The sequence below is a fragment of the Bufo gargarizans genome, chromosome 11, assembly GCF_014858855.1.
Source record: "Bufo gargarizans isolate SCDJY-AF-19 chromosome 11, ASM1485885v1, whole genome shotgun sequence".
Taxonomy (NCBI): domain Eukaryota; kingdom Metazoa; phylum Chordata; class Amphibia; order Anura; family Bufonidae; genus Bufo; species Bufo gargarizans.
Genome location: NC_058090.1, coordinates 63,354,353 through 63,498,531, shown reverse-complemented (window position 1 = coordinate 63,498,531; position 144,179 = coordinate 63,354,353). Strand labels below are relative to the sequence as shown.

Genomic DNA, 144,179 nt, shown 5'->3' with positions numbered 1-144,179 from the left:
AACCTAACTGCCTAGACTATGCAGGAATGAGGGCCAAAAAGAACCATGTAGATAGGAAGAGAATCCTTGAATAGTTCCCCAGGTAACAGCTATCTGCAAGTTGTTCTACTGTGCGCCCCTGAGAATAGTTTTTACGCTTGAGACGTGAAGACCGACCTACTATCTGAATCTTCTACCAAGAGGAAATGCTGGACCTTGTCCAAAATCAGATTCAACGTAGTTGTAGGGAGTCGGGGGTTAGTGCGGCAAGAAGCTACAAAGCCATAATATACAAGAATCTGTCTATGCCCTCCCATGAGTGAGGGAATGCAATGCAATGAAGCTACTGGCGAAAATGAATTCCTGGTCGTGGTAAAAAGGCAAAGACTTTGCGCGGGGACCTGGTTGACAAGATATGATCGACTACGATCAGAAGACTGAAATGCTAGAGAGAATTGCCCTACTTGTTCTTCCTCTGGCAGGACCTGAACGAAAGCATGAACAATTAAAGAAAGACTAAATATCTGCATAAGACATGACAATGATGCTGTAGGGCGAACCGGACCAGTTTGCGGTCAAAACATAAAGTGAGCGATCAACATGGATTATTAGGAAATTAGGGAAGCAGGTATGTATGCGATACATAGGGGCCAAATCAGCCCAGATGCACAGATGGACAAACAACCAGGCAATCAGCCCAGCAGGACTGAAAACAGTCGTCGGCCCCCCGAAGCCATGTGTCCGAAGCTGTCGTCGGGCCCCCGAAGCCATGGGGCCGAAGCTGTCGTCGGGCTCCCGAAGCCATGGGGCCTAAGCTGTCGTCGGGCCCCCAATTATTATTTTTTTTAATTGTAACTATAAAAAGTGACCTGAATAAGGTGCAGGTGAAATTAAACCATGAGCCTGGCCGATGTGGCAGGCGATTCCCAAGATAAACTACGTGGCCTGAATAACATACAAGGCAAAATATCGTTAGGAACGAGACCTGACCGACGTGGAAGGTGACCCCAATATGAGTTCAATTGCATGACCTGAAAAGACGAAGGGAAACGTGACAGAAAATGGAGATAATAACGGACATTAACTGAAATTAAACCTGAATAACATAAGCTGGCAAGCAGGTAAAGATATGAGTCATTCAAAAGCATAGCTGCACAGGTGGACAGACAACCATTGGTCAGACCCCTGAAGCCATGGGGGCCGAAGCAACCACCAGGGGCCCATGGGGCCGGGCAGCCGCCGGGATGCAAACCTTAGAATTAAGGACGGCTGGGGAAAAGATTGGGGCTTAACCCAACGGGTTTAGTAATCAACCGGGACTCGATAACCTAGAAAGACAAAGACATGGGGTAAAGCTTCTTAATGAAATGAGGTTGAAATGAACCGCAAGTACTAATCTGTAAAATATGAATGAACAAAAGAAAACTTCTGAAAGGTATGCCATGGAAAATAGTATCAGATGGCCATATGACCTACCAATGTCGATGTCAATTATGAAATCCTCTAAGCCAAGAGCCACTCCAGCAAGCCCCTTATGGCAGGAGCCATGCGTGAGAGCCCCTTATGGCAGGACAAGTATCAGATGACCGTGCGAACTACAAATGACGATGCCAGTCGTGAGGTCTTATAAGCGAAGAGCCACTCGTGCGAGCCTCTTATGTTTTTTTTTTAATATACCACTTAGGCCTCATGCACACGACCATTGTGTGCATTCACGGCCGTTGTTCCGTTAGACGTGTTTTTCTGCGGTTCCATTGACTTTCAATGGGTCCGTTGAAAACTCGGCTTCTGCACCGTTTTTACACCGCGCCCGTGACACGTGTTTCCTGGCCATGAAAAAAATATAACCTGTCCTATTTTTTTCATGGCTAACGGTTCGCGGCCCCATTCAAGTCAATGGGGCCGTTAAAAACGCGGTTGCACACCCGTTTGACATCCGCGTCCGCGCCCGTTTTATTTCTTTAATTTGCCATGGGCAATCTGTCTGGCAAAAGTTGTGCCAATAAAGTTTAGGGTCACAGGTTATGCTAATTTCTAGCCACCTGTGTCTGGATGATTCTCAGTGTGGTGAGGCAGCCATTCTATTAATTAGTCTGCCACAATGCCTCGCTGGAATGTGGATAAATTAATAACACTGGTCCAGGAGAGGCCAGAAATATGGGATACCCGCAGTAATGTGTACCTGGATAGAACAAGAAAGGATGCTGCGTGGGAGCAGGTGGCCCGTAGCCTGCGCAAAAACGAATGGGCCACAGCAGATAGCCGAGGCCGTGCCGAATTAGGTAAGTTAGAGCAATGTAGTTGTGCTGTCCTTGCCCTCTGTGAGCCACCAAGATATATTTTTTTAATCTCTGAGGTCCCAATAGTCTTATTTTTGGGGTCCAGCTTCATTTTCCATAAAGGGCTGAACATAGCCTGTTAAAGTGACGTCTATTATGTAATGTACCATACCACACCATTTCTATATTTTAATGGCTGTCCCTCCCTTTGCTCCAGCATACAGTACTCATGTATATAATCACATGTTTGTGCCCTTTTTTTTCTTGACACATGTCCTTGTATTTGAGCATCTTATAGTTGTCACCTTTACATATAGTTTTTTTTTTTTTTTTTGGCCACATGGCTTACACGACTAGTCTCCTCCATCTTGTTCTTCTTCTTTAGTATCCAGACACCTGCTGGACTGTACCATGTGCTGCTTATTCTGTCCATTTTATAGATGTTAAATTGTTTAACCCTTTTTTTGGGGGGCTTCAAACAAATGTCATTTTCAGATTTGTTTGGGGGTCTTTTTTCATTTGGTGATCAATTTTTTTTAATGTCATTTTTGGACAGTGAAACAAACTAAAACTCGGTGGGCAAGTTGCCGGGACCAATTCCGGCGTGAGGTATCCAGTAAAGGCCGGAGTGGAGAGGGTACCTCCAGGAAGAGGCCATATATCTACACTGCCCAGTTGCAGTTTTTGAAACCGGTTATGGACTTGAGGCCGTAAGTATATTTTGGTTTGTAGTTCCATTTCACATTTTGCGGAAAGTTACGTTTGTCTATGGCTCACCTAAAGTGTACACAAAAGTAATGGGATAATTTAAGTTGTACTATTGAAGACATATACTTTCTTTAGGGCTGCCATGTACAAAATGACTCCATCCTTATTTTTTTAAAGCTAAACGGCAAGCATGCCTGAATAGCTGTAAGTTAACCAGTCCTGCTTGCAGTTGTCGTTGTGCATCAGATGGAGGGGAACATTTTGTACATGCCTCGTGTTGGTTGTGTCCATCATTTATGTGGAGGAGTCACACCAGTCAATCCCACTGATGAGCTGTATGATGAGACACCACTTGTAGTGCGCACATAGCACCTCCCCTCTCTGTTTTGTTCCTGCTGCACCAATTTTGGGCTGGACATGGAACATAGATGTTTTCAATCTGATAATGTTTTTCGCAGCGACAAGCCACGTGCGCACTGCACGCATTATCTCATCATACAGATGTTCTGTATGCTTTACGCCTGTTGGTCATACAACAATAAATTCGGAGGAACATAGCCTTTAGGATAGGTCAGTTTTTCAGAAAAATGTGCACCTGTCTCCCCATCTGGTATGTGGGTATGGTTGGTGCAGGCCACATACTGTTGAGATGGCGTGAATATCCGCACTGGTTTGGCCCCTTAAATGAGTATTCTTCTTCTGACGCTGGACAGCTTCAATCGGCAAACAATGTTTTTCCATTACATTACCATTAGCCCTTTACAAGGTTTGGCCCATCGTGGCATTTTAATAGGATGTTCAGTAGGAATTGCACGATTCTCAGAGATTCTTGTGTTCATTGTGTAAACTCATAATTTTTGTGTATGGAGCCACTCCATATATATCTTGTATATACACGGCTGGTTACACCTATTATCAATGATGTAATTCCGAAATGTTTAACTTAAATGATCTAATTGTGTTGTTTTTTTACTTTCAAAAACAGTACTGTGGACATTCTGGAACCCTCGGAGGAATCGGAATCGGCAGGAAGTGAAACTCCGGCAATGTTCTCGCCAGAAACAAGTCCTGCACCGACGCCGGCCGAGGATCCAGAGGATTCTTCACAAGCCCAGGCCCCACAACCACTCTCCAGTCCACTCCGGGTCATACAGCCGCAACCAAGACGTCGCCGCCAAGTCCCTCCCTCCACCTCTGTGCCAGAGAGTCGTGAGGTTATTGACGCACGCGTCATTGATTTTCTGGCTCAGAGGCGGAGTGATGGAGTTGAGGAAAAGATGCTTAGGGGATTAGGGCCACTAATGAAGAAGATCCCTGATAACGAGCAAAATGAATGTGTTGCTTCCATTGCGGTGGTGATGAAAATGTTTGCGCTGCCAAATCATGGGGACATTCTAGGCAAATTAAACGCATGGAAGAATGAACTTGAAAATGCCGGCCAGCCTCCAAGACCTGGACACTTTACCATTCCAATTCAACCTACCCATGCGCCTTCTTTTGCCCCACACCCCCAGTACGGCCCACCACATGGCCAAATACAAGGGGTGGCTCAGCCCATTTACCAGGGCACTTTGCAACCTGTGCCACCACAGCAGGCCCAGGGAAGGCCACTGTCCTCCTTTGCTGTGGGGTCATTTACCCAGGATCTTCTAGATCTTTGATTTGAGTGTTAGGTTATTGTTTCTGTGTTTTAAAATTGTTTGGTGCTTAATGGGCAAAGCATTGTCCTAACTTGCCGTTGGTTTGGCAAATAATTTTGCTTAAAATACTTTCTTGCACCAAAAATGTGTCTGGTTTTTATTTGCTACATTTCACAATTCTTTTACCTTTAATAATTATCTTATAAGAAAAAAACCACACGCACAGTATCTCCAAAAGCAACACTTTATTATGAGGCTCCACACCTTTAATTTTCAGTACTTGGAGGATGAGGTATTAGAAAATTTTGTGGACAATAGACTAGAAATATAAAGATGTTTGAGTCTATTTACATTTAGACAAAGGCATCATTTATATTGTTGTTTTAACTGAAAAAAATATGTGATGTCCACAAAATCTCAGCCCGCAAGCCCACGTCAAGGGTCCTCGTTATCTTGCGTGTCCCTACACTCAACTACCACAATAATTTCAAGTAATCTATCTACAAAATAAAAAAAAACTAAAGAGCCCAGAAGATTTCAAAAACTGCCACGAATAGCGTCCCTCTGCCATGGCAAGGACCCCTCTAGGCTGTGAAAGTAGTCTGCATAGAGTTCACGAACTGCAATGCCTGCAGTCCCTGGTCATCTATGCAGGGTCCTTTCCAAACCCAAATCTGAAGACGCTGGAAGATCTTCCAAGTCTACAGAAGAGGAAGCCTCGTGAATCCTGGTGAAGTTGTGCAGAACAACACAAGCTTTAATCACCAGGGTAGCATTCTCCGGATCCATCTGTATGGATGACAAATACACCCTCCACTTGCTAGAGAGTTCCCCGAAAGCGCACTCCACATACAGACGGGCACGAGTCAACCGGTAGTTGAAGATACACCTCCTGTCATCCAAACCACGCTTTGGAAAGGGCCGCATAACATGTGGAATCAATGCAAACCCTTCATCCGCCACGATGACAAATGGAGCCGGCGGACCTGCATATCCAGGCAGTCTTCTGGACTCTGGCAGGGCAAGCTGGTTGGCACGAAGCCGCTCACCCATTCTAGAAGCACTAAAGATGCGAGCATCCGCAGTGCTTCCATAGGCCCCGATATCAACCATTATAAACCGGTAATGACTGTCAGCAACAGCCATCAGCACTACCGAAAAATATTGTTTATAATTGAAGTACCGGCTCCCTGAGTGTGGCGGCTTCTTCACACAGATGTGCTTGCCATCCATTGCCCCAATGCAGTTTGGGAACTGCGCCGAATTTTGGAAGCCCTCAGCGATCCGAAGCCAATCGTCCACCTTGGGCTGCGGCATCACCGTCTCTCGGAGTTGCTGCCACAAGACATGGCAAGTGTCAGTCCTTGCAAGTGACAAGGAACTCAAAATGCAGTGATGCAAAAGAGTTCCCGGTGGCAAGGAATCTGTTGAGAAAAAAAATAATAATGTAAGGGAACAAGCGAATCAGGATTCTTGTATAATGTTGTATACACTACCTGATTGTAAACACCCTATGTGTAGTGGTGTGTACACTATGGGACAGGTGCCAGAGGCGGCACTCAAGGGCCTCTCAGTGTGTGCCCACACCCATTGTAAAGTCGAGGGTTAACAAATATACACCCTAGACTTTACAGAGCATTCATCAGCAGAAGGCAAAACTAAGGTTACTTCAGCAAACAGTAGCACATGTCTCACAGCAGCCATTTTCTAGCACATGTTCCTCAAAACACAAGCAGTGCACATTACTGGTGAAACATTACAAGTACTATACTGCTTACCTCAACGTGGCGATGAGCCTTTCCTCAGGAGTAATGCTGCGCCTCATATTGGTGTCCATAAAGGTAAGGACAGTACGTAGAGACGACAGCAAGCGATCAAATGTACCCACTGACATCCGACAGAAGGAATAAAACTTATCTGGATGCAGCCGCAGATCTTGGTATAGGGTATGGAAGTGTTCTTTCCGGTAGCGTTGTGAAACAATCGGATGGACCCAAAATCATCGCCTTCTACTCGGTTCCTCAGTCACCAAAGGAGGGCGCGGACCCCATTGCCGAGAAACGAGCCAATGCACCAAGACCTCTTCCTCTGAATCCGACATGGTGATACAGCAAAGAGAAGCAGCCAAAATAACCTCTGTACTCTGGAAAGACTACAGAAAATGGCCACAAAAGCATACTCAGGTGCCCTTCATTTATACCAGTATCCTGGGTGGAGATAATAAAATTACATTTTTTTAACCATTCCAGGATTTCTGACGGGCCGCAAAAAAAACGGGAACACGGACACACGGAAGCACAACGGAAGCAAAAACGGCCAAGGATCACGGAACAACGGAACCACGTTTTGCAGGACGTTAAAAAATACTGTCGTGTGCATGAGGCCTAATGCAGCACCAGAATGCCTTGGGGACTCGCATAACCATGACCCCCTCCAACAGCAAACCTGGGACACTAACCAGCCTACAACCATGTCATACCCTTAACAAACAAAACATGAAAAAACGGTCAGGGGGCCCCCGGAGCCATGAGGCCGGATCAGTCATAGGGCCCCCGAAGCCAGAGGGATGACGTTGCGGTGACAATAAGTAATTAAAACGTAAGCCGGAACTGATGGCATATGAAGCGACTTGAATGATTGGATTGGCTAGAAGGTGGCCCAAGGAACATGACTGCCAACAGGCGTTAAAAATATAGATATTAGTAATCCGAAGCACGTGCATACAGAAACCATAAACCATAAACGTAAATATGAAATGCCTGGGGCATTGCAAGTTCGCTAAGAGAAGTCTCTTATCGTGACAAACAAATGAACAGCTTGTGAAAACATAGCAGGAAACTTACTGGCCCACTGACCTCCACTGAGGCGCTGTTTGGTGAACTGGGGCAGGAGACCAATCTGAGTGAATACGAACCAGAAGTAAAAGGAGACCAGTCTGAGTGATTATGAACCAGGATTAAACAGAAAGTAGGCCTATGGAATGTAACAGACCACCGAGGAAGGGAACGTAAGCCTGAAAAGAACGCAGTTATGTTATGTTTGTCAGGAAAGAGGTACCAGAGCTGCCTCGGTGAGATTAAGCAAAACCATGATGTAGCAATGAACAGGAGAATGCAGCTTTGAGTGGGAGCAGAGTACAACACATGATGTAACAACAAATGGGTGACTGCAGCTTTGTATGTGAGTGGTACCTAAAAAACATGGTATAGGCGCAGCTCTGAGTATGGGTAGCGCATGAAAAGCATGGTATAAAGCAGACGTATAAATGCAACCTGAAAGTGAGCAGAGTATTGACGTGATACGAAAGCAGACACGTGGACACAGCTCTAGTAGTTCACATCCGTAGTTCACATCCGTTCACATCCAAAGCTGCGTCCGCATGTCCAATTTTCACATATTGTCCTATACTTCTTTCGAGTATAGGACAATATGTGAAAATCGGACATGCGGACGCAGCTTTGGATGTGAACGGAATATTAACTTGATGTGACTGCAGACATGGAAAGCGGCTTTGGTGAGTGGGGTATACGACCTGGTGTAGCAGTAGAAGTGTGAACACAACTTTGGGTATAAGCAGAGCATGAAATTTGGTATAAACGCAGCTCTGGTTGTGAGTGGAGCAAGGTGGGAACACCAGGGTGGTGCGTCCAGAGCATGAAAACGGAGCAACAGTAGCAGCTATGGCTGTAAGCCGAGTATACAACATGTAATAACAGGCATGTAATACAGATCCGGCTGTCGGCTGGGGACGGAATGAGATGTAACAGCCAACAGGTGAACGCAGCTTGAATGTGAGACCAATCTGAGTGAATACGAACCAAGAGTAGAAAAGTGCAGGACAGTAAAGACGTGCGGATGCAGCATAAGACATGAAATAAAAGCCGAAAGTGTAAATGCCGCTCAGGATAACAGCAGAGCATGAAAGTGTGAGATTGTGGATAAGCTCTGCCTGTATATTTATGTTTATATTGTATTGGAGCTGTAATTTGGCATTCCGGGCACTAGAGACCACTGTTTTGCAGCACAGTCAGCACACTCTGGGATCTGCATATGCAAAGCAGAAGATGATTCATGCTTCTGTGTGAACCAGGAAGTGTTGATCTGACATGGTGGAAGGATTGTGCTGTGAGGGACTGAATCAGATTCCATCCTGGCTTGCGGATGTCCGGCAGTGAATGGACACTCAAAGGAAGGAGAGTATCTGCTGTTCCCTGTCTGGATCCAGCTCTTTGAAAAAGAGGTTGTCCCAGAAAGACCAGTTCCAGTGTATGAACAGAAAACCTTAGCATTGAGCAAGGCCACACGGTTGCTGAGAGCTTGGTGGCCATCCCGGGTAAGCGGCATCCTAGGGCCCAGAACGGACGCAGGTCAGTACACCTGATTACCAATTGTACTTTACTGTTTGGCGCCTAAAGTAACCGAGACTAGCCTAGGCCTTGTATTAGCTAGTTAGATAGGGTTATAGCTTTGTTAGGCCTTACTGTACTGGACTGCAGCGCAGTAATTGACTTGCAGGCTCTGCTGCGTCTGCCACCGGTTAGGTGTGTCCTCTATAGCGGCACAGTACGACTTGTAGGCTCTGCTGTGTAAGCCAACAGGCTAGACCTGTCCCTCGGACCGGGACGGTGACTGTGGGCCTGGGGTATTACTTATACTGTTAGTACTTGTGTTAATACTGTTTCCAAAGTAAAGTTTATATTCTTGCATATAAAGCTGGTGTCAGTGTCTCTTTCCTTGTCTGTGACTTTGCTGTATCCTGGGGAGCCCACCCCGGTACACGATTTACAAAAGTGAAATACATGAAGTCTAAAGATGGTGGTAGCGGGGTGAGACACATGGCAAGGGGCCTAAACAATAAACGCTGCGTCCAATCTCCAAACATGACGTCACGTGCAGCCCGGGTAACTCTTTCTTTACAGCAAACCGGCTGAAGTAACTTTTCATACGAGATGAACGAAGCAAAGTGAAACTTGTAAGATTTATAGGAACTAACTCCTATTACCAACAAACAAAGTTGAAAAGAAAATCGAAGTATTTTAGCCCAACAAGCAACCCTGATATAGCACATTCTGAGGCAAAGCCTCCCGTTCGCTAGCAAAGTCGGTTCCGACCGGCCAGGAGAGACGGCCTCGGCCCAAACTACTTATTTAGTATGGCGCGTGCATGCTACGGTAGCAGAGAGCAAAATAACAAGTTCCATTCTGGTTCCATGCTACAAAGAAAGAAAGAATCCTACCACCAGAAGCTAGTTTGCTAATGACACCCAGTGGCAGCTGTGCACCTGAAAACACACGCCTGTGAGTGAGGGTGTGGCTCGTATATGAAGAGCCTCCATCCCTCCCACAAATGCAGGCTGACTAATCAGCCTTACCAACATATATATATATTTTCTTTTCCGGCATAGAGTTCCGTCACAGGGGCTCTATACCGGTAAAGAACTGATCAGGCATATCCCCATGCATTCTGAATGGAGAGTAATCCATTCAGTTTGCATCAGGATGTCTTCAGTTCAGTCGTTTTGACTGATCAGGCAAAAGATAAAACCGCAGCATGCTACGGTTTTATCTCCGGCGAAAAAAACTGAAGATTTGCCTGAATGCCGGATCCGGAATTTTTCCCCATAGGAATGTATTAGCGCCGGATCCGGCATTCATAATACCGGAATGCCGGATACGTCATTCCGGCCTGCGCGTGCGCAGACCGGTAAAAATGTTAAAAAAAAATGCACAAGACGGATCCGTCTGTCCGCATGACAAGCGGAGAGACGGATCCGTATCCGTCTCACAAATGCTTTCAGTCAGCGCCAGATCGGCGGATCCGGCGGGCAGTTCCAACGACGGAACTGCCTGCCGGATCACACTGCCGCAAGTGTGAAAGTAGCCTCACAGAGCCATTATCAAGCCAAGTGAAACATACAATAAAGTGACTGTGCATATATAGAGACATTGCAGGAAGTAATCAGTGCTAATTTCCTGATTAGTTACACTGAGTGCATATAAAAACTCAGTAAAAAGACAATTCATTCTTATGACGCTCTCAGGTAAAGTGCATCACATATCCGTGATTATCTTTAATTTCTTAGTGCTACATGTAAAGTGCAATTGTGCTTCACCCAATAGTGATAGTAGTTAAAACATCCATGGCTTGCTCAATCACAATTCACACCTGTAAGAAAACCGCAGATCACAGGAATCCATAAACTTCAGTTACCTTGTGCTCTCGCCGCGCTATATCAAAGATGGAGCATCGTTCCATCTTGTCGTGTCACTCTGCTAACTACGCCTGCGTTACCCTCATGGCGTAGTGCATCATGAATTCGGCGCTCGGGGCGGGTCAGTACCACAACATGCGAATGTTTAACTCCGCCTCCCACCCTGTGTATTTCTGTATATCACACGACGAATCATTAGAGTGGCATTATAGTCGCCGCATGTGGACATCTGGCCAATTGCCAGTGTCCCATCATGTAACAACTCCATGCCATCCATCACTATATGCATTAAATCTACACAGCCAGGCGCTACTTACACTGAAGACAACAGTAACTACTTTGCAAAGACACAAGCCTATGGTATGAAATCATTGTAAACGTTACCTATATTTTATTGAGGACTAAAAATAATATTAATCACTATCTATATCACCCACCCAGAATATGTCCCAGTGTATTTAGCAAATAGGCACTTGCATCCATATACTCACACATTAAAGTCTCTCTGTAATAATGGTAACGATTAATATTATAAGGTAACTGAAAATAATAAAACTGGATAAGTGATCTCTCCTGTAGGTGTCCACAACTCACAATGAGTAACTGCGGAATATAAAAAATACCAAAATTAAGTAACACAATCCTTATATCATAAGTATCATATACACTAACTCTAATGTCGCCAGAAGCCTGTGTTGCGGCATATTGCGGGCCACCCAGGGGAGCACCCAGGAATTTTTTCTAGGGGGGGTCCGAAAGGCAAAAAAATGTGGCATGTGTAGTGTGCTGTGCTAATTCAATTTTTCAAAGCCCCCTTTATATTTAAAACTGCAGGGACGGTGGTGTAGTGTGTTGCGCTGATTCTTTTACTTGGCGATTCTAAAAGCTCTGCAGGAAAGGAACAATGCAGCGCGCGAAGCGCACCTGCAAATTTCTGGGGCCCCGCCCCCTTTATTAAAAGCCCCTCCTACATATAATAGGCCACTCCCAACAAACACTGTACAGCTGACATTCTATAGTTTCGGCCTGTCTCTACACATCATACTGAGAGAGGGGGGGTCTGTCCTGGCTGCACTGCTTGCTTCACATCATACAATAGACAGCAGGCTGCAGCCAGGAAGCTTCTCCGCTCTCCTCCTTCCCCCGATCCTGCTCAAGGCCTGTGGTTCCCCCCACCATCTGCCTGCTGCCCCCTTTGGCTGTCCTCACCCAGCTCTGAATCCTCCTTCTGCAAATGGCAGGGGAGGAGCCGAAACATCTCCTCTCCTACATAGCGCCCCCTACCTCTTACATCCAGTGATGTCAGACGTTCTCTTTCCTCATCTTCTCCATTCAGACCAGACCGCCATGATGATTTTTCAGCCATCTCCCATCTCTGCAGAGATTAACAAACAGACATTAGTTTCCCACATTTCCATCATCTTCACATCTTCTGAACCCCCTTTCCTGCCACCCCCAATACTGTGCCCGCTGTGCCCCCAATACTATACTGCAGAAACAGTCCCCCTGGAAATACTACTACCACACAGATAGTGCCCCAATACTGTGCCCCCAATACTATACTGCAGAAACAGTCCCCCTGGAAATACTACTACCACACAGATAGTGCCCCAATACTGTGCCCGCTGTGCCCCCAATACTATACTGCAGAAACAGTCCCCCTGGAAATACTGCTACCACACAGATAGTGCCCCCTTAAACAATTATTGGCACACAGTGCTCTAAAAAAATAACTGCGCCCAGACACTAATAGTATAAAGATAATGTCCCCCAAAAATGATTGTACCCCCGCTTAGTACCCGCTGTTGAGCTAATGTCCCCATAATGTATGCCAGTATAAAATACCCCTATATAGTGCCCCAGTTAATGCCCTCATAGTGCTCCTCTCCCCTTCCCCATAGTGTCGCCCATAATATGCCAGTAAAAAATGCCCCTTCTAAGTGCCACCATATGCCCCAATAGTGCTCCTTTCCCCCATAGTGCCTACCATAATGTGCCAGTAAAAAAATGCCCCCTTAGTGCCACCAGATGCAATAATGCCCCCATAATGTGCCAATAAGAATAAAGGACCCTTTAGAGCCCCCACTTGCCCTTAGTGCCCCCAAATAGTGCCATTCTCCCCTATAGTGCCCCCCATAATGTGTGAAAAAAAGCCCCTTTAGAGCCCCCATAGTGCTCCTCTCCCCCATGGTCCCCCCCAAATAATGCCCCCATAGTGCTGTGCCGATGGCAGACACAGCAGAGCCTTTAGTGCCCCCATAGTGCCGTTCTCCCCTTTAGTGCCCCCATAGTGCCGTTCTTCCCTTTACTGCCCCCCATAGTGCCATTCTCCCCTTTAGTGCCCCCATAGTGCAGTTCTCCCCTTTAGTGCCCCCATAGTGCAGTTCTCCCCTTTAGTGCCCCCATAGTGCAGTTCTCCCCTTTTTTGTGCCCCCATAGTGCAGTTCTCCCCTTTTTTTGGTCAGCCTAAATTCTATATTTAACCCTTTGGGTTTAAGCCTTTCCAAACGATGGATACACCTAAGTTCGCATTTCTTTAAGAGGGACACTCTATCTCCCCCCCTCCTCGGCATGGCAACATGATCAAGTATCATAAACCTCAGTTCTTGTTCTTTATGTTTATACTCACTAAAATGTTTGGATACCGGAAGGTCTTTCCTCTCATTTCTAATACTGAATCTGTGGTTGTGCAAACACGTCTTTACGTCTGTGGTTGTCTCCCCCACATACAGCAGCTTGCAGGGGCACCACAAGAATCACAGGTGAGGTAATGTCGAATTGTACATTTTTCTCCTGTTGTACTGGGTGTAAAAATTCCTTCCCTTTTTGCATCAGTTTACAAATTATACAATTGAGACATAGAAACATAGAATGTGTCGGCAGATAAGAACCATTTGGCCCATCTAGTCTGCCCAATATATCTGAATCCTATGAATAGCCCCGGCCCTATCTTATATGAAGGATGGCCTTATGCCTATCCCATGCATGCTTAAACTCCTTCACTGTATTTGCAGCTACCACTTCTGCAGGACAGGGATAACTGCCGTTATTTTTGGTCTTAAAGAAAGTTTGTCGTATGTGTGCTTGTTCTGGAACACTAGTCCTCACCACTCTATCTTTAATGTTAAGCGTCCTTCTATAGGTCATCAGTGGGGCCTCTTTAAAAGCTGACAAATTAGGATAACCACTCTGTGATATACCCCAATGTCTCCTGATGATTTGTTCCACCTTAGAGCTATCTCCATTGTATGTGGATACAAAAGGTATCCGGTTGGAGCTTTGCTTAGGCGTGATTTTTTTCACCTCCTCGTGAGGGATTGATTTTACTTTATTAATGTGTCCCTTTTGTAAGCCGTGTACCGGGGTGGGCTCCCCAGGATACAGCGAAGTCACAAACAAGGAAAGCGACACTAACACCAGCTTAATATGCAAGAAGAGAACCTTTACTTATGCAAAATAGAAATATCACAAACATAACCAAAACAATGCAAACATTTATAGAAAAACGCTATATCCCAGACCCACAGTCAATGTCCCTGCCCACTGGACAGGCCTAGCCGATGGCAGACACAGCAGAGCCTGCAAGTCGTGCTGTGCCGCTACAGAGGACACCCCTAGCCGGTGGCAGACGCAGCAGTGCCTGCAAGTCAATAACTGCGCTGCAGTCCAGTACAAAAAAAGCCTAGCAAAACGATATAATCCTAACTAGCTAACTAATGCAAGGCCTAGGCTAGTCTATGTTACTTCAGGCGCCACACAATATATTTCAATCCGTAACCAGGTACACTGACCTGCGTCTGTTCTGGGCCCGAGGATGCAGCCTACCAGGGATGGCCACCAACCTCTTGCTTGATGATGAGGCCTTCTGTCCACACACTGAACTGGTCTTCCTGGGACAACCTCTCTTTCAAAAGAGCTGGATTCAGTAAGGGTATAACAGTTACTCTCCTTCTTTTGAGTGTCCATTAACTGCCGGCCATCTACAAGCCAGGATGGAATCGGATTCAGTCCCTCACAGCACAATCCTTCCACCATGTCAGATCACCACTTCATGCTCTGTCTGGCGCACACAGCATGAGTCATCAGCACGAGTCATCATCTGTTTTGCATATTCAAATCTCAGAGTGTTCTGGCTGTAGCTGCAAAACAGTGGCCTCTAGTGTCCGGAATGCCAAATGACAGTTTAATTACAAAAATTATGCAGAAATAGCTGTTTCACAATCTCACATGACACCCCACTAGAAGTTGTCGCCCTCGGCAACTCTCCCCATACAAACTCATCCTAGGCATATCGCTGTGGAAGCACACCAGCATTTGGCCTTGCAGACCTTCTCAGATTGGGGGTTTCAGAAATACTGGGGACATCAGGCATAGTTGACAAGAGAGGAGCTGTTGATTGCTCAGCATTGCATCTGGGTGGCAAACCTGCCACGGCTGGAACCTCTGTGGACACTTGGGAAGGGACGACCCACCATTCCTCCTCTTCCTCATCTGAGGGACTTTCCTCCATACCCTGAGCGTGAGGAGGCACCCCCTCTACGCACACTGGCTCATCAAAATTGCAACGTCTCAACATATTACGGTGTAAGTTCCACGAGGGTCCCCCTGTCCCTACTTGCTCTACCTCATAGACCGGAATAGCGGGAACTACCCTTCTCTTCACCATGTATGGAACTGCCTCCCACCATCCATCCAACCTCCCTGATGGCCGTTTGGCTTTGACCATCACTTGATCACCAGGGACATACCCATCTTTCTGCACTGGTCTTGTGTTAGGGTGTACCACCTGTCCCAGGCACTCCCCCACAACCTTTTGGACCGCTCTCAGCCGGCGGCGGTGCTCCTGCACCCATGCGGTGGTACTTCTCGTGGGGGCTCCATCGTGTTAGGCATGTGGAGATCTTCAATCTCCCGTCTGGCTCGTCCAAACATGAGCATATGTGGAGAGTATCCGGTGGTACTGTGTACTCTGTTATTATAGGCCCACACCACTGGGCTTTCTGACGGTCTTCCAGAGTCCGCAGCATCTGAAGAAAGGTGCGATTGAAGCATTCAAATGCCCCGTTTCCTTGTGGGTGATATGGAGTGGTTCGAGAGTGTTTAATCCCATACAGTTTGTACAGTTCATTCATCAGCGTATCCTGAAAGCATGCCCCCCCATGGTCAGAATGTATCCTCCGTGGACACCCAAACACCTGTATAAAGTGTTTACAGACAGCTTCGGCAGCCGACTCTGTGGTTTGGTCTCTGGTGGGCACAGCCACCGCATACTTGGTAAAGTGATCTGTCATAACTAGACAGTACGAGTGTCCTGAGGTAGAATATCCAATCTGTACATAATCGATCATCAGAAGTTCTAGGGGCGATGAGGTGCGGATGGTCTGCACAGGAGCCCGCTGTTAAGTACTCTTACTCAACCCACAGGATCAATAGTTAAGACATGCCGTGGCCACCATGTTGGCCAGATCTGGACAGTATACTAGCCGTTGGAGCCACTTGAATGTTTTGTCGCTCCCAAAATGAGCTCCCTTTTCATGAGCTTCCCTGGCGGCCTCCGGTCCCAACGACATGGGAATGACAATCTGTTGCCGGTACTGCAGCTCTGACTGTAAGTATATGATCTGGCACAGGAGGCCCTGTGTAATTGTCAGCTTGTCCCACTGCCTTAACAATTTCTGACCCTCTGGGGTCAGGAGGGCTCGTTCTTCTGGCCAAGGCCAGATCTTGCTCCGAACCCATTCTTTCACTTTCCACAAATCCCGGCAGCTATCCTGGACTCTCTCCCAATCAGTCAACGTTTTTCCCAGCACCAGCGTCATTCCAGATGCCACCCCACTTGAATGTGCCACATCCGGGAACAGAGGAAGGCGACCAAGGTCAGGAGTTTCAGTATCCTCTAACTCCTCATCGGCTCTCTGAGATGACTGTCCTACTGGAACTCGAGAGAGTGCATCGGCTTTGCCTTTCTCCCTACCGGACCGGAACTTGATGCGTTATTGGTACTTAGAGAGGCGGGCCAACCATCTTTGCTCGAGTGCGCCGAGCTTGGCATTCTCCAGGTGTGCCAATGGGTTGTTGTCCGTCATCACAGTCACTTCTGCACCAGTCAGATATTCTGCAAACCTTTTGGTCATGGCCCACACCAGTGCCAGTAGTTCCAGTTTAAAGGAGCTATAGTTATCAGAGTTGCGTTCTGAGTCTCTTAGGGACCAGCTCCCATAGTCCATCCTGGACTTGGGACAATACGGCCCCCGGACCATGTAGGCTTCAATCAGTATACAGCAGGAATGGGGTATCAAACCGTGCATAAGCCAGGATCGGGCCATTGGTCACCTCCCCTTTCACCGCTTCAAAGGCCTCTTGTTGTCGGGGCCCCCAGTTGACGGGGCATTTCTTCGGACCTCCAGCCGCGCCTCTTAGCAACTCGTTTAACGGGCCCACCAGATGAGCGAATTTGGGTATAAACCTCCTGTAGTAGCCGGCCAGTCCCACGAATGCCCGTACCTCCTGTAGCGTACTTGGCCGGGGCCACTTCTAAATTGCCTCCACCTTGCTGGGGGCCGGTTTTACCCCCTCCTGATTGACCACATGTCCTAAGTACTCTATCTGCTGTCGGAACAGCTGGCATTTCTATGGCTTGATCTTGAGCCCATGGTCTCGTAGCCGTCTTAAGACTTGTCGCAGCTTCTGCAGGTGATCTTCAAAGGAAGCCTCGAACACTACTATGTCATCCAGGTATATCAATACTGATTCGAAGTTGAGGTCCCCCAGACAGTGTTTCATCAATTGCTGGAATGTCCCCGGAGCAGTGGAGAGGCCGAAGGGCATTCGGTTGAACTTGTAGAGTCCCATAGGAAGAATGAAGGCCGTCTTGGCTTTGTCCTTCTTGGCCACCGGCACCTGCCAGTATCCACTAGCCAGGTCAAGAGTTAAGAAGAACTTTGCTTGGCTTAGGGCTGATAATGACTCTTCAATCCACTGAAGGGGGTAGGCATCCCGGACGGTCTGAGCATTCAGCTTCCAATAATCCACGGAGAACCGGAGACTCCCATCTTTCTTCCGCACCAAGACTACCGGAGCAGCCCACGGACTTTGACTTTCCTGGATCATCCGATTCTCCAACATGCTGGCCACCATATCTTTCACCTCCTGATACATCTTAGGTGGGATCTGCCGGTAGCGTTCCCTGATCGGCGCAGTATTGCCGGTTGGGATTTCATGTTCGATGGCAGTAGCACACCCAAAGTCCTCATAGTCATCATGTCTTGAGAAGGCCTCCTGAAATTCCTAGAGGGTGTCTTCCAGCAGCTTTTGTTCCCCCGGGGTCAGGGTTCTGCAGTCCACCCCCATATGGGCCATGATCACTCGACCATTCCACTCCGCTGTCTGGGTTTCCCTTGAATGGGTCTCCACAGCATAGGTGCAGGCTGATCTATCCGGCTGCAGCGTAAAGCCCCTTCGTCGAGTGATACCACCATCGGACATATAAACTATGGCCAGCAGGGTGTTTGCGGGGACGGTTAACTCGCAGTCCTCAACATTACAGCAGCGTATAGGCACACATCCGTCTTTCACAATGGCAAGGGCCCAGGCTACCAGTGGGTGAATCTGCATCTCTACTTGATAAGCGGGCTCGATCAGGACCTCCAGTCCATTCAGTCGTCGCCCAGCACCCACTGGCAGCATCAATATTCGTTCCTGTCGAGGTGGGATCTTCAACTGAGTCCTCCGTAGCACCCTCACGTCTCCAATGGCCCGTCCAGACAGGTTACTCTTTTGCAGGCTACAGCTCCTCACCATTTGTTGCAAGACCTTATGGGTAGGCCGGTTTGCGGTGGCCCGTTGCCAGTACTTCGGCCCTTCCTTGGCATACCGTTGATGATCTAGGTCTCTTAGTATATTAATGCCCAGGGTCACGTCCATTCATTTCCGGGACAAATGGTCCACCAGCATGACCCCTTTCTTGACGATTTCTTGCCCAAACAGTCGGACCCGCATCCAGGCTATCCCTCAAACATCCATCTCTCTATTATCGGCAGCCGTCAGTCTGATGACACTCCCGTCTTCGGGCTCCATCATATGCCAGAAGTGCTTCTGAAAGAACTCCAAAGGCATTAGAGTTCATTCTGACCCTGTATCAACTCGGCAGCAAACCTTTTGGCCTTCCAAATCGGCTTATAATACGAAGGCTGCTGGCATACAGATCATGTTCTTCACGCAGAGGGCTTAACTTCTGGTGTACTGCCGCAGGACACCCAGCTACTGCAGAGGTCAGAAGTTTAACGTTGGCTCAGACGCTACCTGTTCTGGGCACTCTCTGGCCATATGGCCGCACTTTCGGAAAACCCAACAGAGGGGCGGGCCCTCTTCTGCCCGGCCCCCTCACCGGGGTTGTTCTGGGTGGAGTGGCACGTTTTGCGGGGACAGGTTCCGGAGGCCAGGGCGGTTCTGCCTTCATCTGGGACACTTCCAGCTGAAGCTCTTTCAATTCCACCCGCAGGGCCTGGACCACATCCTTTAAGGACTCTGATTCTTCCGATCCCGACCGGTCCCTTGTCACATGCGTGCTATTCACCACTCTCGCTGCCGTAGGTATGGGCTCTTCCTCTCTCTCTATGGCGGCTAAGTAAATGCTGTAGAATGTCATATCAGCCATTGTTTGGGTCATCTCTTGTAATTTATCTTGTAGGAATTTATTGGAGAGCCCCACTATGAACTGATCTCGTAGAAGCCGGTCCACCACCCGGAAGGCCCCCATAGCCTCAGGGTCTTGTATCTCATTCAGTGTCTCCTGTAGAGCATTGGAATATTGCATCAGGGTCTCGCCCTCTCGCTGGGGTCGGTTAAAGAAGTGACTCCGTAACTGTACCACTTTGGCCCGCCCCCCTTGGGCTCTCTCTAGCAGGGAGAATATCTTCTATAGAGTATCTCTCTCAGAGTCAGGTCTTACCATCACTGTCCGCCTGACGTCACCCTCTAGGGCTCCCAATGCAACCTCGGCCCGCAGTTTGGGGGTCAGGTTACACATTTTAACCGCACGTCGCACCCTTTCAGTCCAGTCCTGCAATGTCATGTTGTTACCGTCAAACTTTGGCAGATGACACAGCAGTGCCCCTACAGGGATGTATCCTACTGGGGTAGCCATATTGTTGGGGGCAAGCTGGACTTGCGCCTGTGCACCCTGGGCTGGGTTCTGATCCGGCACCACTGGCGCCAGGGGACGATATGCCACCACATTCCCGTCCATAACGGTCGCTGTATCCTGCCGACTACGCCAAGTTGTAAGCCATGTATCGGGGTGGGCTCCCCAGGATACAGCGAAGTCACAGACAAGTAAAGCGACAATGACACCAGCTTAATATGAACGAACAGAACCTTTACTTATGCAAAAAAGTAATATCACAAACATAACCAAAACAATGCAAACATGCATAGAAAATTCTATATCCCGGACACACAGTCAATGTCCCTGCCCACTGGACAGGCCTAGCCGATGGTGGACACAGCAGAGCCTGCAAGTCGTGCTGTGCCACTACAGAGGACACCCCTAGCCAGTGGCAGACGCAACAGAGCCTGCAAGTCAATAACTGCTCTGCAGTCCAGTACAGAAAAGCCTAGCAAAACAATATAATCATAACTAACTAACTAATGCGAGGCCTAGGCTAGTCTCTGCTACTTCAGGCGCCACACAATATATTACAATCCGTAACCGGGTGCACTGACCTGCGTCCGTTCTGGGCCCGAGGATGAAGCCTACCAGGGATGGCCACCAACCTCTCAGCAACCGTGCGGCCTTGATGATGAGGCCTTCTGTCCACACACTGAACTGGTCTTCCTGGGACAACCTCTCTTTCAAAAGAGCTGGATTCAGTAAGGGTATAACAGATACTCTCTTTATTTTGAGTGTCCATTAACTGCCGGCCATCTACAAGCCAGGATGGAATCGGATTCAGTCCCTCACAGCACAATCCTTCCACCATGTCAGATCACCACTTCCTGCTCTGTCTGGCACACACAGCATGAGTTATCAGCACCAGAGTGTGCTGGCTGTAATTGCAAAACAGTGGCCTCTAGTGTCCGGAATGCCAATTGACAGTTTCATTGCAAACATTATGCAGAAATAGCTGTTTCACAATCTCACACTTTACTAATGCTGTGGGATATCCCCTTTCCAGGAAGGAGTCCCCCATTTTTTCCAAGGCTCTATTTAAATGTTCTTCCTCATCCACAATCCTTTTAACTCGTAGCATCTGACTATATGGGAGCGAATTAATCACCCTAATCGAGTGACAACTTGCAAATTGTAGCAAAGTATTTTTATCGGTTTCCTTGACATGCAAATCTGCATGTAGCTGAACATCCTTCATGTATACCTGTGTGTCCAGAAATTGTACTCTTTCACTGGATGCCACCAATGTGAACTTGATATGCTCATCCAATCCATACCATTAAGGAACGAATGGAACTCCACCAGAGCATCCTGGGCTCCTGTCCAGATGAGGAACACGTCGTCTATGTACCTCCACCACATAAGAAAATGTCTATAGTGGGGAGATACATAGACAAGGCGCTCCTCAAGAGAACGGACAAAGATATTTGCATAAGTGGGCGCGACATTTGAGCCCATGGCCGTGCCCACCCGCTGCAGATAAAATAATTGCACCTTAGTGTAAGTTCCAAAAGATCCAAAAGAAAACCTTTGGTCTGCACAGAATATGTAGATCCTTCTAGTGCCCTACCCACAGCTCGCAATCCCTCTTTATTATCTATGGACGTATAGAGGGACACTATATCAAATGACACCAAAATGCTACCATCTGGTACTCTAACTGCAGATATCTTCTCAAAAAAATTGCCTGTGTCCCTGACATATGATTTAGCCCCAATAGAAAATTCTCTCAAAGCTCTGTCCAAAAATATAGCAATATTGGACAAGATAGAATCCCTCCCCGAAATAATCGGGCGTCCTGGAGGGTTGTCTAAACTTTTATGTATTTTGGACAATACATATATTAGAGAGCACCCGACAGGTTTAGGGAGGGTGATGAGGGACTGATGGTTCCCCTATCCTTCCCTAAGGTGGTCAGAGGGCCCATATATGGGATGTTCCTGGTGGATTATGTGGCAGATGGGGGAATGGAAGGGAACGGGTTAAACGGCAAGGTGGTGTGGCTAATAGAGGGAAGGGGAGGTGGCCTTTGTGGAGGATAAATACACCCTCCCCTGCTCCTGCCTCTTCCTCTGTTCGGTGAAGGAAGCTGGTCCCGCCCGCCCGCCCGCCCTGTGTTATGGTTTTTGATTTTACTGCCTGGTTGGTCATTTTGTGTTTCCCTTTTCGAGGTTCCTAGTGGTGCGGAATTAGGAAGTCACAGCTGGCGGCAATGTGGAGAACTGAAGCTTGATGGGAGATGATCTGGAGCACGTGCCCTCTGATGTTCAGGGGTTGGCACACGCACAGAAGGAGTGGTTCGAAAGAGGAGTTTATAATTGCCTGTATAATGTGAGCTGTGGCCGACAATCACCCAGTAAAAGAGAGTTATAAAGTTGAAGGTTGTCCGTGTCCTTTGTTATAGGATAAGTTGGGGAGGGGAAGGGTCCGAAGGTAGGTGTTATCCTAACCCCCCTTTTCCCTGAATACCAGCAGTCCAATGAGACAACAGGCGATTTGACAATCAGAAACTCTTTCAGCTGTTTGTCTATAATACCTTCCTTTTCAGCTTTTGTTAGTATCACCTCTATCCTCTTAGCAATGTCGAACTTGGGGTCCCTGTTCAGTAATTCATATGTATCACCAGTCTGTAATTGATGCTCTATCTCCTGAACATATTTGGCTGTGCCCATCACAGCAGAGTGACACGCTGAGATGGAGCGATGCTCCATCTTTGATATATAGCGCGGCGAGACCACAAGATAACTAAAGCTTATGGATTCCTGTGATCTGCTGTTTTCTTACCTTGAAAATTCATTGAGAACCAATGTGACATCAGATGAATGTCCTTTCTGCAAAAGCAACAGTCTTTTCTGTCTAAGATGTGTAATGAAGTGGAGGATACAAAACGTGCAAAATGGTATCGGGACGAACAGGATTAAAAGAGCAGACGAGTATATATATGGGAGGAGGCAAAGAATAATGCAAAGACATATCCAAAAAAGACCTATAAGAGGTTCCAGGAATCCAGGAGAGATACAAGGTGTCAGCAGGAGGAAAATGAGCCATCTACCAACAAAAGGGTTGATGTTCCTTTTTTAGGGGACAGTTGTCCCCCCACGGTAATCGCACAAGGAGGGGAGGATGTCGTCGTCATCGATCCCGGAAGAAACAAGCCACAACGTCCACAGAGATAAATGACTTCCAAAATGCAGAAAAAGAAATAAGTTCACATAACGCGGTGGTAAATATATCATCATATGAGTTGAATTTTATAGAGATGAAAGTGTTAAATAAGGGTTTGTCATTTTGTCCGCAGTCTAAGATGGATTGGTTCCAGTTGGAGCTGGACTTGAACTGCTTCTTCAGATCCTTGAAGTTGAGGGTGTGGTTCGACTCCAGCTCCTCTGGAACCATAGTAAGTGGTGTACCCTGCACACAGGGAAATCCACTGACTTTAAAAAAATTGATTTATATGCTAAAAGTGATTTTACACCTCTGATTAGTTCAAATGCTATGGAGTCCTTTATGGAGTGTGTTAAGAGGGATATCACGGACCTCAAGGATAGGTTACGTGGTACACCATTAACTAAACCAAATATCACTACTGAGGAAATGCGTGCGTTGGAGGGGTTGTCCAATAACCAACGATCTCACCATAAAACCTGCTGACAAGGGGGGTGGGATCGTGGTGATGGACACAGCCAAATACGTTCAAGAGATAGAGCGTCAATTACAGACTGGTGATACATATGAATTACTGAACAGGGACCCCAAGTTCGACATTGCTAAGAGGATAGAGGTGATACTAACAAAAGTTGAAAAGGAAGGTATTATAGACAAACAGCTGAAAGAGTTTCTGATTGTCAAATCGCCTGTTGTCTCATTGATATATGTATTGCCCAAAATACATAAAAGTTTAGACAACCCTCCAGGACACCCGATTATTTTGGGGAGGGATTCTATCCTGTCCAATATTGCTATATTTTTGGACAGAGCTTTGAGGGAATTTGCTATTGGGGCTAAATCATATGTCAGGGATATCAACAGTTAGAGTACCAGATGGTAGCATTTTGGCGTCATTTGATATAGTGTCCCTCTATACGTCCATAGATCATAGAGAGGGATTGCGAGCTGTGGGTAGGGCACTAGAAGGATCTACGTATTCTGTGCAGACCAAACATTTTCTTTTGGATCTTTTGGAACTTACACTAAGGTGCAATTATTTTGGGTTCCAGGACAGATTTTATCTGCAGCGGGTGGGCACAGCCATTGGCTCGAATGTCGCGCCCACTTATGCAAATATCTTTGTCCGTTCTTTTGAGGAGCGCCTTGTCCCACTATAGACATGTTCTTATGTGGTGTAGGTACATAGACGACGTGTTCCTCATCTGGACAGGAGCCCAGGATGCTCTGGTGGAGTTTCATTCGTTCCTTAATAGTATGGATGAGCATATCAAGTTCACATTGGTGGCATCCAGTGAAAAAGTACAATTTCTGGACACACAGGTATACATAAAGGATGGGCAGCTACATTCAGATTTGCATGTCAAGGAAACCACTAAAAATACTTTGCTACAATTTGCAAGTTGTCACCTGACTAGGATGATTAATTCGCTCCAATAGAGTCAGATGCTACGAGTTAAAAGGATTGTGGATGAGGAAGAACCTTTAAATAGAGCCTTGGAAAAAATGGGGGACTCCTTCCTGGAAAGGGGATATCCCACAGCATTAGCAAAGGGACACATTAATAAAGTAAAATAAATCCCTCATGAGGTGGTGAAAAAATCACGCCCTAAGCAAAGCTCCAATTGGATACCTTTTGTATCCACATACAATGAAGATAGCTCTAAGGTGGAACAAATCATCAGGAGACATTGGGGTATATTACAGAGTGGTTACCCTAATATGTCAGCTTTTAAAGAGGCCCCATTGATGTCCTATAGAAGGACGCGTAACATTAAAGATAGAGTGGTGAGGACTAGTGTTCCAGAACAAGCACACATACCACAGACTTTCTTTAAGACCAAAAATAACGGCAGTTATCCCTACCTCAATTGTGTAAATTGCAAACTGATGCAAAAAGGGAAGGAATTTGTACACCTAGTAACAGGAGAAAAATGTACAATTAGACATTACCTTACCTGTGATTCTTCATGGGTGATCTACGTCTTGTGGTGCCCCTGCAAGCTGCTGTATGTGGGGGAGACAACCACAGACGTAAAGACGCGTTTGAACAACCACAGATTCAGAAACATTTTAGTGAGTATAAACATAAAGAACAAGAACTGAGGAGTTTATGATACTTGATCATGTTGCCATGCCGAGGAGGGGGGAGATAGAGTGTCCCTCCTAAAGAAATGCGAACTTAGGTGGATACATCGTTTGGAAACACTTAAACCCAAAGGGTTAAATATCGAATTTAGGGTGACCTCTGGAATGATAAATTGAGGGATTCAGGAGGTGGCCCGCAATATGCCGCGACCCAGGCCTCTGGCGACATTAAAGTTAGTGTATATAATACTTATGATATAAGGATTGTGTTACTTTTTTCTTTTTTTTATTGAATTATCTTTATTTTATATCCAAAACATAAGAATTTAAATAACATGATGTTACACAAATACAATAAATATACACAAATTTACTCAACTTATCCATCATGAATACAAAATTAGTATCCAAAAGTAAAACCTATTTAATCCTCCTCCCCCATCCCACCACCCGCCCTCATTGTCTCGGAGCACATCCATGGCGAACAGGACCTTGTGACCATGTCAACCAAGTTCTATCCCATCTAATTTCTGACTCTTATTATAAATAGCAAGTTTCTCATATTTCTTCATCTCGATTGGGTTCAGGTCCGGTGACTGTGGAGGCCAGGTCATCTGGCGCAGCACCCCATCACTCTACTTAATGGTCAAATAGCCCTTACACAGCCTGGAGGTGTGTTTGGGGTCATTGTCCTGTTGAAAAATAAATGATGGTCCAACTAAACGCAAACCGGATGGAATAGCATGCCGCTGCAAGATGCTGTGGTAGCCATGCTGGTTCAGTATGCCTTCAATTTTGAATAAATTCCCAACAGTGTCACCAGCAAAGCACCCCCACACCATCACACCTCCTCCTCCATGCTTTACGGTGGGAACCAGGCATGTAGAGTCCATCCGTTCACCTTTCCTGCGTTGCACAAAGACACAGTGGTTGGAACCAAAGATCTCAAATTTGGACTCATCAGACCAAAGCACAGATTTCCACTGGTCTAATGTCCATTCCTTGTGTTCTTTAGCCCAAACAAGTCTCTTCTGCCTGTTGCCTGTCCTTAGCAGTGGTTTCCTAGCAGATATTCTACCACAAAGGGCTGATTCACACAGTCTCCTCTTAACAGTTGTTCTAGAGATGTGTCTGCTGCTAGAACTCTGTGTGGCATTGACCTGGTCTCTAATCTGAGCTGCTGTTAACCTGCGATTTCTGAGGCTGGTGACTCGGATGAACTTATCCTCCGCAGCAGAGGTGACTCTTGGTCTTCCTTTCCTGGGGCGGTCCGCATGTGAGCAAGTTTCTTTGTAGCGCTTGATGGTTTCTGTGACTGCACTTGGGGACACTTTCAAAGTTTTCCCAATTTTTCGGACTGACTGACCTTCATTTCTTAAAGTAATGATGGCCACTCGTTTTTCTTTACTTAGCTGCTTTTTTCTTGCCATAATACAAATTCTAACAGTCTATTCAGTAGGACTATAAGCTGTGTATCCACCTGACTTCTCCACAACACAACTGATGGTCCCAAATTTATAAGGCAAGAAATCCCACTTATTAAACCTGACAGGGCACACCTGTGAAGTGAAAACCATTTCAGGTGACTACCTCTTGAAGCTCATCAAGAGAATGCCAAGAGTGTGCAAAGCAGTAATCAAAGCAAAAGGTGGCTACTTTGAAGAACCTAGAATATGACATATTTTCAGTTGTTTCATACTTTTTTTTATAAGTATATAATTCCACATGTGTTAATTCATAGTTTTGATGCCTTCAGTGTGAATCTACAATTTTCATAGTCATGAAAATAAAGAAAACTCTTTGAATGAGAAGGTGTGTCCAAACTTTTGGTCTGTACTGTAATCATAAAAACCTATTTGTCTTTAGTGCACATAAAGGCGTGTTTAACCTGAAAATATTTATACTTATCTAATGTTTTAATATCTCTGTGCCCAAGTATATCCACTAGAGTCCTGATATTATTATTATTTATTATTAAAGCACCATTCATTCCATAGCGCTGTACATATGATAAGGGGTGCACATACATAATACAGACAATTGCACTAATCATAAACAAATGTCACCATTATGTATCATTTGCTCAACCCTAATTATTCCCTTCCTTTCCCAGAATTCAATGTCATCAATCTTATTAAATTCACTAAAGTGCACATTATACCATAAAGGGGTAAAAATAAATACATGCGTGATTTCCAAAATAACTTTAAGTGAGTTTCAGACAAGTTGCACAGAGTGTAATATGATACATTAGGATTGTGTTACTTAATTTTGGTATTTTTTATATTCTGCAGTTACTCATTGTGAGTTGTGGACACCTACAGGAGAGATTGCTTATCCAGGTTTTATTATTTTCAGTTACCTTATAATATTAGGCTACTTTCACACTAGCGTTCGGGCGGATCCGTTCAGAACGGATCCGCCCATAATAATGCAGACGGAGGCTCCGTTCAGTACGGATCCGTCTGCATTATTTTAGCAAAAAAAAGCTAAGTGTGAAAATAGCCTAGTACGGATCCGTCCAGACTTTCAATGTAAAGTCAATGGGGGACGGATCCGCTTGAAGATTGAGCCACATTGTGGCATCTTCAAACGGATCCGTCCCCATTGACTTACATTGAAAGTCTGGACGGATCCGTACGGATCCGCACGCCTCCGCACGGCCAGGCGGACACCCGAACGCTGCAAGCAGCGTTCAGCTGTCCGCCTGTCCGTGCGGAGGCGAGCGGAGCGGAGGCTGAACGCCGCCAGACTGATGCAGTCTGAGCGGATCCGCCTCCATTCAGACTGCATCAGGGCTGGACGGCTGCGTTCGGGTCCGCTCGTGAGCTCCTTCAAACGGAGCTCACGAACGGAATACCGAACGCTAGTGTGAAAGCAGCCTTAATCGTTACCATTATTACAGAGAGACTTTAATGTGTGAGTATATGGATGCAAGTGCCTATTTGCTAAATTTCACTGGGAAATATTCCGGGTGGGTGATATAGATAGTGATTAATATTATTTTTAGTCCTCAATAAAATATAGGTAACAATTACAATGATTTCATACCCTAGGCTTGTGTCTTTGCAAAGTAGTTACTGTTGTCTTCAGTGTAAGTAGCGCCTGGCTGCATAGATTTAATGTATATAGTGATGGATGTCATGGAGTTGCTACATGATGGGACACTGGCAATTGGCCAGATGTCAACATGAGGCGACTATAATGCCACTCTAATGATTCATCCTGTGGTATACAGAAATACACAGGGTGGGAGGCGGAGTCAAACATTCGCATGTTGCGATACTGACCCGCCCCGAGCGCCGGGTTCATGATGCACTACACCATGAGGGTAACGCAGGTGCAGTAAGCAGAGTGACACGCCAAGATGGAGCGATGCTCCATCTTTGATATAGCACGGCAAGAGCACAAGGTGATCTGCGGTTTTCTTACAGGTGTGAATTGTGATTGAGCAAGCAATGGATGGTTTAACTACTATCACTATTGGGTGAAGCACGATTGCACTTTACATGAAGCTCTGAGAAATTGAAGATAATCACGGATATGTGATGCACTTTACCTGAGAGCGTCATGAGAATGAATTGTCTGAATTGAGTTTTTATATGCACTCAGTGTAACTAATCAGGAAATTAGCACCGATTACTTCCTGCAATGTCTCTATATATGCATAATCACTTTATTATATGTTTCACTTGGCTTGATAATGGCTCTGTGAGAGAGCTGAAACGTTTAAATATATATATATTTAAATCTAACACTTCCCTCAACAATCCCCCTGTTGTCGGGAACACGATAATAAACGTTAGGGGGAAGGGTTGGGATGTATTTGCCTCCTCAACCGCACTCACTGTTGGTGACAGTTCAGGAAGGACTGAAGTATAATCTGCCCCTTAGGCACTTAGACGTCACTCATCGCGATCGACACCTCCGACCTGCCCTTCACCATAACCAGCCGCCTGTATCCACAGAATACACCGTCTTCTCTCTGGATCTTGGTCTGGAACCTTCTTGGTATCTTTCGTTATGATCTTCAGGTATCAGCCACTCCCAATGTATTATAGGGAAATGGCTTCACCCTTGCAGTCTCTATGTAAATCCACGCAGCAACCCTGGACTGGCCTTCTTTCTTTCTGTCAGTGTTGCTCTTCTGGCATCAGCCACCCTCAATGTCAGTGCCAATATTCCGGCGTCAGTCACTCCCAATGATTCTGGAATGACTTTACCCTCTATATGTAGCACCTCCTTCTGGAGTGCGGTCAACCGTAGGCTGGTTTCTTTTCAACATAAGTATGACTTCCATCTTGATTGAAGAATAAGTTGTTGGGGAGGTTCTCCCATGGACATATACGTAAGTATTTACAAGGCAGGTCAGAAATTCTGGTAAGAGGTGATGTCATAATACCTAAATTCTAACTGCGGGAAAGAACACCGCACTACTAACATTCAGTCCAACCCTTACAAACGTCACCATTATTGGGGTTAATGTGGCAAATGAACTTGGTAAAGAAGGGGGCCTGTCCCTAGGGAATCTACTCTTCCCCATTCACACAAAAACAGGTCACATCCCTCCCAACATCACCAAATTAGATTTAGTGTGTGTACCCATAGAGACTCATGCAACCTGGTATATCTCTCTCTACACCTCCAAAGACACAGGGAGTTCACAGACCACTGTGTCAACAGGAAATGACTATAGGATGCAAATGTGTACAGCCAAATTATAACTCACTGCAGTGCGTTGGGCAAGTTTCCCTGGGTATAGGCTGTCACACATTTGTACCTAGAATGTCTATAGGTATACAATCGACAAATATATAAAATCAATATATGTACATAGAACTATGGGGTTTCAGGATTGCATAAGTTATACATCCTGAACCCTCATAGGAAACCAAGTAGAAAAACCTACAAGTGGTAGGCAATTAAAGAGTGCCGTGTTTGTGTGAGGGGAGGCGGGGCTTTAATTATTTAAACCTGGCTCTCCTGCCCCCACTTGTCGGTTCGAACACTTTCGAATCGGCTCGTGGGTTGGTGCCAGATAAGTGCTTGCGTCACTGGAGAATCGGGTGGTCGGCTGCGCCGGGCTCGTCGCTTCGGTGATTAGGTAGGCAGGGTGGCTGCACACCCGTCTCTCTATGTATAACATGGGGGGCTGCCGAGCGTGCTGGCGACTGCCCGTACTCCCGATCACTTCCGGCACCCCGCTCCAGGCACCCCGCTCCGCTCCAGGCCCCACGCCAAGCACCCCCGCTCCCACGTGCAGCGTCCCCCAGGCGGGAACCCCTGATCTGTGGCTCAGCAGCGACGGGTCACACGTCCTCCGCATACCCAGAGCAGTGGTCACGCCGGCCGTCGGCTCCTCAGCACAGCTCACTGGCTTGCTGCGCTCCAGCAGGCCCTGGCTTGATAGAGGGCAACACCTACAGGCCCATACTGGTACTGCAGTCCAGGTGCAGGGCTCCTTGCTCAGGCACAGTGGCTAGGTACTAAGGCAGGACAGGAAAGGAAAAAAAAAAATATATATATATATATATATATATATAATATATTTGGGATATGTTTTAAGGATCAAATATAAAGAGGGCTCCAAAGAGGGGGGCTGGCCACGTCACTTGGCGCACGCAGCCGGGCCGCCCGCAAGCCCATACGGCGAGTCAGGGGGTTGGTTACGGCGCAGTCGCAATAATCCAGTGGACAGCTAAGGAGCGGTGGCAGGAGTGAAGGGTCACCCAGCCACCGTGCGCTCACTCACATGTCTGTCCTTGTTTATTCAGGTCCACAGGCGGTTGGCTAACTTACGATACTGTGGGGTTTGTGGCTGTCATGGCCGCCAGGTGAGTCAGGGGTGGTGCAGGCGTGGGTCAACCCCCTCCTTTTCTCCTGCATAGGCTTGGGGGACGGGGGATGGTGGACTATTATGGCCAGGCCTCTGGCGCATCTCTTACAGGGTGGCGCCTACAGTTGTGGCCTTTGGTGGGGGGGAAAGAAGTAAAAAAAAATAAAAAATGGTATAGATAGGAAGGTTGCTTTGCCAGGTCTGTCACGACAACAGACTCCTTATAAAGCCCTGCCACGACTGCAGGCATCAGTCTGTCACGACTACAGACCCGCTCTAAAGCCCTGCCACGACTGCAGGCAACTGTCTGTCACGACTAGACCCGTTATAAAGCCCTGCCACAACTGCAGGCATCAGTCTGTCTCGACTACAGACCCGCTCTAAAGCCCTGCCACGACTGCAGGCACAAATCTGTTACGACTACAGACTCGTTATAAAGCCCTGCCACGACTGCAGGCACAAATCTGTTACGACTACAGACTCGTTATAAAGCCCTGCCACGACTGCAGGCATTAGTCTGTCACGACCACAGACTCGTTATAAAGCCCTGCCACGACTGCAGGCATTAGTCTGTCACGACCACAGACTCGTTATAAAGCCCTGCCACGACTGCAGGCATTAGTCTGTCACGACCACAGACTCGTTATAAAGCCCTGCCACGACTGCAGGCATTAGTCTCATGTCAACAGACTCGTGAGGTAATACTACCACGTCTACAGGCGATGGTCCGTTACCGCTACTCCCGATGTAGGGTCCCCTCACGACTACAGGGGCCAGTCGGTCACATCCACAGACTCGGTCGCACTCCCGTTGACTACAGGCACTGGGTGGGCATCTACAGGTAGTTGCGTCACGTCTACGCACGCGGGTCAGCCACGGCCTGGGGGGTCAGCCTTCACGGTCACAGGTAGGTCCGGTCAGGCCTCAGTCTCCCAGCGGGTTCCAGTCACAATAACCAGCACCTAGGTGGGGGCACTCCCGCACTGGCGCATAATGCCAGGGAGCTGTGCGGCTCCCCACGCGGCACACGATTCAAACCGGCGAGGGCCGGGGCTCGCGGTAAAGGAAGGGCTCCCTCTGATCCGGTGCACATTGCCAGGGAGCGGCGCTGCTCCCCACGCGGTACGAGTGTCCAGCCGGCGGTGGGTCGGCCCCTGGTTGAGGGGGGGGCTCCCCCGCACTGGTGCACTCTGCCAGGGAGCAGCGTGAGCTCCCCACACGGCTGGGGGTAAAGGTGCAGGACACCGTTTCCCCGCTTCTCATCTTCAATAAAGTCTGGCACGGGCCACCGTGCTGTTAGGTAGGCAGGGATCAGGGGAAGGAGTACTAGGCTCGGTCAGGGGGAGCAGATCATAGGCAGTCCTGCTGCCGGCCGTACATAAGGTTCCAAGGGGGTTATTTAGGCACAGGATGTTAGTTAGTCCGTGCAGGTGACCTGCGTTATACCATGCTCTTCATGCTCATACTCAGAGCTGTGCCCATACTGGAGCTGCGTAAGTGGTTTATAGTTTAAAAAAAATTAAAATAATTTCAAACCAAAATTTGAGTCTCTCACGCATGGCTTCTCCGTTTTAGGTTTACACATATGACTCCGCCGTTAGAGTCTCTCATGCATGGCTTCTCCGTTTTAGGTGTAAACGTATGACTCCACCATTAGAGTCTCTCACGCATGGCTTCTCTGTGTTAGGTTTACACATATGACTCCGCCATTAGAGTCTCTCACGCATGGCTTCTCCGGTTTAGGTTTACACATATGACTCCGCCGTCAGAGGCTCTCACGCATGGCTTCTCCGTTTTAGTTACACATATGACTCTGCCATCTGAGTCTCACGCATGGCTTCTCCATTTTAGTTTTACACATATGACTCCGCCATTAGAGTCTCTCACGCATAGCTCCGCCATTAGTCTATCGCGCATGGCTTCTCCGCTTTAGGTTTACACAGATGACTCCACCATTAGAGTCTCTCACGCACAACTTCTCCGTTTAGGTTTACACATATGACTCCGCCATTAGTCTCTCATGCATGGCTTCTCCGTTTAGGTTACACATATGACTCCGCCATTAGAGTCTCTCGCGCATGGCTTCTCAGTTTTAGGTTTACACATATGACTCTGCCATTAGAGTCTCACGCATGGCTTTCCACTTTTTCTTTCAGGTTTGTCCAGGGGCAGATCGGTTGCCAATGTCAATTCCTCACCAGGCCCAGCTGCGCTGGGACTAGTCTCTCATCTCACCATAGCTAACAGACTGATGGCCAATTCCTTGGCCAGTAATACTCTGAGGGCTTACAAGACAGCTTGGCGCCTGTTTCAGAAATATGAACACCTACCCGGCTGGCCTATCACTCACCTATTGGGCTTCGTCGGGTTTTTGCCACTCTCAATTAAACCTGTCCTATAGCACTGTTAACTATACCTGGCAGGTATTTAGCACATTCGGGTTTAGTTAATAGGTGCAGGGGTCGATCCTCTCTCGATCACAGGACATTCCTTTCACAGGGGCGCGGCAGCTGCGGCGTCCATGCATAAGGTACCTGTACATGTAATCAACCGGTTGGGTCGTTGGAGTTCCACGTGTTCCATGCGTTATATCCCGGATCCTTAATACAAAATGTCACTGGCTTTCCGAGTTTTGGTTTTGTAGTTTCTGTTATCAAAGTCTTTCAAAACTCCTATGCATGGTTCTTTTGGCCCCTTTAGGCTACCCTTCAATAAGCAGTTCCGGCATAACTCTGCTGCTTCTAGGTGGGGGGGGAGTATAGGCTTAGGTAGGGGACCCTCTCGTAATGAGCCGATCCGAGCACAAGTGGTAGGCAATTAACGAGTGCCGTGTTTGTGTGAGGGGAGGCGGGGCTTTAATTATTTAAACCTGGCTCTCCTGCCCCCACTTGTCGGTTCGAACGCTTTAGACCCACCCAGAAGCCCTCCCTTATTCTCAGGACTCATCATTGGTGTGGCCCCCTTTAGGCTACCCTTCGATAAGCAGTTCCGGCATAACTCTGCTGCTTCTAGGTGGGGGGGGGGGCGGGAGTATAGGCTTAGGTAGGGGACCCTCTCGTAATGAGCCGATCCGAGCACAAATGAACAATATATATACAAATGTCCATGAGATCCCTGGCTTCAGGACTTTGTGAGCGTTATGTCCTGAGCCTCCTACAGTTAAGTTTGTGAAGTTCCTTCTGGTTCTGGTGTAACTGGTCAGCAAGTCCCTTGACTCTCCGATACACAGTCCCATATAGATGATGATGACCAGAACCAGAAGAACTTTCACTGGGTAAAACAAGAGATTGTAGCTGAATAAACTCTTCCACCCGAACATCTTCAAGTCTTTCTCCAGAGCATGAGATACAGTAATACTCCCGCTGGATTGTGGCGCAGTTCTCTGTCTCTTGCGCTTGACTGCCAAAATCCAGTGGGATCCTCTGGAGCCTCACAAGAGTGTCAGGGCCGATAGCTAGTCTCTTCTGTGACGTCATCTGGTTTTTTTTTCTGCTCCATATCAAACATACCTATGACAGAAAAAAATACCAGGTGCTCTTTGGGTATTTTTCCCCTCACGGTGCAGTTAATTGTCCTACACCAGCACCAATACCTTTGACCCATGAGCATTGAAAGGTATTGAGCTGCTATTCATCTCACAGGACTCCTCGTTATCCTAACACTGGTGTCTGAACACCATACCTTCAGAGGATCGCGTTCTCTGCTTCACATCCATCTGTACCAACAGATAAGGATGGCCACCTTACTAGGTTAGGATATCCGAGGGGAGCTGTGGACAAAACACCATCTTGTTATTGATGGCACTGTATCCCTGTCCACTCATGTGTACTCAGGCTGATTTCCCCCTGTCATCCTGTCTTGTGGAGGCCTGCAGAATCCATGGCATGCGTCATGCCCTGGCTTTTCAGGATTCCACAACATAAAAACACAGTCCACACTCCGCTGTCAATCATTCTGTGTCAAATCCCAATCAGAGCTGTGTTACCTCATTGGACTAGAATTAAGTGTGCAGAACAACATTACAGCAATGTTGTCTGTCCGCTCCAGTGCCCAGTATAACACAGCCCTACTGAAAACCTTGAGAAAAATAGCGCCATCTGTATCGATCAGAGACCTTGGTTGCTCATCGTGACATCCCACTTAACCGTGTTACAATGTTACCCGTACCGCAAACCAACTATTATCTCGATCCACAGTATAACATAGTTTTACTCAAAGGGGACACAATAATGAATCAAACACAGGAGCCTCTGGACTCACAGCAAGGAATATAAACTACAAAAATCATCAGGGTGAAACACATTCAAGGACTTTATAATATCATAAATGATATATATATATATTATTTTTTTTTTGTATTATAAATAAACTATTTAAAAAACAACAACACATTCATAGACAAGGACTACCATCATCAACATCAAGAAAACCATACAGATAACAAAAACACACAACATGGACATACACAGGGAACAAAAGGTGTAACAAATAGTAGAGGGGTGTCAAATGTTGCCTAGCTTGGCCATTCTGACCGATCAGCAGCTAGTGATGCCGCTGAGATGTAACTCCTTTATGGCCAAGCTGACTAGACCCCACTGCACAATTTGTTACCTGGCAATTTCTACCGGACATATTGCAATTATTTGCACAAGGGCAATTCCTTGCAGTGTGTCCTTTGTTCCCACACCTGAAACATCTGACTTGGTTTCCTGTCCTGTGTGTCTTATTTTTACCTGGTTTGCAGTGTTTCACTATATGCCCTAAGCCAGCACATGCAAAACATCTAATGTCTGCCTACACTGCAGCAGTGCTCCCTTCTCCTGAATTGTTCCATCCTCAGGGACGCACTCTTCATGGTAAAATCCCTGTTAGTCTGGACAAGTTTGGTCTGATGATTTGACCGGTCACAGACTACTCTCCCAAAATTTTGGGAGATTCTGGCCCTGACTTTGAGGAAAAAGAAAGGGCTGGAACCATCTTGGCAAAATTGGTGATGACCCGTTGCATGCCAGTCATTAACTGGGATCTTACAGCAACCTCATCCTTCAATTTAGCTACCGTAATGTCAGTAGATGCAGTCCGCTCCTTGAAGGCCTTGACCTCCGCATAAGACTGAGTCAACTTAGCCTCAATTTCCTCCTTCTGCCTCTGCAGTTCTACCAACTGTGACATTATCCTAGCCACATGTGCACCTCAGTCAATGGTAGACTGTACATTCTCTGATATTAATTATTGATATTTTGGATAATACCAATAATTAATATTCATAAATAGGCGTGAGTCATCTACTGATGACTCCGCCTATTTATACCTTAAATACTGAATACAATTTTCTCAATTGCCTTACTCTATACTGAACTACCTGCAGCTATTGCTGCAGCGCCTAATACAAGAAAAAGACTACACGCTGTGATTAAATAAAAGGTATTTATTAACAGACTACACGTCTACAGTATAATTATTGCTTATAATTATATATATCAATAGAATAGATATATATATATATATCTATATATATATATATATATATATATATATATATATATTACTATGTGCTGCTATAAATATAATCACACTATAACACAGCACTATATCATCATCCCCTGCACTGCAATATAGGGGTAAATACAGTGCAGGGGATGATGGCCATAAAGGAGTTAACCGAGAGTTGGACATCAGGGGTATTGGGGCTATTGCAGGGGGCCAGGATATGTTAAGTACATGGGCAGAATGGCAGGGGGCAGTGGGAATGCAGGAGTTAATGGCGGCAGGGACTGGTGGCAGTGGGAATGCAGGTGTTAATGGAGGCAGGGACTGGTGGCAGTGGGAATGCAGGGCACAGGGCAATGCAGGGGTTAATCATTGATGGTATAGGGGTTATGATGCTCAGCCAAGAATGTTCTGCAGGGCTGAACTTCCTCCTGCTCTGGCTGCTCGGGGCTCAACTCCTCTGGTCTGGGAGAGTCTTCCTGAGCCCTTTCACTTCTGGCTTAGAAGCTTGCTGGAGACAGGTGGTGGTCGGGACCCTCTAGCTCAGCGTATTGCTCCTGCGTTCTCTTCTACTGGGAGGTGGGTGTGAGGGTCGGGGGGGGGGGGGTCACTCCTTAGCACCGGCTGCACTCTCCTTTCTTCTCCTGAGCGCAGCACAGTGCTCTGCTTCTTCCGGGAAGGTGGTAGGGATCCTGACCTCCTGAACGCCGCACAGCCGGAGTATTTGAACCTGGCCTTGCTCGCTCCCATCTTCCCGTGACAGCCCGCGTTATATGACATCACCACGCCAGCCCGCGTATCCTGGAGCGCGCTTTCAGGCGGGGGGCATTCTTTGATCCGCCCACCTGTGAAGATAAAGCATACCTCTGGCGCTGTAATTACAGCACCGGAGGTAAGCAGCACACATGGGGCTCCGGCGCTGCCTGAAATGTTAGCAAAGGGCAGAGGATCTTTATTGATCCTCTGTCCTTTGAAGAGGCCGAAACTGGACATAATTATCCAGTTGTCGGTCTCTCCCTCCTGCAGGCACATTCTGGGAGGGGGGGGGGGGCATCCATGGGGGATCTTCTGGCCACATTTTAACCCTACATATACAGTGGGGCAAAAAAGTATTTAGTCAGTCACCAATTGTGCAAGTACTCCCACTTAAAAAGATGATAGAGGCTTATAATTTTCATCATAGGTACACTTCAACTATGAGAGACAGAATGGGGGGAAAGAGTACAGAAAATCACATTGTAGGATTTCTAATGAATTAAATGGTAAATTCCTCGGTAAAATAAGTATTTGGTCACCTACAAACAAGCAGGATTTCTGGCTCTCACAGACCTGCAACTTCTTTAAGAGGCTCCTCTAATCTCCACTCGTTACCTGTATTAATGGAACCTGATTGAACTTGTTAACAGTATAAAAAACACCTATCCTCAAACTCAAACAGTCACACTCCAAACTCCACTATGACCAAGACCAAAGAGCTGTCGAAAGACACAGAAACATGGCTGGGAAGGCTGAATCTGCAATATGCAAGCAGATTGGTGTGAATAAATCAACTGTGGGAGCAATTATTAGAAAATGGAAACATACAAGACCACTGATAATCTCCCTCGATCTGGGGCTCCATGCAAGATCTCACCCCATGGGGTAAAAATGATCACAAGAACGGTGAGCAAAAATCCCAGAACCACAAGGGGGACCTAGTGAATGACCTGCAGGGAAGTAACAAAGGCTACCATCAGTAACACACTATGCCGCCAGGGACTCAAATCCTGCAGTGCCAGACGTGTCCCCCTGTTTAAGCCAGTACATGTCCAGGCCTGTCTGAAGTTTGCTAGAGAGCATTTGGATGATCCAGAACAGGATTGGGAGAATGTCATATGGTCAGATGAAACCAAAGTAGAACTTTTTGGTAAAAACTCAACTCGTCGTGTTTAGAGGGAAAAGAATGCTGAGTTGCATCCAAAGAACACCATTCCTACTGTGAAGCATGGGGGTGGAAACATCATGCTTTGGGGCTGTTTTTCTGCAAAGAGACCAGGATGACAGATCCATGTAAAGAAAAGAATGAATGGGGCCATGTAGCGTGAGATTTTGAGTGAAAATCTCCTTCCATCAGTAAGGGCATTGAAGATAAAACGTGGCTGGGTCTTTCAGCATGACAATGATACCAAACACACCGCCCGGGCAACGAAGGAGTGGATTCGTAAGAAGCATTTTAAGGTCCTGGAGTGGCCTAGCCAGTCTCCAGATCTCAACCCCATAGAAAACCTTTGGAGGGAGTTGAAAGTCAGTGTTGCCCAGCGACAGCCCCAAAACATCACTGCTTTAGAGGAGATCTGCATGGAGGAATGGGCCAAAATACCAGCAACAGTGTGTGAAAACCTTGTGAAGACTTTAACCTATGTCATTGCCAACAAAGGGTATATAACAAAGTATTGAGATTAACTTTTGTTATTGACCAAATACTTATTTTCCACCATAATTTGCAAATAAATTCTTTAAAAATCATACAATGTGATTTTCTGGATTTTTTAAATCTTTTTCTTTTCATTATGTCTCTTATAGTTGAGGTATACCTAAATTACAGGCCTCTCTCATCTTTTTAAGTGGGAGAATGTGTACAATTGGTGGCTTACTAAATACTTTTTTGCCCCACTGTACATATATATTTATAGATGCTTGGGGCACATCCACAAACATACAGTTGCAAGAAAAAGTATGTGAACCCTTTGGAATTATATGGATTTCTGCACAAATTGGTCATAAAATGTGATCTGCTCTTCACCTAAGTCACAACAATAGACAATCATAGTCTGCTTAAACTAATAAACACACAAAGAATTAAATGTTACCATGTTTTTATTGAACACACCATGTAAATATTCACAGTGCAGGTGGAAAAAGTATGTGAACCCTTGGGTTTAATAACTGGTTGAACCTCCTAAGGCAGCAATAACTTCAACCAAACGTTTCCTGTAGTTGCAGATGAGACGTGCACAACGGTCAGGAGTAATTCTTGACCATTCCTCTTTACAGAATTCCTATGTTTCAGTTCAGCAATATTCTTGGGATATCTGGTGTGAATCGCTTTCTTGAGGTCATGCCACAGCATCTCAATCGGGTTGAGGTCAGAACTCGGACTGGGCCACTCCAGAAGGCGTATTTTCTTCTGTTTAAGCCATTCTGTTGTTGATTTACTTCTATGCTTTGGGTCGTTGTCCTGTTGCAACAGCCATCTTCTGTTGAGCTTCAGCTGGTGGACAGATGGCCTTAGGTTCTCCTGCAAAATGTCTTGATAAACTTGGGTATTCATCTTTCCTTCGATGATAGCAATCCGTCCAGGCCCTGACACAGTAAAGCAGCCCCAAACCATGATGCCCCGACCACCATACTTCACCGTTGGGATGAGGCTTTGATGTTGGTGTGCTGTGTCTCTTTTTCTCCACACATAGTGTTGTGTGTTTCTTCCAAACAACTTCACTTTGGATTTATCTATCCACAGATATCTTGCCAGTACTGCTGTGGAACATCCAGGTGCTCTTGTGCAAACTGTAAACATGCAGCAATGGGTTTTTTTGGACAGCAGTAGCTTCCTCTGTGGTATCCCCCCATGAAATCCATTCTTGTTTAGTGTTTTAAGTATCATAGATTCGCTAACAGGGATGTTAGCATATGCCAGCGACTTTTGTAAGTCTTTAGCTGACACTCTAGGATTCTTCTTCACCTCACTGAGCAGTCTACGCTGTGTTCTTGCAGTCATCTTCACAGGACGGCCACTCCTAGGGAGAGTAGCAGCAGTGCTGAACTTTCTCCATTTATAGACAATTTGTATTTTCGTGGACCGATGAACAGCAAGGCTTTTGGAGATACTTTTATAACCCTTTCCAGCTTTATGCAAGTCAACAATTCTTAATTGTAGGTCTTCTGAGAGCTCTTTTGTGAGAGGCATCATTCACATCAGGCAATGCTTCTTGTGAAAAGCAAACCCAGAACTGGTGTGAGTTTTTATAGGGCAGGGCAACTGTAACCAACACCTCCAATCTCATCATATTGATTGGACTCCAGTTTGCTGACACCTCACTCCAATTAGCTTTTGGAGATGTCATTAGTCTAGGGGTTCATATACTTTTTCCACCTGCACTGTGAATATTTACATGGTGTTTTCAATAGAAACATGGTAACATTTAATTCTTTGTGTGTTATTAAACAGAAAAAGAAGAACCCGCGCTGACTATGTTTCTATGTGGACCCTAGAGGCTTCCGTAGCTTCGGGTGTGACGTCACACTACAGGTTTCCAGGACAACGTACCTAACAACTGCTGCTCTGTGCGCGCGCAAGCTACCGGCCGGAGCTGCGAACGCAACACAGAACAAGCTGGAGATAGAACGGGACAAGAGAAGAGGATCATCAGTATCAACAACATTGAACTTTTCAGGAACGAACCGAGCGGAGCACATACAGACGTGGACAAAATTGTTGGTACCCTTTGGTCAATGAAAGAAAAAGTCACAATGGTCACAGAAATAACTTTAATCTGACAAAAGTAATAATAAATTAAAATTCTATAAATGTTAACCAATGAAAGTCAGACATTGTTTTTCAACCATGCTTCAACAGAATTATGTAAAAAAATAAACTCATGAAACAGGCATGGACAAAAATGATGGTACCCCTAGAAAACACAGAACATAATGTGACCAAAGGGACATGTTAATTCAAGGTGTGTCCACTAATTAGCATCACAGGTGTCTACAACCTTGTAATCAGCCATTGGGCCTATATATATGGCTCCAGGTAATCACTGTGTTGTTTGGTGATATGGTGTGTACCACATTCGACATGGACCAGAGGAAGCAAAGGAAAGAGCTGTCTCAAGAGATCAGAAAGAAAATTATAGACAAGCATGTTAAAGGTAAAGGCTATAAGACCATCTCCAAGCAACTAGATGTTCCTGTGAGTACAGTTGCACATATTATTCATAAGTTTAAGATCCATGGGACTGTAGCCAACCTCCCTGGACGTGGCCGCAGGAGGAAAATTGATGACAAATCTAAGAGACGGATAATCCGAATGGTAACAAAAGAGCCTAGAAAGACTTCTAAAGAGATTCAAGGTGAACTTCATGCTCAAGGAACATCAGTGTCAGATCGCACCATCCGTCGTTGTTTGAGCCAAAGTGGACTACATGGGAGACGACCAAGGAGGACACCATTGTTGAAAACGAATCATAAAAAAGCAAGACTGGAATATGCCAAACTACATGTTGACAAGCCACAAAGCTTCTGGGAGAATGTCCTGTGGACAGATGAGACAAAAATCGAAGTTTTTGCCAAGGCACATCAGCTGTATGTTCACAGACGAAAAAATGAAGCATATCAAGAAAAGAACACTGTCCCTACTGTGAAACATGGAGGAGGCTCTGTTATGTTCTGGGGCTGCTTTGCTGCGTCTGGCACAGGGTGTCTTGAATCTGTGCAGGGTACAATGAAATCTCAAGACTATCAAGGAATTCTAGAGAGAAATGTACTAGCCAGTGTCAGAAAGCTTGGTCTCAGTCGCAGGTCATGGGTCTTGCAACAGGACAATGACCCAAAACACACCGCTAAAAACACCCAAGAATGGCTAAGAGGAAAAAATTGGACTATTCTAAAGTGGCCTTCTATGAGCCCTGACCTCAATCCTATTGAGCATCTTTGGAAGGAGCTGAAACATGCAGTCTGGAAAAGGCACCCTTCAAACCGGACACAACTGGAGCAGTTTGCTCATGAGGAGTGGGCCAAAATACCTGCTGAGAGGTGCAGATGTCTCATTGACAGTTACAGGAAGCGTTTGATTGCAGTGATTGCCTCAAAAGGTTGCGCAACAAAATATTAAGTTAGGGGTACCATCATTTTTGTCCATGCCTGTTTCATGAGTTTATTTTTTTACATAATTCTGTTGAAGCATGGTTGAAAAACAATGTCTGACTTTCATTGGTTAACATTTATAGAATTTTAATTTATTATTACTTTTGTCAGATTAAAGTTATTTCTGTGACCATTGTGACTTTTTCTTTCATTGACCAAAGGGTACCAACAATTTTGTCCACGTCTGTAACAGTAAGTGCATAAGACTGCCACAATAGTCCGCCACAGCATTTTACCTTTTGCAATACTTATTATATGTACAGGATAAGCGCACCAATTGACTTAGAACTAATGGGAATAGAGCTACTATAATAGGTATTAGAGACTATATGGTACTACATACCACATTTAGTGTGAGATTACCAGCATACCTATAGGTAGAAACATAGTCAGCGCAGGTTCTTCTTTTTCTGTTTTTCAACACTAGGTCTCCTCCTATTTTGTGGGCTGTTTTTTGGCAATTAACCCCATAGCAGAACCCTGCAGCGACGGGGCTCACACATAAGTTTGTTTGTGTGAGCTCACCTCCACCCCACTTTACCCAGACGGCAGCGCGAGTGTTTATTTATCGTTTTTGTGTGTTATTAGTTTAAGCAGACTGTGATTGTCTATTGTTGTGACTTAGATGAAGATCAGATCACATTTTATGACCAATTTGTGCAGAAATCAATATCATTCTAAAGGGTTCACATACTTTTTCTTGCAACTGTATATAGAAACAAGAATTTGCTGCACACATACGATGTATGAGGACCATGTAACCCCCGAACAAAGTCCGGTCACCAATAACACGCTGTGGCGTGATGGTGGGTCCGCACACCAAAGTGTGTATGCAAAAACTACATGACACTACAACATATGGCTAAAAATAATAAAGATCAATTACCCATAATGGACTGTATGACTGAGGCTCTCAGTGTTCTACTGCTCCAACGCGCGTTTCGCCAACCCTCTGGCTTCGTCAGGCGGCTTAAACAAGTGATTTAAAAGTGGGTATTTATGTTAAAAAACGCAACTGAGGTCAATCCATGATGCATGTCCAGCAGGATTAGTTGGGCCGCGTCATCATAGCGCACCACCCGTTTCACCGCAGCTGACGCGGCGCGTGCTAACGTGACCTTTCGCGTCATCCCAATACTGGGTGACGCTAGGAGCAAGACAACGCCCACCTCGGTCGCTGGGGAGACGAACTATTCGGAGCACCACAGACACGCCCACACCAGCGCATGCGTGGAATGCGTACATCCCAGATACAAGAAAAAGAGGGGATGACAATGCTGCGGAGGCAAAGTGTACTGATCTACATTACAATCTGTCACAAAAGTGCAGGAAATAATAGTGATGCAACAAACAACTCATTATTGTAGTGGATATATTCTATATAAAAGTGTGTGCGCAGATATAACACACATATATATATATATATATATAAACATGATTGAGTCAATAGTGAATGTGTCATAAAACTATTATAACATATTTTCTGTTCCCAGAAATCACAGAAAATAAAGTGCCAAGTGCCTAGTCAGATAAATTCATATCTAATAATAATACCAATATGTAAAATATCAAATTAAGCCTGATTATCAAATTATTAAGTGCAACAGTTAATACATAGAAATGGTCCCAAGACCAAATCATCATGAGAGTAAAGTGACAAGTGCAGATAGAGGAGCAGGTTTTCCCACATGCAGCCGGATGTTTAAGGGGCGTATTGCATCTTGCTGGAAAGAGACATGACGTCAAAGGTGCTAAGAATAATAGAAACAAAGAAAAAAACTAATAAATAAGGTATACCCACACTCGATCTTTAACCAAAATTGAGAAAATGAAAATAAAAAAGCGCAATCATAGAAAGGACCTTAAACTAACTGCTTCATTTAATCTCAAGGGGGTCTCAGTTTTGAGCATGACTATCCATTTGGTCTCCCTCTGTAATAGTGCTTTTTTGTAATCCCCACCTCGACACCCCAGAGACACCTTATCAATACCTCTGGCTCGCAAACCCTTAGGGTCACAATTGTGCTTATCCTTGAAATGCAGGACCATGGGTTGCGATTTTTTCAACTCTGAGCTCCCTAGTGATCATGCCCACATACAAGAGGTTGCAGGGGCATTCTAGGAGGTAATTGACTGCTATTGATTTGCAGTTAATGTGGTGTACTATCTGATATTCCTTACTGCCACTGGAGTCTTTGAAGGAGGACAATATTGACATGTACCCACACACCTGACAATTGGCACACGGGAATGACTCCCAGCTGGGGCCCTTGCTACCAAAGGGGTTACGTACACCAGGTGGAACATAGTGGCTTCTTGTAAGCAAGTCTCCCAAATTCTTAGATCTCTTCCATGTAATGAGAGGATAATCAGAGTGGTACTCCCTGAGGTCACTGTCCGATAATAGGATAGGCCAATAATGGGACGTAATGTCCCGAATCTTCCCCCAATGTGTGTTAACCTCTTCAGGACACATGATGTTGTCTTGGTACTTAAGGACACATGACATACCGGTACGTCATGTACAGGTCCTTCTAAAAAAATTAGCATATTGTAATAAAGTTAATTATTTTCTGTAATGTACTGATAAACATTAAGCTTTCATATATTTTAGATTCATTACACACCAACTGAAGTAGTTCAAGCCTTTTATTGTTTTAATATTGATGATTTTGGCATACAGCTCATGAAAACCCAAAATTCCTATCTCAAAAAATTAGCATATCATGAAAAGGTTCTCTAAACGAGCTATTAACCTAATCATCTGAATCAACTAATTAACTCTAAACACCTGCAAAAGATTCCTGAGGCTTTTAAAAACTCCCAGCCTGGTTCATTACTCCAAACCGCAATCATGGGTAAAACTGCCGACCTGACTGCTGTCCAGAAGGCCATCATTGACACCCTCAAGCAAGAGGGTAAGACACAGAAAGAAATGTCTGAATGAATAGGCTGTTCCCAGAGTGCTGTATCAAGGCACCTCAGTGGGAAGTCTATGGGAAGGAAAAATTGTGGCAGAAAACGCTGCACAACGAGAAGAGGTGACCGGACCCTGAGGAAGATTGTGGAGAAGGACCGATTCCAGACCTTGGGGGACCTGCGTAAGCAGTGGACTGAGTCTGGAGTAGAAACATCCAGAGCCACCGTGTACAGGCGTGTGCAGGAAATGGGCTACAGGTGCCGCATTCCCCAGGTCAAGCCACTTTTGAACCAGAAACAGCGGCAGAAGCGCCTGACCTGGGCTACAGAGAAGCAGCACTGGACTGTTGCATGTCATTCGGAAATCAAGGTGCCAGAGTCTGGAGGAAGACTGGGGAGAGGGAAATGCCAAAATGCCTGAAGTCCAGTGTCAAGTACTCACAGTCAGTGATGGTCTGGGGTGCCATGTCAGCTGCTGGTGTTGGTCCACTGTGTTTTATCAAGGGCAGGGTCAATGCAGCTAGCTATCAGGAGATTTTGGAGCACTTCATGCTTCCATCTGCTGAAAAGCTTTATGGAGATGAAGATTTCATTTTTCAGCATGACCTGGCACCTGCTCACAGTGCCAAAACCACTGGTAAATGGTTTACTGACCATGGTATTACTGTGCTCAATTGGCCTGCCAACTCTCCTGACCTGAACCCCATAGAGAATCTGTGGGATATTGGGAAGAGAAAGTTGAGAGATGCAAGACCCAACACTCTGGATGAGCTTAAGGCCGCTATCGAAGCCTCCTGGGCCTCCATAACACCTCAGCAGTGCCACAGGCTGATTGCCTCCATGCCACACCGCATTGAAGCAGTCATTTCTGCAAAAGGATTCCCGACCAAGTATTGAGTGCATAACTGAACATAATTATTTGAAGGTTGACTTTTTTTATATTAAAAACACTTTTCTTTTATTAGTCGGATGAAATATGCTAATTTTTTGAGATAGGAAATTTGGGTTTTCATTAGCTGTATGCCAAAATCATCAATATTAAAACAATAAAAGGCTTGAACAACTTCAGTTGGTGTGTAATGAATCTAAAATATATGAAAGTCTAATGTTTATCAGTACATTACAGAAAATAATGAACTTTATCACAATATGCTAATTTTTTTAGAAGGACCTGTATAGTTCCGATCACCGCCGCTATTTTTGCCACTCTTCTATTTCAATCCTTTTTTTTCAATCAGTTTTTTTTTCTGTAACAAGGGTTAACAATCAAACGAAACTTAATATTTATTACTCTGATACTGCAGTTTACCACATTTGTGGTCATAAACTGCTGTATCACTAAAAGGTAAGGCGTAAAAGGAAAGGACCGACATGGTTTCTGGAAGGCCGATTTTGATGGCCTTTTTTATTGACACCATGTCCCTTTTGAAGCCCCTCTGATGCACCCCTATAGTAAAAACTCCTTAAAAGTGACCGCATCTAAGAAACTACACCCCTAAAGGTATTCAAAACTGATTTTACAAACTTTAACTCTTTAGGTGTTCAACAGTTAATGGCAAATGGAGATGAAATTTCAGAATTTCAATTTTTGGTAACCTTGCCTCACAAAAGTATAATATAGAGCAACCAAAAATCATATGTACCCTAAAAATAGTCCCAACAAAACCGCCACCTTATCCCGTAGTTCTCAAAAATGTCACTTTTAGGGAGTTTCTACTCCAGGGGTGCATCAGGGGGGTTGAAACAGGACACAGTGTAAATAAACAGGTCCATAAAAATCAGCCCTCTAAAAACAACACGGCGCTCCTTTCCCTCCACGCCCCGCCGTGTGGCCGTACAGTAGTGTACGACCACATATGGAGTGTTTCTGTAAACGGCAGAGTCAGGGCAATAAAGACACAGTCTTGTTTGGCTGTTAACCCTTGTTTGTTAGTGGAAAAAATGGGTTAAAATGGAAAATGTGGCAAAAAAATGAAATTCTCAAATTTCATCCCCATTTGCCAATAACTCTTGTGTAACACCTAAAGAGTTAACAAAGTTTGTAAAATCAGTTTTGAATACCTTGAGGGGTATAGTTTCTTAGATGGGGTCACTTTTATGGAGTTTCTACTCTAGGGGTTCATCAGGGGGGCTTCAAATGGGACATAGTGTCAAAAAAACACAAAAACCATATGGCGCACCTTTCCCTCTACGCCCTACTGTGTGGCCGTACAGTAGTGTATGACCACATATGGGGTGTTTCTGTAAACGGCAGAGTCAGGGCAATTAAGATACAGTCTTGTATGGCTGTTAACCCTTGCTTTGTTAGTGGAAAAAATGGGTTAAAATTGAAAATCTAAATTCTGAAATGTTATCTCCTTTTGCCATTAACTCTTGTGGAACACCTAAAGGATTAACGATGTTTGTAAAATCAGTTCTGAATACCTTGAGGGGTGTAGTTTCTAGAATGGGGTCATTTTTGGGTGGTTTCTATTATGTAAGCGTCACAAAGTGACTTCAGACCTGAACTGGTCACCAAAAATTGGGTTTTTGAAAATTTTTGAAAAATGTCAAGATTTGCTTCTAAACTTCTAAGCCTTGTAACATCCCCAAAAATAAAATATCATTCCCAAAATGATCCAAACATGAAGTAGACATATGGGGAATGTAAAGTAATAACTATTTTTGGAGGTATTATAGAAGTAGAGAAATGGAAACTTAGAAATGTGCCATTTAAAAAAATAAATACAAATGTGTATTTTTTTTATAAATGAAAAATATTTTTTACTACTTCATTTTACCAGTGTCATGAAGTACAATATGTGACGAAAAAACAATCTCAGAATGGCTTGGATAAGTCAAAGCGTTTTAAAGTTATCACCACTTAAAATGACACTGGTCAGATATGCAAAAAATGGCCTGGTCCTTAAGGTGAAATAAGGCTGTGTCCCAAAGGGGTTAAAGGGTGTGATAAATTGTGGTTTGATATCACTGTTTTTCTTTTTACTTACCAGCAGGGGGTTTCTGGAGATGGATTTGGCTCTTAAATAACCTTTCCTGATATCTTGTTGGTTATAGCCCCTATTACGAAATCTGGTAGAGAGGTCGGGCTAGTAGGTTTGTGGATTTTTACCTGAGGAGCTGCGTGGAGACCCTGCCTTCCTATGTAAAGGATACATCTGGCATCCTTAGGAGGTTCAATGTGGCCTGTTTAGAGGATATCATGTATTTTGTCACCTGTGACGTAGAGGCCCTCTACACATCGATATGCCATCACCATGGGATCCGAGCAGCCAGGTACTTTTTTGGAAATGACAGATCTCGAATAAGATCGTATACAGTTTGTCATCAAAATTCTGGACTTTGTACTTAGACATAATTATTTTACGTTTAAAGACCACTGATTCCTACAGCTCCAGGGCACAGCGATAGGGGCGACGTATGCGCCCTTGTATGCCAACCTGTTCTTGGGGCTGTGGGAAAGAGAGATTATCCAGAATTTGCCTGGTTTGGGCTCAGTGGTCTTGTGGTCTAGGTATATTAATGACATTCTTTTCATATGGCAGGGTACTCTGGTGGAGCTCAAGGGCTTTATTGCACAACTTAACGTCAATGATCTAAATATCAAACTTACATGGAAACATAGCCGAGAGTATTATTGAGTTCTTGGATATTTTGTTACGCAGAGAATCGGATGGCAGGGTCACCACGGACCACTTCAGGAAACCTACAGCAACGAATGCTTTATTACATGCTAATTCCTCTCACTATCTGCAGACGATCAAAGCTATACCTACTGGCCAATTGTTTATCATTTACCTCCTAAAATGCCCCTGCAACCTCTTGTATGTGGGCATGACTACCAGGGAGCTCTGAGTGAGAATTCTGGAACATGCAAGCAAAATCCAAAGAGCAGGTACAATGAGGACGGAGGAGTTGAATAAATCGCAACCCATAGGCCTGCATTTCAAGAAGAAACACAATTGTGAACCTAGGGGTTTGCGAGCCAGAGGTATTGATAAGGTGTCTCTGGGGTGTCGAGGTGCGGATTACAAAAAAGCACTATTACAGAGGGAGACCAAATGGATAGTCATGCTCAAAACTGAGATCCCCTTGGGATTAAATGAAGCAGTTAGTTTCAGGTCCTTTCTATGATTGCGCATTTTTATTTTCATTTTCTCAATTTTGGTTAAAGATTGAGTGTGAGTATTGTTAGTTTAACTTACTTTTTTTCTTTGTTTCTATTATTCTTAGCACCTTTGTCGTCATGTCTCCTTCCAGCAAGATGCAATACGCCCCTTAAACACGCGGCTACATGTGGAAAACCTGCTCCTCTATCTGCACTTGTCACTTTGTTCTCATGATGATTTGGTCTTGGGACCATTTCTATGTATTAACTGTTGCACTTAATATTTAGATAATCAGGTTTGATTAGCTATTTTACATATTGGTATTATTATTAGATATGAATTTATCTGACTAGGCACTTAGCACTTTATTTTCAGTTTTTTCTGGGAACAGAAAATATGTTATAATAGTTTTATGACACATTCACTATTGGCTCAATCATGTTATGTATATATATATATATATATATATATATATATTTGTGGTCAGGGCGACGGTCCCTGGATGCAGAAGCTAGCGCCAACCTCTGGCTGGTGAATGCCGGAAGCCTGTAATGAGGATAGGCCTAAAAGGGGGCCTATCCTAAGGGAAGAGCTAATAAAAGGGGAAGGGAGGGAGGGGTAACTGGCTGCACGTCCCGTCCCTCTGCACTCCTCCGCCTAAGTAGCCAGGGGGCGGGGCCTATGCCCCTCCCACAAATACAGGCTGCACGGCAGCCTTAACTACTTGTGGTCAGGGCGACGGTCCCTGGATGCAGAAGCTAGCGCCAACCTCTGGCAGGTGAATGCCGGAAGCCTGTAACGAGGATAGGCCTAAAAGGGGCCAAAAAGGAGACACAATCGAACCATGGATAATTTATTATATCATTACAAGGCAAGAGAACAGAAAGCATCACGGATTTCGGATTGGGGATTCGGGACATACCTGGCGAAACATGATGACCTCCAGCGCCCCATGCACCTTATGACATGAGGGGGTATCTGGTGCCTGGATGCCGCCGAGGCTGCCCCAATACGAAAAGAATGCCCCGAGATTACATGCAATAACTTTTTCATTATCATTAGGGGCTATTGGTTTAGTCATGTAGGAGTTGCACTATATGTGTCCAGGCCCCTCTACTATTTGCCACTGTTAAATCTGAGGTATGTGTTGGTTTTAAAAGGGAACCCTACAGCATACCCTAAGCACAAACCAAGGGTGGCTTGATTTTAAGTAAGGGGGTATATGACACTCCAGAGTAATACACTCTGCTACTATCTTTAATGGCTTGACCTAAATGCCATCTTATGTATTTTTGTCCAGGTCCTCTACACTGTGCAGTCCTAATCTTGTTACGCAACAGTTTATTACATGTAATGTGCCTGGTTCACCAGCAGGTGGCAGTGTTATACTTAGAAAGAATGGCACTCACCATTCCATTCTCCCCCCCCCCCCCCCTTTGGGCAGAAGTGCGCTTGTCCTGCTTCCTACCAGAAGAGGGGTGGCAGTTCTACTTTATTACAGTTTAGATTTCATGTTGGAGACGAAAATACTTCGAAAGAAGTAGCAGTCAGAGGAAATTGTTCTTTGGTTGAAAATAAGTTATTTGCTGAGTGTCAGAAGTGGAATAACAGCCAAACACACCCCTTCCAAGGATATCAGAACAGACATAAAGTACAGAAACTAAACTTAAGCAGAGTTTAGTGAAGCACAGAGAAATAAAGCAAAGCATTTAAGCAAGCTTGTCAGCCTAGCAGAGAAAGAGAGAAAGCAGACTTATTGAGTTTATCTGCCAGTTTATGCCAAAGGCTGCTGGAACCAAGACAAGGCCTGCAAACTGTTTGGATGAAAGTTTATTCAAGTAAAGCTGCCGTTGAAATTCACAACAAGGTCTGGACTCAAATTAAAAAATGTTTTAATGCTATGAAGCCAAAGCCTGGGGTCCCACTGTATCCATGTAGGAGCGCCGTGACATATAAAGAGACATATAGGCCGCACCACACCATTGGCAATTCCAAGTAAACCTGGGACGCGATATGGCCCTGGAAGGTGGAGTGTTGTACACCTATACCAAATGAGCTCAGTACAAAATCCAGTAGACTTAAGTGTTATGTTCAATATGGAAACACTTAGAAAAGCAAATAACTAACACCATACATCTTCATTAAACAGACAAAAATTCATCAAAATAAACAATCATCCACACACTAAAGTTTGCCATAGTGAAATAGGTATCCGCAAGACCTATAGTTAATATATAAGTTGGTGGAAAACAATACTTATAGGGGTTATCCAGGAATTTTATACTGATGTCCTATCCTCAGGATAGGTCATCAATATCAGATTGGCGGTGGACCAATTCCCAGGACTCCCGACACTCAGCTGTTCGAAGAGGGAGCTGCACTCTATGAATGATTAGGCCTTTTCCTACAACAGTGACGTCACCTTACATCTGTCACATGGTCTAGGCTTTCATTTTTTACATTAATAATGGAATAATCCCTTTAACTCCAGCCAGCAGCACATATATGTTTAAACAACCCATCAGCACCACTTTCTTCCCTGCGTTTCTGCTTCCTAAGTAGCATAAACTTACATTCTCTTTTCTAGTCTATTCTCTCCTCATTTGACTCACAGTTGCGCCTTTGAAGCCGGATCATTAAAAAACTCCATTACTACATGTCAGGCTAGCCAAGTTTACTAGTTCCAAATCACTGTGAGCCTTGTGATTGGTCAGAATACCATTTAACAAGCTGTAGTTCATTAGTGGCCACCTCCTACACTCTTAGGCCCCTTGCAGACAAGCGAGTGTCACACTGTGGACTCGCATTGCAGCACCCGACCTGAACTCCCAGCACTGCCGGGGTCACATAGCATTATATTGATTTATGGTGCTATGTAACCCTTACAATTCTGGAATGTATTGGAAAACACTGACATCATTATATCAGTGTCATCTAATACATTCCAGACATCTAAGGGTTACATAGCATCATAAATCAATATGATGATATGTGACCCTGGCAGTGCTGGGTGTTCAGGCCAGGTGCTGCAATGTGAGTCCACAGTGTGACACTCGCTCTTCTATAAGGGGCCTTAAAGGGGTTGCCCACTCCTTTTGTAATCATGGCCTATGATCAGGATAGTTCATCAGTGTATGATCACAGAGGTCCAACATCCAGATGTTTCAGAGTAACTATAGCGCCAGAAGTAATTGCTGGAACTACACAGTTCTGTCCATTGTGTAGTAAAGTAATTTGGTTACTGTAGCACTGACATGAACAGGAGCAGCAATGCACTTATAAGCTCTATCCACTGCATACGTAGTTTCAGTGCCAACTTCCTATGCCAAAGCTACTTTGACACAGCTGATCCTGTGGATAGGCCATCAATATAAAAAAAGAAGTGGACTACCCTTTGAATGGAAATGCAGATACACAGTGTAGGTGTCACGTTGGGGTATGGGAGGGAAACACCACACCGAACATAGGAGGGAAAGGGGTAAGGGATGGACACCTCCTAGTAAAACCCTAATCAAAGTCCTGACTAACTGCCAGTATGAACAGACCCCAGAGGTCAGTGGGTTCATACACAGGAATACCTAGTGTCCTAACTTACCCTATAGGAACCTGGTACTAATGTCAGGACTGAGACAACCTGTTCCTCCAAAAGGAAAGACAAACAGAAGTCTCCCCTTAGACCTAAATACAAATGACAGGGGAATGAAACACACCAAATGACCCAAACAAAATACAAAAGGGAAAGAAAACACTTAACTTCAAGTGGCTTTGGCAGCACCAGGATCTCAGCTGAGATCCACACACCAGCTATCCACAACTCCACAACCACAACAGAAGCTATAAACTACATAGCATATTGGGAGAAACAACAATAAATAGAGAAGGTTAAATGACCATAATAGCCACACCTGGGGAAAGAAGGTGTGGCAAGCACCAGAAAAACAACACAGATGTAATTTGATCCAAACGGAAAACATGTCAGATCAAACCATGTGTTGCCAGTCTCACCGATTTCCTGCCACCTGTCGCAGGAACGTCCGTGACAGTAGGACAGTGATGGCTAACCTCCGCCACTCCAGCTGTGGTAAAACTACAATGCCCAAGATGCTTGGCTGTTCTCAGAATTCCACAGAAAGGAATGGAGCATGCTGGAAGTCGTAGTTTCACCACAGCTGAAGTGCAGGTTAGCCATCATTGGTGTATGACATAGCTGTCTGAAACTGGAGTTGTATTAATACCCTCCTTCTGGGGATTGTGCCATGTAGCCTGTGAACTGTCTCATCCCCAATAAGAATTTTCACAAATGATAAGATTGGGGTAACATTAAGAGAGGCAAACCAAAAATATACATACACAGTGGGACTGTCGGCTCTGGATCTGATAAGGCGGCCTGGGCAGAAGAGTCAGCTTTTCCTTGGCAGTGTTTGCAGCCTGCCCTAGCTGTGTTGATTAGGGGATCAGCAAACAGATGCCCCAGTTGACTGCTACTCCAATCAGTGTTCACTGTGAACTACAGAGTAGAGGGCATGTTGCTTGTTATCTTCCCTCTCTATGCTGAGAGGCCTGTGCATGCCCCTCTTCAAAGACAGAGGTTTTACAAGTATTTCCCACAGATGTGTATGGGTGTGTGTGTGTGTGTGAGGGGGTGTTAAACGTAACATATATTTATTTATTAGGCTACTTTCATTCTCGCATTTTGTGCGGATCCGTCATGGACACATCCGTTCAGATAATACAACCGTCTGCATCCGTTCAGAACAGATCCGTTTGTATTATATTTAACATAGCCAAGATGGATCCGTCTTGAACACCATTCTATTGTGCCAGATTGTGTCAGTGAAAACGGATCCGTCCCCATTGACTTACATTGTGTGCGAAGATGGATCCGTTTGGCTCAGTTTCATCAGATGGACACCAAAACGTTTGTCTCCAAAGCAAAATGGAGACTGAACTGATGCATTCTGAGCAGATCCTTTTCCATTCAGAAAGCATTAGAATGCAAACTGATCCCTTTTTGGACCGACTGTGAGAGTCCTGAATGGATCTCACAAATGGAATGCCAAAACGCGAGTGTGAAAGTAGACTTAGTCACTTGGCTCCGACCCCATTGTAAGCACTGGACCTCCAGTGCCCAGCGGTAAATATAGCCCTGTAGACACCACTCTATAGATCTCACTGTTTCAGAGCATCTGTTCTTTGTCAGTACAGAGTAGAATTCTGGTTGTTGGGCTGAGATGCCTTCAAATAAAATAAAACACAAGCCCAGATTTGCTATTGTGTATGCACTTTGACTTTGGAACAAAAAATTACCATCCAGTGGTTTAGACGCTAGGGAGGCTGGTCACCATTGCAGCCTTCTATTGGTTGCTCTCCTTGTCACTGGATATTTTGATCCACGCGACTGGGAGATGTAGAGGTGGCCGTGCAGGGGTCCAGATGGACGCGGGTGCTGGGGACCGGGTAAGTTTTGACTATAGGAGGGGCCCGGACATTGCTGGGGGCGTTTCACCTTTCCCCCCAGAGGATTTTTGCATTTTCGTTTTTCACTCCCTGCCTTTCCAGGGCCATAGCTTTTCTATTTTTCCATTTTCATTGCCACATAAGGGATTGTTTTTTGGGGAACAAGTTGTACTTTCTAATGGCACCATTTGATATGGCATACAGTATATTGTAGCTGTAAACTGGAAAAAAATCTGAATGGTGTGGAATTGAAAAAACAACACAATTCCACCAGTTTTATGGGTTTTGTTTTTATGGTGTTCTTTATGTGGTAAAACTGACCTGTTCCCTTCATTTTTCAGGTCCATACAATTACAGCAACATACCACATTTTATACAGTTTTTCTTGCGCTTTACAACAAAAAAAAAATGTCATTGCCATATTATAACTATTTGGGTGTGTGCATGGAGCTGTGTGAGGGCTCATTTTTTTTTTTTTTTGGGGGGGGGGGGGGGGAGATCTGTACTTTTCATTGCTACCATTTTGAGACTTTTTTAACTTTTTTTATTCAGTTTTTGGGGGACGGTTAAGAGACCAAAAACTGTGAATTGAACCTTTTGTTTTTCCATGTTGCCTTTTGTTACATGGAATAAATGTTTTTATATTTTGATAGAACAGACATTTTCGCATGCGGTGATGCACATGATGTTTATTTTTATTGTTTATTTTTATTTTGATGAAAGAGGGGTGATTTGGCTTTTAATAAAAAATAATGCAAAAAGTTTTTTTTTACTTTTCAAAAATTTTCTTATTGGAAACTTGAACATACAATCAGTAGATTGATTCTCTTATAAACTCCTAGGTTAACCAAATAAAACCCAATAATAAGCACTACTGCTCATTTGCAAGAAATAAAAATATATCAAAAGCAGTGGCTGTAACAGCCCCACAAATACACATAGCACAAAGGACATTTAAAAACATAGCACCAATAACAAGCGCCGGGGGGGACGCAGCAGAAAAAAACAAGTGTTCTATATTTAAAAGGGTTATCCTGTAAAAGGTAATGACTGATCCTCAGGATAAGGACTCATGCACACAACCGTTGGGTGTTTTGTGATCTGCAAATTGCAGGTCCAGTAAACACAGATACCGGCCTCGTGCATTCTGTAATTTGCAGAATGGAAAGGCCAGCCCCTAATAGAACAGTCCTATTCTTGTCTGTAATGCAGGCAATAATAGGGATTTTTCTTCTTTTTTTTTTTTTTTGCAAATGGCCAGGCGGACATAAAGACATGGAATGCACATGGAGTCATTTAAGTTTTTTTGCAGCCCCATTGAAGTGAGTGGTTCCTCATACGGACCACTGAAAAAAAAACAGACACAGAAAAAAAGGTTTGTGCGCATGAGCCTTAAGTCATCAGTATCACATCAGCGGGGGTCAAAGTCCCAGCATCCCTGACGATCAGCTGTTTCAGGGAGCTGCTGCTCTCGCTGGAGCTCTGGTGAGTGATGCAGGCTCCTAGCAGCTTTCCAAGGAAAGCACCGTACATCGTATAGTGGCAGTCAGGGGTGTTGCTAGTTTAAAACATTCGGGGCCTGGGCCCACATGATGTTTTGTCCCAGGCCCAGAATGTCTTGTCTGCCAGCTAGATACAACTGTATTGCCATCCTCACGATGGCAATACAATTTAATCTATTGCACTGGAAGAGCTGAAAGACCTGTGGTGACATCACAGGTCATGTGACCAGTAAAACAGGCAGTGGTTGAGAAGGCCCTGCGATGATGTCACCATCATGTGACCAGTGCAGGAGAGGATGGCAGTGAAGAGGAGAAGTCCTGGGGGAAGAAGCTGTGGGTTGTCTGCTACATAAAAAGAGGTAAGTGAAGGGAGAGGCAGAGCAATGCTGGGAATTGTGGTTATTTAACTGGGACTGTATGTTATGGCTGAAGGGAGGGGTGTTATTTACATGGAACTGTGTGTTGGAAGGTTGCAGGGGAGGGGATCATGTTATTTACATGGGACTGTATGTTGGAGGGGGCTATGGGAGGGGATTACGTTATTTACATGGTAATGTATGTTGGAGGGGGCTGGGGGAGACAGTGATGTTATTTACATGGGACTGTATGTTGATGGCTGCTGTGGGAGGGAGTGATGTTATTTACATGGGACTGAATGTTACAGGGGTCTAAGGGAGGGAGGGATTGTATTTACACTGGACTGAATGTTGAGGGGCAATGTTTTTTACATGGGACTTTATTTTGAAAGGGGCTGTAGATAGAGAGGGATGTTATTTACATGGGACTATATATTGGAGGGGGCTGGAGAGATGGTATGATGTAATTTACATGGGACTCTATGGCGGAGAAGCTGCAGGGAGGGGAGTGATGCTATTTACATAGGACTGTATTTTGGAGGGGGCAGGAGAGATGGTGTGATATTATTTACATGGGATTGTATGGTGAAGGGAGGAATATAATTACAGGGTGCACTGCAAATCCAGGGGACATTATAGGCATTCTTATTACTACTGGGGGCTTTATAGAAGGGACTTCTAGATCTGCCTTATTTCTATCGAGGGGTCTGTAGAGAGCTTTATTACCACTGGGGGAACAATAGTGGGCTTTATTTCTACTGGGGACTCTGTGAGGGTATTATTTATATTGGAGTGCTCTTCTACTAATGGGGGCACTCTAGGGGAGCATTATCACGCTTAGGGGCACTGTAGGGGTCAGTATTACTAATGGAGGCATTCTTGGGGAGCATTATCACTGTTGGGGGCACTATAAGGGCAGTATTACTAATGGGGGCATTCTAGAAGGGAATTGCTATTGGTGGGGCTATGAGGAGCCCTATTACTATGGGGGGGGCACTAATTTTTCTTCAGGATAATATTTGGGGGTATTGGGAAGCTGTCGGGTATTTATTTCATATAAGATATGAAATCATAAAATTATGATTTCATATTTTTATGAAAAATAAAAAAAATAAAAAATTTAATTGGCGGACATATAAACGCCAGTTCTTTTATTGATGAGATCTAAAGTTAATTTGTGCAGCTAATGAAACAGGGTGCAATTAATTATACAAAATATAATTTATTATAAATACAAGCAGTACAAATGGAATACAAATGAATACAAAGATAATATCAAAATTGAGGATAAGATGGTGCTCCACCGTTTACAGGCTGACTTAAGTACAATACAATACTATTTTTTCCTTTTATCAAATTATTACCGATTAATATACTGGTAAGCAAAATATTATAATGCAACAACAACAAAAAAAACAATAGAAATGAATCTGTGGAAAATCCCTTATGCTCAATCAGAGAATATGGCAGTAAGAGACACCTTATAAATACGCCCGTTGACCTAACTACGGATAATAAAATCCGATCAGAGATTCCACTCTAATAGCAATATTACAGAAATTCTAATGATGTGCACGTTCATTAAAATTTCCCATAAAATTATTGTTTTAACACTATTGACCCACTAATAATGGGGTCTCAACTATATGCCAATTGGAGCGATTTATAATTACTGCAAGTAAAATAGATTATACATTACCCCTTGCTTTGGGATAAAGAGCTTTTAGAAGGGACCCAGCTTTCCAAGATTCAGATCTATCCCATCCTGTGGTACATTCCTGACGTGTGAAGTGATGCTGATGAATGAATTCCCAAGTGTTCTCCCTGAAGAAGTTCCAAGTGATGTTTGGCTCAAGTCCTCTTTGTCTCAAGTCATTTTTCTTTTCCCCAAAACTGAATCAGATATTCTAATCCTTATCTATGCCCATCCCCTCTTGGATTAGGGATTTCCAATTAGATAAGGTGGGTGTGACGTATGGTAATCATGGGGATGATGTCATTTTATTGGCATTCTTGAAAAACTTCTGCCCATCTACCACTTGATGGCACTGTTGTATCATATAGCAATTTTAAAATATTTTAGGAATTAACACACATATATAGTTTTATTACACCACTTAAACTTTCACCTTGTCCATCCTAAATCAATTAGGAGGGATTATTCTGTGACACTTTAGAATCACTTTCCCAGACATCATGGATCCATCTTGACAGTTAACAGACCATCTTATTTATGGTCAGATAAGAGAACCATAATCTTTTAACTTTTGTCCTGGTCTGTATACACCTAATTGTCACAGCTATTGAGTAATGATGTTTGAAATAACATCAGCTCCTCTGAATAGACCCTTTTTTAAAAAAACAAAAAACAACTTACTATATCCCCTCAGTGAGATACAATACAAACAGATACATTAATAATGTTTGGTTATAATATATCAATATTGCATAGTATATATGAATCATTAACAAGTTCTGTAACGGCACCGTTTCAGCGGACAAGGGGTTAAAATCCGTTTAGGCGATATGCCCCTTTCCGAGAGACAGGCACAGCTACTGCAGAACACCAACCTCCCGAACTGGATACAAAATAGCACTCCAAACTGGAACCTCACAAGTAGCTGTCAGTCAGACGAACAGGAAAAGCGTATCCGTCAGCTTACACTCCTGGCAATCAGTCTCCAACAGCATACAGGGAATCCCCCAATAACGAGACAAGGCTCCGTGTTGAGGGTCAAGCAGTGATCTTTAATGGGTTATTTTCCAGCCTTTTATGCAGGTCTCCTAGCAAGGGACACTCCCCCTGGGGCCCTTGTAAAAGGCTGTGACAGTTTATATTTTAGCCAATCACATGCATTTACAGTATTGAACCTTCCCACAAAATACAATTACCAAACGTAATGGGCTAACTTAATCACTCACATGCAGAAAACACATATTTTTCCCCCAAACACAGAAAATGCCCCAAAACCCCACATATCCCCATATTTTATACATTCATGGATAGCTCTGATCTGAGTGAACAACATATCCAAAAATCACCCAGATCCGAGCAGGAGTTCCCGAATTCCATGGAAGTCACATTTGGCCGGCCGCAAGCATGGCTTTTCTGCCCAAAACAGTTCCACAGATTTAAGCTGTGCGGCCGGTCTATCTTCTCTTTCAAAGTTAGTGTGGGCCATAATCCTGGGGCAGGAGGCGGGCAAACAGCCCGCTCCAAAACACCGTGGCGAAGTGTCTTTCGCCACATATCTTCCCATTCGGGGGGAGACTAACCAGGTAGCTGACCTTCTGTCGGTCAGTGCCTGAGTTAGTCGAGTCACCCACCCACAGTAAATTACAATCAATAAGGCAGCCCCCCCACAATAATATACAATCTGCAGTGCAGTCCCCCCCAACACTTGGTTACTGCACCCGGGGAATTTTGTAGCTTGTTTCGGTCCCATGGCTTCAACATGGCTGTGTTGGGCACTGGTCTCTTGGCTTTGTGGGTCGCTGAGTGAGCAGAGACCGGCGGTACTCTGCCCTGGTGCCAGCGCTTCAGCTGGGGGGACCTGCAGGTAGACAAGCCTGGGACAAGGGGACAAAGAAGGGCAGAGGCCAACTGTGCTCTGCCCAGTTGCCAGCACTTCCGCTGGAGCAATCGGGGTATAGTCCTGCCCGGTGACAAAGGGAAAGTTAGGGCAGAGGCCAGCGGCGTTCTGCCCAGATGCCAGCTCTTCTGCTGGGAGGGGGTCAGAGGAAGCTAACGGCTCCTCTATTGACCTCAGTACCTTGGTAGGGGTCAGCTGTGGAGGGTAGGGATGGCTTACCTCCTCCTCCTGGTACTCACACTGCCGCTGGAGATCTGGGCCGACTGCCCAGCATCCCTGTAGGGCTGGTAGAGAGACTTCGGTCCCATCTCCCCTTGCCTGCTGGGAGTCCTCCCAGGACCAGTCTATAAGGTCCGCGACCTCCGGTACTTCTGGTCCCTGTTGGGGGAGAGGACCGACTGTCTCTTCTCCCATGAATACACACTGCCGCTGGGGAGTCAGGACGGCACCTTCAGCTCCCTGGGACTCACTTGGCTGCTGGGGAGAGAGACCAACTATCTCTGCTCCCTGCAGGACACACTGGCGCTGGGGAGTCAGGACGGCACCTTCAGCTCCCTGTGGATCACTTGGCTGCTGGGGAGAGAGACCAACTATCTCTGCTCCCTGCAGGACACACTGCCGCTGGGGAGGAAGGACGATACCTTCAGCTCCCTGGGACTCACTTGGCTGCTGGGGAGAGAGACCAACTATCTCTGCTCCCTGCAGGACACACTGCCGCTGGGGAGTCAGGACGGCACCTTCAGCTCCCTGTGGATCACTTGGCTGCTGGGGAGAGAGACCAACTATCTCTGCTCCCTGCAGGACACACTGGCGCTGGGGAGTCAGGACGGCACCTTCAGCTCCCTGGGACTCACTTGGCTGCTGGGGAGAGAGACCAACTATCTCTGCTCCCTGCAGGACACACTGCCGCTGGGGAGGAAGGACGGCACCTTCAGCTCCCTGGGACTCACTTGGCTGCTGGGGAGAGAGACCAACTATCTCTTCTCCCTGCAGGACACACTGCCGCTGGGGAGGAAGGACGATACCTTCAGCTCCCTGTGGATCACTTGGCTGCTGTGGAGAGGGACCAACTGTCTTCTCTCCTAAGGGTACACACTGCCGCTGGAGAGAGAGACCGGTTGTCTCTGCTCCCAATACAATACTCGGCTGTTGGGGAGGTAGGACGGCACCTTCATCTCCCTGTAACTCACACTGCCGCTGGGGAGCAAGGACGCCCTCTTCAGTTCCCGGGAACTTGCTCGGCTGCTGGGGTATCTCCCCCCTGTCCACTGCTGCCATGGCCTGCAGGTACTCTCTGATCCTCCACTTCACGATCTGCACGAGGCCCTCCGCAGGGTTGGGTCCCAAGAGAGACAGCACCCAATTAACCTCTCTATCAAACTCCTCCTGAGTGTAGCAGGGCTCCATGCTTGCTCTGCTGATTTAGGTTCCTTTGTAGATAGGGGCGCTGTACGGGTACTAGCGTTTCCCTCAGTTTGTAATCAGGAACTGGTGTTGCCTTGTAGCTGTCCTTCTGGGCCGTGAGAATGATCCCGTTGCTTGCCACCAATGTAACGGCACCGTTTCAGCAGACAAGGGGTTAAAATCCGTTTAGGCGATATGCCCCTTTCCGAGAGACAGGCACAGCTACTGCAGAACACCAACCTCCCGAACCAGATACAAAATAGCACTCCAAACTGGAACCTCGCGAGTAGCTGTCAGCAGGCGAACAGGAAAAGCATTCAGTCGGCTTACACTCCTGGCAATCAGTCTCCAACAGCATACAGGGAATCCCCCCAATAACGAGACAAGGCTCCGTGTTGAGGGTCTAGCAGTGTTCTTTAATGGGTTATTTTCCAGCCTTTTATGCAGGTCTCCTAGCAAGGGACACTCCCCCTGGGGCCCTTGTAAAAGGCTGTGACAGTTTATATTTTAGCCAATCACATGCATTTACAGTATTGAACCTTCCCAGCAGTTGTACACAAAATCCCCTTCCCTCTGTCTGTAACACACTCAACAAAATACAATGAGCATTGTCTGTGACGCAATTAACTAACACAGAGACGCAATCCACAAAATACAATTACCAAACGTAATGCACTCACATGCAGAAAACACACATTTTTCCCCCAAACACAGAAAATGCCCCAAAACCCCACATATCCCCATATTTTATACATTCATGGATAGCTCTGATCTGGGTGAACAACATATCCAAAAATCACCCAGATCCGAGCAGGAGTTCCCGAATTCCATGGAAGTCACATTTGGCCGGCCGCAAGCATGGCTTTTCTGCCCAAAACAGTTCCACAGATTTAAGCTGTGCGGCCGGTCTATCTTCTCTTTCAAAGTTAGTGTGGGCCATAATCCTGGGGCAGGAGGCGGGCAAACAGCCCGCTCCAAAACACCGTGGCGAAGTGGCTTTCGCCACAAGTTCAAACGCTAAATAAATGCACACAGGAATATAAATATATATATATATATATATATATATATATATATATATATATATACGAAAAGATACTCATTCCACACCAGATGTGTTTTATGGACGTCTCTTATCAGATCATGGTTTAGCCATGAAACACCCATTGTTCCTCAGACTGATATGTTTAGAGAAACCAGTGTTTTTAAGCAATAACCTCTCTTGACCCTGGTAGTTGAGACAGTTTATGTGAGACCCATTACATCCTCTTAAGATACCACATCTGTTGGTAATAACTTTTAAAACAATATACATTGTATGCAAGTGACCATCATGATCTTCTCTGGCTTATTCCAACAGAGAGTTTGGCCTCTTAAAGGTAATGTGAATCTCCATTTTGGTTCTAATATTGTCAGACCTTAATGTGCAGATATAAATATGCCCGACAAAGCACAGCGAGCAGCAGGATAACACTGTGGGGACTCCAGGTTGTGTGATGATGATAGAAAAGTGAGAAAGCTAAGATGTCTGTGTGTCATACACTGCAGAGATGAGGTGCGGCTGAAAGAAGTTGTCCGGACAGAATGGAGAAGATGATGACAGAGAAGATCTACATCGGAGAAGACATCACCTAAGAGGGCCTGGATGTGACAGCTATGTGCTGCTGTATAGCAAGTACAGCAAAATTCTGTGTGTGGGGGGAGGGGGGGCTTGCTTATTTAGAGAACTGAGCCATATTCATTGGGGCTTTGTCCCCGTATCTTTTGAGAGTCTCCAGCAGCAAGGAAACACTGGCATGGATCCAATGTAGCAGGGTTAAGTTAGTTGCTGCCCGTGTTTGTCAGCTGGGCGGCAGGAGGGAAAAGAGGGAGCCCGGCGACCGTGCCTGTGGATGGGGCAGTGACGCTGGCACGGGCCGCTGAGCTAACAGGCAGCATAGAGAGGCGTCCCGGCGTGACTCGTCGCTAGGCGACCAAGCGACACTGGGTAACGGTGCTCACAGGCTATCGTGAATACAAGATAGCTATTTGACATAGAGAGCTATGTAGCTCATAAACAGATTTAAGACAGGACCCAGCACTGAACAATGAGAGTCAAAAATAGTATATAAAGATCAAGGTATGAACATCAAAACAAAACATAATAAATATCGCCAAAAAAAAGGGGTGCAGCTAAGACAATCACCAATAATACTAAATAGTTCAAGATAGGGCTCAATACTATCAAGTAACCTCCAAATTGTATATGGGATCAGTCCAAAAATGACCACTCAGATTAACCACTGCACATCTGGGCCATTTGCCCCCAGGCCTAATTTTGCAAATCTGTTATATCTCACTTTATGTGGTAATAACTTTGGAGCGCTTTGATTTATCCAAGCAATTCAGAGATTGTTTTATCGTGACACATTGTACTTCATGCTAGTCATAAATTTGAGTCAATATATTTCACCTTTATTTATGAAAAAATCCCAAATTTACCAAAAATTTTGAAAAATTCACAATTTATAAAATTTCCATTTCTCTGCTTTTAAAACAGAAAGTGATACCTTATTAAATATTTATTACTTAACATTCCCCATATGACTACTTTATGTTGACATTATTTTGGAAATTGAAATAGATGGATTGGCTCACTCTATCAATCACAACGCGAGGGTGCTCCCCCAAAAAAAGATATCCCCAATCTTTCAGAATAATTAGATACAAATAAAAATACATAGTATTAGATTATTATGTATACTGTTGAATCCACACATATATATACACATCGGTATCGTCATGATAAAAAACCAAAGAACTCGGGAATCCATACCCGGGTTTTCTAAACCTCCCCATGACGTCTAAACAATGCACAATGAGAGGAGAGACTTAGCCCTATATAAACCTTCACATAACATACGAGACTTGACCACTGAGGAAGGAGTCACTGCCAACTCCGAAACGCGTCTGGTAACAAGTCTCAACTAAAAATGAAAAAAGCCGCAGCGGATTTACCTGCGCACCACTACAGAACTTCCGGAAGCGCTTATCCACACATTGGACAGAAAAGAACACAAGCGGTGAAGTGGCAAAGTGCCTTGAACTAAAAGACACTAAACAACGCCGAAATCTACATCGGGTCCCAAATAAGTTTGACCCCGGCGTCTCAATCACTGCTTACCCTGTCCCAACAATCCGCTCGCCAGTTAAAAAGAACAGACCGGAACCCAGACCACCGATGCTGTAACACGTGGGACGCTACGCTAAGCACGGAGGATCGGGTATTGTACCACATCAGAACAGTGAGTAATGTGGGTACATTAAGTACGGTTTAACAGCAGTTTCAGAGATATGGGCTGTGAAAAAACCTCACTATAAAGACTGTTCATACAAACACCTTTACCGGCCACACAGGTGCGGCATTATTAGACTAGTATACCAGCTACATAGAGCGGTTTTTCAGCAAAGCAAGCCATATAAGCTGTGAAAACATTTTCAATCAGGATTGGATACCACCACTGACCATAATCAGAACTTTAAATAGAGTCAGTGCGCCTCCATCTTTGTGCATTCGAAATATAACAAGTCTGCACCATTTAGTCAATTTTAAATTGTTGCACAGATATTTTAATCATTATGTCTACGTATTGATTTATGTGAAAGTTGAGGATCCTCATTTTATATTTATATACATTCTGTACATATAGTGTGTGTTAATAAAATTATTGTTACACATACGTTTTGGCTGGCCTTCCATGTGATTATTTTGGAAATGTCATTCTATTTTTTAGGACGTTAGAAAGTGTAGAAGCTAAGAAGCAATTCTTAACATTTTTAAGAAAATTGCCCAAACCCACTTTTTAAGGACCAGTTCAGGTCTGAAGTGTCTTTGCGGGGCGTACATGGTGGATACCCCCATAAATGACCCCATTGTGGAAACTACACCCCTCAAGTTACTTAAAACTTATTTTACAAACTTTGTTTAACCCTTTAGGCGTTCCACAAGAATTAAAGGAAAATGATCAAATCTTTAAATTTCACTTTTTTTGGCAGATTTAATACATCAATGGTTAACAGCCAAACAAAACTCAATATTTATTACTCAGATTCAGCGGTTTACAGAAACACCCCACATGTGGTCATAAACTGCTGTATGGGCACACAGCAAGGCGTAGAAGAAAAGGAGCGCCAAATGGTTTGTAAATGCCATGTCCCATTTGAAGCCCCCCTGATGCACCCTTACAGTAGAAACTCCCAAGAAGTGACCACATTTTGGAAACTAGGGGATAAGGTGATAGTTTTATTGGTACATATGATTTTTTGATCATTCAGTATAACACTTTATGGGGCAAGTTGACTAAAAAATTGGTTGTTTTAGCACAGTTTTTATTTATTTATTTTTACAGCGTTCACCTGAGGGGTTTGGTCAAGTGACATTTTTATAGAGCAGATCGTTACGGACGTGGCGATACCTAATATGTATTATTTTTCCTATTTATTTAAGTTTTACATAATAATAGCATTTTTGAAGCAAAAAAATATGTTTTAATGTGTCTATGTTCTGAGAGCTATAGTTTTTTATTTTTTTGAGCGATTTTCTTATGTAGGGGCTCATTTTCTCTGGAATGAGGTGACAGTTTTATTGGTACTATTTTGTGGGACATATGCCTTTTTGATCACTTGGTGTTGCACTTTTTGTGATGTAAGGTGACAAAAATAGCTTTTTTTTTAACACAGTTTTATTTTATTTTTTACGGTGTTCACCCAATGGGTTAGGTCATGTGATAGTGGTTGCGTCGCGGGAAAACAGAAGTTCAGGTTTGGGTTAGGTGTTGTGTAGATTGTATTATTTTCCCTTATAACATGGTTATAAGGGAAAATAATAGCATTCTTAAAACAGAATGCAAAGTACAATAGGGCTGGAGGGGTTAAAAAAATAATAATAATTTAACTCACCTTAATCCACTTCTTCGCGCAGCCCGGCTTCTCTTCTGCCATCTGTGAGGAAAAAGACCTGTGGTGACGTCACTGCCCTCATCACATGGTCTATCACATGATCCAGCACTATGGTGATGGATCATGTGATGGGCCGTGTGATGAGCGCAGTGACGTCACCACAGGTCCTTTTCCTCACGGATGAAGGCAGAAGAGAAGCTGGGCTGCGCGAACAAGTGGATTTTTTTTTTAACCCCTCCAGCCCCATTGTACTTTGCACTCTGTTTTAAGAATGCTATTTTCCCTTATAACAATGTTATAAGGGAAAATAATAATGATCGGGTCCCCATCCCGATCATCTCCAAGCAACCGTGCGTGAAAATTGCACTGCGTCCACACTTGCTTGCATTTTCACGCAGCCCCATTCACTTCTATGGGGCCTGCGTTGTGTGAAAAACACACAAAATTGAGCTTGCTGCGATTTTCACGCAACGCACAAGTGATGCGTGAAAATTGCCGCTCGTGCACAGCCCCATAGAAATGAATTGGTCCAGATTCAGTGCAGGTGCAATGCGTTGACCTCACGCATTGGAACCGCGTGGAAAACTCACCCGTGTGAAAGGGGCCTTAGTGTCTCCATGTTCTGAGAGCTGTAGTTTTTACATTTTTTGTGTGATTTTCTTATGTAGAGGCTCATTTTTTGCAGAATGAAGTGACGGTGTTATTGGTACCATTTTGTGGGACACACGCCTTTTTGATCACTTGGTGTTGCACTTTTTGTGATGTAAGGTGACAAAAATAGCTTTTTTGACACTTTTTTATGGTGTTTATCGGACTGGATTGATCATGTGATATATTTATAGAGCCATAATTGCAAAAAGCTAAATGGCTGCACACCGTTATATATACACAAACAACAGAGCGAAGAAATGGGGGTCATTCTAGATAAAAGTGCTACAATACCGACTATAAATGAGTAATGGAAGCTCTTAGCACACATAAGTTTCGGGCACATCTACCAGGCATCAAGGTGGCTTCCGCAGATGGGTCCCTATCACTAAATATACTGCCTCACTTTGGACTTACTTAAGCCTACAATATTCAGCGACACGTATGTGCGCTAAGAACTTCTATTACTCTTTTATAGTCGGTATTATACCACTTTTATCTTGAATGACCCCCATTTCTTTGCACTATTGTTTGCTTCATGGATATGCACCTGTGATTCTGAAGGTTCTAGTCAAAATTTTCTTGCAATATTTATAGAGCCGACCGTCACAGACGCGGCAATACCAAATATGTTCATTTTATTTATTTATTTCTATTTAAAAAAATAATAATTAATTCCTTACTTGGGGAATTTTTTTATATGTGAAACCTTTTTTTTTTTACACTTTTCGTCCCCCATAAGGTCATGCAAGACCTCTGGGGGACATTTAACTTCACTTTTTTTTTCACTTCTGTAACTGGGGCTGACATAGGGGAAATACACAGGGGAAATACACAGGGGAAATACACCCCCCAGAGAGGTTGTACAGCACAGGAACGTCCATTCAGAGATATAGAACCACCTACCGGACGTTTTTAGTTTATGGGCGGACGGGTGGTAGTTAATATAAGTGGACAAAAATGGCTATATAAAACAGCTATAATTTTGTTGTTCATTGAGGCCACTAGGGTGCACAGTTTTCAAGTAGAAAATCTATTTTGCTTCACATTGTTGGATTCTCTTATCCCAGTTGCCTCTTCTCCTTGTCTGTTTAATAAGTTCGATACCCATAAAGCTAAAGCAATCCGTCCTCCCCTCATGTTCATTTCTGACATTCATTACATCTCCAATATGTTCTCCAATCCACTTTCTCAACTCTCTTGTTGTTTTACCAATGTATTTCTTTCCACAAACTCATGTTATCTTATAGATGACCCCCTTGGATTTACAATCAATCAAATCTCTAATTTAATACACTCTTTTAGTGACATTACTTTTGAACTTTTTGCCACACCTCATGTATTTCAGGCGATGCAACCTCTACATTTGAAGCAGCCTACAATCGGTTTATTGAGCCAAGTGCAGTGTCTCACTACGTGATTGTGACCACCGCAAACTAGTTTTATTGTGTTTTATTGTCATATATTATGCCTGTATGCTGTACTTCATCTCATGTCATATTTTCCCATGTCACTATGTGATTATATGATTACTCATATAATCACATAGTGACATGGAAAAATATGACATGAGATGAAGATCCTTTATACAGGCCTAGTTAATATGCACTACACTAGTTTTTCCACTAGATGGGGTAGTGTTACAGTGTGTATATATAGCTTAGCTGGGGCCTAGTTAGGCAGTCTTTCCCTGAAGTTTAGTCAGTGAGCAGCCATGATGTAGCTGTCTGTTGGAGGGAGGCCTCCTGCCTCTCTTCTCTCTCCCTGTTGGCTCCACAGTCCAGGGTTAAAGCCTACAAGATTCAGCCTAGAGGTGAGAAATCTACTTCTATAGCTCGCCCCTCCGGGGTGACCAGTAACAAGCTGCAAACAGCAAGTATTCAAGGGGATTAGTATATTTTGTTCAAGTCAAAGGATAGCAAACGGCCATACTCAAAGGCTTTCCAGGCACCTTTGCAATTAGGTGTAGGGCACAGCTTCTGGCATCCACACCTCCAGTTTAAACCCTGAGGACAGTTAGGCCAACTGTCAGAAAAGCAGTGGAAATAGAGGTTCAAGGATTCTGAAAACCACCTTTAATTCAGGTTAGAATAAGGCAAGAGTTAATACCAGCCTAAGACATTTTATGCTTCAAAAGCCTAGTCTGAAGCAGTAGCTTTCATACATATATATAAGAGACAAAGAGCCTGTTTTATCTGAGGACTTACAATATCTAACCCCTGTATGCATGAAAGACTGTATTTCATATCTGGATGTACTAGAGACTGTTTTATACTTGGATGTAACCGTTACTAGGAGCAATGTTCAGTAAAAGTTACAAGCTGGATTGCACCATCCTTGTCTCAGTCTCCAATTCCTCAGTTAACACTACAGTAAATGGTTGTACCACCATAAAAGGTACTGGCGTCATGACTACAAGGGAAATTGCCATAGGCACATTAATACAGACCATCAAGGGCAACTCGAACCAACTCTTGGCCTGTGTCCCTTACACCAGAGTGTGCCCCAGAGAATTCCTGTGCCGTTCTCCTCATTACTTGTGCAGACCTGCCCAGGGACGACCTAACCGTGAGTAACCAGAACTGTATTTACCTCGGTGCTCCTAATGCTCACACCGTGACCTCACATATAATTCCCCTGTCGGTCTGGCATACTGCACAAGTTCTAGGTGCTGTTGAGGCTACTTAGTGGCTCTTAACTATTCTGTCACGTACACTCCTCCCTCTTCTTGTCACTACTAGAGCTTTGAGACGTTCTCACAGCTCTGTTTCTCCACCCCTGTGATGATGTCACTACTAGAGCTTGGAGGAGTTCCCTCTGCCCTGTTTCTCCGCCCCTGTGATGAGGTCTTTACTTTCTGTTTCCTCCCTCCCAGCTGTCTCTCCTGTGTTTGATTTCACTGCCTTTAAATCACCCCTCCTCCTTTGTAGAGGTGCGGATTATACTTTTCATTTGAGCTGTATCTCTCGCTTGAGTATCTTCACCTGTGTGATATCTTTTCACTGGATCTGTGTTCTGCTGAAGCAAGTACTTTGGATATTGTCTGCTGACTTTGGATCTGTTTTCACTGCAGCCGCAGCTCCTTCAGTTGTTTTCACTGCAGCCGCAGCTCCTTCAGTTAAGTGTTCAAACATTGTGTGTTTCTGTTTCTTTGCTGACTGGATCCGAGGCGACCCCGGTTCCGTCCATATACTGAGCAGGGCACCGGTGGCCGTGCCCCTTCCACTATTGTAGGGGTTTCAGTGGTCATCAGCCTTAGGTACGCGGGCATGTCTCGATCCACCATATGGATCTGGACATGTGCATAGCAGCTTAGGGAGAGCTTTTAGGGTCTGACAGGGGTCACCCTTTATCCTCCCTAGTTTGGGTCCGGTCAGTTGCTATTTACTGTGTGTTGCTCACTTACAGCTGTGACACTTCTATATGTGATACTAGGGTACTCCTTTATTACTTTACAAATGTCTGAATCCATGCGAAGAACATGCCAATGTTTCGAGATATCTCACACACTGGAAGGGGCCTCGTCAAATGTGCTTATTAGGCGGATCTCTCTTCTATTAGCCATGCCACTTGTAGACATATTTGCATTCTTGGGTGTAAGGAGGGATGTACAAACCTTTTCTAGAAAGTCAGTGTTGAGAACAATTTCTTCTGATGCGCAAGTACTGACCACGAGGAATACCCCTCTTTAAGAGAAAAGAATGACTACTCTCCCACCGCAAGGAGGTGGGCTTTCTAAAGATGGAAGTGTCTAAAGTACAATTTGGTTTTTTAATGATGCAGATGTCAAGGAAGGGTCATTTTTTCATATTATACTGAGAGGTGGACCTTAGGCCTGTTGATATTCAACCCGTTTGCCCATGTGGTGAATGTCTCCAGGCTCCCTGGACAAAACATAATCAATAAATTGTGCCCACATCTGGATATTCTGGGTCTCCACTGTTGTCTCATGCCTAAAAATACAGGTACTCTCCCACCAGTACAGATTTGCATGCGAGGACCACAAGGGCTTCCCATCGCGGTGCCCCTGAGCTGGTTGAAGAACCTGCCATTAAGGCCTTGTTCTCACCTCAGTTATTTGATCAGTTATTTCCATCAGTTATTGTGAGCCAAAACCAGGTGCAAGTCAAAAACACAGAACAGGTGCAGATCTTTTCATTATACCTGATCTCTGAGTAGCCTCCACTCCTGGTTTTGGCTCCCAATCACTGATGGAAATAACTGATCAAATAACTGATGTGTGAACAAGGCCTAAAAAGGAAAAAAATTCTCGTAAGGGAGAATTCAAGGAATTGGAGGACAAACTGGTTATGCAGTGTAAATTTACATCCACATGTAGAGAAGAAATGTGCAACTGCACCCAAGCCAAGTTCATGAGGGATAGATGAGTACAATGCCTCTACATCTATACTACCCAATATGCAACCATCATCAAAGTAGATACCTTCCAGTTTTTTTAAAAGATCCCCAGTGTCACACACATATGACGGAAGAGCTGTTACGAAAGGTGATAGTATGTTGTCAATATAAATGCCCACATTCTGACATAAACTGTCAACTCCCGAAACAATGGGTCGCCCTTTTAAGGGGACGTGCCCCTTGTGTATTTTTGGGAGGCAATAGAATGTGGCCATCTGGAGGTGCTGGGGTAAAAAAAAAAAAACATATTTATCCTGATTGATCAATTTAATAATTTTTGCTTTGTCAAGGATGATCTTAAGCTCCTGTTGATACTGATTGGTTGGATCACACTCTAGCACCTTGTAACAATCCTTAGGTGCCAGTAAAGACTCACACATAGATCTATACATGGAGGAATCAAGAATAACCATATTACCACCCTTATCAGAGGGTTTTATGGTTATATTTTTATCTTGTTCTAGATCATGCAAAGCTTTCAATTCATCTGTGGTGTAATTAGATGGTGTATAGTGTAAGGCTGTGGATTCTAGATCACTGCTCACTAAATTTAGGACCACATCAATACAATTTAGTATCACCAGGGGGTGGAGTTTTAGTGCTTTTGTTTTTAAGAGAAAAAAGGGACCTTCTCCTTCTAGGGGGTGCATTGTGTGAGGATAGACTGTGCAGAAGTTTAACATCCATAAGCATCTCCATGGAAACCCCTAATTCAAGACTTTGATTTCTCTCTATGTTGCAAATAAATTAATATCTACAATGGTTCTAAAAAGGCTGAATTTAGCTGTAGGAACAAATGAAAGTCCTTTTTCTAGTATACTCGTCTCAGGGGCGGTTAGGGGTTGAGTGGAGAGATTAATTATTTTTGGCCCAGACTTGCACCTGGATGTTGCTGTGGGTGGTTCCGTAGAGGACATGATGGATTCTGGTTTTAAAAACTTTGATTACCTCTACCCTGTGAATTCCTCTTGCTGGAATTCTATTGATACCAGTAGTTTGTTCCTTGTCTGAATCCAAATGTTGAGTCTCTGTGGAGGACAAATCTGTATCCTGACCAAGAGTTCTACCCCTTTTACTGATTAGGGTATAAACTTTGTTTTCCTTAAAATCAGCGAGGTCACATATAAACTGTTTATGCTTTCTTTCTTTAAGATGGTACTGGAAGTGTTTCAATGTGGCCTTTAGCTGTTTCTCTTTCACACTAAATTCAGATTCCTGAGTAAAGGACTGAGTAATATTGATCTGTTCCTTAAGTGTGGTATTTAACTCATCCAATGTGATACGTTCAATGTGATACTTGCTCTAGTAAGATGTGCATAAACCGGAGGGAACTATTTGTCGCCTCCTGCTCCCATTTAGTCATCAGTGATGCATTTTTACACCTTGCTGCAGTCCCCTGGGGACTATATTATGTTCAAAGTAGTGTTCAAGGCCTTGGACTTCCTACCAAGAAACAATCTGTTCCTTGTAGATTTTAGTTAACTCCTTGAAATCCGCCTTAAATGATGGTGTGTATTTTTTTCTGATAAGTTGCAAATTATTAAATATGTGTGGTACTATACAAGAAATCACTAACAGAACAAAAACACACATATGATATAATAACATTTTATTGGTAGAAATAACACAAATTAAATATTTCACAGTACATGCACAGCTAGCTCAGCACACTAAGAGCAAGTAGAAGCAGAAGAACAAGTTCTGCATTTTGTTATCCCGAACTGAAAACAGCCATACCAGTTAGGAACTGACATGGAGGTGAAAGGAGGAAACAAGCACAGTGCAAAACAAAGAGAAATGGGTGCAGAATCTTTCAGACCGGGTTCTCACCCAGCCTGAGATGGATGTGCTTGCGAAAGGGTAGAATTTCGCAATCACGCCAAGAACCATACCAATAGTTGATAATATTTCAGCCACTGAAGCCTCAATCCACAGCAACAAAGTACCCCAGGGTGAGGCTGAACAACTTCGCCTTAAAGTGTCTGCAGCTCTGGCCAGTGCCAAACCACCTCCTTCAAACTTGACTAGAGAAGAAAGGAAGTCGGATACATCCCTGAAGAAAGACACAAACATCACCATCCTGCCTGCGGATAAAGGAAGATGCACAGTTGTACTTAATATGTCTGACTACGATGCCAAGGTGACCACACTCCTGGATGATAACAACACATATGAGGCCCTAAGACGAGACCCAACCAGTGGCTACAAGAAGAAGGTTATAGAACTACTACAACAACTAGAAAAGGACAAAATCATTGATCGGGCCATGTATCATTGCCTCTACCCTGGGGAAGCCCCTCCATGTATTTATGGACTTCCTAAGATACATAAGGACGGGACCCCTCTCAGGTCAATTGTCAGCAGCATCAACTCTGTGACCTACAATGTGGCCAAATACTTAGCCAGAATCCTAGCGCCCTTGGTTGGAAACACACAACTTCACATACAGAACTCTCAAGATTTCACCACCAAAATCCAGAACTTGGTATTGGGAACAGAAGAAACAATGGTCTCCTATGATGTTACATCCCTCTTCACCTGCATACCCACTACAGAGGCAATTGAAACAGTCAGGAAATAGTTGCTATTAGACAACACTTTAGGATGCAGAACAGAACTTAGCCCAGACCAAGTGTGTGCCTTACTGGACCTTTGAGTACCGCCTACTTCAAGTACAGGTCCTTCTAAAAAAATTAGCATATTGTGATAAAGTTCATTATTTTCTGTAATGTACTGATAAACATTAGACTTTCATATATTTTAGATTCATTACACACCAACTGAAGTAGTTCAAGCCTTTTATTGTTTTAATATTGATGATTTTGGCATACAGCTCATGAAAACCCAAAATTCCTATCTCAAAAAATTAGCATATCATGAAAAGGTTCGCTAAACGAGCTATTAACCTAATCATCTGAATCAACTAATTAACTCTAAACACCTGCAAAAGATTCCTGAGGCTTTTAAAAACTCCCAGCCTGGTTCATTACTCAAAACCGCAATCATGGGTAAGACTGCCGACCTGACTGCTGTCCAGAAGGCCATCGTTGACACCCTCAAGCAAGAGGGTAAGACACAGAAAGAAATTTCTGAACGAATAGGCTGTTCCCAGAGTGCTGTATCAAGGCACCTCAGTGGGAAGTCTGTGGGAAGGAAAAAGTGTGGCAGAAAACGCTGCACAACGAGAAGAGGTGACCGGACCCTGAGGAAGATTGTGGAGAAGGACCGATTCCAGACCTTGGGGGACCTGCGGAAGCAGTGGACTGAGTCTGGAGTAGAAACATCCAGAGCCACCGTGTACAGGCGTGTGCAGGAAATGGGCTACAGGTGCCGCATTCCCCAGGTCAAGCCACTTTTGAACCAGAAACAGCGGCAGAAGCGCCTGACCTGGGCTACAGAGAAGCAGCACTGGACTGTTGCATGTCATTCGGAAATCAAGGTGCCAAAGTCTGGAGGAAGACTGGGGAGAGGGAAATGCCAAAATGCCTGAAGTCCAGTGTCAAGTACCCACAGTCAGTGATGGTCTGGGGTGCCATGTCAGCTGCTGGTGTTGGTCCACTGTGTTTTATCAAGGGCAGGGTCAATGCAGCTAGCTATCAGGAGATTTTGGAGCACTTCATGCTTCCATCTGCTGAAAAGCTTTATGGAGATGAAGATTTCATTTTTCAGCACGACCTGGCACCTGCTCACAGTGCCAAAACCACTGGTAAATGGTTTACTGACCATGGTATTACTGTGCTTAATTGGCCTGCCAACTCTCCTGACCTGAACCCCATAGAGAATCTGTGGGATATTGGGAAGAGAAAGTTGAGAGACGCAAGACCCAACACTCTGGATGAGCTTAAGGCCGCTATCGAAGCATCCTGGGCCTCCATAACACCTCAGCAGTGCCACAGGCTGATTGCCTCCATGCCACGCCGCATTGAAACGGTCATTTCTGCAAAAGGATTCCCGACCAAGTATTGAGTGCATAACTGAACATAATTATTTGAAGGTTGACTTTTTTTGTATTAAAAACACCTTTCTTTTATTGGTCGGATTAAATATGCTAATTTTTTTAGATAGGAAATTTGGGTTTTCATGAGCTGAATGCCAATATCATCAATATTAAAACAATAAAAGGCTTGAACTACTTCAGTTGGTGTGTAATGAATCTAAAATATATGAAAGTCTAATGTTTATCAGTACATTACAGAAAATAATGAACTTTATCACAATATGCTAATTTTTGGAGAAGGACCTGTATAAGGGCAAGTTCTACAAGCAAAAACATGGCTGTGCTATGGGATCGCCAGTCTCGCCTATTGTAGCGAACCTGTATATGTAGGAAGTAGAAAGGAAAGCCCTGACCACTTTCAAGGGAATTACACCGAGTCATTGGTTCAGATATGTGGATGACACTTGGGTTAAAATTCATAAACAAGAGTTACAGGCTTTCACCGACTATATCAACTCAGTGGATCATTACATCAATTTCACGCGGGAAGATATTGTAAGGGATCGCCTCTTATTTGGGGGACATTCTCACAGATACGCCTTTAGGACACCAGGTTTCAGGTCCAAACAGTGTATTTATTGTTCAACACCAGCAACAATAAAATGACAAAATAATAAACACTCGCCCGTCCAGGCTCTAACTAAACATAAAGTTTCCTGACTCACCTAGGTCCCAGTTCACACCCTGTGAACTCGTGCGGCTTTGTCAGCCAATGTCCCACAGCCTCCTGGCTGTACAGAGCACAGTACGCCCACTGTCTCCAGTTCAGTATTTCTTGTGGGGGATTGGGGCTCAGTAGTCTGCCTGACTATGGCCCTGCGACCCTCCCAGGCGTCGCTGCGTCCCCCAACTCCAGGCTATCGCCCAGCTTTGTGGTCCCTCAGCCTTGCCCAGCTGAGACCACGCAGACAGAGCCTCCAGGCCTCTGTCCACAGGTACCACACTCCCCCCTTTCTGACACTCTGGGAGGTGCTTTGTGCCAGGCTGATTACCTCCAGCTTCTCTCACCTGTGGTGGAACAGGGGTGTGGACCGAACTATCCACCCCTTCCTTGCCTCTAACCTGAGTGAGACCTGTCACTGTCTCACATATCCCCCCCCCCTTTGTTCAAGCCCGTGAGGGTGAACACCTGCATAACCACGGGAGGCTGGTGAGAGGGTATCGACCTGGCCTGGACGTGGGGAACAGCCACCCACCCTGCTCTTTGGCTGCTCCTAATAAGAACCGGCCCAGATTGGCTTTACAGCCACACTAAGTAACCCAGTGTCAGCGAGCACTAGCTGCCGCTGACACAGAAAATTACCGGTTCTTATTTCACCGAGGCCAGGAACCTCGGTGACACGTATCTTCCCTTTGTTCTGCCAGACCCACGCCATCAGAGCTTGGTTTATCACCAAAACCAACATCTTGCCTAACCGAAAGTGCCTAAAGGCCTCATGTGCCCATCTCATGGCCAGATACTCTTTTCTTACTCTTTCCCGAGTGATGATGCGCTGTCGTATATTTTGATCTCTCTCTCTTTTTAGATCCTCTGGCTCCTGTACATGGGCCTCACGTCCTTTCTGGGACTGCTGCAGCTCTTGCCTGAACTGTTCCAGTCATGGTCATATCCCGAGACTTTCTCCTTTGCTTTGCAGGGCTCCTCAGCAGAGCATGCTTGCCCCTACTCGCTTCTTTTAAGTGCATCTGGGTCACTTCTTCCTTCTTTCCAACAGTAGTTACCCCAGCTACTATGGCAGTTTTAGAGACCTCTGCTTCTTTAGCGGCTTTTTCCACTTCGGCCGCGGCTCCCTTTGGCTTAACTTTGGTCTCAGTAGAACCTGGGGACTTCATGTCAACCAACATATCGGCCTTAACTTTTTCAGTCTTTGTCTTCTTGAAGTCTCCAGTCTCTTTGACCGCCTTCTCATCCTTCTCAGGACATGGCACCATACACTTGCCCTGTTAACCCCTCCCCCTCTTTCTCATTGAGGCAGGAGGCACCAGGGTCTTCAGCAGACTCCTCGTCTTCTTTTATTTTCTCCAGAGGCTCACCCAGGACCCTGTTCTCATTTTGTGGAGGAGTCAGGAGATACAGGCCATTGTAATAGCCCGGATTCAAAAACTGATCGTTCACCTCCTTGTACTTCTTCCCCAGCAGCCTGCTGGCTATTTGGAAGGCCTTGTATGCAGAGGGGACATCTTCCAGGCCTAGGCTACACGCTACCACGGGTCTGTGGTCTTCGGCATCCACATCAGCCCCATCAACTGGTTTAGCAGAAGCATCTTCCATCTTCTCTGCCACAGCCAGCACCACAGTGCCACCCTCTCCAGTCCCATTTTTAACAGGCTCTGGCTTCTTGACGTCTTCCAGAGAACTCTCCTCTTCAGGTTTCTCACCTTCTACCTGCTGCTCGAGAGCACACTTAGATTTCTCCAACTCATCTTTTAAGCTCATGAGATTTTCAGTCTCTGCTCTGAGTTGCTTGTTCAGCCTCTCCAATTCAGCATGCTCCTCAAGCGCTTCTTCCAGGGCTTTAGCCAAGGAGAGGGCCTTGGTCTCCTTTTCCCAAGCATCAGTCTCTGTTTGGTCACTTTTTTCACCATATCGAGCAGAGATGCATTTCTCTTCAGCTAGGAGCCAGTCACACTTCTCCTGTTTCTTCGCTGGATTAGACATAACTTGCTTCTGGTGGTCCAGGTCCACCATCAGATCATCCAATCCTCGCTGACGTTTGTTCTTTGTTTTCTCCACCTTTTTGTAAGTCACACCCCTGTTTCTCCAGGCGCTGAACCACCAACTCCATGTTTTTCAGCAGTTTCTTTTCAGCTTTTTGCACAAGCTTGTGGGAAGTGCCCTGCTTTTTGGCCTCCCGTTCCAGCTGCTCCTTGCTCGGCTCTGCTGCAGCAGACGTAGGAGTATCACCATTCTCTTTCTTTGCCCTTTCTGAAATTTTCTTCAGTTGCTCTGTGAAGACAGCTAGTCCCGTCTCTAACGTTTCTAGGGAGCGTGAGGAGAGAGAGAGATCATCCTCCTGTTTGCAGCTGTACTGTCGTGTCAGGTCACCTACAACTGTCTGGATATGGGCTTCAGAACCTAGGCTGATGTCACCCGACTTAATTCCCATCTCGTCAGATATAACTGTCTGGTCGCTACTAGTAACCACCTTTGTTTCGCAGGACCTTGACATGGTAGCTTCACTCTCTGAGTCGGTCACAGCACATACGTCACCTATACCGCTCGTGTCATTATTAATTCTGACCTCTAGGGGCACCGATGAGCTAATCCCCACCTGGGACACTTCCTTAGTAACCGACCAACATTGTGGAGACTGCATTTCCACCTCTGGTACGTGCGGTACACCCTCTAACCCGATCATATTTTCCTGCACCTTCAAACACTGAGCTGGAGCTGGGCTTTGCTCCACACTACTTATATGCATGTCTTCAAACCTTTTGATTACGTCATATCGCGCTTCATGAAACATAGCAGATGCAGAAAATAAAGTTTCATCATCATTTACATTTTTACCACCAGGGGGCGCTTCTCTCCTGACCACAACCTGCAACGGAAAAGTTATATCACTGTCACCACATATTTCATATGACATCATATTTTCCTTATGCATTTCCGCACTTTTGTCACCATCACCTTGCACTTGACCAGCACCATTGTTTCCAATGGTCAATATTCTTTCCCCATGCAGGTCAAAGTGCAGCTCCCTTAGATCCTCACTTAAAGGGACAGGTACAGGTTCTGCAGGAGTTTCGTCACTATCTGCAGAAGTGTCTACCTTACCCCACAGCAATAAACCGATATCACGGCCCAACACTCCCTCATGCATGAGTGTATCTGTAACATCAAGTTAATCAGTCTCTGTTCTCATTGGAGTCTCACGCTCAGTGAAAATCAGCGGATAGTCCTTATCCGCACGACTGTCCAGCACCTTTATTATTTTACCAGTCTCAGGTTTCAATATTGTGCTACCCCTTACCCGGGCTAGCATGGGATCCCGGATCCTAGTCATCCCAAAACTAGCTTTGGTCATGGGCAACTGAGGAAACACAGAAACCTTCTCCCCTGCAGGTTTCTGCGAGGGAGCAATTACAGCAGGCTTATCCGCCTGTTCAGACACAGTTTTTTCTCTGTGTGACTTATCACCTACCGGCCCAGCAGGTATCCCCTGCCGCCAGCTCACTGTCTCTGGCTCTGCCACATGGTTAATAACAGGAACAGTCTTACCCTTTGTAATCAACCAGTCTGGTAAAGCAGTGAAATCCTCTCCCGCGGACTCATCAAGGTTGTGGTTGCTCCTAGCAACAGCTTTACCGCACCTCCGCACTTCCTCTCTAGGACTCCGGACACAGTCACAGGGAAGATATGCACTCCTGAGAACCGCACCGCTCTCCACCTCTTTGTCTTCCCGACGGTTGCCCTTGGCAACGGCATATCTTTGCTTTTCCCCTGATAGTCCCGGCACACCACCAACCTCTTGGAACTTTGTACAGGGTTCATACAGTGTTGAGAACCCATTTCTCAAGGCCAGCTGCAACTCGCCTCCAAAGCCTCTCGCTCTGCATCAAATGTCGCCAATTCATTTTTAGTGTAGCCAATTGCTATGGCCATTTCTTCTGCCTGCTGTATGCGCCAGCGCTGCCGGACATACTCTTCCCCGAGACCCAAGGTAGCAGGAAAAGCTTTCAGCCACAAGTCCACTTTTGCTGGGCTACTGGCCCTTTAATTCACTGCAGTTTTACTTGCACCACAGCAAAATAGTTCACACTCTTATGAGCAGCACCTGCTCCACTGGACAAAAAAAAGCTTCCGTTCCTTTAACGCCACACATGGCAAAAAACTGCTTTTAGCAGCACCTGCAGTCTCAGCGTTGCCCCTAGCAACCGACCGTTGCCCTTCTCTCATGGACAACTGCCCGCATCCGACACCAATTGTAAGGGATCGCCTCTTATTTGGGGGACATTCTCACAGATACGCCTTTAGGACACCAGGTTTCAGGTCCAAACAGTGTATTTATTGTTCAACACCAGCAACAATAAAATGACAAAATAATAAACACTCGCCCGTCCAGGCTCTAACTAAACATAAAGTTTCCTGACTCACCTAGGTCCCAGTTCACACCCTGTGAACTCGTGCGGCTTTGTCAGCCAATGTCCCACAGCCTCCTGGCTGTACAGAGCACAGTACGCCCACTGTCTCCAGTTTAGTATTTCTTGTGGGGGATTGGGGCTCAGTAGTCTGCCTGACTATGGCCCTGCGACCCTCCCAGGCGTCGCTGCGTCCCCCAACTCCAGGCTATCGCCCAGCTTTGTGGTCCCTCAGCCTTGCCCAGCTGAGACCACACAGACAGAGACTCCAGGCCTCTGTCCACAGGTACCACACTCCCCCCTTTCTGACACTCTGGGAGGTGCTTTGTGCCAGGCTGATTACCTCCAGCTTCTCTCACCTGTGGTGGAACAGGGGTGTGGACCGAACTATCCACCCCTTCCTTGCCTCTAACCTGAGTGAGACCTGTCACTGTCTCACAATATGCAGAACAACAAACTGGCGTTTCTGGACTGTCTTATAACAGTGGAAGAGGGAAGGAAGCTGAGAATAGAGGTCTATCGAAAACCAACACACACAGACCAGTACCTGCTATTTGATTCCCACCATCCTCTAGACCACAAACTGGGAGTCATCCAGACTCTACACCACCGGGCAGAGAAAATCCCCACCAGCACAGAGGCCAAGGAACTCAAACACCTCAGAGGGGCACTTAAAACTTGTGGGTATCCAGTTTGGGCCTTTGTCAAAACAGAAGAAAGGAGAAGAAAGACCACCAAGACTACCAGTGAGGGCGAGAAGCATGACAGACACAAGAGTATGGTTATTCCATATGTAGCTGGGGTTTCTGAGAAACTCAAAAGGATTTTTAATAAACATCACATTCCTGTTTTCTTTAAACCCAGCAACACACTGAGGCAACAACTGGATCACCCCAAAGACCCAATGCCTAAACACAAGATGGACAACATTGTGTACGCAGTCCAGTGCAGTGAGGAATGCTCAGAACTGTATATCGGCGAAACGAAAACAACAACTACATCAGCGTATGGCTCAGCATAGAAGAGCCAAAACCTCTGGTCAAGATTCAGCTGTGTACTTACATCTAAAAGGAACAGGTCACACCTTTGAAGATAGTCAAGTACGTGTTTTGGATAAGGAGACCGATTGGTACAAACAAGGCGTGAAGGAGGCCATCTACGTAAAAATGGAAAAGCCAAGCTTGAATAGAGGTGTGGGGGGGGGGGGGGGGTTAGACATCTATTGTCTGCCACATACAATGCTGTCTTGACACCTTTTTCTGGGAAGTCTTTATCACCTACTGACTCCAATTAGGATAATGGAATAAACACCTTTGACCCAATGCTGGGTATAATTACCAGATGTGGATTCAGTTACATATTTATTCCCAGAATTTTTGTACAATCACTCAGAATTGAGAAAGCTCATTGGAAGAACGAGTGAAACGTTTTCAAGAAATCTACAGTACGTCCAGTTGCCTTGATTTATTCTTTACAGATATATAACACAAATTAAACATCATATTAACCACTTCAGCCCCGCTAGGTGAAACCCCCTTCATGACCAGAGCACTTTTTACACTTCGGCACTACACTACTTTCACCGTTTATCGCTCGGTCATGCAACTTACCACCCAAATGAATTTTACCTCCTTTTCTTCTCACTAATGGAGCTTTCATTTGGTGGTATTTTATTGCTGCTGACATTTTTACTTTTTTTGTTATTAATCGAAATGTAACGATTTTTTTGCAAAAAAATGACATTTTTCACTTTCAGCTGTAAATTTTGCAAAAAAAACGACATCCATATATAAATTTTTCGCCAAATTTATTGTTCTACATGTCTTTGATAAAAAAAAAATGTTTGGGCAAAAAAAAAATGGTTTGGGTAAAAGTTATAGCATTTACAAACTATGGTACAAAAATGTGAATTTCCGCTTTTTGAAACAGCTCTGACTTTCTGAGCACCTGTCATGTTTCCTGAGGTTCTACAATGCCCAAACAGTAGAAAAACCCCACAAATGACCCCATTTCGGAAAGTAGACACCCTAAGGTATTCGCTGATGGGCATAGTGAGTTCTTAGAACTTTTTATTTTTTGTCACAAGTTAGCGGAAAATGATGATTATTATTTTTTATTTTTATTTTTCTTACAAAGTCTCATATTCCACTAACTTGCGACAAAAAATAAAAATTTTTAGGAACTCACCATGCCCCTCACAGAATACCTTGGGGTGTCTTCTTTCCAAAATGGGGTCACTTGTGGGGTAGTTATACTGCCCTGGCAATTTAGGGGCCCAAATGTGTGAGAAGAACCTTGCAATCAAAATGTGTAAAAAATGACCGGTGAAATCCAAAAGGTGCACTTTGGAATATGCGCCCCTTTGCCCACCTTGGCTGCAAAAAAGTGTCACACATCTGGTATCGCCGTACTCAGGAGAAGTTGGGGAATGTGTTTTGGGGTGTCATTTTACATATACCCATGCTGGGTGAGAAAAATATCTTGGTCAAATGCCAACTTTGTATAAAAAAATGGGAAAAGTTGTCTTTTGCCAAGATATTTCTCTCACCCAGCATGGGTATATGTAAAATGACACCCCAAAACACATTCCCCAACTTCTCCTGAGTACGGCGATACCAGATGTGTCACACTTTTTTGCAAGCCAAGGTGGGCAAAGGGGCACATATTCCAAAGTGCACCTTTCAGATTTTGCAGGCCATTTTTTACACATTTTGATTGCAAGGTACTTCTCACACATTTGGGCCCCTAAATTGCCAGGGCAGTATAACTACGCCACAAGTGACCCCATTTTGGAAAGAAGACACCCCAAGGTATTCCGTGAGGGGCATGGCGAGTTCCTAGAATTTTTTATTTTTTGTCACAAGTTAGCGGAAAATGATGATTTTTTTTTTTTCTCTTTTTTCCTTACAAAGTCTCATATTCCACTAACTTGCGACAAAAAATAAAAAATTCTAGGAACTCGCCATGCCCCTCACGGAATACCTTGGGGTGTCTTCTTTCCAAAATGGGGTCACTTGTGGCAGTAGTTATACTGCCCTGGCAATTTAGGGGCCCATATGTGTGAGAAGTACTTTGCAATCAAAATGTGTAAAAAATGACCGGTGAAATCCGAAAGGTGCACTTTGGAATATGTGCCCCTTTGCCCACCTTGGCATCAAAAAAGTGTTACACATCTGGTATCGCCGTACTCAGGAGAAGTTGGGGAATGTGTTTTGGGCTGTCATTTTACATATACCCATGCTGGGTGAGAGAAATATCTTGGCAAAAGACAACTTTTCCCATTTTTTTATACAAAGTTGGCATTTGACCAAGATATTTTTCTCACCCAGCATGGGTATATGTAAAATGACACCCCAAAACACATTGCCCAACTTCTCCTGAGTACGGCGATACCAGATGTGTCACACTTTTTTGCTGCCAAGGTGGGCAAAGGGGCACATATTCCAAAGTGCACCTTTCGGATTTTGCAGGGCATTTTTTACACATTTTGATTGCAAAGTTCTTCTCACACATTTGGGCCCCTAAATTGCCAGGGCAGTATAACTACCCCACAAGTGACCCCATTTTGGAAAGAAGACACCCCAAGGTATTCCGTGAGGGGCATGGTGAGTTCCTAGAATTTTTAATTTTTTGTCGCAAGTTAGTGGAATATGAGACTTTGTAAGGAAAAAAGAAAAAAAAAAGAAAAATCATCATTTTCCGCTAAATTGTGACAAAAAATAAAAAATTCTAGGAACTCGCCGTGCCCCCCACGGAATACCTTGGGGTGTCTTCTTTCCAAAATGGGGTCACTTGTGGCGTAGTTATACTGCCCTGGCAATTTAGGGGCCCAAATGTGTAAGAAGTACCTTGCAATCAAAATGTGTAAAAAATGGCCTGCGAAATCCGAAAGGTGCCCCTTTGCCCACCTTGGCTGCAAAAAAGTGTCACACATGTGGTATCGCCGTACTCAGGAGAAGTTGGGCAATGTGTTTTGGGGGGTCATTTTACATATACCCATGCTGGGTGAGAGAAATATCTTGGCAAAAGACAACTTTTCCCATTTTTTTATACAAAGTTGGCATTTGACCAAGATATTTTTCTCACCCAGCATGGGTATATGTAAAATGACACCCCAAAACACATTCCCCAACTTCTCCTGAGTACGGCGATACCACATGTGTGACACTTTTTTGCAGCCTAGATGCGCAAAGGGGCCCAAATTCCTTTTAGGAGGGCATTTTTAGACATTTGGATACCAGACTTCTTCTCATGCTTTAGGGCCCCTAAAAATCCAGGGCAGTATAAATACCCCACATGTGACCCCACTTTGGAAAGAAGACACCCCAAGGTATTCAATGAGGGGCCTGGCGAGTTCCTAGAATTTTTATTTTTTTTGCATAAGTTAGCGGATATTGATTTTTTTTGTTTTTTTCTCACAAAGTCTCACTTTCCGCTAACTTAGGACAAAAATTTCAATCTTTCATGGACTCAATATGCCCCTCACGGAATATCCTTGGGGTGTCTTCTTTCCGAAATGGGGTCACATGTGGGGTATTTATACTGCCCTGGCTTTTTAGGGGCCCTAAAGCGTGAGAAGAAGTCTGGAATATAAATGTCTAAAAATGTTTACGCATTTGGATTCCGTGAGGGGTATGGTGCGTCCATGTGAGATTTTATTTTTTGACACAAGTTAGTGGAATATGAGACTTTGTAAGAAAAAACAAAAACAAAAACAAACAAAAAATTTCCGCTAACTTGGGCCAAAAAAAATGGCTGAATGGAGCCTTACCAGGGGGGGAGTGATCAATGACAGGGGGGTGATCAATGACAGGGGGGTGATAAATGAAAGGGGGGTGATCACCCATATAGACTCCCTGATCACCCCCCTGTCATTGATCACCCCCCCTGTAAGGCTCCATTCAGACATCCGCATGATTTTTTACGGATCCATGGATACATGGATCGGATCCACAGAACGCATGCGGACGTCTGAATGGAGCCTTACAGGGGGTTTATCAATGACAGGGGGTGATCAGGGTAATCAGGGTGATCACCCCCCTGTCACTGATCACCCCCCCTGTAAGGCTCCATTCAGACATCCGCATGATTTTTTACGGATCCATGGATACATGGATCGGATCCACAGAACGCATGCGGACGTCTGAATGGAGCCTTACAGGGGGGTTATCAATGACAGGGGGTGATCAGGGTAATCAGGGTGATCACCCCCCTGTCACTGATCACCCCCCCTGTAAGGCTCCATTCAGACATCCGCATGATTTATTACGGATCCATGGATACATGGATCGGATCTACAAAACGCATGCGGACGTCTGAATGGAGCCTTACAGGGGGGTTATCAATGACAGGGGGTGATCAGGGTAATCAGGGTGATCACCCCCCTGTCACTGACCACCCCCCCTGTAAGGCTCCATTCAGACATCCGCATGATTTTTTACGGATCCATGGATACATGGATCGGAACCACAAAATCCATGCGGACGTCTGAATGGCTCCTTACAGGGGGGGTTATCAATGACAGGGGGTGATCAGGGTAATCAGGGTGATCACCCCCCTGTCACTGATCACCCCCCCTGTAAGGCTCCATTCAGACATCCGCATGATTTTTTACGGATCCATGGATACATGGATCGGATCCACAAAACGCATGCGGACGTCTGAATGGAGCCTTACAGGGGGGTTATCAATGACAGGGGGTTATAAGGGTAATCAGGGTGATCACCCCCCTGTCACTGATCACCCCCCCTGTAAGGCTCCATTCAGACATCCTCATGATTATTTTACGGATCCATAAAACGCATGCGGACGTCTGAATGGAGCCTTACAGGGGGGTTATCAATGACAGGGGGGTGATCAGGGAGTGTATATGGGTGATCACCCGCCTGTCATTGATCACCCCCTGTAAGGCTCCATTCAGACGTCCGCATGTGTTTTGCGGATCCGATCCATGTATCCATGGATCCGTAAAAATCATGCGGACGTCTGAATGGTGCCTTACAGGGGGGTGATCAATGACGGGGGTGATCAATGACAGGGGGTGATCAGGGAGTGTATATGGGTGATCACCCGCCTGTCATTGATCACCCCCCTGTAAGGCTCCATTCAGACGTCCGCATGATTTTTTACGGATCCATGGATACATGGATCGGATCCACAAAACGCATGCGGACGTCTGAATGGAGCCTTACAGGGGGGTTATCAATGACAGGGGGTGATCAGGGTAATCAGGGTGATCACCCCCCTGTCACTGATCACCCCCCCTGTAAGGCTCCATTCAGACATCCGCATGATTTTTTACGGATCCATAAAACGCATGCGGACGTCTGAATGGAGCCTTACAGGGGGGTTATCAATGACAGGGGGGTTATCAGGGAGTGTATATGGGTGATCACCCGCCTGTCATTAATCACCCCCTGTAAGGCTCCATTCAGACGTCCGCATGTGTTTTGCGGATCCGATCCATGTATCCATGGATCCGTAAAAATCATGCGGACGTCTGAATGGTGCCTTACAGGGGGGTGATCAATGACGGGGGTGATCAATGACAGGGGGTGATCAGGGAGTGTATATGGGTGATCACCCGCCTGTCATTGATCACCCCCCTGTAAGGCTCCATTCAGACGTCCGCATGATTTTTGCGGATCCATGGATACATGGATCGGATCCGTAAAAATCATGCGGACGTCTGAACGGAGCCTGACAGGGGGGAGATCAATGACAGGGCGGTGATCAATGACAGGGGGGTGATCAGGGAGTTTATATGGGGTGATCATGGGTGATCAGGGGTTTATAAGGGGTTAATAAGTGACGGGGGGGGTGGGGGGGGTGTAGTGTAGTGTAGTGTGGTGTTTGGTGCGACTGTACTGACCTACCTGAGTCCTCTGGTGGTCGATCCTAACAAAAGGGACCACCAGAGGACCAGGTAGGAGGTATATTAGACGCTGTTATGAAAACAGCGTCTAATATACCTGTTAGGGGTTAAAAAATTCGGATCTCCAGCCTGCCAGCGAGCGATCGCCGCTGGCAGGCTGGAGATCCACTCGCTTACCTTCCGTTCCTGTGAGCGCGCGCGCCTGTGTGCGCGCGTTCACAGGAAATCCCGGCCCTCGCGAGATGACGCGTATATGCGTCGTCGTGCGCAGGGCTGTCACCTCCGGACCGCACATCTGCGTTAGGCGGTCCGGAGGTGGTTAAAATATAGCAGTAAATACATAAAGTGCCATGACAGGAAAGAACTCCCATACAGGTAAACTGGCCAGATATCATAACTCGACTGTGGATGTGATTATACAAACAATATGTGAATTACACAAGCCAGACTTGGCAATAATGGTAAACCACAGTATACCGTATTTTTTGCCCTATAAGATGCACCGGCCCATAAGACGCACCTAGGTTTTTGAGGAGGAAAATAAGAAAAAAAAATATTTTGAACCAAAAGGTGTGCTTTTGGTGGGTTTTGAACTAATTGTGGTCTGTGGATGGCGCACTGTTATGGGGGATCTGTAGATGGCGAACTGTTATGGGGGATCTGTGGGTGATGCACTGTTATGGGGGATCTATGGGTGATGCACTGTTATGAGGGATCTGTGGGTGACTGATACTTATGGGGGATCTGTGGGTGACTGACACTTATGGGGGATCTGTGGGTGACTGACACTTATGGGGGATCTGTGGGTGACTGACACTTATGGGGGATCTGTGGATGACTGACACTTATGGGGGATCTGTGGGTGACTGACACTTATGGGGGCTCTGTGGGTGACACTTATGGGGGATCTGTGGGTGACACTTATGGGGTCTCTGGATGGCACTGTTATGGGGATCTGTCTATGACAGTTATGGGGGGAATCTGTGGATGACACATATATAGCATCTTATGCTATGTGTCATCCACAGATCCCCTCCATAACAGTGTCCCTGTAGTGAATGACCCTCAATGCAGGGGGTGGGGGTCGCATCTGCTTTTATAATGACAGCGGGGCCCGTGCAGTGACTGTATTCTACTACACGGGCCCCGCTCACTGTATAATCGTATCTGTAATAGTTAATTATGTATACAATTGCATAATCAGCGCCTGTATTACTTACAACTACAAGCGCTCGGTAGGTAGCAGAGAGGAGGGAGGAGGCAGGTCGGGAGGACGGGCGCTGGCAGCGTGAGTCACTACGTCATGCGTCCACGCCGCCTGTTTCATTCATAAAGTGGGCGGCGCAGGCGCATGACTCCCGGCCTGCCTCCTCCCTCCTCTCTGCTACCTACTTGTAGTTGTAAGAAATACAGACGCTGATTATGCAATTATATACATAGTTAACTATTACAGATACGATTATACAGTGAGCAGGGCCCGTGTAGTAGAATACAGTCACTGCACGGGCCCCGCTGTCATTATAAAAGCAGATGCCTGCCCCCAGCCCCTCCTCCCTCACAGCTGATACACCCGCCGCGCGGCATCGCGGCAGGTGTATCATTGAAAATTCTTCAAAATCAGTAGCATTCGCCCCATAAGACGCACTGCTATTTTTCCCCCATGGGGGGAGAAAGTGCGTCTTATAGGGCGAAAAATACGGTTCCTCCCTCTTTAAATCCTCGCGGTATTAGGCAATAGGCCCCAATCAGGGACAGGTTCTTGACGGGGTCGCCCATATCGGGGAGGGTGCTATATGTGCGTTATGCAGGGACAACTAGCCCCCATCCCTCCTTCAGGTAGGGATACAGTTTTAAGGTCAGCTAGTTTCTAGTCTCTATACTGCCAGTTGCATCACGGGCTCCGGCTGCCTCCTGGGTTGGGTAAGATCTTTACAATTACTTTCCAAGGATCCAGGTGTATAAGAGATTATATTGTATATTTTTAGTGTTTTTCTCACTGCATTATTTGAGCACGTTCTGGAATGTTATTTTCCATTTTTATTCGTAATAAGTAAAAGTTACGTTTTAATGAAATTAAAACACATAGCCATATAATGGCTTGTTTTTGTGGGACAAGTTGTACTTTCTAATGGCACCATTTACTACTACATACAATGTAGTGGTAAGCTGGAAAAAAAAATTCTAATGGGGTGGAATAGGCAAAAAAAAAAAAAACAATTCTGCCACAGTTTTATAGATTTCATTTTTACAACGCTCTGGTAAAAATTACCTCTTACCTTCATTCTCCAGGTCAGCATAATTACAGTGATACTACATTTATATAGTTTTTCTTTTCATTGCCATTAGAGATTGAGTGAATTTTAAAAAAAATTGATTATTAAAAAAATTGGATTCGCCAAATTTTTTGGGGAAAAATTGGTTCAATCAAAATAACTTTAACCCTTTCACGTCTGCAATCTGTGTATATATGTGATAGCTGCACATACCCCGTGCAGCTACCACGTATATATACGTTCTGGCAGCTCTTTAATCCAAGCGCTGCAAAGCGCTTGGATTAAAGCTTCTGCCCCTGCCCTGTATGCTGTCACGGACAGCATACAGTGCAGTAATGCCGGCAAGGGACCAATCAGAGTGGCCCCTTGCCGGCAATCGATCCGATTGGTTAGTCTGTGCAGACTAACCAATCGGATCGCGGCAGCGTTAAAATGCCGGTTTCTGGCTCTGATCTGCGCTCTGCAGATCAGAGCCTGAAATCGGTAAGGTGTCCTCGTGCCCCCCGATCCTCCAAGCCTTTGGTGCCCCTCTGTGGTCCCCCCCATCTGTGCCCCGCTGACCTGTGCCACCTCTGCCACGCCGATCTGTGCCTGCTGCGCGCCGCTGATGTCCTTCCTGCCCTGATGCGGTCCGCCCCTTCTCCGCCCCCTGCATTAATTTTCTGGCCGCCCCCCCCCCAGCGCTGCCCCCGATTCCCCATTCTGTGTGCGATGGCGGCGGCTCCATTCCTGAGCCGCCGCCATCAGCAGAGAGTGTCAGCTCTATGCTGACACTCTCCTGTAACCCGATAGATGCTGCGGTTGCGGCATCCATCGGGTTAACAGAGGGAGGGGGCTCCCTCTCTCCACCATCGGGGCTGCAGCGCTGTGATTGCAGCACCCGATGGTTGCCATGGCAACCGGACGCTTTGCAAAAGCGTCCAGTTGCCATGGCAAAGGCGTCCAGTGCTGCCACCTACAGGCAGTCTGGAAGTATTATACTTTGCAATGCAAGAGCATTGCAAAGTATAGTACAACTATCAGCCCCACTGGATCTTCAAGATCCAAGAGGGAACTGATAAAAAAAAGTGAAAATAATAAAAGTAAAAATAAATCAATAAATAAATAAAAATGTAAATAAAAAAAAGACATTGCCTTTTCCTATAAAAAAATGAAAAAATAAAATAAAATACACATATTAGGTGTCACCGCGTCCGTAACGACCGTCTCTATAAATATATCACGTGATGGACCCCGTCCGATAAACACCATAAAAATAAATTTAAAAAAAAACAGTGCCAAAAAAGCTATTTTGTCACCTTACATCACAAAAAGTGCAACAGCAAGCGATCAAAAAGGCTTATGACCCCCAAAATAGTACCAATCAAACCATCACTTCGTCCCGCAAAAAATGATACCCTATTTAAGACAATCGCCCAGAAAATAAAAAAGCTATGGCTCTCAGACTATAGAGACACTAAAACATCATTTTTTTTGTTTCAGAAATGCTATTATTGTGTAAAACTTAAATAAATAAGAAAAAGTATACATATTAGGTATTGCCACGTCCGTAACGATCTTCTCTATAAAACTATCACATGACCTAACTCCTCAGATGAACGCTGTGAAAATAAATAAATGAAAACTATTCCAAAACAGCCAATTTTTGGGTCACCTTGCCCCATAAAGTGTAATAAAGAATGATCAAAAAATCCTATGTACCCAAAAATGATACCAATAAAAACTTCAACACTTTCTGCAAAAAACGAGCCCCTGCACAAGACGATCGGCAGAAAAATAAAAAACATATGGCGTTCAGAAAACCAATCCAGCACAATCTGCCTTCCAAAAACCGTATGGCATTCCTTTCCTTCTGCGCCCTGCCGTGTGCCCGTACAGCCGTTTACGACCACATGTGGGGTGTTTCTGTAAACCGCGGAATCAGGGTAATAAATATTGAGTTTTGTTTGGCTGTTAACCCTCAATGTGTTAAAGAAAAAAAATATATAAAATGGAAAATCTGCCCAAAAAGTGAAATTTTTAAATTTCATCTCCATTTTCCTTTAATTCTTGTGGAACGCCTAAAGGGTTAACAAAGTTTGTAAAATCAGTTTTGAGTAACTTGAGGAGTGTAGTTTCTATAATGGGGTCATTTATGGGGGTTTCCACTATATAAGCCCCACAAAGGGACTTCAGACCTGAACTGGTCCTTAAAAAGTGGGTTTTGGAAATTTTCTTAAAAATTCTAAGAATTGCTTCTAAACTTCTAAGCCTTCTAACGCCCTAAAAAAATAAAATTACATTTCCAAAATGATGCCAACATAAAGTAGACATATGGGGAATGTTAAGTAATAAATATTTTATTAGGTATCACTTTCTGTTTTAGACGCAGAGAAATGGAAATTTGGAAAATTGTGAATTTTTCCTAATTTTTGGTAAATTTGGGATTTTTTCATAAATAAAGGTGAAATATATTGACTCAAATATATGACTATCATGAAGTACAATGTGTCACGAGAAAACAATCTCAGAATGGTGTGGATAAGTAAAAGTGTTCCAAAGCTATTACCACATAAAGTGACACATGTCAGATTTGTAAATTTTGACCTGGACACTGGGGTATCAATGACCCTTGGTCATGAAAGGGTTAAGGTTAAAAAACGGCTATTTCCTGGCTGCAGAGAGCCTTTATAGTGGTGTAGAACACTGTGCCTAGCAGTAACATGCATAGGGAGTCTTCTTTGGTAGTGAAATAATACTGTGAGTCAGTATCACTTGCAGATGACAGGCGTCGCACTTAGAATCGCACACTTCACTTAGGGTGGGTTTACACTAGCGTTAGGGATTCAGTCAGGAATGGCTTTCCAGTATAACATGGTTATAACAGAACTCGACTGTGGTTGTGATTATACAAACAATATGTGAATTACACTAGCCAGACTTGGCAATAATGGTAAATCCACAGTATACTTCTACATAAATATATTCACTTTACAGGATGTCCAAGTTTGAAACCTCCACGTGGTTAGCCCAAAACACACAAAGGCAATACATAAGTCTCAATGGATGTAGAAGGAAATCAAATACTGACCAGGACCTGGAGGGAGAAACCACCCCGACGCATATTTTGCCTTGCTTCCTCTTGGGGGCGTGTCAAACCTTCTAACCTGTGTCCTATATATACCTCCATATGCCCCTCTCACCTGGTTTGTAATTAGTACCTAAATGGGATACTCCTGGGAAAAACACCATACCCGGGCGCCTACAAGATGATGTTACAGTCACCTGATCGGCACCAATCACCTGATCGGCCAGGTCACATGACACCAGGAACAACCAAGACAAAACCACTCCTCCTAACTATGTATCCATCTTATAACAAAGAGAATAAGAAACACATGTCTCATAAGGGTAAGTCAGAATGGCATGATTACATAATAGATGAATACTGGGGCTAATAGTATATTCAAGTGCAAAGATAGCTGAACCGATCTCAAGATGACATCACAATCAGGTGACTCTGCACTGATCACATGATCGGCCCGGTCACGTGACACCCAGAGAAACATAGCAGCACCACACCTCCTGAATGTGTAAGCAGAGACAAGATCACCGAAGTTCTCCTGCCCTGTGAGATTAATCAAGGTGGCACGATCCTACAGCGAAAACAATCGCTGAATATACACAGCACTATCTTGATGAAGGGCTAAATGGGCAGAAATCCAAGATTCTCGAAATTGGTAAAAGATAATTATGTCACAGAGTGTCCCAAACTATTAAAGCAATATCACTTATTAGTCTACAAAATAATGACACTACAGAATTTTATAAAATATTCTACAAGTATACCAAAAGCTGAAATGGTGAACATTGATCCTAAGTACCATAAAGTGAAACTCTATTCATTATTAGTAATATAGTGTTGACATGTAATTATGGTGAACTCATGTTAATACATATAATAATATAATTTGTACATATATAATATATATCATACAATTGCACTACTCCAATAAATACACTGAATCATAAAAAACTATATTAGTGCCACACACCGCAAACATCATATTAATGTGACTAAAGAAAATGTTAAGTGCCAGTGCTCAGTGCAAAATGTGACATGCAGTGCAATATTTATTAAAAAGCAATACAACAAATATCATAAAAAACTAAATGATATCCCTATATAATGCAAAAATAATAATTTCATAAAGACGTTCCCTTAGACGTGAGAAACATTCACAATTAATGAATAAGCCCAAATATTCTCCGACAATCCCATTAAAAATGGTAAGGAGGATAACAGGACATCTGATAATTGGATATCTGTAATATATACCAAGAACGGATAGAAAGAAAAGACCGAAATAGTGACCAGTTAAAATTATTCAGAACATAGTTAACACAACCTGTTAAAAACAAATAACATTAAAATAAAAAACGGGTCCAGGTCGAAGAAGCATCACGGAGCACCAGCCATGTATCAAATACTGCAAGAAGGGGGCAAAACAGAAAACTCCACTTGGTCTCTTTCTGACTAAAGATTTTTTTTTTCAATCTCCTCCTCTTGGGGAGATCACAACCCGATCAATTCCTCTGAATCACAGAAAAAATCCATCCGACTCATGTTTCTCTTTAAAGTGTCGCGCCAGAGTGGTTAACTGTGTGATGTCCTCTTCCTCTTTGGCTGATTCAATGGATAAGATATGTTCCCTAATTCTTCTTGAAAGGGATTTTCATAATCTTACTTTTGATACATCACAGATTAGACATATATTATACAAGCCTCCTCTTGTGAAATGCAGTACCTTGCATTAACATATCACACCCTCTGCCAGTCCGGGACACAATAGCAGCCTTCCTGACCAAAAGGCTATTTAACATCTCACCTCACATACATTGACAGGAACCTGTGATTTCCTATTTAACTTGTTAGCATGGAGATAAAAACCTGTTCAATGTAAAATAACCCTTTCATGTATTGTATATAGCAGATGTCAGCATTGTTTAGCAAAGTTTCAACTGTATATTCACAAACACATGATTCCCAATGCCTTGTGAGTTCTAGGAGGATTGGTGCAATTGGATCTGGAAGGACACTATGTTCCCACCCCCAACAAGCCCTATATAACTATGTGCTGGAGAATAAAGATTTCAGATATTGACAACCTATGTTGAGTCAGGGCTGTCTTATCTCTCTGATCAGAAGCAAATGGGATATTCGTTGCACCGGGAAATAGTCACGGGTGTGGAGGTCTGATGCCTCCATATAACCACCATAAACCTGCCTAGAAAAATAGCTAACAGTTTGGTGTCAGAAGGTGGGATCCGCCAAAGCAGAATCGGGTAAGTGATTCTATATTTAAGATATATATTATTACTGCCCTATACTGTAAGAGTGGATTATTTGAACCCGGTAAGCGCTTCTGATAAGCGTCTCCCAGGAATCTGATATTCCTAAAGTAATAGAGGGATCTGAAATCCCAGAGGAATCTGATATTCCTAAAGTAATAGAGGGATCTGAAATCCTGCAGGAATCTGATACTCCTGAAGAAAAAATGGGGTCTGTATTCCCCTAATTTGAAAAACAGTATTGTGTGCAACGAATATCCTTTGCTAAACCTGTATATAGCTGTATAGTTGCTTAAGCATTTTTAGTCGTTATATATATGTATAAGGTTGAATTTTACTGTATAGACTGTGTATAGATTATGTATAGATTGTATGCGAGTTCATGCTGAAATTGAAGGTATAAAAAAAAAAAAACACATAAACTGATAAGCATAAGGTTTATCAGTAAGTATTTTCGCACTGAACACAAACATAATTATCCTTAGATAAACCTTCAAATTCAGCTGATCTCACTGTATATTTTAGCTAAAAAAAAAAATGGGCAATTCTTATGGTAAGAAGGATCCCATAAAGAAACAATTTTAAAATTTGGAACTGAAAATCATGTACCCTGAGTCTGCTGCAAATCTCTATGGCGAAACTGTCTCCTAAAAATGAATTGGGGGAAAGTAAAAAAAAAAAATATAATAATAATAATGTTTGTCCAGAGGTGTTTAGGTCCATTTTATACTGATCCTTGGGTTGATAATATGTGTAAATGGACTGAAGGAATGAAATGTACTGACCCGTTCCCAAGAGAAGGGTCTTTTTCAGACTTTCATATGGCCATGATCAAAAGCCTGTGTCTGAATGACATAGACACTTTTCCATGGTACAAAGGAGACCCTCATTGGAATAAAATGTATATAAATACTTGTGGCCAAGCATGGCTATGTGCAAAAGTTTTGGACTGACTTGTGCAGTTCAAATACAAGACAGCAAAAGTGAAACCCCCTTTGTGATTCCAACTCCTGTCCCACCCCCAAAATTAACAACAGAATCAGATGATGAGATATGCACACACTTGACTCTACCACAGGTTCCTGGCTTTACAGAACCTGATGAACAAGTTTTGTCTGAGAATACTAGCCAGCCTATTGTACAGTCTGCACAGCCCAGTAGAACAATATATGCAAGGGCATCAAAGATTCAAGGGATGAGCAAAGACACTAAATGGTCTATGCTCAAAGGGAGGAGTAGTATGGGCAGACCTTTCCCAGCCCCATGGACAATGAGTCCATTAATTCTGATGCCTAGATACTTGCAGCAGATACAAGAGGAATATATGACAAAACTGATTGAAAAAATAAAAAACATTGATTATGATGATATTTCGCTTTTGTTTCCCTTGCCAACAGGTGCACCAACCCAACCCTCATCTTAGAGGAAAAGATGGCACTGGATTATCTTTTAGCTTCTAAGGGGGGGTTTCTGTGAGTTTATAGGAGAGGACTGCAGATACCAGGGATAAAGTCCAGGCCCATATGGATAAGGTCACTGTAATTCAGGGCATAGATAGGGCTATTACTAATGGGAGATAGAATCCTTTCACAGCTTTGGGTGGTTTTAGAGATTTCCTGTTTTCCATAGGTAACTGGTTAAAGGAAATAGGAGTATATATCCTCATGTTGTTGTTTTCTCTTTATCATATATATCCTGGTGAGATGCTCCTGCTGTTTGATCGATCGGATTGCCCAGTCACGTGCAGATAATCACATCCTCATCGCAGCTCCCAGATACACCACGGATCAACCTATGTCTTTGATGGAAAGGATGTCTAACTAAACGTTCATCGCCACGCCACACCTTACCACATCAGGGCTCAGAGTCAACTCCCTGAAGAATCGAACCGAAGGATGGAGCATCATGGAGGCAATAACACCCAAGGAGCACCACAATCGACGAGGGCAAGCTGAGGAAACCGAAGATTCAGCAAGAGACTCAAAGAACACAGGGAACATATTGCAGAGAGGAGGGAACTGTCGTGGAAAGTTTTATTAAGCATAGGATGACTATGGTAGACTTTCTTTTTGGCTTAGGAATGGTATGTAGGTCTATAGATCAGCACTCTGGTTCCTGCTACCCATGTGAAAGCCGCCACCGTTGGTTTGAGAGGGATCTAATGGCTGCTGGCTCTGAGAGCAATGTTCTTAGTGAAAGCTACCAGCGGGTCCTCATCAGCAACGGTGGGGTATGGCACGCTGATGCCAGTCTCACTGAACCATGGGCGCCCCAACATGAAACATTGGTTGGTGAGACTGGTGTCCATGTGAATGCTATATCACCTTTCTTGGTCGACCCTGTTTTAAAAGACCTTCCTCAGGGACTGATCCCCCCTTTTGGAACCATGTCTAACAGAGATTCACTGTGGGTTAGTAGCATCTTTGTACCAGATTAAATAGATGCTGTCCGATTAGGGCCACATTTGTTTGAAAAAAAGGGCTGATTAATTTGGGAGCATTTGCGCATGTTCTGGGTGTGGTGGTGGATGGTGAGTGTTTGAGCGCCACCCACCGGCACTCTCAGGAAATGTGCGAATGTATACCTTCCAGGTCTAAAAAGAATTTCTATTGGTCAAGGCATAAGGTGGAATGTACCTGCATATCTGCAACTTTACTGGGCAGCCATGTGCCATAGAGGGCGGGGTTAGCCCAGTAAAAAGTCTAACCCGAATATCCTATCTATGTGTAGAACTTGCATGCCTTATGTTTTTTCTTACTTTTCTTTCTTCTCTCTTTTCACTATGCAGGAGATTTTTTCCTACTGTGCGCCAAATTACACAGAAGGTTTTTTTCATCTCCTTCATAGTCTTTAGTGTCTTCATGTGACACACACACACACATATATATATATATATATACATACATACATACATATATATATACACACACACACACACACATACACAGCCTTAGATGGAGAAAAACATACAGTGATCCCGTTTTTATATATATATATATAAAAGTTGGGATCAATGGTTGGATTGAAAGGGATTTTCATAATCTTACTTTTGATACATCACAGATTAGACATATATTATACAAGCCTCCTCTTGTGAAATGCAGTACCTTGCTGTCATGGAACCATGAACCAGACGTACAACAAGAGATAAGTGGAAATAAGAAGGCTTTATTGAAAATCAAGCTGTAAGGCAAAAGTCCAAACGGATGGCTAAACCGAAGCAGGGTCTTGCGAAGCCAGAGGTCAGGAACCAGAAGGGTAGTCAGACGAAGCCTGGATCAGGAACCAGCAGGGTAGTCAGACGAAGCCTGGATCAGGAACCAGCAGGGTAGTCAGACGAAGCCAGGATCAGGAACCAGAAGGGTAGTCAGACGAAGCCAGGATCAGGAACCAGAAGCAGCAGCAGTCTTAGAAGCTTGTGAACACAGGAGGACCAAGCAAGGAACTGAAGCCACAGACCTCCTATATATATGAGCTAGGCATCCAGCTCCTCCCAGTGGGAAGGAGGAGCCACAGGGTGGAAGGCTACAAGAAACCCAGAAACCAAGATGGCCGCCAGCACATGTCAAACGAAGGAGAGCAGCAAGAAGGTAAGACCATGACACTTGCATTAACATATCACACCCTCTGCCAGTCCGGGACACAATAGCAGCCTTCCTGACCAAAAGGTTATTTAACATCTCACCTCACATACATTGACAGGAACCTGTGATTTCCTATTTAACTTGTTAGCATGGAGATAAAAACCTGTTCAATGTAAAATAACCCTTTCATGTATTGTATATAGCAGATGTCAGCATTGTTTAGCAAAGTTTCAACTGTATATTCACAAACACATGATTCCCAATGCCTTGTGAGTTCTAGGAGGATTGGTGCAATTGGATCTGGAAGGACACTATGTTCCCACCCCCAACAAGCCCTATAAACTATGTGCTGGGAGAATAAAGATTTCAGATATTGACAACCTATGTTGAGTCAGGGCTGTCTTATCTCTCTGATCAGAAGCAAATGGGATATTCGTTGCACCGGGAAATAGTGACGGGTGTGGAGGTCTGATGCCTCCATATAACCACCATAAACCTGCCTAGAAAAATAGCTAACACTTCTCCTAGGTTGTCTGGATGTAGCCCAATAGATTACTCCTACTGTGGTACAGTTAATCGGGTATGTGATTCTGTATTCTTTGTCCTGTGCAGAATTAAAGAAATTGGTGGCCCTGTCCATGTTGGCACAGGCCACACACTTCACACATTCTTTACTGCCCCACGGAACCCCTTTAGATCCAAATAATCCCCGTTCCTTCCTGACATAATGGCTATGGACAAGGTGATCCCTTAAATTTTTAGCTCTATAATAAGTTATTGTTGGATATGGGGACACTGTTGCAATTGAGGATCCATTTTGAGTATATCACAATATTTTGCAAGGGCAGAACGTACCTCTTTCCATCGTGTGTTGAAACCAGTAATAAATCTGATTTTGTCAGACTCCTGTCTTGTTGATTCTTTATGTAGGAGATCCCGTCTCTTGGACAACCGTGCCCTTCTATAAGCTCTCTCTGAGCATAGCTCCCAATAACCCCTCTGCTGAAATCTCTGACGAAGGTCCCCAGCCTGTAATTAAAATGACTCATCAGATGAGAAGATCCTGCGAGCCCGCAGGAACTCCCACCGGTATACTTCCAATCAAGTTACCTGGATGAGAAAATTTTGCATTTAGAAATGAATTGATTGAGGTTTCCTTCCTGTGTAGATTTGTACTGATATAACTCTGGGAAACCACCTGGAAGACCACATCCAAGAAGTCCATATTCGTCCGACCCACCTTAAAGGTAAGTTTAATGTTTTTTATAATTTTTACTCAATTCCTGGATAAAGTGTCCAAACTCATCTTCTGTCACCTGCCAAATAATCAATATGTCATCGATATAGCGTCCCCAATGTTGGACCCTATTCGCCATTGGCAGGGGATCAGACTGGAGGATCTCTCTCTCCCACAGCCCCAGGAACAAATTTATATAAGAGGGTGCACAAGACGCCATTGCGGTGCCCTGGAGCTGCAGGAAAAAGGACCCCCCAAAAATAAACGAGTTGTGAGTAAGGACATACTCCAGGAGAGACAAAATAAAATTAAATTTCTTCTTACCCATATTGGTGGTGTTCAGAAAAAAATCCGGTGCCTTCAAGCCATCCTGATGTTCACTGCACCAAAAGGTGCAGAAAAAACTCTACATATTTGCAGATGGCATCGTTAAGGCTGTTCACTCCTGACACTATAGGTCTTTCAGTTGGATTCCGTAATTCCTTATGGACATTGGGGAGAAAATAAAGGGTAAGGATTACCAGATGGTCAGACAAGAGTGGGAGAACTGTTTTGAGGAAATAATCCCCTCTTCAACACCCTGCTGAAAAAGGATTTCCAATTCATATTTGAATTTAATCAGAGGATTAAAAGTTTGTTTTTTTATAACAATCACTATTATGTAGCGGTCTGCAAGCCTCCTTTTCATACATGGCTGTCAGTCATCAGACATTGTTCCCACCCTTGTCCGCCGGTTTGATGACAACATCCCCCCAAACCTCCATTTCCTCTAATGCTAGTCTCTCCCCCTTTGTGCAATTGTCTCTCCCCCCCGGCTGGTAATTTTGGATAGTTCACCAACTACCAATTGGACAAAAAGTCCAATATTGGGGTATAGAAACAGTGCTGGAAACTTAATTGATTTGGGAAACTCACCAGGTTGAGCATGCTCTTGTTGTTCCTCCAATAAGGCATTAAGTGTAGCTAGGGCATCCTGTTCAGATCGATTGGGAAAATTAGGGTCCATTCTATGACTGAAACATTTTTAAAAAATCAAACGTCTGCCAAAAAGATGTAAATCCTTAACTGTGGTAAACAAAACAAAATTGCATGTAAGTGAGAATGAAAGACCCTTTGCCAATATTGATAATTGGTCCTGAGTCAAAATATGATCAGAGAGGTTAATTACCTGTAGTTGCTAACTGCCCTCTGGACGTCTCTTTCCTACAGGTTGTGAAGCATTTTCCTACAGGTTGTGAATCTTGCTTTTGTTGAATCTCTTAGGGTACCATCGTGTGCTCTGTCCAGAAATCATTTTTCACTCATTGAAGTCACTGAGGAGACCGATGTAGACCGCATTCTTCCCTCATATGTCTTATTCCGCCAACAATATACTCTATTATTTTCATAGTCTTGCAAATCCCTTTGGAATTTTTTGGTTTTTACAGCTCTAATCTGTCTCTCCCAAACTAGGAAAGCATCCTCCATCTCCCTCTTAAATCCAACCGAATCTGCAGTAGTTAACTTTTGCAATAATTGCTCTTCATGGTAGGTAATGTCCAATTCCCTTACGTCCCAATAGCAAGCACAACTGGGGGGTGTTACTGCCCCTGTGGACAATCAGGACAGGTGAAACTTTTATTAATTAAATCAAAATAAAGTGATAATTAACCAATTAGGCCCCTATAAATACCTCCCAAAACACACAACCTGTGCGATTTTTTTCTGTCTTAAGGACAGAAGGGACAGGTGGTGGTCTCTTGGAGACCAATTTCTCTATTTTCTGTTCCTGCAGTCGCCCATGAGGTCCGGCGTTAAGTGCTTCTGGGCTACGTTCCCCTTGTGAGACAGGGGTTTAGGTTACCTGTTGGTAGAGAGTTGAGGAAGCATTTTTTCTTACCTACCCTGCGCCACCACCGCCTGTGGTCTTGGCGTCTTTACCTCGCTTCAGCCGGCAGGGGGGATTAGGGAAGTACCGAACTTCTGGTCCGGCTCCGTACCAGAAGTGCTGGTTTAAAATTATTATCTCTGTGTCACTTTCCGGTGGTGTAAGGCTCTGACGTCAGAGGGGAGGATTGTCTCCTCCCACCTTGGCTATTTAAAGGGGTTGTCCAAGTTATATTTATTGATGGCCTATCCTCAGGATAGGTCATCAATATCAGATCGGCGGGGGTCCGACACCCGGCACCCCCTCCGATCAGCTGTTTGAAGAGGAGACTCGCACGGTGTCAGCGCTGCCTCCTCTTCACTGTTTACCTTCTAGCCGTTGCATCTGCAGTGGTGAGCAGGTGTAATTACACCCAAGCCTTCCTATTGAAATAAATGGGACGGCTTGGGTGTAATTACACCTGCTCACCACTGCAGATGCAACGGCTAGAAGGTAAACAGTGAAGAGGAGGCAGCGCTGACACCGTGCGAGTCTCCTCTTCAAACAGCTGATCGGAGGGGGTTTTGACTTATTTTTGGATTTACATAATTTCACTCGAAAATTAACCCTGAAAATACATTTTGGGATTTTGGAAAAATCCTCCAGACCTAAGGTCAATGTGGTTCTGGGGGTGTCTCCAGACACTCAAAGCCAGGAGTATGTACATACAGGGCTAAAACCACAGTCTAAGTATTACCCTATGCAACATAAGGGGAACTTTATTGACACCTTTTATAATGTAGTCATGGATGATTTTCGGAGATTACACCAAAAACCAACCTACAGTCAGAATCTTAGTAAAAAGGAGAAAGCGGCAGTCAAGCATCTCCAGAATAATTTAGATATTGTTATCCGCAGCGCGGATAAGGGAGGGGGAGTGGTAATTCAGGATAGGGAGACCTACACCAAGGAGGCACTTCGCATCTTATCTGATACGGAATATTATCTACCTCTAGCCACAGACCCCACTGAGTCACATATTTCAGAATTTAAAGATCTTATTGAATCAGCATCCCATATACTAGACAAAAAGGAGAAAGCATTCATCTCAGTATCCGATCCAGATCCAGTTACAGCATTATTTTATCACTTACCCAAGATACATAAGGATGCGAAGAATCCACCGGGGCGACCAATTATTTCAGGTGTTTCCTCCCTCACATGTAACCTCTCAAAGTATGTAGATGTTTTGCTACAAAAATATGTTACCACACTACCCTCATATTTAAGGGATTCAACAGCTTTGATAGAGTCTATCAAAGACATTGAGTGGAGGAATACATACAATTGGGTCACTCTGGACGTGACAGCTCTGTATTCTAATATTTCCCATACCAAAGGAATTGAATGCATCAAGTGGTATTTAGATAATGATCCCCTATTACCAGCAGGACAAGCAGTCTTTCTACAGGACTGCATTGGATTTATACTAACACACAATGTATTCACCTTTGAGGACTCCCTTTATCTGCAGATGAAGGGAACCGAAATGGGGACGAAATTTGCGCCCAGTTTCGCAAACCTTTTTATGGGGCGTTTTGAGGATCAGTACATCTATGGTTCCAGATATTGGACTGACAATATTGTCTTCTATCGTAGATACATAGATGACTTGATCCTCATATGGAATGGTGATGATGCCTCAATTACCTCCTTTTTTGAGGAAATGAGGTCCACAAACTGGGGAATAAATCTGAAAGGGACATCCAATCGTGTCAAGATTGAATACCTTGATCTAGAATTGGAAGCCAGCGGAAAGGCCATTATCACACGCACCTTTTTAAAAAGGGTTGACTGTAATAGTTATTTGGACTATTCCAGCACCCACTATAAGAAATGGAAGGTGAATATTCCGTTTAGTCAGTTTAAAAGAGTCAGACGTAACTGTTCCCTTGACAAGGACTTCATTTGCCAAAGCAAAATCATTTGTGAAAGGTTTTTGAAGAAGGGTTATCCCCCAAAGATAATCGAAGCTGCATATGAAAGAGCAAAGGGCCTATCCCAAAGTTTGTGTCTTACTAAGAGCATAAAAACACATGTTAACAATGAGCACTTCTGTATGAATTTCTTGACGACATATGGGAACAATCATGACGCCATGTCACGGCTGAGGATGGGGAAAACCCTCAGCCGTGCGATGCCGGAAGATGTAAACCAATGCTCGGCCAGGATGAGAGAATTAGGGAGCAGGTCACCGCTTAACGCATGTCTAATCCGTCCTGGGGGAGGGGCAATGCCTGATAACCACCAGTGTCTCCCTCCAGAACTGCCGCCAACAAACCTGGACCGCCACTCTCCCTCTGGAGAACGCGCATGCACCCCATCCGCAGATGGCGGTACATGCTTCACCCTCTTTCGAGGGACCACTAACGGAATGCTGCCAGCAGACGACCAGAGATAGGAACATGGAGAGGGACGAGGGATCACCAACACGGACACGGAAGGTAAGGTGGCGGGGAATAAGCCACCAACTGCACCGTTAACGCTGATCCACGGAACGCTCTCCCTCCAGAGAACGCGCATGCAGGCCAAAAGAGGATGAAGCATGTACCGCCATCTGTGGATGGAGTGCATGCGCGTTCTCCGGAGGGAGAGCGTTGTGGCGGTCCAGGTTTGTCAGCCGTGCGATGCCAGAAGATGTAAACCAATGCTCGGCCAGGACGAGAGAATTAGGGAGCAGGTCACCTCCTAACGCATCCCTAATGCGTCCCTAACTCCTAGCTGCATGGGCCGACCTTGAAGGTAGGAGGGCCCATGCTCAGGAACCTCAGATCCCTACTCACCCTCCGCCGGTCCCTGAACTAGGAGTGAAGGACGGATTACGGATGCGTTAAGAGGTGACCTGCTCCCTAATTCTCTCGTCCTGGCCGAGCATTGGTTTACATCTTCTGGCATCGCACGGCTGAGGGTTTTCCCCATCCTCAGCCGTGACAGTATGACCACAAGGGTGGCCCCCACTGGCAGGTGATCTAACACAGGAGGCTACTCCAGTTAGCCATGGCTGAAGTACCCCTCAGACTGGAGATAAACACAGAGGCTTTATAGGACCAGTGGTCACACCCACACAGACACACCCAGTGTTCACACACACAGAAGGGAATTAACCCTTCCAACACCAGGGAGTGTAGTAAGAAAAATAAGGGGACGCCAAAACAGACAACGGTGAAGGAATGGCGGGGAATGCCACTCACCGCGCCTTCAGCGGCGAAAACCTTATCTTGCCAGCGGCAACCACAGGTGAGGCAACATACTATAGCCCTCACCTGTGATTGACAGCAACACCAAGACCGCAGGCAACTGCATGCGGCCACAAGAGTCACGACCATAACCATGGGTCGTGACACGCCATTAGAGATGTTTTGTCCAGACATTAGCACATATTAAAAAGGGATCCACACTTGAGGCAAATGCTACGTGGTCAGCCCAGACTAACTTTTAGGAGGGCACAAACCCTTAAGAATGTTTTGGCCCCCAGTAGACTTAGACGCATACCCTCACAATATGTGAAGCCGACTGTGAGCAATTTAGTCTCAAGACCTTTGGGGAGTTATAAATGTAATTTATCGAGGTGTTTGTGTTGTTTGACCATCAATACTACATCATCATTTTGCAGTAAATCTACTGGGGATTCCTTTTCCATAAAAAACTATCTCAGTTGTGGCTCTCAAAATGTCATTTACCTGTTGGAATGCCCATGCAGTCGACAGTATGTAGGTTGCACCATCCAAACTCTACGTAATAGGCTTAACAAGCACAGATCTAATGTGAAAAATAAATTTCTACAACATAGTATATCCCGCCATGCGACAGAACATCATGATGGGTGCTTTTCCGGGTTTAAGGTCACACCCATTGAACAGGTAAATGACAGCTGTCGTAATGCCATTCAGACCCTTTATAAACGTGAAATGTATTGGATTTTTAAACTCGATTGTCTTAATCCAAACGGTCTGAATGAGGCTTTCGAAATAAATTTTAAGGGTCACATGATTTTTGTACGGAGAATGGATTGAGTGTATTATTGTCACTAATACCACATATTATTTATCATCAATTTTTTAACCATTAATATTGTTATTTCAATCATATTTATATATTTATTTATTTTATTATTATTTATTTATTATTTATTACTTATTATTAATTATTAATTATTTTATATAGATATGTATTTATTTCTATATATATATATATATTTATACATTATATTCTCTTACTGTGTTAGCTTTTTATTAATCACTGAATCAAGTATATAGATTTTGTTATGTCATAGAAGGACGGATCTGATACCTCCCACTCTGTTTTATGGTGAAGTCCTGTGGGATTAATGAATTTTTTATATATACTTCATATTTTAAATCTATATCAAAGGTATTGCCTCTAGATTGCCCCTTTTTTTGCATTCAATGTATTAATCACATTGAATCAATCATGTATACTATAGGTATATGTATAACTATGTACCTTGGATCCCATTGTCTTTGTATTTATTTATTAATCCATCTTGATCCACTTGGTAATAATTCTACTTAAGTAGGGCGTCACAAATCTTTCCTCTGTAGCGCTGCCGATCACATTATGAAGGCAGCAGGGCGCAGGATCCTTCAGTATGCCGAGCCTCCTCTCATCCCGGCCTGTAAGCGTCCTGTTACTCACCAATAAGCACTGCATCATAAGTCACATGATCGGAGCTGCGATCATGTGACCCTGTGTGACGCCGTTCCTCCTCCCCAGCAATGGGCTGCATCTGGAAGCGACGTTCCTTCCTGTTAATGTTTTAAAAATACATCTATTGATTAGCCTGTAAGCCCAAAGGGCTAGTTTTTATATGTGTATATCTTATTGCACCAGTTTGTGTACTGATCACTTTGTTTCTAGTTTGGGGTTTCTCTGAGGTGACGCCCACCTCCCCCCTGACCTTGTTTGCATGTGACCATTTTTTGTGAATATATATCCAGCATGTCTGTCCATCCTTTATGCAATATTCTTCACCTGATGAAGGGGACACTTTCCCCGAAACACGTTGTGTGATTGCAATAAATACTCTTGAAGATTCATCATCTGCCTTTGGTTGGTTCCTTGCGCCGAGGGATGCTCCTTCTCTTCATGGCATTTCAATCCTCTGTGTGGGCCTAGGCACGCTTATCCGAGGACATCTGCATCCGTAGCTGCATACCAACCTTTATATTGGGGATAAAAATTATCTCCCACATGTCTACAATAGCGTTGTGCCACATAATTGCGCAACCCTATAAGGTGAGCCTCCTAAATTGGAGTTTAATCCGAATTTTCTAAACGTTTTTACCCTATGGTGCGCCCTTTTTCTCTGTTTATACAGTAAACAACTTGCCTCTATACGTGGTCGCTACAGTGGCAGCCTTGAGGCTAGGGGTTTGGTAATTATTCCTTATCTAGATGACTGGCTACTAAAAGTCACGTCTCTAGATATGTTGCAGAACCATCTTCATCAAGCTCTTTCGTTTCTCCAGCATTTGGGCTGGATAATAAATTGGGGGAAATCCGAGATTGTAGCAGCAACATCAAAAAGATTCTTGAGGTTCATAATAGACTCCTCTCGGATGACTCTCTCCCTCATTCTGGAGAGATGCCAGAAAGTAATCAAAGCCACAGTGTTTCTGATGGTCCCCCAAGTGGTTTCCATCAGAACCTTCATGAAGATGTTGGGCCACATGTCAGCAACTGCAGAGGCAGTCACTTGGGCTCTAGCACACTTGCGCCCTCTTCAGTCAGAAGTGTTGGGCCTGTGGAACCGCAACCCTACTGGGTTAGACAAGAAATGCTCCCTGTCTCTTCGGGTATGCTGCTCCCTCAGGTGGTGGAAGCAGCTGAAAAATGGGAGGTCCTTGATTCCACCTCGGTCGATCATGTTGACCACAGATGCATCCCTTCTAGGTTGGGAAGCCCATCTGGAAGAAGTTCTAGTACAGGGTACTTGGACTCCCCAAGAGAGCCAAATGTTATCAAACTTAAGAGAATTAAGAGTGGTCCGGTTGGCGCTCCTACACTTCGCACCTAAAGTCCAGGGCAAGGCAGTCAGAGTTTGCTCGGAAAATATGACGACAGTATTAAACATAAACAGACAGGGATCTCAACCTCTCCTCCAGGAAGTGGGATCGATCCTGTCTTGGGCAGAGAAGAACCTTACCCACCTAGCCGCAGTTCAACCGCAGGAACTCTCAATATGGTGGCGGATCACCTAAGTCGAAATCTTCCGGTGCCAGGTGAGTGATCCCTAAGCCAAGAAGTCTTCCATCAGATTACGTAACGGTGGGGAATGCCAGAGATCGCTCTTATGGCAACAAGGTTCAACGCCAAGGTGGACAATTCTGATCCCTATGCAGGGAGGACAATCCTTGGGCTCTGTCAATTCCGTGGAGGTTCAGGTTGGCCTATGTATTCCCTCCAGATTCCATGATACCAACAGTATTAATGAAACTCAGGCAAGACCAGACCTCAGTGATCGCCATAATACCCTTCTGACCAAAGAGGTCTTAGTTCAACCAGCTCAGGCACATGAGCCAGGGGCAATATTGGAAGCTTCCCCTGAGCCAGGACCTAGTACATCCTGCCTATACTTGGAGAGTCTCAACCTGACAGCCTGGAGGTTGATCACCCCCTTCTAGAGTCTAGAGGGTTTTCTGCGAGGGTCCTGAGGACTTTATCTCATTTTTCTGCAGTGTTGTGCCCTAAATGAGGTATCCTCATTGGATCCCCCTTTTTCTTCTGTTCTTTAATTCCTACAGGATGGATTAGACAAAGGTATTGAACCTTCAACCTTAAGGGTACATACCTCATCTTTGTCTGCAGTTTTGGGCAAGCCTTTTTCTCAGGACCCTCTAATCAAAAGGTTTCTTAAAGGAGCCGAAAGACTACAACCTAGGCTTCTGAGCCCTATACCTCAGTGGGATCTGTCAATCGTGCTCAGGGGGTTATGCTCTCACCCCTTTGAGCCCCTTCAGAGCATGGATTTAAAGTTTTTATTTTGGAAAACCAATTTTTGCTCGCCATTACTTCAGCAAAGAGAATCAGTGAATTGCAAGCCTTCGCTGCTGTGGAGCCATATACTGTATTTTTTACCAGATAGAGTCCTCCTGCGGTTTCTCACTACCTTTGTTCCTAAGGTACCTTAATTCCACAATTTAAACCAGGTAATTTCTTTACCTGTTTTTTATCCGTCTCCAGTGTCAGAAGAAGAGCAGGTCTTACAGACCCTAGATCAGGGATGTCAAACTCGTGGCCCTCCAGCTGTTGCAAAACTACAACTCCCATCATGCCTGGGCATACTACAGCTATCAGGGAATGATGGGAGTTGTAGTTTTGCAACATCTGGAGGGCCATGAGTTTGACATCCATGCCCTAGATGTTGCCAGAAGTATGAGAATATACCTAGAAAGAACTAAAGACTTTGTAGATCTGAGAATTTTTTCATTCTTTTTGCCGGAAGGAACAAAGGTCTTAAAACTTCTAAACCGACATTAAGCTATTGGATCAAAGAAGCCATCAGAGAAGCTTTTGTCGCTCAGGGATTGGCACCCCCTGCTTTTATCCACGCTTATTTTACCAGAGCAGTAGCTGCATCTACGGCTAAGAGGAGCCTAGTACCTTTGGAGCACATTTGTGTTGCTGCCTCATGGAGTGCCCACTCTACATTTGTAAGCCATTATAGGCTTGACTTAAGGCAGGTCTGTCTTGAATTCATTTCAGCTGGAAGACCCTCTCTCATAGGTTCTCTTCTTGCTAAGTTCCCAGTTGTGCTGCTGTTGGGATGTAAGGGAATCATTAATTTCTAAAGATAATTTGTTTTCCCTTAGTCCTAACATCAGCACACATACAGTATATCCCTCCCTTTAATTTTTAGTGGGTTTATTACTTAATATTTCCACAAGGTTGTGTGCTTGGGGAGGTCTTTATAGGGGCCTAATTGGTTAATTATTACTTTATTTTGATTTAATTAATTAAAGAGTCACCTGTCCTGATTGTCCACAGGGGCAGTAATACCCCCCAGTTGTGCTGCTGTTAGGACTAAGGGAAAACAAATTATCATTAGAAATTAACGATTCCAATTGCGTCATGGACTTTGTATTCAACTCAATTGTGAGACTTATGTGGATGGGAACATCTTATAGGATGGGAACATCTGCACACGTAATTCTCTTGGTATCAGATTTTTGCTATGTATTTTTCTAAGGTGGCTTTATTCTACAATAATTTCATCCTCCTATGCAATGCATTTTTTAATTGTGCTCTTAGCTCCATCGTGCTTCTCTGACCTGGATCCTCACCTGCCATAGCACCTTCTGCAAAAACTGCATCCACCTGGGAAGGCCAGGACTGGTCCCTTGACTGAAAATCCATATTATTTGAGATAATCAGAATTTCTGTAAAAATACAGTAAAAATTAGAACATCCGATACTGACAAGTTGCAAATTATTAAATATGTGTGGTACTATACAAGAAATCATCAACAGAACAAAAACACACATATGATATGATAAAATTGTATTGGTAGAAATACACACAACACAAATTAAACATATTAAAATATAGCAGCAAATACATAAAGTGCCATGGCAGGAAAAAACTCACATACAGGTAAACTGGCCACATATAACTCGACTGTGGATGTGATTATACAAACAATATATGAATTACACAAGCCAGACTATGCAATAATGGTAAATCCACAGTATACCTCCCTTTTTAAATCCTTGCGGCATTAGGTAATAGGCCCCAATCAAGGACAGGTTCCTGACAGGGTCGCCCCTATCGGGGAGAGTGCTCTATGTGCGTTAGGCAGGGGCAACTAGCCCCCATCCCTCCTTCAGGTAGGTGTATAAGAGATTATATTGTATATTTTTAGTGTTTTTATCACTGCATTATTTGAGCACGTTCTGGTATGTTCTTTTCCATTTTTATTCGTAATAAGTAAAAGTTACGTTTTAATGAAATTAAAACACATAGCCATATAAGGGCTTGTTTTTGGGGGACAAATTGTACTTTCTAATGGCATTATTTACTACTACATACAATGTAGTGGGAAGCTGGAAGAAAAATTCAAATGGGGTGGAATAGGTAAAAAACAATTCTGCCACAGTTTTATAGGTTTCTTTTTTACAACGCTCTTGTAAAAATGACCTCTTACCTTCATTCTCCAGGTCAGCATAATTACAGTGATACTACATTTATATAGTTTTCCTTGTGTATTATTACTGAAGAAAAAGAAAAATGTTTTCTTTTCATTGCCATTAGAGATAAGCGAATTTTTTAAAAATTCGATTTGCCAAATTTTTGGGGAAAAATTTGGTTCAATCCAAATAAATTTGCGGTTAAAACCCGGCTATATACTGGCTGCAGAGAGCCTTTATAGTGGTGTAGAACACTGTGCCTTGCAGTAACACGCATAGGGAGTCTGCTTTGGTAATGAAATATTACTGTGAGTCAGTATGACATGCAGATGACAGGGGTCGCACTTAGAATCACTGCACACTTCACTTAGGGAGGGTTTACACTAGCGTTAGGGATTCAGTTACGGCTTTCCAGTATAACATGGTTATAACGGAATGCCCAGACAGAATGCAAAACGGAAACCTTTAAAAGGCATTCCGTTTGCTTCCTGTCCTAATAGAGGTCTATGGGAAAGCATAACGGATCCGTCTGGGTCCCGTTATGCAAGACGGAAAAAAAAGTCCTTTGTTTTCCGTCTTGCATAATGGAACCCAGACGGATCCGTTTTGATTCCCATGGACTTCTATTAGGACGGAAATCAAACGGAATGCCTTTTAGAGGCTTCCGTTTTGCATTCCATCATAATACAAGTCTATGGGCAGAAGAATGGATCCGTCCTTCCGTCTTATGGATTCCATTATGGAATCCCTAACTCTAGTGTGAACCCACACTTATTTGGGCAGTCACGGGGCCAAAACTGAACAAATAACTCAAGTATGAACTCAGCCTTACAGGTCGATGTTAGGGCTAAGAAGAAGCGCACTCTGTCATCAGCTGATTCCACATAGATGTCTACAGACCCTGTTCTATTAAACGCTTATACAAGTACAGTTCCCCCAGCAGAGGGGAGAGGGTGTCAGCACAATTTTGGGTTGATGCACTAATTATTTTGCCCTTTCTCTGATCTGTCAGAACAATAACCCCCAAAAAACAGATACTGTCTGTGGAGCATCCGACTTCACTCGGTCAGCATTTGGTCAGAAATCCATCAGTATTGCTAATGCCAAAAAAAAGCACGAGTGGATACAAAACAGAGATGAAAGGAATAGTTTACGGATCCACGGATCGGATCCGCAAAACACGGACACCGCGGATCTGCAAAACACGGACACGCAGATCCGCAAAACACGGACACCGGCAATATGCTTTCCGCATTTTGCGGATCCGCACATTGCGGACAAGAATAAGACATGTTCTACAAAAAACGCAGTGTTTGCCCGATCAGGCCTGATCTTATGCGCACACTTGCGTTTAGTCCGCCCCACCGAATTGACAGAAATATTTTTTTTCTGATCACTGCAAAAACACCGTAAAAGCGCTGCGGCGCTATAAAAAGATCACTTTTGAGGGGCATGGCGAGTTCATAGAAGATTTTTTTTTGGGGCACAAGTTAGCAGAAATATATATATATATATATATATTTTTTTTTTTCTTACAAAGTCTCATTTTCCACTAACTTGTGACAAAAAAAAATAAAAATTCACATGAACTCACCATACCCCTCACGGATTCCAAATGCGTAAAATTTTTTGGACATTTATATTCCAGACTTCTTCTCACACTTTAGGGCCTCTAAAATGCCAGGGCAGTATAAATACCCCACATGTGACCCCATTTCGGAAAGAAGACACCCTAAGGTATTCGCTGAGGGGCATACTGAGTCCATGAAAGGTTGAACTTTTGTTACAAGTTAGCGGAAAGGGAGACTTTGTGAGAAAAAACAAAAAAAAAAAATTTCTGCTAACTTGCACCCAAAAAAACAATCTTCTATGAACTCGACATGCCCCTCATGGAATACCTTGGGGTGTCTTCTTTCCAAAATGGGGTCAAATGTGGGGTATTTATACTGCCCTGGCATTTTAGGGGCCCTAAAGCATGAGAAGAAGTCTGGAATCCAAATGTCTAAAAATGCCCATCTAGGCTGCAAAAAAGTGTCACACATGTGGTGTCGCTGTACTCAGGAGAAGTTGGGCAATGTGTTGGGTGAGAGAAATATCTCTCTATAATGACAACTTTGTATAAAAAAAATGGGAAAAGTTGATTTTTAGAGAGATATTTCTCTCACCCAGCATGGGAATATGTAAAAAGACACCCCAAAACGCATTGCCCTACTTCTTCTGAGTACGGCGATACCACACGTGTGACACTTTTTTGCAGCCTAGGTGGGCAAAGGAGCCCAAATTCTAAAGAGCACCTTTAGGATTTCACAGGGCATTTTTTACACATTTTGATTTCAAACTACTCCTTACGCATTAGGGCCCCTAAAATGCCAGGGCAGTAGAACTACCCCACAAGTGACCCCATTTTGGAAAGAAGACACCCCAAGGTATTTTGTGAGGGGCATAGTGAGTTCATGGAAGTTTTTATTTTTTTGTCACAAGTTAGTGGAATATGAGACTTTGTAAGAAAAAAAAAATCATAAGTTTCCGCTAACTTGTGCCAAAATAAATAAATATCTAGGAACTCGCCATGCCCCTCACGGAATACCTTGGGGTGTCTTTTTTCCAAAATGGGGTCACTTGTGGGGTAGTTATACGGCCCTAGCATTTTAGGGGCCCTAATGCGTGAGAAGTAGTTTGAAATACAAATGTGTTAAAAATGCCCTGTGAAATCCTAAAGATGCTCTTTAGAATGTGGGCCCCTTTGCCCACCTAGGCTGCAAAAAAGTGTCACACATGTGGTATCGCCATACTCAGGAGAAGTAGGGCTATGTGTTTTGAGGTGTCTTTTTACATATAACCATGCTGGTGTGATGGAACACACCTGCCGCTGGGCTGTCTAAAGGCACCGCCCACTCACGCTCTGGCCAATAAATAGGAGTCAGGGGCTGTACAGGGTGTTCCACTAATGGAGTGCGCACCCTGTCAGCTCCATTTGCACAAGAGGACAGAATCGTTGATGCGTGTCTGGAACCCTGCAGCTCAGGGAGGACTCACCACCATCTGCTACGGACTTCCACACTGCTGCCTTCCTCTTGGAGGATTCACCACCATCTGCTACGAACTTCCACACTGCTGCCTTCCTCTTGGAGGACTCCTAAATCGCAAGTACATGCCTGCTAACAGGCTCCGCTGGTTATGTGGAAGTTACATACTAATCTGAAGAATTGCTGCCACACAGTGGTGAGAGTTGATATTGCAGTTACAAACTAATCTGAAGAATTGCTGCCACACAGTGGTGAGAGTTGATATTGCAGTTACATACTAATCTGAAGAATTGCTGCCACACCGTGGTGAGAGTTGATATTGCAGTTACATACTAATCTGAAGAGTTGTTGCCTCCCGGTGGTGAGAGTTGATATTGCAGTTATATATATTCCTGAGGAATTGCTATAAAAATACCTCCTGACCTTTGCAACTAAGAGGAGATTTTCCTCCCCATTAATTAATCTGTTTATGTGTATAGCGGTACATGATTTTGGTAACCCCAACCTCTCCGCCTAAGACTGAGAGAGCCGCCTGGGGTTCAAATTGAGCAGCCACAAAACACACAGCCAGCACTTAGGCAGTGTGGTAAATAGTTGATGTCCATTGACTCTGCAGTTGAGATCCTAACTAATCAACTTGGTGCGTTACATATTAGTGGAACCTTAATGGATCCAGCAGAGCTCGCTGGACACCTGGTCGCCCTCACAGAGAGAGTGGGGACCCTCAATGAGACCGTACAAACCCTCCAGTTGGAAAATCAGACCCTACGGGAACTCGTCACTCACGGCAAGGGTCACCCCCGAGATGGACCAGAACCCAAGGTCAGCCCACCTGAAATATTCTCGGGAGACCGGAAGCAGTTCCGTGATTTCCTAAATGCGTGCAAACTAATGTTTGAATTACGGCCCCGGACCTATCCAACAGACAGAACAAACGTACTTACAATGATCTTGTACCTCAGGGGGGAGCCCAGAGCATGGGCCAATACATATTTAGAAAAAGAAGACCCAGTCCTGGATTCCTTTCCCCTGTTCCTTGAAACAATGGCCCTCCTCTACGAAGACCATAGCAAACAGCTGACCGCAGAGACCGCCATCCGCAGTCTAAAGCAAGGAAGACGACCTGTAGAAGACTTCATTGCGGAATACACTCGTTGGGCCCGAGAGACTGAATGGAATGATCTCACTCTTAGGAATCAGTTTCGTCTCGGTCTCTCTGAGGCCCTGAAGGACGAATTAGCCCGAGGAGAGTTACCACATACTCTTGACGCCTTGATGCGTAAGGCTACCACCATTGACAGACGTTTGAGGGAACGCAGGGCCGAGAGACTCTCAGGGTTCATACCCACCCCGAGACAGTCCAGTCCGGGTTCTGCAGCAGAGATGATGGAGATCGGGGCGATTAGGGGTCCTCTGACTGAGAGGGAGAAAGCCAGGAGACGTAACCTCAACCTCTGTTTATACTGTGCGTCTGCCGACCATACAGTTGATGGATGTCCCCTCATACGAAAGAAACACGAAGGTAAGAGGTTGACGTCTTGTACCTTAGGTAATAGGAATAATAGCACAGGTGCTTACATCTACACGTCTCTCACCTTACAGTGGGACCAAAACCAAATTATCGTTGAAGCCATGGTGGACACGGGAGCTTGTGGGAATTTTATCGATATGCATCTGATAGAGCGAAATAAAATTCCCCACACGAGAAAAAACGTTCCGATATCCGGGAGTTTCATTGACGGTACCACTTCTAGACTTGTCCACAGTCAGACTCAACCCCTCCTGGTGACATGCGAAAATAACCACACAGAATTCTTATCCTTTGATATCATACACTCTCCTTTGTTCCCCGTGATTTTAGGGTTGCCATGGCTGCGGTTACATCAGCCGGCCATCCTGTGGGAACAGGGGAGAGTTGGGTTTACCTCGCCCTACTGCGTGGAGACCTGCTTCCCTCTCAAGACCCTCATGCATGTGGGAGTGAATCAGGTCCCCACCCAATACGCAGAGTTTGCGGAGGTATTTTGTGCAAAGAAGGCGGAATCCCTTCCGCCCCATAGATCTTACGATTGCCCCATTGACTTGTTGCCGGGCAGTGAGATACCCACAGGAAGAATCTACCCCTTGGCACAACCAGAACTTGTTCACCTTAAACAGTACCTGGAAGAAAACTTACGGAAGGGTTTCATTCGGCCTTCAACCTCCCCGGCAGCCGCAGGGATGTTCTTCGTAAGAAACAAAGATTCAAGCCTAAGGCCCATCATCGATTACAGAGCGCTGAACAAAGTAACAATCAAAAATCGGTACCCCCTGCCGCTAATATCTGAACTCATAGAAAGACTTCAAACATCCACAATCTACACCAAGTTGGACCTAAGAGGTGCATACAACTTGATTAGGATCAGGAAGGGCGACGAATGGAAGACAGCTTTCCGCACCCGGTACGGACTCTTCGAGTATACTGTGATGCCCTTCGGATTGAGCAACGCTCCTGCCACATTCCAAAACTTTATAAATTACATCTTTAGGGACCTACTGGACGTATGCGTAATCATCTATCTAGATGATATACTAGTGTACTCCGACACCTTATACGACCACCGGAGACATGTCCGTTGGGTACTTGCACGATTAAGCGCTCATCGCTTATACGTCAAACCGGAAAAATGCATATTTGAGACTACTTCCCCTCGCCGAATTCGCCTATAACAATTCCATGAATTCCTCCACTTTACATAGTCCATTTTTTGCTAATTATGGATTCCACCCCAGGTCTTTTCCTCAAACCAGTCTTCCCACAAATGTTACAGCCACAGACGATTATCTAACTACTCTGCAAGCTACCCTCAAGACGCTGAAAGACAACCTCCAACGGGCAAAGGAAAGACAAAAGATCTACTACGACCGCCGCAGAAGAGGAAATCCTTCCTACCAGGTCGGGGACTCGGTATGGCTGTCGACGAGAAACCTTCGGTTGGGGGTACCTTCCAAGAAATTGGGAAAACAATTCTTGGGTCCCTTTCCGATTGAAAGGGTTATCAACCCCAACACGGTGAGACTCACCCTTCCCCCTCGACTATAGGTACATCCCACATTCCATGTGTCACTGTTGAAGCCGTTTAGACCTAGCCCGTTCCCATCACGGGATCCTCGACCCTCGCCCCCGATAGACGTCCAAGGTGAAGAGGAATTTGAAGTCGAACAGCTCCTCGATTCCAGGAGAAGACGGGGGAGGATCCAGTACCTCGTTAGATGGAAGGGGTATGGCTTCCAGGATGACTCTTGGGAAGATGTGCAAGACGTTCATGCTCCCAGGCTCCAAAAGTTGTTCCACCGGAGGTTCCCCGACGACCCTCCCCTATTGGGGTATCCCGGAGGGGTCCCCTTGGGGGGGGGGTACTGTGATGGAACACACCTGCCGCTGGGCTGTCTAAAGGCGCCGCCCACTCACGCTCTGGCCAATAAATAGGAGTCAGGGGCTGTACAGGGTGTTCCACTAATGGAGTGCGCACCCTGTCAGCTCCATTTGCACAAGAGGACAGAATCGTTGATGCGGGTCTGGAACCCTGCAGCTCAGGGAGGACTCACCACCATCTGCTACGGACTTCCACACTGCTGCCTTCCTCTTGGAGGATTCACCACCATCTGCTACGAACTTCCACACTGCTGCCTTCCTCTTGGAGGACTCCTAAATCGCAAGTACATGCCTGCTAACAGGCTCCGCTGGTTATGTGGAAGTTACATACTAATCTGAAGAATTGCTGCCACACAGTGGTGAGAGTTGATATTGCAGTTACAAACTAATCTGAAGAATTGCTGCCACACAGTGGTGAGAGTTGATATTGCAGTTACAAACTAATCTGAAGAATTGCTGCCACACAGTGGTGAGAGTTGATATTGCAGTTACATACTAATCTGAAGAATTGCTGCCACACAGTGGTGAGAGTTGATATTGCAGTTACATACTAATCTGAAGAGTTGTTGCCACCCGGTGGTGAGAGTTGATATTGCAGTTATATATATTCCTGAGGAATTGCTATAAAAAATACCTCCTGACCTTTGCAACTAAGAGGAGATCTTCCTCCCCATTAATTAATCTGTTTATGTGTATTGCGGTACATGATTTTGGTAACCCCAACCTCTCCGCCTAAGACTGAGAGAGCCGCCTGGGGTTCAAATTGAGCAGCCGCAAAACACACAGCAGTGTGGCAGTGTGGTAAATAGTTGATGTCCATTGACTCTGCAGTTGAGATCCTAACTAATCAACTTGGTGCGTTACAGCTGGGTGAGATAAATATCTCTGTCAAATGACAACTTTGTATAACAAATATGGGAAAATTTGACTTTTAGAGAGATATTTCTCTCACCCAGCATGGCTATATGTAAAAAAACACCCCAAAACACATTGCCCTACTTCTTCTCAGTACGGTGATACCACATGTGTGACACTTTTTTTCAGCCTAGGTGGGCAAAGGGGCCCAAATTCTAAAGAGCACCTTTAGGATTTCACAGGACATTTTTTACACATTTGAATTTCAAACTACTTCTCACGCATTAGGGCCCCTAAAATGCCAGGGCAGTATAACTACCCCACAAGTAACCCCATTTTGGAAAAAAGACACCCCAACGTATTTTGTGATGGGCATAGTGAGTTCATGGAAGTTTTCATTTTTTGTCACAAGTTAGTGGAATATGAGACTTTGTAAGGAAAAAAAAATTATCATTTTCCACTAACTTATGACAAAAAATAAAAAATTCTATGAACTCACTATGCCCATCAGTAAATACCTTGGGGTGTCTAGTTTCCGAAATGGGGTCATTTGTGGGGTTTTTCTACTGTCTGGGCATTGTAGAACCTCAGGAAACATGACAGGTGCTCAGAAAGTCAGAGCTGCTTCAAAATGCGGAAATTTAAATTTTTGTACCATAGTTTGTAAACTATATAACTTTTACCCAAACCAATAAATATACACTTATTGCATTTTTTTTTTTATCAAAGACATGTAGAACAATACATTTAGAGAAAAATGTATATAGAAATGTATTTAAAAAAAAAATTACAACTGAAAGTGTAAAATGTCATTTTTTTGCAAAAATTGGGGTAAATTTTGATTAATAACAAAAAAAAGTTAAAATGTCAGCAGCAATGAAATACCACCAAATGAAAGCTCTATTAGTGAGAAAAAAAGGAGGTAAATTTAATTTGGGTGGTAAGTTGTATGACCTAGCAATAAACCGTGAAAATAGTGTAGTGCAGAATTGTAAAAAGTGGTCTGGTCATTAAGGGTGTTTAAAGGGAACCTGTCATGTGGATATTTGATTATAATCTAACTAATTATATACAATCATTAACTACAATCATTAACGAAATGGGTTGCTGATAAGCGGATTCTAAAGTGTCTTTGATTTATGAATATCATTCCATAACGTCTTGAAGTCCTTTGTGTGGATGGCATAAGAAATGTGCATGCGAGGTTCAACGAGCACAGAGAAAACAAGCTCTGTGGTTGACACTGATCTAGACACGTCATACCCGGTCCACATCGCTGCTAGTCAAGTAAGGTCCTGAGAACTGATCACCAGCTTACCCAAACAACAGTCAAAGTTTCTTTGGAACCACGTCCCTACGATAGCTGTGAGCTGTTATACAGGAAGGGCGGGAGGCAAGTAAATGTCTTTGGTAACACCTCCAATAGATCGTCCTCTCCAATAGATCGACCAACTTGTCCACACAATCCGGTCCTCTGTGCTTGCCTTGGTGAGTGGAGGCTTTGATGAAATCTGTATGAGCACAGCCAGTGGGTGTCCTTTCCTTTGAGTCCAGGTAAACAGAAAAATTTGGCTTTTAGGTTCAGCTCTGAGCGCACTTCAATGGCAAGACCCTTCTGCTTCTCGGCAGCTATGTGGGCAAACAGGTGCTTGGAATACTCTTTCAGTCTGGTGTATGAGAAATTATACATCAGTGTCACAGAGTCCATTGTTTTTGAAGGAGCAAAGCAGCCTGTGCCGGATCAAGAGTTTCCTCCAAGGGGGTGCACTGCATGATTTTTCTTTCAGACAAGCTTCGCAATGCAGACTGTCGACGTGCAGAGGTCAAGCTTCTGGGAGGATACCTTAAGCTGTGAAAATGACTGCTCCTGTGTGCCAATGACCTACTTCTGGTGGTTAACACCCCATCGGTTGGTGTTGGCATATCCTTGTGAAAAATTATGTTCCCGTTCACTGACTGTAAACAGAGATCTAGATACACAAACACATTGAACATCTTTCTAGGAGCCACGTCTCCAGTCCCCTGACCAGCCAGATTTACAAGCGTCTGTTCCAGGACATGAAGCAGTGGAATGACATTGTTCAATCCGCAGTCCTGGCGACTGACAATTAAGGTGGCCTACTCAAAGGGCCTGAGCAAACGGCAGGTGTCACGCATGAGCTGCCACTGGCTGACATCGAAGTTACACAGGGGACTACTCCTGTCCGCTTGGATCATCAAGAAATTGTTTATGGCCTTTCTCTGCTTGTATAGTCGGTCCAACATATGGTGGGTGGAATTCCAACAAGTGGAAACGTCGTATATCAGCCTATGTTGGGGGATGCCATTCTGCCGCTGCAGATCAAGGAGGGTGTGCTTTGCGGTGTACGTGTGGCTGAAGTGCATGCAAAGTTTCATGACGATTTTTAGGATGTCTTGCAGATGGGTGGAAGACTTCAGGAACCACTTGACAACCAGATTGAACATGTGTGCCATGCAGGGCGCATGGCTCAGCCCTCCTTGATGCAGCGCCGACACCATGTTATTTCCGTTGTTGGTCACCATGGTTCAGATTTTCAGTTGTTGCAGAGAACGCCAGAATTTGATTTCTTGCTAAAAGACACGGAGCAGTTCCTCCCCTGTGCAGTGGCGGATTCAGGGGAGGGCAATGGGGCAATTGCCCTCCCAGAGCTGCTCAGAGGTGGGGGAGTCGTCGGCAGGGCACAGGGAGATGAGCACTTCCATTATGGAAACGCTCATCTCCATAGTCATCAGTATCGCCGTCCTTAGGAGCAGGTGTGTCACTTCCCTGTTCCTCTGGCCGGGGCTGTTATTACTGGCACATAATGGGGGACTGTTATTAGTGGCACATAATGGGGGGCTGTTATTACTGGCACATAATAGGGGGTTGTTATTACTGGCACATAATGGGGAGCTGTTATTACTGGCACATAATGGGGGCTGTTATTACTGGCACATATTACTGGCTTTTATTACTGGCACATAATGGGGTGGCTGTTATTACTGGCACATAATGGGGCCTCTTATTACTGGCACATAATGGGGGGCTGTTATTACTGGCACATAATGGGGGGTGTTATTACTGGCACATGATGGGGGGCTGCTATTACTGGCACCTGATTAGGGGGGCTGCTATTACTGGCATATGATTGGGGGAGTGCTTTTATTACTGGCACATGATTGGGGGAGTGCTTTTATTACTGGCACATGATTGGGGGCACTATAGGGGCATCTACTGAGGCCACAAAGAAGGGGTGTTTTATATGGGGCACTCTGTACAGTAGAATTTTATACTGGGACACATTATTGTGTCTACTATGGGGAAGGGGGGAGAGGAGTACTATGGGGTCATCTATGGGGGGCACTAAGAAGGGGTATTTTATACTTGCAATTATGGGGGACACTGAGGGCATCTACTTGTGCATTTTATACTGGTACATTATGGGGGGCACTAGAAGGAAGGGGGGAGAGGAGCACTATGGAGGCATTTACTAGGGGCATTATATTGGGGTATTTTATACTGGCATATTATGGGGCACTAGAAGGAAGGGGGGAGAGAAGCACTATGGAGGCATTTACTGGAGGCATTATATTGGGGTATTTTATACTGGCACATTATGGGGCACTATGGGGACATTAGCTCAACTGGGGGCATTACAAGGGGGTATTTTTTGCACTGTCACATTACAGGGAGTGCAGAATTATTAGGCAAGTTGTATTTTTGAGGATTAATTTTATTATTGAACAACAACCATGTTCTCAATGAACCCCAAAAACTCATTAATATCAAAGCTGAATATTTTTGGAAGTAGTTTTTAGTTTGTTTTTAGTTTTAGCTATTTTAGGGGGATATCTGTGTGTGCAGGTGACTATTACTGTACATAATTATTAAGCAACTTAACAAAAAACAAATATATACCCATTTCAATTATTTAATTTTTACCAGTGAAATCAATATAACATCTCAACATTCACAAATATACATTTCTGACATTCAAAAACAAAACAAAAACAAATCAGTGACCAATATAGCCACCTTTCTTTGCAAGGACACTCAAAAGCCTGCCATCCATGGATTCTGTCAGTGTTTTGATCTGTTCACCATCAACATTGCGTGCAGCAGCAACCACAGCCTCCCAGACACTGTTCAGAGAGGTGTACTGTTTTCCCTCCTTGTAAATCTCACATTTGATGATGGACCACAGGTTCTCAATGGGGTTCAGATCAGGTGAACAAGGAGGCCATGTCATTAGATTTTCTTCTTTTATACCCTTTCTTGCCAGCCACGTTGTGGAGTACTTGGACGCGTGTGATGGAGCATTGTCCTGCATGAAAATCATGTTTTTCTTACCTTGCAGACTTCTTCCTGTACAACTGCTTGAAGAAGGTGTCTTCCAGAAACTGGCAGTAGGACTGGGAGTTGAGCTTGACTCCATCCTCAACCCCAAAAGGCCCCACAAGCTCATCTTTGATGATACCAGCCCAAACCAGTACTCCACCTCCACCTTGCTGGCGTCTGAGTCGGACTGGAGCTCTCTGCCCTTTACCAATCCAGCCATCTGGCCCATCAAGACTCACTCTCATTTCATCAGTCCATAAAACCTTAGAAAAATCAGTCTTGAGATATTTCTTGGCCCAGTCTTGACGTTTCAGCTTGTGTGTCTTGTTCAGTGGTGGTCGTCTTTCAGCCTTTCTTACCTTGGCCATGTCTCTGAGTATTGCACACCTTGTGCTTTTGGGCACTCCAGTGATGTTGCAGCTCTGAAATATGGACAAACTGGTGGCAAGTGGCATCTTGGCAGCTGCACGCTTGACTTTTCTCAGTTCATGGGCAGTTATTTTGCACCTTGGTTTTTCCACACGCTTCTTGCGACCCTGTTGACTATTTTGAATGAAACGCTTGATTGTTCGATGATCACGCTTCAGAAGCTTTGCAATTTTAAGAGTGCTGCATCCCTCTGCAAGATATCTCACTATTTTTGACTTTTCTGAGCCTGTCAAGTCCTTCTTTTGATCCATTTTGCCTAATAATTATGCACACCTGATATAGGGTGTTGATGTCATTAGACCACACCCCTTCTCATTACAGAGATGCACATCACCTAATATGCTTAATTGGTAGCAGGCTTTCGAGCCTATACAGCTTGGAGTAAGACAACATGCATAAAGAGGATGATGTGGTCAAAATACTCATTTGCCTAATAATTCTGCACGTAGTGTATAAGGAAAATTATTTCTACTGGGGGGGCTATATTACTCCCCCATGGTATGAGCTCCCTATTAGCAGCACCAGCCTCTCCCTGCTCTGCTATCCCTCTGCCCCTTCTCCAAATCCTTAAGCCAAGTAATTGTAAGTTTTCATGTGAAATATGTTTGTTATACACATATAGCATACACTGTGCCACACAATATACAGTATACCTCTACACTGTGTAGTCTGTTCTATAAGCACCATTGTTTTGTGGCGGCGGACAGAAAATAATCTGGAAGTGCCCCTCCCGAGACCAGGCTCTGGATCTGCCACTGCCCCTGTGTGACTCCGCTCGCCCAGGCAAACCAGGTGCAGAATAGCGTGAGAGTGATGAGAGGGGTCGCACATGGCTTGCATAAACTAAATGCCTCTAACATTATTCTTGGATCTTTACATGAAAATAATGTATTTGGTGTAAATCGTGAGAGGGGCATATTTAGAGACATTGACTTCACAAGAGATACAAAGCAGCTGAGTTTACTTTGAAATTAAAAATCTTAACACAATTTAGCCCATACAGCAAAAGCAAGTTTACAGTCACCAATCAATTTTCGCAAAAAAAAAGGCCAGTTTCACATAACACAAAAGGAGGTGTACAATCACCCATAAATAAAATTAAAAAAATCCTGTGTCACATAAAGAATTTCACCACTAAGTAAGTCGTTCCATGCTGCAAAAGGAGGTGTACATTCAACCATACATTTTCCGAAAAAAAGCCAGTGTCACATAAAGAATTTCACCACTAAGTTGTTCCATACCGCAAAAGGCGGTGTACATTCACCCATATATTTTCCGAAAAAAAGTCAGTGTCACATAAAAAATTTCACCACTAAGTCGCTCCATACCGCAAAAGGAGGTGTACATTCACCCATACATTTTCCGGAAAAAAAGCCAGTGTCACATAAAGAATTTCACTACTAAGCAATAGATATTTTTATCTTCTGAAAATAAAGTTTATTTGGTATGCAAATGAGCCAGTAAGGTGCCCAGAGGGGTGTCACTCTTGCAGGAAGGAGCCCCCTGCCACAATGTGTCCACCCTCAAAAGACTTAAAACCACGCCCCCAGGTCCCGATAAGCAGCGCCCCTTATCTGGTTAAGTCACGCCCCCTCCCACTCCTGAGCTGAAGGGGAATTGAATAAAGTAAAAATAAACTTCTGTCAGGTGCAGGGGTGTGAGGGAGGTTGACTTTCTCCCTGCAGCTTACACTCAGGCAGCACGGTGCTGCTGTCTTAGAGTGAGCTGTTCAAAAGGACACGCCCCCGATCATGTTAGCCCATGCCCCTAACCACTCCTCAGCCGACTGAGATTGAAAAAATGAAGTTAGAAATCAACTTTTAGGTCCGCTAAGCCATGCCCTGATCTGCTTAGGCCACACCCGCTCCACTCTTTAGCCGACAGGGATTGAAAAATTAAGGCAAAAAGCAACTTCTGTCAGCTGCATGGGTGGGAGGGATGGTGACTTTCTTCCTGCAGCTCACACTCAGACAGCACAGTGCAGCTGTCTTAGAGTGAGCTGTTCAAACGGACATGCCCCGATCCAGTAAAGGCCACTGTTAGGGAATGGACAGGCCCCTGTGGAGGTCACTGTCAAGGGGGTGGTATGCTGTGAAAGTAACTGTTAAAGGGGAAGGCTGCTGTAAAGGTAAAAGGTAAGGGGGTGGGCTGCTGAGGAGTTAAGTGACGGGGCACTGTTAGGTGGGGGGGTCAGTGTTAAGGGGTGGGGCGCTGTGGAGGTCACTGTTTTGAGGGCGGGGTGCTGTAGATGTCACTGTTACAGTGGATAGTGTTGATATTTTCAGACCTGCAGTTTGCAGCACTTTCAAAATGTTTCTGATCCCCACGGTCCAAGACCGTGGGGATCAGACACTTCAAAATGACAGAACTTTTCATTTTTAACCCCCCCCCTGCAGCCCTCATTATTATGAGTCGGCAGGCTGTAGGGGGGGGGGGAAGAGGGTCCGGGCGGGCCCGCGGTCATCTGCCCCCCCCCCTCTCTCAGGATGGCCAAGCGGTTAGCAGAGTGTCAGCACATTGCTGACACTCTGCTTGAAACGGCTGACATCTGTGCACACAGATGTCAGCTGTTTAACCCCTTTCATGCTGCGGTAAGTAGGGACCGCAGTATGTTAGGGTTTAACAGGGAGGGAGCTCCCATAGGGGGCTGCTGCGCCGTTTCAGCCCCCTATTCTTGATGGGATCACAGATGGAGCCCCCCCATCACCCGCTGCTCTGTTGTGGCAGCGGGTGATGGTTACCATGGCAACCGGACGCCTTCACAGGCTTCCGTCTTGCCATGGTAGGGCGAAGTCTGATCAGACTAAGTGTAAAGTGAAAATAGAGTACAGTACACTATATAGTGTACTGTATTGTATTATACAGACATCAGACCCACTGGATCTTCAAGAACCAAGTGGGTATGCGTAAAAAAAAAAGTGAAAAAAACCACGTTAATCACTGATTAAAAATGTAAAAAATAAAATGCACTACACATGTTTGATATTACCGTGTCCGTCAATGACCTGATTTATAAAAAGGTCATGTTACTTTCCCCGCACGGTGAACGCCATTAAAAAAATAAAGTAAAAACTATGATGAAATTAAAATTTTGCCCACCTTACTTCCCAAAAAAGGGATAAAAAAAAAAGTGTATGTCAAAATGGTACCAATCAAATTGGCATCTCATCCCGCAAAAAATGAGCCCCTGCATGAGACAATCGCCCAAAAAGTAAAAATCATATGGCTCTCAGACTATGGAGACACTAAAACATGATAATTTTTTTTCTAAAATGCTGTTATTGCTTTAAAGTAAAATAAATTAAAACAAACTATACATATTAGGTATCACCGCGTCCGTAATAACCTGCTCTATAAAAATATCACATGACCTAACCACTCGGGTGAATACCGTAAAAAAAAAAAATATATGTTTAAAAAAATATTTTTTTGTCACCTTACATCACAAAAACTGTAATAGCAAGTGATCAAAAAGTCATACACACCCCAAAATAGTGCCAATCAAACCATCATCTCATCCCACAAAAATCATGCCCTATCCGAGATAATCGCCCAAAAACTGAAAAAAAATATGTCTCTCAGACTATAGAGACACTAAAACCTGATTTTTTTTGTTTCAAAAATGAAATAATTGTGTAAAAGATACATAAATAAAAAAGCTAACATTTTAGGTATCGCCGCATCCGTAATAACATGCTCTATAAAGATATAACATGACCTATCCCCTAAACGGTGTAAAAAAAGCAATTTTTGGTCAACTTACATCACAAAAAGTGTAATAGCAAGCGATCAAAAAGACATACGCACCCCAAAATAGTGCCAATCAAACTGTTATCTCATCTCGAAAAAAAAGAGCCCCTACAGAAGACAGTCGCCCAGGCTGCTGCGCTGGAGTTTGGCGCTGCAGCCTTTTGACTTTACCATCCACTACCGCCCTGGGAAGCAAAATGACAACGCTGACGGGTTATCCAGACAAACTGAACTTGAAAAGTGATCTGTGAGCGCTCCTCCGGACATCCTCAAGCCGATCCGTTGGGATCAGACTGTGTATGCCGGCTTGGTTCTGGGGGAGCATTGTGGCAAACATCGCCACTTATAGAATGTCTTTCTTGTCTGTACCTCTTCCCCTCCCACTTTTCCTGTCCCATTGTTTCCCCAGCAGGGTGCTGTCTCAGGGACACTGGGAGACCAGTTTAAACTAGCTGCAGTGTCCCCCCTCAACCTCCCATCAGCCCTTGCTATTGTCTGACCACACCTTTCCTTGTACCATAGTAATCTATGTATTGTATGTAAATGAGGCTGTTGGAGGTTTGAAACCAGGTGCGCATGCCTAGTAAAGTCAGTTGACTCCCAAACTGTGTGTCGTCCAGTTACTGGGGAAATTGTCTCTTGGATATTGACCTGCTTCTTCAGCTACAAGGGGATTTAAGTGAAGATATTGAGGGTATACCTTAAAGCTCCACAACAATTGGTGGCAAGCGGTGGGATACAAGCCTTGCAGCACAGCAAAGCAGCAGTTCGTTAAAACAGCTATTCGGATATACCGGAGTTCGAGAATATGTGCAGTCAGTCAAACGAACGGTGAATGGAGACGAATTATGCAACATTGAAACAAACTACGTTAAAGGAATTATTGGAAGCAAGGGGAAGAAAAGCCAGCAACAAAACCAAAGCTACTCTTGTGGCCGAACTCATGGAGGGGGACAGAGCGACCACTGCGGAAACTCCACAGGAGACAGAACCAACGAAATTTACAAGAGAGCTCAATAGCAGGTAAGCTTTTTACCCAAACACCCCCTCCGTGGAGACACTAGAAAGACTGATAGCAAATGTACACAAGTACATTGTAGCTAAGCAAAACGCTATTCAGCGAGTTGGGGAAGGAGCCCCAGCGCCCACCAGCACTACCCAGGTAAAAGCTAAGATTCCCTACCAAGCTTTTAAAAATTGCACAAAAGGAGAAAGTGATATTGACGAATACCTACAGGATTTTGAAAGGTTGTGCCAGCTACACGACATCAGCCCAGCCGACCAAGTACCCCTGCTGGCAGGTAGATTGTCAGGCCACGCCACAGAGGCACACTGAACCATCCCAGACGGAGACATCAGGAATTATCACAAAGTCAAACAAGCCATCCTAGCACAGTATGCCATTACCTCTGAGGCATACCGACTCAAATTCCGAGACATCAAGAAACAAACAAAAGACTCACACACTGAATGGGCACACCGACTACAACGAGCCGCCAAGGGGTGGATGGAAGCGACACGGGTCACCACTATGGAAGAGATGTTCCAATTAATAGTAATGGAGCAGTTTTTTAATGGACTAACCACAGAACTGCAAAATTGGGTACGAGATCGCAAACCCCGTACCCTACCAGAGGCAGCCAAGCTAGCTGACGAGTTCCAAGACACCGGGCGAGACCAACGCACACCACACCGGACCACGTATGGATCTACCACCCCTCTGCCAGCAGTGACTACCTTGGCTCACCCACGACCAGCCGCGAGCCACAACCAGTACCCTCCTAGGTACAATACCCGACCACCGATCCGCTGCCACACCTGCAACCAACAGGGGCACATCCAGAGAGATTGCCCACGTAACCGACCTTGCCAGAACTGGAACCACCATGGTCCTGCTCCCCTCAATCGGGCTGCAGTACACTGCTGCCAAAGAGAATCTGTGCTCCCAACATCCACAGTTACCTCAATAGAAGAGCCTCTGGGGATACTACACGAGGTAAACCCCATACAAGCCGCCTCAGACAACCGCCAGGGGCACCGCCAGGTGGTACACATGGAGGGGAAGAGTATACAAGCATTACGTGACTCTGGGGCCACGTTAACCCTGGTCCAAAATCAATTGGTGCCTAAGCACACCCTCACCAGAGACTGTGTAGCTGTACTGGTGGCAGGGGGAGCAATTTACAAAGTTCCCACTGCCAAGGTGCATTTGAATTGGGGGGCAGGGCATGGAAACATGGAGGTGGGAATTATGCAGGATTTGCCCGCTGATATCATTTTAGGCAACGACTTGGGGGAGCTCACCTCTGCTTTTGTCCCTCAACCAACTATCCAAGAGGCCTACCCGGTTGTTACCTGGCAGCAAGCACGCACCACGGCTCCATCCGATCACTCTGAGGCTCAGGTAAACAATATGCCACACACCCCTCCTATTCTCCCCTGGGATGCCCCCCTGGAATTTGGCAGTGAGGTGGCCCTAGATCCCTCCCTGCAGGTATATAAAGATAGGATAAACAAGGACCAATGAGGGTTGGAGGGAGAGAGATATGCTTGGGACAAAGGTCTCATATACCGCTATGCAGAGAAGGTAGTAGCAGGGTCCATACCCGTGCCCACTAAGCAGTTAATGGTACCCTGAAAGTATAGACAAGAGTTGCTGCGCATCGCGCATGATATACCATTATCAGGACATTTAGGAATCAGCCGAACGAAACATCGGCTGACGCAGAACTTCTTCTGGCCAAGTATCTCAAAGGATATTAGACAATACTGTCAAACGTGCGATACCTGCCAGAGGGTAGGGAAGAGAGGGGATCGCTATAAAGCCAAACTCAGATCCCTGCCCATAATTGTAGAACCCTTCAGTCGAGTAGCTGTAGACATAATAGGACCCCTAGCGAAACCCAGTCCCTCCGGCAAGAAATACATCTTGACCGTAGTGGACTACGCCACTAGATACCCAGAGGCAGTGGCGTTGACCAATGTACATGCAGATGCCCTTATGCAAATATTCTCCCGTATGGGATTTCCCCGGGAGATTATATCGGATAGGGGCACCCAGTTCACTGCAGAGGTCACCCACCAACTCTGGAAAGTGTGTGGGGTGAAACCGATCTTAAACTCTGCCTACCACCCCCAGTCCAATGGGCTCTGTGAACAGTTTAACGGAACACTTAAACAGATGAGCCGCACGTTCACAAACACTCAAAAAGGCTGGGAACGGTTTTTGCCCCACTTGCTCTTTGCCTATAGGGAAGTACCCCAAGAATCCACGGGATTCTCCCCTTTTTTTTTTTTTATTCTGTTTATTTGGAGCAGATTCATCAAAAAGAAACAAGGCACGGGTCATGTACCCACATATCATACATTACACATACTTTCCCCACATGGTCTCCAGAGGAAGCCAGGGGGTCACAAACAGTTACATGAGGAACATGAGTTTAGTATACATGAATCTGACTGCATTTTTCAATTTTCCTGAAAGAAGTAAAAGCAAATAGAAACCAACACAACTAGTGTTTAATATGGTTATAGCACCATCTAGCAGTTTTAAGTTGTATTACACTTTGTTTTTCCTGTTACAAAGACTGCTGCATTGTGGGTGGTGCAAAGCATTGTGGGTGGTGCAAAGCATCTGGGAAAAGAGAAGTCTCCAGTCACCAGGACACATCAGCAGAGTTGTCCTTTTGCATATCTCCTTCATAAACTTCACCATCCTTGTAAAATCATATCTGGTGAGAGATCTACCTTGTTTCAGGGATATTGTGTATTGCAGAGCTGTTCAGCTAGTTGTAATTGTTACTCAGGGAGTTATTACTGTTAGCTAGCCATGCAATCTTACATACAGGCAGCCATTTTACCATGTACTTCAGTGTTAATGCAAATGTTATAGTATATGCTAGCTATACTTTATACTTACAGTTGTGTTCAAAATTATTCAACCCCCAATGCTGTAAAGGGTTTTTGGGAATTTAGTGTACATTTGTAATTGTGTTCAGAATGAAATCTTACAAGGACTTTTTAAAGAACCACATGTAACTAAAATGACATAAATTGTTTTTGTTATACAGTATTAAATGTTTTTTTGTGATTTCTTCATTGACACAATTTTTCAACCCCTTAAAGACTACCACTCTTAAGAACAGAGGTTCATTCAAGTGTTTTCGATCAGGTATTGAAAACACCTGTGGATGTCAAGGAGCAGCAATCAAGCATAATTAGCACCAATTAGATTTAAAAGGACTGTGATACTCAGCTTCTTCTAGACATTTACTGGTGTGTTTGCAAACATGGTGAAGTCAAGAGAATGGTCCAGGAAGACAAGAGAAACGGTGATTTCTCTTCACAGGAAGGGCAATGGCTATAAGAAGATTGCAAAGATGTTAAACATACCAAGAGACACCATAGGAAGCATCATTCGCAAATTCAAGGCAAAGAGCACTGTTGAAATGCTACCTGGTCGTGGCAGAAAGAAGACGCTGACTTCGACTGCTGTGCGCTACCTGAAGCGCAAAGTGGAGAAAAGTCCCCGTGTGACTGCTGAGGAACTGAAAAAAGATTTGTCAGATGTGGGTACTGAAGTTTCAGCTCAGACAATAAGGCGCGCACTGCGTAATGAAGGACTGTGATACTCAGCTCCTTCTAGACATTTACTGGTGTGTTTGCAAACATGGTGAAGTCAAGAGAATGGTCCAGGAAGACAAGAGAAGAGGTGATTTCTCTTCACAGGAAGGGCAATAGCTCTAAGAAGATGGCAAAGATGTTAAACATACCAAGATAATATTCAGAGTCCCTTATTAGAGACCCTCGGGATATTATTTGAAAATCTAGAATGGTCTTGTTAGACCAAAAAATCCCTGTAGGGGTCACTAACTAATATTTTAACAAAAAGTATATATGCTTATCTTTATTAATGTCACTATAAGACTTACACACACAAAAACTGATTAAAATTATCAGGATACAGTGAAGTAGTAATAGGCTGTAAATTGTATATGCTAATGACTCTCAGCAATATTGGGATATTCCCTAGTGCCTACAGGGTACATTTTTGGGGCACATACCGGTGCATGCTATAGAGAAACCTCTTATATACTATATTATCTGGGGTATTTGTGACCGGTCAGAAATCAACAACCTGTGGGTTTGAATTTGTTGATCTATTATCTATAGGATCGAATGAGTGCAAAGTTCGTCGTGTGTTGCAATACATCAATATGTGCGAGCTCCAACTAAAACTATCTCCTATGTTTCCTGTTATAGGATCACATGTATGGCAGTCTGAGTTCCTGGCTCAATTTACTGCTGGGTACTCCCCTGTGATAGATATTAGTGCTGGATGCTCCACTACACAACGATATGCTACTAGCTGTTATCACTGTCCACTCACTAAAACTGCCCTATATTTGATAGAATAGACTCGGTCAAACTCCCTTGCATTCTATAGATCGGTATTAATGTGCCAACATTGTTGCTCCCTTAACTTCAAAAACTGTTCCTGTTTAAAACATCAGCGTGCTACACTGTTACACCCCTCCCGACATGCTTCGCCACTATGTGGCTTCGTCAGGGGAAGTGGGGCGCTCACAGGTAACTCCTTTTAAGTCTAAAAAGGTGCCGTCCATCCCTACGATGCTCCGAATAGTGTGTCATGCTATCATATTGACGAGTATACGCTGCGCCCCTCCTTCTACATGGCGTCATAGCTGGCCGCCACTCATAAGTCCATCTGATAGGTACGATGTTGTCAGAGCTAGCCCTATAATGTGACGTAACCTATTTTTAGGGTTCCAGAGGTTCCACCAGAACGGATGAGGAGGAATTTGGCGGTTGTATTATCAATTGAACTCCTCATCCAGATGGTGGAGGACAGACCACCACTGTGGGACCACACGGACCGCCACCACGCAGACCCCCTCTGGCTTGAGATATGCAAAGTTTTAGTGCCCAATTGGGACGACCTCAATGACAGTCAACGGGAGGAGTGCCATAAGTATACAGTATTATAATGCACATGTGTACTTTTCATTCAAAATTGGTTTTGTGTCTGGTTGAAGTTGGTCACTGCTACCTATAGTGAACATCATTTTTTTTTATTGTTGTTGTGGCAGGTTCAATCAAATACTAAACCATTTTTGATGTAAATTTATATTAATTTTATTTTATTATTTATAATTTTTTTGTGGACAGGGACGACTATCCTGGTGTGGTGGCGGTCAATGAGGGACCGCTATAAGAAGGACTATAACGAGGAGGTCAAGCACCCGAGTGGTTCAAGAGCGAGCCAAAAGCGTCCGTACCGGTATGCGGCCCCACTAGGTTTTCTGCGTTGAAACCTACAGCTGCGAAGGTAAGCTCTAATGTTTAAAATAATTATAAATGTTAATCTCCAATCTACAGTATGTGTGTGGCCCAGGCACACTGTCATTTGACACTCTGTCTGGGACATCCACATATAGTTCCCAATTTTTTTTTTTTTTGTTTCCTTTACAGCACATCTAGCAGTATTCGGGCGCACAAACCTCCTCGTGAAGTCCTTCCAGAGGCTGGAGCACCAGAGGCGGTTCCCAAAGAGCCGCCCACCGCGGGTCTCTCTCGTCCTACTCCAACAGCTGGTCGGGACCTCAATGTTCCCCTACCTGTGCCCTCTGGCGACTCAACAATGGCCACAATGGCACCACTTTTTGAGGCATTGATGCGTTGCCAAAGGACCGGTAGGAGCCGTCAGGCGGACTACGAGGATCTTACAAGGCTCGTTTACGATTCCTTGCTGGGATTCACCAATAGAGTTGCCGCTTTGGAGGACACAGTGCAACGTCTGCAGGAAGGGGAGGTGCATACGTCGCAATTGGGTCCTGTGCATCACTATTGGTTATCGTTGCTCCCCGTGATGGAACGATTTACTCCCGATCAGCTGTTTGAGGCCCAAAAACAGGTGGACAGTGTCTTGTGGCAAGTTTAGCACCGCCCCACATCCATGCCCTCTAGTATTTGTCGCTCCTTTAGCGTGGGCAGATAATTACTACATAAAAGGCCTGATAAAATCTACCTGCGCCAGTGGAGCGACACAAGTATGTGTCGCTTCTCTAGCGTGGGCAGATTATTACTATATAACAGGCCTGATAAAATCTACCTGCGCCAGTGGAGCGACACAAGTATGTGTCGCTCCTCTAGTGTGGGCAGATTATTACTACATAACAGGCCTGATAAAATCTACCTGCGCCAGTGGAGCGACACAAGTATGTGTTGCTCCTCTAGCATGGGCATATTATTACTACATAACAGGCCTGATAAAATCTACTTGCGCCAGTGGAGCGACACAAGTATGTGTCGCTTCTCTCGTGGGAAGATTGAAAATGAGTATCTAAAAACATGCCTCACAGAATATAACATCGTCAGTGTAGCAACGCAATAATGTGTTTCTCCTCTATCGTGGGAAAAAAATATATTTAATAAAAATTTCAAGTACGTTGAAAAACAATATTTATTGAACCACAAATCCAATTGAAAACAAATACAACAAACTGTATAAACCACCAAATAAACAGAAATTAACGGTTATTTGAAAATGAATCGCAAAATGTTTATGCAAATCGGTCCTGCCAGTCCACCCTTCCTGCTTCCGAGCAAAAATAATCCGCAAAACAGTCTCTCATCCGTGAAACCGCAACACTTGACTGAGGTCCAAAACTTTCAATGCTTGGCATCTCGCTGTCCTCCGGTATCTGTTCCAAATTGAGTGGTTCTTTTTTAAGGAGGTAGTTGTGTAACACAACAGCAGACTTTGCAACCTCGTCCACCGATTCAACCTTTATATGAATTGGTTTGGTAAAAATCCTCCATTTTGCGACCAAAATTCCAAATGTACATTCAACCATTCTTCGAGCCCTGGTCAAACAGTAGTTGTATATGCGTTTTTTTAAATCTAATCCGCGGCTTGAATACGGTTTCAGAAGATTTCCACACATTTGGAAGGCCTCATCACCAACCAATACAAACGGCATGGGTGGGGCATCAGTACCTGGCAGTGGTTGAGGCAGAGGGAAATCAAATTGTCTGTTATATAGACTATGGCCCATATAAGAATTTTTAAATACCATGGAATCGTTGGTGCGTCCATAGGCCCCTCCATTGACGGCATCTGCGATGGCTATTAGGATTATTGAAAAATATTTTTTGTAGTTGTAAAACTCTGATCCGGTTCCTTGGGGCTTGATTATTCTAATATGTTTCCCGTCTACCACACCTATGCAGTTGGGAAACTGACAAATGTCCGAAAAATTTTCAGCAATTTCTGTCCAATGCTGTCTAGTTGGATGTGGAATAAATTCATCATGAAGTTGATCCCACAAAACACGGCATGTCTCCTTCACAATTATGGAAACAGTCGATATTCCAAGGCGAAATTAAAAAATGGAGTGAGCTGAAACTTTCTCCGCTTGCAAGAAACCTAAAAAGAAAATACAGTATATACTCGAGTATAAGCCGACCCGAGTATAAGCCGAGGCCCCTAATTTTACCCCCAAAAAATGGGAAAAATTATTGACTTGAGTATAAGACTAGGGTGGGAAATGCAGCTATAATGCAGAGTGTATGTGTATATAATGCACACACTCTACATTATATACACACATCTGCAAGAGGGTGACTCAGATTGATGGGAGTCTGACTCTGACTCCCTGTATTTAATGCAGAGTGTGTGCATTATATACACACACACTCTGCATTAAATACAGGGAGCCATTCACAGATCTCCCCCCTAAACAGTGCCATCCACAGATCCCCCCTAAACAGTGCCATCCACAGATCCCCCCTAAACAGTGCCATCCACAGATCCCCCCTAAACAGTGCCATTCACAGATCCCCCCTCCCCTAAACAGTGCCATCCACAGATCCCCCCTCCCCTAAACAGTGCCATGATGGCACTGTTTAGGGGAAGGGGATCTGTGGATGGCACTGTAGGAGGATCTGTGGATGGCACTGCCATCCACAGATCCCCCTACAGTGCCATCCCCAAATCCCCCTCCCCGACGCTCACAGCAGTATATTTATAAACTACCGTAATCAGTAACTACTTTAACTTTAATCATCGTTCATTGCTGAGCGCTTTACTCTGATCTTACCGGTACTTTGTCTTAGCTCCGGTAATAGCAGGCAGTGCGGGGGGCGGCGCTCACTTACTGACGTCACGCGCCTGCTCCCACTAGGCGGCGCAGGCGCGTGACGTCAGTGAGTGAGCGCCGCCCCCCGCACTGCCTGCTATTACCGGAGCTAAGACCGACCTAGACTCGAGTATAAGACGAGGGGGCTTTTTGAGCACAAAAATATGTGCCAAAAAACTTGTCTTATACTCGAGAATATACGGTATATATTTTGGTATTAGATTTAAAAAAAACATAATATACAAGGTATATCAATCAGAGACAATTCTATGGGACCTTTTATCAATATTTTTCTTTGGACAAGATTTTAAATGTGGCCAATACATTTTTTTGTAAATAAATAACGATAAAGGCTTCTTCTCCATGGTGACCGATATTGATCACAGTTCATTCTACATCGTTTGACCATTATATGGATTAAAACTTTAACATACAAGATGTAGAATTAAAAATAATAACGCTGAGCATCAATTGTGGCCAAAATTAGACACTTTGTACAGTGATCACATAAAAATGGAAAAAATTTTGGTTCAAAAACTTTTATAGTTTCACACTACCAAAGAGTAGCTTTAAAAAAAAATTGACAGAAATGAATTGGTACTATATATAATAAGTATGTACTTTACCTTATGGTCAACAACAGGTATTCTGCTGGGGAAACACAGCGGCAGAAAGTGGTGTCTTGTCTTTCAATGTGAGGTGACACCTGTTGTAAGAGATCATCAAAACATTCTACCGTCATCAGTAAGTAGTTAAATAATTTTTCTGGATAATTCCTCAATTCGGGAAACAGAGTTTCAAAAACTCCCCTTCTTATTCTTGCAGAGGTTATTGGATGCACCCAATAGCGACACTTTCTACGCCGTCTGGCTCGAAGACGTCTTCTCCAGCGCGAAACCAGAATTAGAGCCTGAAATCCAAAATGAATATGGTCTGGCATCATCTTTGTAATCTGCAGAAGGAACTTATAAGTGGTAAATGACCTTCGGTTTTCTTTTATAGCCACTTGTAGTATTTGCTTAAACAGATTGCATCTTTTTATCTCTATAATTTGAATACCGGATCCGTCTTTCTGTTTAAAAATGGAAGAAAACGGAACAGACAGATCCGCTATTACGACGGATCCGGCATATTGATCCGTCGAAAAGCGTCTACGGTATGCAACGGATTGACGGATCCGGCTTGAATTTCTGTCGACGGAACAACGGATCCGTTGCATGAAAAATGTCTGGTAATGTTGATTTTGACGGATCCGGCAGGCAATTCTGGCGACGGAACTGCTTGCCGGATCACTCTGCTGCAAGTGTGAAAGGAGCTTTACCAAACAATCCTGTTTTACCAATCAATCACACTTGTACAATCTCTCATTTAGTACCAGGACTACAGTAGCGTCTTGGCTGCCATGGTAACCGATCGGAGTTCGGTTAAACTGGAACTCCGATCGGAACTCTCCGCTGCCACCAATTATGGGGGAAGGTGTTTTTAATTGGGGGGGGGGGGGGAGAGGGGAGGCCTCACTGGCCACCAATGATGGGGGAAGGTGATTTTAATTAGGTAGGGGGGGAGAGGGTAGGCCGCACTGGCCACCAATGAATATACTACTGGGGAGGGAGGGAGAGGGGGCCGCACTGGCTACCAATGAGTTAAATACAGGGGAGGGAGGGAGGAGGGGAGGATCCGTCTGTGTGAAAGTAAATACAGGGGAGGGAGGAGGGGAGGATCCGTCTGTGTGAAAGTAGCCTACAGCCATGGATCACGGACGCAGATGCCAATCTTGTGTGCATCCGTGTTTTTTCACGGACCCATTGACTTGAATGGGTCCGTGAACCATTGTCCGTCAAAAAAATAGGACAGGTCTTATTTTTTGGATGGACAGGAAACACGGATCACGGCCGCGGATGAACAACGTTGCATTTTCAGAGTTTTCAACGGACCCATTGAAAGTCAATGGGTCCGCAGAAAATCACGGAAAACGGAACAACGGCCACGGATGCACACAACGGTCGTGTGCATGAGGCCTTATTGTGACTGACATTTTATATGAATCTCTTCCTTGATGGCTTCACATGCATCACAATTAGGGCTCATGCACATGAACATATTTTTGGTCCGCATTTTTTGCGGATCGGATGTAGACCCATAGACTTCAATGGGGCCGCAAAAGATGCAGACAACACACTGTGTGGTGTCCGCATTCAAATGTCTTTTCTGTCACAAAATTATATTATATGTTCTATACTTGGCCACATTACGGACAAGGATAGGACTGTTCTATTAGGGGCTGGCCATTCCGCAAAACATGAAATGCACATGGCCGGGAGCTGTGTTTTGCGGATCCACAATTTGCAGACCTCAAAACAGCCAATGGTTGTGTGCATGAGTCCTTTTTAAGAGGGACACACCTTTTAATGGTTTTGACACATGTGGCAAACTCGGCACAAACCCAGCAAAAAATTAATAAATTTTTTTAGCAAAAAAACATGGAAGGAAATATAAAAAAAAGTCCCCATCTAATTTCACTGAAATGCTGCAGATTTGGTGCCATGGATTTTTGTGCAGCAACTAGGGATGAGTGACCTTCAAGTTTTGAAGTTTCAGTTCGGGTATATGCTGAATTGCGTTATGGATTCCGTTACCATGGACCATAACGCAATTCCATGAAGAATGCATAACGGAACGCCTTTAGAGGCATTATATCATAATATAAGTCTATGGCCAGCATAACGGACCTGTCCAATTTATGTTATGCAGGAGAGGTAACGGAATCCATAACGCAATTCAGGATATACCCAAACTCGAACTTCAAAACTTGACGTTCGCTTGTTCCTAGCAGCAACTCCACTGCAACAAATCTATCCATGTGCTGTATAAAGAAGACCTCAGTGTACGGGCCGTGGAACCGCGGCCTGGATCCCTCCTGAGAGCAGGAGCGCACGGCGTCACTGGTTGCTATGACGCCGTGCGCTCCCTGCTGCCGCCGCTATACAGTAATACACTGGTATGAGCTATACCAGTGTATTACTGTACTGTGCCGGCAGCAGGGAGCGCACGGCGTCATAGCAACCAGTGACGCCGTGCGCTCCTGCTCTCAGGAGGGATCCAGGCCGCGGTTCCACGGCCCGCACACGGCTGTGAAACACGGCCGTGTGCATGGGGCCTAAGGGTACTTTCACACTAGCGGCAGGGGACTCCGGTAGGCTGTTCCGGTGGGTGAACAGCCTGTCGGATGGGTCCTGCTGCTAGTTCACGTGTGCCCTCGCACTGCTGTTCCGTCCCTATTGACTATAATGGGAGCGGGGGCGGAGTTCCAGCGGCAGCACAGCTGCACACGGCTAGAGGCAGCCGCACTAAGGCCCCTTTCACACGGGTGAGTATTCCGCGTGGATGCGATGCGTGAGTTGAACGCATTGAACCCGCACTGAATACTGACTCATTCATTTCTATGGGGCTGTTCACATGAGCGGTGATTTTCACGCATCACTTGAAAATCGCAGCATGCTCTATATTCTGCGTTTTTCACGTAATGCAGGCCCCACAGAAATGAATGGGTTGCGTGAAAATCACAAGCGTCCGCAAGGAAGTCCGGATGCGGTGCGATCTTCACGCATGGTTGCTAGGAGATGATCGGGATGGAGACCCGATCATTATTATTTTCCCTTATAACATGGTTATAAGGGAAAATAAGGGCTGGAGGGGTTAAAAAAATAATACAAAAATTAACTCACCTTAATCCACTTGATCGCGCAGTCGGCATCTCCTTCTGTCTTTATCTTAGCTTTGTGTAGCAACAAGGACCTGTGGTGATGTCACTCCGGTCATCACATGATCCATCACCATGGTAAAAGATCATGTGATGGATCATGTGATGACCGAAGTGACGTCACCACAGGTCCTGTTACTGCACACTGCTAAGATGAAGACAGAAGGAGATGCCGGCTGCGCGATCAAGTGGATTAAGGTGAGTTAAATTATTTTTTATTTTATTTTTAACCCCTCCAGCGCTATTTTACTATGCATTCTGTATTCAGAATGCTATTATTTTCCCTCATAACCATGTTATAAGGGAAAATAATACAATCTACAGAACACCAGGTTTGGGTACCAAACATGCGCGATTTTTCTCACGCGAGGGCAAAACGCATTACAATCGTGAAAAATTGTGCGTGTTCCCGCAACACACCCGCACATTTTCCTGCAACACCCATGTGAAAGAGGCCTAAAAGTACTGCATGCAGCGGCAGTCCGGGGGCACATGTGAGCTAGCGGCAGGGTCGTTCACCCGCCATAACAGCCTGCCGGACTCCCCTGCCGCTAGTGTGAAACTAGCCTTAATTGACTTGTGCAGCTGATGTGAAATATTCAACGTGTCAATTTATGATGTGGATCTCTACAATGGCTTTCATCCTTTCCAATGAAGAGTGTAAAATCCACAGCCATTTCTGAGGCAAAAACTGCATGAAATACAGGCATTTTTGCTTGGGTTTTTGATACGGAAATGCAGCAAACGCTACTGCAGAAATGTGCCCTATACAATACGGAATATATTGATGACGTTTGTGTTGCATCCGATTTTTTTATGTGGACTCACTGACTTAAATAGGTCCATATTTTCCAGGCAATGTATAGGGCATGTTCTATATTTTTTGTGAAATGTACTGGATGATCCGATTGCTTTCTGAATCTTCAGATGGCAAAATAAATGTGGTTGTGTGCATGAGGCCTTATTCTGCTCCATTAAAATTGAAGCAAACGGACTTTGTGTAGGCAGGACTTTGACAGGACTTTTTTCTTCTCTATTATTAAAGGGCTTCTGTCACCCCCCAAAAGTCTTTTTTTTTTTTTGGCTAATTAAAATCCTTATACTGCGACTTTTCAATATATAGGGCTCTTACCCTTTTCTGTTGGCTAGTTTCTTTAAAAATCGCACTTTTATAATATGTAAATTACCTCTCTACCAGCAAGTAGGGCAGTTACTTGCTGGTAGCTGCTGCATCCTCCTTTCAAAAAAATGCCCCCTCCTCCTGCTGATTGACAGGGCCAGCGAGTGCTCTCCTCCTCCGGCCGGCCCTGTCTGCAATTCAAATCCCGCGCCTGCACCTGATTCGGCGCAGGCGCTCTGAAAGAAGGAAGCTCGCTTCCTCAGCACTTCCTTAGTGCGCCTGCGCGATGACGTCTTCTCTTTCGGGTTTAGAGGTGACGTCATTGGCGCAGGCGCACTGAGGGAGTGCTGAGGAAACGAGCTTCCTTCTCTCAGAGCGCCTGCGCTGAATCAGGTGCAGGCGCGGGATTTGAATTGCAGACAGGACCAGCCGGAGGAGGAGTGCGCTCGCTGGCCCTGTCAATCAGCAGGAGGAGGGTTTTTTTTTTTTTAAAGGAGGATGCGGCGGCTACCAGCAAGTAGCTGCCCTACTTGCTGGTAAAGAGGTAATTTACATATAATAAAAGTGCGTTTTTTAAAGAAACTAGCCAACAGAAAAGGGTAAGAGCCCTATATATTGAAAAATCGCAGTATAAGGATTTTAATTAGCCAAAAAAAAATATATGACTTTTGGGGGGTGACAGAAGCCCTTTAAGGAATGCTAGGGAGGGAGGTCCCAAATGGAGCCTCCAAGGCAGACGCGAAGGTAGTACTTTACATAAACCATAACTCTACTGCATACAGCCAGGTCATGGGTATGACACGTATGTATGAGATTTGCAGTAGTGGATGTTCTAATACCTCTTCCCTGGGTTGGTGGCAGTGAAGAATGAGTAGCGGGAAGGGAACGCCCATTTTCTTGCTGAGTGGCTGCGGGTCGCGCCCTTCTCTTGTACCTGTTCAGTGACTTTTTAGCAGACGACGCCCTCGTCTCACCCAGGCTTCCTTCCCCACGCCCTGGTTCGGTCTACTCTTCTTGGAGAAGGCGGACGATGTTTCAAGCAGCGGTGGTGAGACTACCTGGCCGGGTGCTGCCAGCCTTGGCCGCCGCATTCCTGTGGAAGAAAGACAAGCAGAGAGAGAGACAGTCCAGAAGCTGCAGGGTAACGTAACCAGCAACTTTCACTTTACTGGATTGAATGAATTCTGTGCGATCTCCGATATTGTGCAGCCATTGTTTGTGAAGGTGACTGTTCTGTGGCATGCCTCCCAAGTGTCCCTCATTTGGAGGGACAGTCCCTCTTTTTGACCCAAGTCCCTCTTTGATCGTTAAATGTCCCTCCTTTTTTTTTTTTGTCATCTAGATGTTTTGTGACATAAACTTATTTAACCTCTTCAGCAGTGTTGCTGTACATACACCATGAAAGTGCAGGCCATACAAACTGTGCCCACTCGGGCTCAACAGCAGACCCCTAGTGCTCATGTCTGGGATCGTCCATAACGCCAAATCGCAGATATTTCACCCCTGAAAGCAGAGAACCCAGAAACACTGTGCTCCAGGACCAACTTTACCAACCGGTGGAACATCAAAAAAGACCCCCCCCCGTCCTTTAAAGGGGTTGTCTCACTTAAAGAGGACCTTTCACCTGGAAAAACATTGTGAACTAAGTATCACGATCTGTACAGCGGCGCCCAGGGATCTCACTGCACTTACTATTATCCCTGGACGCCGCTCCGTTCTCCCGTTATGTCCTCCGGTATCTTCGCTCATTGAATACCTTGGATCCGTTCAGATACTACAACCGTCTACATCCGTCATGAACGGATACGTTTGTATTATCTTTAACATAGCCAAGACAGATCAGTCTTAAACATCATTGAAAGTCGATGCGGATCCGTTTTCTATTGTGCCAGATTGTGTCAGTGAAAACTAATCCGTCCCCAATGACTTACATTGTGTGTCAGAACAGATCCGTTTGGCTCAGTTTCATCCAGGGTGGATTTGATTTAAATCACTAGTTAGTAAGGCTTGATTTAAAGGGAACCTGTCACCAAAAAAACGCTTACTAAGCTGTTAATAGTACCTTATAGTGCTGCAGAGTAGTTTCCTAATGCACTTTTTAATCGTTTAGCCGCATTTAGCCTCCTTGAGAAATTGATGTTTTATTCAGCCGCTGCCCCCTGCTTCAAGTCAGGTTTGAAGTCAAGGGGGCAGCGGCCTAGGCGTCTCCAATGCTGCTCTCCCCGCCTCCCGCCGCCTTTATTGACACGTCGGATCTCGGTGCGGGGACCGCGCTCCCAGCCCTCATGCGCAGTAAAGGGCTGCTGTAGTGCAATCCCGGCTCCGGCTCGTACACTCAGCCGGCTTCAGTTTAGCTACTGCGTGCAGCACTATAAGATACTATTAAAGGGTTTCTACCACTTGCATATGACATATTTGGTGTTCAGACACTAGCGATCCGCTAGTGTCTGATGTACCATACAAGCTAATTATTACATTAATCCGTTCGGCCGTTTTGTCAAAAAAAGCACTTATATATTTATGCAAATGAGCCTCTAGGTGCTATGCGGGCGTTTTTCCAGCACCTAGAGGCTCTGTCTACCTGGCAGTTTGCCGCCCAGCTCCTCGCTCCAGCACGCCCATCTTCAACTCTATTCGATCCTCCCCCCTGCTTCTGCCTTCCGAAATCTCGCGCCTGCGCCGTTCGTCGCGGCATTCGGCGCAGGCGCAGTCAATGTCTGACCACTCCGTGCTCAGACATTTCCACTGCGCCTGCGCCGATGACATCGGCGCAGGCGCAGTGGAAATGTCTGAGCACGGAGCGGTCAGACATTGACTGCGCCTGCGCCGAATGCCTCCGAATGCCACGACGAACGGCGCAGGCGCGAGATTTCGGAAGGCTGAAGCAGGGGGGAGGATCGAATAGAGTTGAAGATGGGCGTGCTGGAGCGAGGAGCTGGGCGGCAAACTGCCAGGTAGACAGAGCCTCTAGGTGCTGGAAAAACGCCCGCATAGCACCTAGAGGCTCATTTGCATAAATATATAAGTGCTTTTTTTGACAAAACGGCCGAACGGATTAATGTAATAATTAGCTTGTATG

General features: G+C 44.7%; 1 protein-coding gene and 1 pseudogene across 6 annotated transcripts in view; both read left to right on the top strand.

Annotated features, from left to right (window-relative positions):
* The first annotated feature begins 23,659 nt into the window (after positions 1-23,659).
* On the top strand, positions 23,660-82,388 carry LOC122921288 (annotated as a pseudogene).
* Positions 82,389-142,104: 59,716 nt separating this feature from the next.
* PLA2G4F (phospholipase A2 group IVF) overlaps positions 142,105-144,179 on the top strand; it is a 569,872-nt gene continuing 567,797 nt past the window's right edge. For all 6 annotated transcript variants that reach the window (XM_044271892.1, XM_044271895.1, XM_044271893.1 and 3 more), the window contains exon 1: positions 142,105-142,241. In XM_044271892.1, the coding sequence (XP_044127827.1) occupies positions 142,131-142,241 (111 nt within the window). In that variant the 5' untranslated portion in view covers positions 142,105-142,130. The remainder of the gene's footprint in view (positions 142,242-144,179) is intronic.